The sequence below is a fragment of the Myotis daubentonii genome, chromosome 2 (assembly GCF_963259705.1).
Source record: "Myotis daubentonii chromosome 2, mMyoDau2.1, whole genome shotgun sequence".
Classification (NCBI taxonomy): Eukaryota; Metazoa; Chordata; class Mammalia; order Chiroptera; family Vespertilionidae; genus Myotis; species Myotis daubentonii.
In genome coordinates, this window is record NC_081841.1 from 166857641 (window position 1) to 167001819 (window position 144179).

Genomic DNA, 144179 nt, shown 5'->3' on the forward strand with positions numbered 1-144179 from the left:
AATAGTGGGAAGATAAAGAGGAAGAACAGATTGAATAAAAGGGAGAGTATGGACAAAAGTCCTAACGCAAGAAGCATATGGCATGTTGTGAAAACTGAAGAATATAAATTCAACTGGAGAGTAGGTTAAAGAAATAAGTAGGGAGAATATCATGTAGAAGTCTTGTCAGCCAAAATAAGATGTATTTTTATCTTTAGAACAGCAGAAAATTATGAAAAGGTTGTAAATATGGGAATAATATGGTTTATTTCGTGTTTTTAAAAGATAACTCCTACATAATATGTACAAAATGGATTAGAAAAGTTCAAGAGAAGAAACCAGGAGAAACATACAAGTAAAGGGTGTTTGTGGACAAAAAGTTAGTAAGTACAGTGTGGAAAGAAAAAAATAAACTGGCAGATTTGAGATGGACCTTAAAAGTACAATTAGCAGGGTTTTTTTTTTTCTCTATATGCATTGACACATAAATTTCTAAATATGTTATAACATGTTTAAGAAAAAAAACTTCATTATGTTAGTCATTTGTTTTAACTAAAAAAAAAGGATAGAATGAGAAAAAATATTATTTGTAGAATTTTCTTTGAAAATGAAACATAATCTTTTTGCCTGGAGTTCATTTTCTAATTAGAACACTATCCATGATTTTGTACAACTGTTGGCTATTGTAATTCTGAAGTTAGCAAGCATGTTGTCAGATATTTGTCTCCTTATATTTTTTATATTTATTGCATCTTTTATATTATGATGTTGACTGTCTTCCTTGGATACTATTTTTTTCTTATTTTATTCACTTGCATTTAATCAGCCTTTATGGGAGTTTTATTTGCTAAAATACTAACATAAACCTTCTGCTTTCAACACAGTTGATTGTACCTGAAATTTCTATTTCATTATTGTGCTTTAGGGAAATCATCCGCTCATGAAATATTTGTTTTCCTGGCTGGTCCCATTATTTCTTTTGTTAAAACCATGAAAGTTTTGTTAAAACTTTTGTTACAAGTTTGAAGGAAAATTTTCCAATAGATCTAGATCTTTTCTATCACAAGATTATTTTCCAGTTAGGAAACTTTCTACTCACTGTTTCCTATATATGTACAGGAGAATCCTATATAATAAAAGCCTAATATGCAAATTGTCCCCTTCGGCTGTTGTTCAACCAGGAGTTCAACCGGGAGTTAGACCACTCGCTATGATGTGCGCTGACCAGCAGGGGGTGGCATGGAACATGGTGGGAGTCAGCAAGGTGGCACTGGCAGTGGGCTGCGGTGGAGGTGCTGCTGGCCCAAATGGGCCCTGACGAGAGCGGGACCGTGGTGGGATGGTGGAGCAGGTGAGCAGGTGGCGTCAGGTCAAGGTGGCTGCAAGCGGGGACCTGATTGCCCCACTGACCTCCCCCCAGACAGCGACCAGCGGCGGTGGTGGAGTGTAGGCGCTGCCCAGCACCCGGGCCCCAATTGATCACCCCACAGATGGTGACCAGCAGCGGCAGCAAGGCGCATGGTCGCTGTCCGGCTCCCAGGTGCTGAGGGAGACAGGTGGGGGGCCTGGCCCCAATTGATCATCTTGCAGGTGGGATGGTGGAGCAGGTGAGGGGGTGGTGCCAGGCCAAGGTTGGGTGCCAGGTGGGGCTGCAGGGCTGTGAGGCTGGGAATGAGCTGGGGCCCGATCTCTGCAGGCCACCCCAAGGGACCCCACCCAGGCACGAATTCATGCACCCTCTAGTCATGGAAAATGAGCTGTACCTCATACTTTACATTTACTTTGGTTAACTCTTTATAATAGTTTTGAAATGAACTGATAGTAAAATTTCTGTCAGATATACTTCTGAACAATTGTGATCCAATCACCAATTCGATATATTCACAATCATACAAAATTATGAAATAAAATTTATATGTATATATTGAATATCTATATCTATATATCTATGTCTGTATATATCTATATCAGTGGGTCTCAACCTTCCTAATGCCGCAACCCTTTAATACAGTTCCTCATGTTGTGGGGACCCCCAATTTCTTTGTACAAAATGAACATAATTAAAGCATAGTGATTAATCACAAAAATAATATGTGATTATATATGTGTTTTCCGATGGTCTTAGGCGACACCTGTGAAAGGGTCGTTCGACCCACAAAGGGGTTGCAACCCACAGGTTGAGAACCGCTGATCTATATCTATATCATCTATATCTATATCTATATATTTATATCTAATCTATCTTCCAAGGAAGTCATGAGTCAAAGCAATAAAATAGTCTAGAAAATTAACCATAGACTATAAAGAGAAATACAACATAAATGAAAGTATTACATCACCTCCTTGACACCTACTTAGAAAACATAACTGATAAAGGAATCTCTCATTTAATACATTTGAAAGTACATTTTTTTGGATACAACAAAAAAATGATGACTTTTAACATTTAAATAACTAATTTTCTGCTAAAATAAATTATATTCTTAGTGTGCTTTCAATAAAACAAATTTAAATTTCAAAATAATCATAACCCACAGTGAGTTTTTTTGTGGTTTAAAATGAGGACATTTTGGCATAACAACTTGGTATCCTATCTAATAAAAGACAAAAGGGTAATTAACCGTACCTCAGCTCTGCTTCCCGTCGGCTAATCAGCGAGATATGCAAATTAACTGCCAACAAAGATGGTGGCCAGCAGCCACGTAGCTGAAGCGAACAGGAGGCTTGCTTGCTCCAGTGATGGAGGAAGCCAAGGTTCCCCACCTGCCACAGCCCAGCTCTGAAATCAACAGCTCCAAAGCATCAAAGTTTCAATTATAGAAGCTAAACAAATCCCAGATACCTGCTTTCAGCCATCCGTGGCTTCAGAGCTGGAGCGAGCAGGACGGCAACAAAGTTTCAATTATAGAAGGTAAATAAATCCCAGAATAAAAAAAAAAAAAAAAGAAAAGAAGGAGAGGCTGGGAGCTTCAGTCACAGGCCAGCCTGAAAACGGCCCTCAGCCCCTCACCCAGACTGTCCAGGCACCCCAGTGGGGACCCCCACCCTGAAGGGTGTGTGACCAGCCGCAAACAGCCATCAGCCCCTCACCCAGGCTGGCCAGGCACTCCCACCATGATCCGAGACATTCTTCAGGGCAAACCAGCCGGTCCCCACCCATGCACCAGGCCTCTATCCTATATAGTAAAAGGGTAATATGCAAACTGACCCTAACAGCAGAAAGACTGGGAATGACTGGTCACGTCACTATGACACACACTAACCACCAGGGGGCAGATGCTCAATGCAGGAGCTGCCCTCTGGTTGTCAGTGCGCTCCCACAAGGGGGAGCTCTGCTCAGCCACAAGCCAGGTTGATGGCTGCCAGTACAGCGGTGGGGGTGGGAGCCTCTCCTGCCTCCTCAGCAGCACTAAGGATGTCCGACTGCAGCTTAAGTCTGCTCCCCGCTGGCAAGTGGACATCCCCTGAGGGCTGCCGGGCTGCCAGAAGGATGTCTGATTACCAGCTTAGGCCTAATCCCCCAGGGAACAGGCCTAAGCCAGCAGGTGATCATCCCCTGAGGGGTCCCAGACTGAGAGAGGGCACAGGCCTGGCTGAGGGACACCCTCCCCCCCGAGTGCACAATTTTTTGTGCACTGGGTCTCTAGTAATACACAAAACAAATACAGTTTTTGGTAGAACTCTGTCTTTATTTAGTAGAACACCATATCTTCCTTAAATCATAGGATTATTGCATGCATCAAATATGCAATCAAAAATCAAGACTAGCATCAGCTTTTAGATCAGAAAAAAATATTTGTAATATATAGCCCAGACATTTTGGGTTATATTAGGTAAAAGTATAGCTCAAAGTAGGGATGACCTTAAGGAGTTCACTTTGTTAAAACATGCTGAGGGGTCACTTTGTGTAACCAACTCCTATTAATGCCTGTTGATAAAACTGGGAAACTGAAGTGATCGCAGAGATACGTCCCTGTACTTCTGGAAATACCAGTGGGTTGCTGGAAAATTGTGATGTATCTGAAGATTTTCTAGAGGAAAATGCAGAGACTAAGTAAATACTACACCTACGCCAACCTGCAGAATATGCTGATAAAGCAGTTCAGTAGCAGAACAGACTTAGAGAAAGATGTCATAACCCATTGCAGGAATCCTTCCATATGGAAAATGTTATGCTTATTTCAAGCCAGGGCACACAGAGATCTATGTGTAGCAACTAAGTAGTACACATAAAAATCAGAGAGAAAAATGAGTATTGAGATAACAAAGCTCAAGATCATGTGACCAATATTACTGTCCATTTTTAGAATCCAAATTGAGACCATTATTTTTAATATTTTAGTGGTTTTATTAATCTGAGAATGTGAGGAACATCAGAGGATTATGAATAATATAACTCTTTGTTTTTTCATTTATGTCCTCACTTGCTAATAAGTACTACAATGACTTAATTACACCTTATTTACCTCTATTTTGTCCAGGGTAGAGAATAGTATGTGTCATAAGTGCTAATTATTTTTTTTCACAATGCATGAATGACCCTCTTTGGAATTAGAGATCAGAGAAGCACATGGAATCTTAAGACTATATAGAACAGCGATTCTCAACATGTGGGTTGCAACCCCTTTGGGGGATCGAAGGACACTTTCACAGGGGTCGCTTAAGACCATCAGAAAACAAATATATAATTACACCAGAGGCCCGGTGCACAAAAAATTGTGCACTCAGGGGGGTCCCTCAGCCCGGCCTGTGCCCTCTCGCAGTCTGGGACTCCTCGGGGGATGTCCACCTGCTGGCTTAGGCCCACTCCCCAGGGGATCAGGCCTAAACTGACAGTCAGACAACCCTCTGGCAGCCCAGGATCCCTCGGAGGATGACCACTTGCCAGTGGGGACCAGGTCTAAGCTGCAGTCAGACATCCTTAGTGCTGCTGAGGAGGCAGGAGAGGCTCCTGCCATCACTGCTGTGCTGGCAGCCATCAGCCTGGTTTGTGGCTGAGGAGAGCTCTCCCTGTGGGAGCGCACTGCCCACCAAGGGGCAGCTCCTGCATTGAGCGTCTGCCTCCTGGTGGTTAGTGTGTGTCATAGTACCAGTGATTCCCAGTCTTTCTGCTGTTAGGGTCAATTTGCATATTACCCTTTTATTATATTCCTGGTGCATGGGTAGTTTGCCCTGAAGGGTGTCCTGGATCAGGGTGGTTGGTGGTCCTGCTGGGGTGCCTGGCTAGAGTTGGTGAGGGGCTGAGTGCCATTTTCAAACTGGCCACACCCCCTTCAGGGAGGGGGGTCCTGCTGGGGTGCCTGGCCAGCGTGGGTGAGTGGCTTATGGCTATTTGCAGGCTGGCCACAGCCCCTTCAAGGTGGGGGTCCCCCTTTGGGTGCCTGGCCAGCCTGGGTGAGGGGCTGATGGCTGCAGGCTGGCCAAGAACCCCAGCAGGGGACCTCACCCCATTAGGGTGTGACCTGCCTGGGTAAGGGGCTGATGGCTCTTTGCAGGCTGGCCACAGCCTCTTCAGGGTGGGGGTCCCCTGGGGTGCCTGGCCAGCCTGGGTGAGGGGCTGATGGCTGTTTTCAGGCTGCCCACAGCCCCTGAAGGGTGGGGTCCCCCCTGTGGTGCCTGGCCAGCGTGGGTGAGGGGCTGATGGCTATTTGCAGGCTGGCCATGGCCCCCAGCCACCCAAGCTCCCAGTGGAAGCAGCCACCCATGGCCCCCAGCCACCCAAGCTCCCAAGCTGGTTGGAAGCAGGAATCTGGGATTATTTATCTTCTATAATTGAAATGTTGTTGCCTTTAGCAGAGACCACAGCCGGCCAGGGCAGGTGGGAAGCTTGGCTTCCTCCATCGCTGGGGCAACCAAGCCTCCTGCTTGCTCCAGCTCCATGGCAGCTGGCCGCCATCTTGGTTGGGTTAATTTGCATATAGTCGCTCTGATTGGCTGGTGGGCGTGGTTTGGGGCATGGCAAAGGTTCAGTCAATTTTCATGTTTCTCTTTTATTAGATTAGATATTGTTTTGTGATTAACACTATGCTTTAATTATGTTCAATTTGTAACAATGAAAATACATCCTGCATATCAGATATTTACATTATGATTCATAACAGTAGCAAAATTACAGTTATGAAGTAGCAACAAAAATAATTTTATGGTTGGGGGTCACCACAACATGAGGAACTCTATTAAAGGGTCGCGGCATTAGGAAGGTTGAGAAACACTGATATAGAAAAAGAGTCCACTGTAAGAAAATGTAATAAAGGCATTTATATGGGGCAAGAGAAGAAATTCAGTGAATCTTAAACTTTTACAGTCATGAAACTTTAGAGAGAATTTTAATAAATGGACATATATGTACATACACACAAACGTCACTCTGTATCTTGGACTGCTTCCTCTATAGTCATATCATGTGTCTATAGAGCACCCTACTCATTCTGAACTATGGGTCTTTGCTAAGGTTGTTTGATGTGCTTGCAACACATGGACTAGTCATTCCCAGTCGTTCTGCTGTAAGGGTCAATCCATCCCCTTTTACCTGGCTAATTGCTAGGCACTATTTTATTCCAGCATAAAAAAAATGTGGAAGGGATAATATGCTCACTATTAAAATCTGTGTGTGTGTGTGTGTGTGTGTGTGTAAATGCGGGTGCGCACTCGCATGCACGCAACCCTAGGTAATACATATTTGTACAAACACACTGAATGGGAACAGTTAAATCAGTAAAGTTTTAATCACAGTTACAAACCACTAAGAGGTATAAGTTAAGAGATCTCTTGCAGGGAATTGGCTCACAATATTGTAGGGGCTGGCTAAGCCAGTCAGAAGCCCATGAAACAGGCTGTCAGGAAAGGGCGACTAGACCCTGCTGCCATGGCTGAAGCCAGTGAGGTTTTGAATGAAACATTGGATAAAACATTATATTAAAGATTAACCAATTTTTAATAATAAAATAATAATTTATTCTTTTAAAGAATTTCACTCTTCTAAATTTGTTTTTACTGTGAGTTCATTAAGTTAAAAAAAACTTTCTTGTTGAAAGTATTACATATGTCCCCTTATTTTCCCCATCGACCTCTTCCAGCCTGCCACCGCCCCTCAGCACAGGCCTTCACCACCCTATTGTCTGTGTCTTGGGTTATGCATATATGCATACAAGTTCTTTTATTGGTCTCTTCCCACCCACTCATCCTCCCTCAACTGCCCTCTGAGAGTCAGCAGTCTGTTCCATGCTTCTATATCTCTGGATCTATTTTGTTCAACAGTTTATTTTGTTCATTAGATTCCATGTATGAGTGAGATCAGGTGATAATTGTGTTCTGACTGGCTTATTTCACTTAGCATAATACTCTCCAGGTCCCTCCATACTGTCTCAAAGGGTTAGAGAACCTCCTTTTTATTGCTGCATAGTATTCCATGGTATAAATATACCACCACATTTTTTTTAAATATACATTGTTATTGATTTCAGATAGGAAGGGAAAGGGAGAGAGAGATAGAAAGGTCAAGGCAAAGAAGAGAGAAAATCATTGATTGTCTGCCTCCTTTATGCCCACTCCTGGAGATCAAGCCCACATTCCCAGTTATGTTTAGACAGTCAGAATTTGTAAATTAAAAAAAAAAAAATCATGTTCTCCACTGCTTATATAAATAATTTATCCTTTGTAAACTCTTTGCATTATAAGAAAATGTTAATAATCCTTGAAAATTCTAAAATGTGTCCATTTACCACACATAAGAAAATGCTTAATTCCACATATATAGATATTGGCTCTAAGCCCTTGAATTAGTTGTAGAATGGGACTGAGAAAAATAATAATTTTCATACCATTGGCTAAATTCATAAACTTCTTAAAATCCTTGCTTTTTCATTGCTTATCAGAAACCAATTTAAAATGCATTTTCTATCATATTAAGAGCCATTTAATGTATTATTTATTAAACACTAATTTTATCAGGGTGATAACTTAATGTTATATAAAAGTCTAATCATTGGGTTGTACTCCTGAAACTAATATTATATTGTACATCAACCTTAATTGAAAAATAAAAGATTATTTTTAAATGTTTTTTATCATATTAAGAGCTACTTAATGTATTATTAAGTACTATTTAATTCAGTGTATTATTTAATCATTAGTATTATATTAATACATTAAATTTTAAAAATATAAAGCTTTATGGAAGAATAATGGTAACAACCAAAATACATAATCCTTTTCTTTCATAGATAGCTATTGGTAAGAAAATAAAAGTAAACATTCTTTGTATTTGTTAGTATTAAATAAGACATATTTCTGGTCTTCCTTTGCTACCTCACATTTATCTGAGTGGTATTTTTCTTAGCTAAAGTCATTGCTTCTTTAAACCTAGGGTGGACTTATACATGACTGCTATTGGTGAAATATTGAGGCATTTCACTGCTAAGGCAATACAATTTATAAAACCCTCAATGAACTCAGCTTTTGGTCTTCAAAGTGTCTAGCAAGGTCTTGACCTTGCCATCCTTTCATTCACTCAATTTCAACCATGGCAGTACTTTCCTTTGACTTGGAAATTCACTGATTTTTCAAATACTTGACAGTCTGCTAAGGTACAGAAGTCACCTCACCTCCACTCTTTTTTAATTTACTTTTTCAGCTCTTTCTATTTTGCCTTGAAAATTCTGGATAAGTCTAGATCCATTTTAAATAAACATTGATCTTTATGGTTAAATAAGCCGATTTCAGAATATGCAGTTTCCATTTTCTCATTCAATTCATATCTATGTGTGATAGCTACTCAATATTTTCCTTACCATTTGGTTGAGCAGCTAATAGGGATCTTTCCTATTCAAATCAACTGCTTTTTATAGTAGACAAGTCTCTGTTCCAAACATCACTACACAACCACTGCTTCCCGCCAACCAAATCAGGGGATTAGAAATAGCCCAGAGAGTAACTAGCTGCATAATCAGATAATTATCTCCAGTGTGCCCTGATGATTTATATTAGTTACTTTAATTATCTACTCTCCCAAATTCCAAAGTTGACTGACTAGTATATCTATTATTATCTCAGATTCCCTGTGCAACACAGGAAGCATTAAAAATGATGTATATCTAAGTTCTCATAAATATTTTAAAAAGACCTAAATAAAAAAAAATTATTGAACATTTCACCACATATTTAAAAAATGAACATTTACCTGGCCAGCGTGGCTCAGTGGTTGACTGTTGACCTATGAACTCAACCATTCCTGGTAAGGGCACATGCCCGAGTTGCAGGCTCGATCCCCAGTGGGGAATGTGCAGAAAGCAGCTGATTAATGATTCTTTCTCATCATTGATGTTTGTATCTCTCTCTCCCACCCTCTATGAAATCAATAAAAAATATATATTTTTTTCAAAATGACCATTCTTTTCAAGTGTACAAAGAACATTCATCTAGATATACCAGTTCAGTGCACTGGAGCCACTTACCTGATGTTTAGCTCCCTGTGGTATCTGACTCAAGTTATCTCAGAGATACTTTTTCTGTGTAACCAGAATCACATGCTCTCAATTGCTGTAAAGAGTTCTGTATATATCTGATTTTGGAAATATAATAAACTAGAGGCCTGGTGCATGAAAATTGGTGCACTCAGGAGGGTCCCTCAGCCCAGCCTGTGCCCTCTCGCAGTCTGGGGCCCCTTGGGGGATGTCCACCTGCCAGTTTAGGGCCGCTCCCTGGGGATTAGGCTTAAGCTGGCAGTCAGACATCCCTCTGGCAGCCCGGGAGCCCCCGCCACTGCGGCTTTGCTCTCAGCCATCAGCCCAGCTTGTGGCTGAGCAGAGCTCCCCCAGTGGGAGCACACTGACCACCAGGGGGAAGCTCCTGCATTGAGCATCTGCCCCCTGGTGGTCAGTGCACATAATAGTGACTGATGGTTCCGCTGTTAGGGTCAATTTGCCTATTATTCTTTTATTATATATGATTATATAGGCTACTACTAGAAATATAAACAACATGCTATTGGTGCATGGGAGAATGATTAATTCTGCAGTTGATCTTAGTCAAAAGGCTGAGGAGTGGTGAGAGAATGATTGTTTCTGAATGAGGAAACAATAGCAAGCAGAATATTAGTAGTTTTCAGAATTTTAATTTTAGAAGGCACAAAAAGGTGGAAAGAACATTTTGAGGAATGAAAATACATAGCTAACAGATATGAAATTACACATAATTTTTGAAAAACTAAAAATTCTGGAGTTCTTAGAAAATGAGGTATGTTCAGAGAGTTATGAAGATAAGACAAGATAATGATGGGTTAGCTTATGAAAATCACTGGAACCCAGGCCATTCTATATATTGTTAATATGGTCTTTTAAAGCGAGTCTGTCATATGATTAGACAAACATTCAAATGAACATTCAGGTTATGTGCATATTGGGAACTAAAATAGATTATCTAAAGAGAGTTTAGATTTTGGCAAGCAAATTCCTATGTGAATCTTAACTAAAGACACAGGGATATGTGGTACAGAAATGAATAAATTAGAGAGTGTGAATTTCTTGACTGAAAAATATACATGTGGAACTTCTTTGTTAATATGTCATGTGACTCTAGTCCAGTGGTTCTCAACCTTCCTAATGCCGTGACCCTTTAATACAGTTCCTCATGTTGTGGTGACCCCCAAATTCATTGTTACAAATTGAACATAATTAAAGCATAGTGATTAATCATAAAAACAATATGTAATTATATATGTGTTTTCTGATGGGGTCGCGACCCACAGGTTGAGAACCACTGCTCTAGTCTAATAAGATTGGTTTCCACATGTCACATCAATAATAACAGCAAAATACTGAATTTTTCTTAAGCTAGATAAGGCACTATTCAAGGTACTTAACATATTTACTAATTTACTCCTCAAAACAATGCATTGTGATATATTATTTTTATTCTTATAGATGAATAATAGGCTTAGGAAGCTAAGTAAATTGTTCACAAGAAAATAGTAAATAAATTGTGGAATAAGTGGTGTGACAAAATGCTGATTGCTACCACGTATTAATAGGTAAGAGTAAACAATAAGTAAGTAAACAGTAAAATGCAGACAATTAAAAATCCCAAGTTAAACTACCTCACTATTCAAGGTAACACACATTAGTGTCATAGAAAGGTATCAATTCATATATACACATTTTCTAAGTGGTCAAACTTTGGTGACCTGAAGGGAATTTAAAGCCATCTGAAATAGAACAAACATAATTTATCCAAGAGCCACATCTTATTCTCAGACTGCCAGTTCCCAAATATTGTTATTGATTTTGCAGCCCAGTCACCTAAATGAATAGATCAGAAATTTATGAGAAAGAAGTTTATGTAAAAGGCAGGTTTCCTACTTTAATAGGGGACAGGCAACTAGGAAACCCTGGTGTGATGAGCATGATGTTTAATCAGAATAAGTGGAGTGCTCAAGATCCCCACTTAAGCTAAATGAGCCTGGAGTTGAAGCATTTGACATAATATTTCTTTTCTAATTTCCTTGTAGGGCTTCATATTTCCATGTCTATCATTGCATACCTATTAAGCATTATAGTGATCATCTGAAACCCCTTTTGATATAAATTATTTTGTCTTTGCTTCTCTCTGGTTTAGTGTTTTTCTAAATTGGCTATGCAACAAAGTCACCTAAAGAGCTTTTTAAACGATTTGCGTCTTGCTTTGCTTGAGCCATATTATCAATTGACATAATTGGAATTTATTGGACACTTTACCAAATATTAGCAAAATAAACACTCTTTTCAAGTGTTAGAATTTTCACTTAGACTATATTCTTATTGTAAAGCAAGTTTTAATAATTTTAATTAAAAAGTATGTTCTTTGATACCACAGAACCTAAAATTACATGAGTTATATCCGTAATCACTATATATTTGGAAATTAAACAATATACCTCTAAACAATAAAAAGAAAAAAATAAGTTATTTTAAATTATGTGGTAATGAAAAATCAATATTACAAACATTTGATATATAAAGTAGTGGTGAAAGGAGGTAAAATTATAGCTTTGAATACTTATATTAAAATGAAAAGCAAAAACATTATTACATATCCTGCAATTATGGATGCTTAACTTCCAACACTTCATGGTAATAAATTGGGCATGAACAAATTGATTGAAAGTCATAGACTAGCAAAATAAATCAATAAAATATGTAATATTATATCCATGAAATGAATTGAATTTATAGCTGAGTCATTTGCAATATATTTGCAAAGACATTGCCGGATCTTCTGTGGCTTGCTGAACACTTTGATACCAGCATTGCAAATAGTAGATACAAATTTGGTCGATAAAAACTGGGGTAAAGCCAACAATAAATTTCTAGATTCTTCTCTTGCGATGCAAATCATTGGAAGAACCATCACTATATGTACATATGATCATGTGTAGCGTGGCTATCAAACTCAGGACAAAATAAATCATTGGTATCAATGAGGGAATGTTTAAAAATATTGTGTATTTAATATCCCAGTTAAGCCTATGACTTACAATAATGCAGAAAGCTCTGTTGTCTATAAATCCTTGTTGTCATATGATAAAATGGCAAATAATCTCTACTTTCACCAGCATATGCAGTGGAAAAGACTGCTTAGTTAGAGGAATTATGAAGTTAGTAAGATGAAAAAACACGCAAACAAGATTTAGAAATTCTAACAGAATGGATGGATAAAACTATGGGATCAATTAAATAAGCAACTTCAAAATGAAATATATTAAATTTTTAAATGATTTCCACTATATAAGTAGATCACAATGATTATGAAGGATAAATATTTCTTAATATCATTTAAAATGTACTTTTCACTGATTCAGATTTCTAGAAATAAGTTTCCATTGATAAGTAGAAACTCTCAATTGTTGTATACAGAAGTTTCTCAGTTGAGTGGAAATAAGGAAAGGATATGAGTCTAGAGGAGTCCTGTGAACATGCTTTGTACCTGTGCCTTTACCTTGTGCTGAATGGTGTAACACGATGGAGCTGCTTTAAAGTTGTGATTTTTGTGGAAACCAGAGAGTGTGCCTATAAAAGCTGGAAGCATTTGGATATTTTTTATGATAAGCGAAATCTAGTTATTGGAAGACTGAATTGTATACGTTTTAACATGTATTAAGTTAGTGATGCTGGGAAACTTGTATAGGTCTTAAAGAGTCTATAGGAAAGATATAGATAACATAGATTAGAATAAAATCTGCTTAGCAGACAGCTGAAGCAGAAAAGGTTTCAATAGAAATTTGAATGTGTCAGTTTCCTTTGCCTTGGTTACACTTCAAAATATTAGTATTAAAATGAAAATATTAAAATTCATTCAAATACAGTAAATGGTCATCTGAGACAGAGTGCAAACATGAATTAGCTGCTTTTATTTAGGAAGACAGCAGGGTAGAATTTTAGAAAAGTTTGTCCAGTGGTCAGAAGGTGAAGTGTTTAGGGAGCATTTTTTGTTGTAAATAATATTGTTCAAGGATTTATTGGGAACAGCTGCACTGCTATCTCAGGGTCATGTGAACACAGTCTATGGGAGTAAACTGGAAGATGGTGTGTCTAGATTGCCACACCTATTCTACCTTCTGGATTTTGTTCCACGGAGGGAAACTCAAGTGTCGGGCTACGGCAGACATCACTCCAGTTATGCCGGAATGGTTGGTTTGGCTTGAATGCTAGAGGTTGTGTCACTGTGCTGCCTTGTTGGGGATTGATGATCTTTTACTCACAGGGTATAGAGCCTGTCAAACAGCATTAGGAGATTCATAGGAGAATCTGATTTCCAGATTTTTAATTGATTCATGTCGTGACTGTAGAGAAGCAAAATGCCTTTGGTGAGGTTGAGCATAACTTTACTATGCGCTCCACACTTCTCTATCAGATATAAACTGCCTCCAATTGTTCTTTGAAATCTTGTCAAGGGAAATGGCTTTTTAAAAATGAGCTTTAAAAAAAGAGAGTTCTATAATCTCGTTATACTATTTTAAAAGTTATTTTATTAATATATACTGAGGCATGTTTCACTATTAATAAACAACTTATTTATTGATATTTTAAAACTGTTCTATACGTTCATATTTTAAAACTGGCATTTTTCTATCCATTAATTTTATTTGATAAGTAAAAAATACATTTTAAAAATAAGATTTAGTGACATTTTCAGAATATGACCTTAGTATGTTAAGAAAAATAAAGTTCTAAAATCACTTTGGGAAATTGAGTCTACAAATAAGTAATTATTTCATAAAGCCTTAGTAAGGATTAAAGGAATTAAAATACATAGAGGGAAAATGGTGTCTAGTGTATAGGAAGTGGTTAGTCTGCAGAATGTTATAAGAAATACTCCTCCCCATTCGACAGTTTCCTATATTTTGACCCTTGAAAGATAATGGTGTAGTTCAAAGTGATATTATAAATGAAAAACTAATGAGGCTCCTTATCTGTCTCATGAAGCAAATTAAATCTGAAGTGAATATTCCATTTCAACTAAATCTTAATGATGTATTTCAGAGAAGAAAAGGTTCTTCTCTCTTAATATCACCAAGGAATTTGACCATTGACTAAATAGCTATTTTCTGACTTAGTCTATGCAGAAATGTTCATTTTAATTTTTAGAACTGTAGAAAATGATGAGACTGTTAAAGCTTTATAAAATATTCATTATAAGACTTCCACTTTGGCTGTCAAGGATTTCTTAAGTTTTTATAGAAGTATTTCCAACTAAGCCATATAAATGCCTACGTAAGCCTTAGATACATAGGCATGCGAGTGATAAAAATGCAGCATGAATGTCAATTAGTAATATTATGGCAGTTTTAAGATATTTACTTCTACTGACTAAACATGTTTAATCATCTTTTGTTATTTTATGCTGGATAACTGTGACTACTTGATCTTCTCATAAAAGTTTCCAGCAGCAATGTGACAAGTATGGTTTGCCAGTCACTCAGAGAATATGTTCATTAGTGATCACCAGTACTCAGCCTGCAGTGACCCTAGAGCTCATCAGTACTCAGCCTGCAGTGACCCTAGAGCTCATCAGTACTCAGCCTGCAGTGACCCTAGAGATTCTTTATGAGCAAATATTAAATCCAAGTATCATTTAAAAAGGAATCTTTAAGGGGCCATGGTTTGCCCTGGCCAGTGTGCTCAATGGTTAGAGAGTTGTCCCACTCACTGAAAGGTCTTGAGTTTGATTCCAGGTCAAGGGGAGATATCTGGGTTGCAGGTTTGATCCCCAGCTCAGGTGTGAGCGCATGTGGGAGGCCCAGTCGATGTGTCTCTCTCACATCAATTTTCTCTCTCCCTCTCCCTCCTTACCTTCCACTCTCTCTAAAAAAATCAATGGAAAAAAATATCCTCGAGTGAGGATTAACAGCAACAACAAAAAAAGGTCATGGTTTAAAATTACATGAGTATACGTCTTCTGAATAAGAAAAATATGAGCAAAGTTAAATGAAGAAACAGATTCTATTTCTGTTTAAGTCAACAGTATTGGTAGTTTAGAAGTTTTGGTGTCCAGACCTAACATTTTTGCAAATCTTCAACTGTATACAATCTAGACTCTGTTAAGAAATAGAGCTTGAGGTTTGATCTCCAGTTTAGTGGTTGAGGATTTATTCCTTGACTGTGAGCTTGCCTTTGATATTGGTTATTCTTTTAACAGTATAGGAAATAAGCCTAAAATCTCTGGAATAGGTTATAAGTTATTGTCACATATTTCCACTCTAAAACTGGGGAAATAGCCACAGGATAAGTTTGGGGACCCACTGGACCAACTGTGAGAAGAGCCTGAGCTAGAAGTCCCTGGATCACCTGATCTTCATAAGGCCTTACTGTCACCGGTAGACCATGGTGACACTTTGGGTCTCCTAGAATTAGTGTAAGTTCAAAACCTGTGCACAAAAAAATACCCTAAAATTCTGATTATTTCTCTTTTCCCAAACCACAGTTACCCTGGTAAATGCTTGTAAAATTTTATAGGATCCCTTAATATAGAATTCTAGATTAGCGTTCTCCCCAACCCAACCTTATAACTACTTCATCCCTGTCTGTTTATTTGCATGTTTCTGATGAAAAATATGCCATAGTTCTTTTCCTTGTTCCCCTAAAGATAAGGCATTTTTCCTTGTTACCCTACATATCTTCCTTCAAGATTGTGGCTTTGGTTTTCTATAGTCCAACTATGATATGCCTAAGTGTAGATGTATCTATCCTTCTTTTTGTTCTCTGAATTCCCTGTATATGTACTTTGGTGCCTGGTATTAATTTTACAACTATCTCTGATATTATTTATCTACATATTTCTTATTCATTCTCTTTCTCTTACCCTTTTGATATTCCAATTATGCATATGTTACACCATTTGATATTGCCCAACAGTCTTTATCATTTCCACACCACAGCCTGATAATAATTATAGAATACTAGAGGCCAGATGCATGAAATTTGTGTAAGGGTAGGTGTTCAAAGCCCCGGCTGCCAGGACCTCTCTAGCCCTGGCTTCCAGGGCCCTGGCTCCCTTGTGGCCCTACCTCCCTCATGGCCCCAGCTGTCTCGTGTCCCCGCGCCCCCCTCCCGCACCCGCTTTGGTGCTGCCTATGTTCACTGCCACACAGCCCTGGTTCCCTGGTCCCATGAAGCCCCCCAGTTCAATCACCCCACAGAGGGTGGCCTGGGCCTCCCTCTTTGGGGCAATCACAGAGCCCCCTGATTGATGACTGCACTGACCAGTGGCCTGGGCCTCTTTCTGCAGGGTGATTGTGGGGCAATGGCAGGCCCCCTGACCCACCATTGGCTGGCCTGGCACGAGTGCGTGTCATAGGGTGGTCGTCTGGAAGGTTGTCTGGAAGGTCATTCTGCTGTTCGGTTGTTCAGTTGATTTGCATAGTACGCTAGTACGCTTTTATTATTATAGATAAGTTTATGTCACTCTTGTGTGTTCATCCTTACACCTGGAAAAAAAAATCTCAAATATAAGGTGTTCTTACTCTTGTAAAATTCTTCTTTCTTTATCAATATACTCTTACTCACTACTTAAGATCTTTTCCACACTGTTCAAACAGGGGGGGTTCTTTCTTACTTCAGCACATTTGCCCTTAAACTTTAGATTCTTGAAAGAGTTTTATCTTCCTATTAACATTGCTACCTGCCTTGCCTCCTTCAATTTTCACTTGAGGTATTACCTTCCCTGAAAGGCCATCCAAAATTATATCTAATGTAATTCAATCTCTCCAATTCCCTCCTCACTAGTGTATACATTTATTCTCCTCATAAAACTTACCACAATTACATTCATGCTTTTTTCTGTATTTATTTGTCTGTTTAATGCTTTGTTTTGCTCTGTTATAATTTAAGATCTAAGTATAACTTACTGAATTAATGAATACATGAAAGAATAAATTTATTTAAGATCAGGATGAGAAGTATCACTGCTTGAACCATTTACTTCATAGGCTAAGAAACTGAGGCTTAAAGTATTTAATGGATTTTTTCAGAATCTAAGAACAAATTTGTTTTAGAGCCGCAACTACAAATATGGTCTACTATCATTAAATTCTTTTTACCTCTGGATTTCTCCAATACGTCCTTACTTTCATATCATTGTATCTTTGACAAATTGTACTCAAGTGTCACTTTATTAGCTGCAGACTAAATATACCCTTTCTTATCACTATATGTCACCCTTCCAACCTTTTCTATAATTTTAGTCTTTTTAAACATATACTTTAGCAATACCTTAGGTTTTCCCATATAGCAACATAGCACTTCACTCATATCTTTAAAGATATTTTAGTACACTATTTTATTAAACTAAAATCTATGTACTTTCTATATAATATGTTGTTAACTGCCTTATACCATTGACATAAGACCTATATTTTGTGTTTTTCTTGCCCTTTGTTTTTCCCAAAATTGACTTTTCCATATGTATAAGAGCAATTTGTATGGGGGGTGTTCTTCTAATATCTAAGATGAAATCTAGTTAGCCTTCTGCATTACAGAGAAGATTAGTTGTATACACAGTCCAGGAGGTGAATTCACTGTACACTGCCATATTAGATAATTTTTTACTCCTTACACACGAAGGGGAATTGTGACTATAAAACCACCAAGTATCAATTGAAAGAGTCATGGCTATATTCAACTGAAGTTTATTGCATTATCTAGGAGCAATGTTCCAGGTGAAGGATGAGAGTAGTTTTTATTGGCTGTCGGCATCTTGCAGAAAGAATTAGTCAAGCATTTTTTGAGTTTGCTAATTACTTTGGTGCCCCCTTAATAACAAACTTACTGGTTCTTTGTTCCTTAATTTTTCTTGCTTCTTCAGCTAGTCATGATTCATTGGATGTCTAATAAGCAAGGGATTGTGCTAAATTATTTTCTCTTCAATGTCTTTAAGCATAAATAATAGCAGAGTTGGTTTTATTATTGTAACCTATAAATCACAAAACTGAGCCTCAGAGTTGAATAACTTGTCCAAAGTCATAGATGTAGTAAATGGCGTAACCAGGTTTGGAGTACAGAACAACTTTCTCCAAGTTTCATTTGCGTACATATTATGATAATCTGAAGTTGTGACAAAAAAATAGAAAAATTCTTTCATATAAACAGGTTTATACCAATTAAAACACATGGTAAAAGAAGTCAATATCTTTCTACAATTTTTTGAATGGCTGTAAAAGGCTGAATTTGCCATGGGGTATTGTCTTTTCATTGACTTCATAAACTCAAGTAATATCTCCAGAAAAATAAAGAATATGCTAATTGTCTAGTATGCTAGTTCATGTATATTACATAGAATAAAATATTATAGGTTACTTTTTATAAAATATGTTTTTATTGATTTTTTAGAGAGAGAGAAAGGGAGAGGGAGAGAGATGGAAATGTCAATGAGAGAGAAACATTGATTGGCTGCCTCCTGCAGACCACCTAATGGGGATTGAGCCCCAAACCCCGGCATGTACCCTGACCAAGAATCAAGTCAGTGACCTCTTGGTCAATGGGTTGACATTCAACCACTGGGCCACACCAGTTGGGATATAAGTTACTTCCATAAGGGTGCAGGTTGACTTTTTCATTATCAGTAGATGTTTTTCATTTGAATATCCTTTATATATTCACAATGTTTCCTATCTTATAAATCTTACATAAAAAAGAAGCTATATGTTTGTTTTACTAGAATACCATGTACTTACGGCATAAGCATGAAACCTGTGTTCAGTCAATCAGACCTACACTGGAGATTCCAGTGTGAAAAGGAGTGGCATAAAGAAGGACGTATTATCTATGGCATCATTTGAGCGAGGAAGATCAGAGAGACATCAACTAGCTGAGACAGTGGAGGGAGACACCACATGCCCAGCAATGGTAAAACTGGCTCTATATGATCTTAACAGAAGGCTATGTAATATGATTTGCACATAGTATCTGGTTATGCATTCTTCAAACCTGATTCCCTGTACTTCCAAAGGTTTTCCATGTTAATATCCTTTAATACATAGGTTTTCTTCCTAGACAGGATAGAATAGTTTCTGTTACTGTTAAACATAATTTTTAAAAAATATATTTTATTGATTTTTTTACAGAGAGAAAGGGAAACGGTTAGAGAGTTAGAAACATCACTGAGAGAGAAACATTGATCAGCTGCCTCCTGCACACTCCCTACTGGGGCTGTGCCCGCAACCAAGGTACATGCCCTTGACCAGAATCGAACCTGGGACCCTTGAGTCCGCAGGCTGGCGCTCTATCCACTGAGCCAAACCGGTTAGGGCTAAACATAAATTTTGACTAGTATAATTGCTAAAGATATTTATAGTAATTTTTACACATTAAGTAAAAATATGGCTACACTTGAAGGAAGTTATTAGAGAACAAAGAACACTTTCTTTAGTAGATATTCATTAGATGTATAGATTTCCTATAATATTTTTCTGTTAATAAAATCTTTCAAGCACATCAATTTAATTAGCCAAATGCTAATCTATCCTTAATACAGTAACTTGAAATTTAGAAATTAATAGTACGCAATGGTAAAGAGTAACATAATTTTCTACACCTTAAAATGTAAAAATAGTAACCAACTGACAAGATAATATAGTCAAGTGAAAATTTTATTAGAAATACATGAAATTTATATATTTCTTATAGGGTTGACAAACCCCCCCCCCTATTTTTTTATATAAGTTTCTAAATTTTTTATTCAAAGGAAAGGACAGGTTGACTTTAGTTGTGTGTCCAGGATCTGTGTTCCCACTTAGTATTCAAATTATTAATATATTTTTTAAAAAAGACTAGTCAACTGACCCAATTAGCATGAGTACTTCATTCTTCCATTGTTTCTTATAAAAACAAAAGGTAGTGTTTTAATTATTCTGTACCTGTATTCAGTGTGCACAAGTTTAGTGTAATTCCTAAAATCTGAACTCTAATTTGAACTCGTTGGAATCATTTAATACAGTTCTTGAAATCTTTTAAAATTAAAACTAATTCGCAGAACTTACTTCTTCACTTTCAATTTCAGCAACAGTTCGTCAAAATACTTTGTTCTTTTTTTACCTTAAAAGATACAGACTAGACAACTAATTAGAGGGTGATTTTCACCAGTAAGTTTTCTACAAACATCAGCTAAAATTCCAAGTTATTATTAAATATTTTTAGAAGACAGGTTAAACAAATTCCATTGGAAAAGTAATGTCATCAACTTAATTCTATATGGAATATCTGAATGGTAAATATATGCATATTTGTCTCTGACATTAATAAGACCAAATCACATTTAAAATATACCACCTATTTAAAATAACAGTTACATAGTTATATTTAGAAAAACAATATATGTAGATTATTTCTTCTAGTGCCAGTGTGCAACTTAATATGGTTTTCCTGCTCAAACTTATAATGATGTGTATCAGACAAATGTATAATCATATTTGAAATTATAATTAAATAACATTTCTAAACAAATATAGAAAGTATCTACTTTTAATGCATTCATATAACTAATACTCTTTAAATCTTAATTATTTGTTTAATATTTAAAGAAAATTAAGTTCAAAATTGTGTCTAAAGGCAAATATATTCCAAATCATCTTAAATTTAGGGTCATTAGTGATATTCATTTTAAAGTTGAAAAAAGAAGTAACTTTACTCTGAAATACTCTGTTCATGTAAGAGATGGAGGTAAGAGAAATTTATTTGGCATAATGCTGCAACAGATTGTAGTAGATAATTCTCTCAGGAAATCACCATCTAACGCTAACTTTTTTTGTAATCTCAAACTACAGTTGAGTTCTCATTATTTACTAAACCCACACTGCATTCTTATTTCTCTGCCTATTTTTATATGCATAATTTAATGTCATTTAAAAATATTATTTTATTGATTTTTTAGAGAGATAAAGAAAGGGAGGAGAGAGAGAGAGAGAGAGAGAGAGAGAGAGAATAGATCATCTGTCTCCTGCCTGTCCCCCACTGGCAATCAAGCCTGCAACCCGGCTGGTGACCTCTCAGTGCATGGGATGAACTCGACCAACTGAGTCACACTAGCCAGGGTGAATGTCATTTTAAATAAAATCTGACATAAAATTTACCCATAACTCCTCAGTCAGAAATGCACCCAGTTCTCTACACAGATTTTCCCTCGCAACTTGTCACATACCCGCTTTGTACTAATTTATGTTGGTATATGTTTCATCTAAGAGAGGTGTGTGTTACTCTGCAGCCACTAGCAATGTTTACATTTTCTGATTACAAGCAGTATCATGGCATCTATTACTGTACATTAACACCTGAGACATGTGGGTATCTATGAAGTTGCTTGAGAATCAATATTTTACAAATCTTGTCTTTAGATTAGATTTCAATAACATTTTGGTTTTAATTTCATATGTATACTTTCTAAAAGACATTACAAGCCAAAAACAACTATAAAAATAAACATTAGAAAGCTTAAAGGGACTGCTTACCCAGTCCTAGTGCAGTGAAGATCTTAGCCATGAAAATCCAGAGCTAGAAGAGAAAAAAATTGACTATATAGTGTATATTTTTTCTAACGCAGAAGATGAAAAAAGTCAAAAAGCAAATTTAGTTTAAAAATTGTAATGGCAGTGGCAGATGAATAACTACATCTAAACTATAACAAAACAATTCAATATTCATCAAAAAGAAAAGAAGCCAAAGGAAAAACAAGAAAACATAGAAAATTCATTAAACAGCAAAGTCAAATTGCTAACTATCATGAAAATATATTCAAAGTCACAATTAGTTACAGAAATAAAATGAGGATAAGATAGCAATCACATTCATTAGACTGCGAAAAAATAAAATAGAAGAAAAATATTAGTGAGGGTTGGAATGAAGGCACAGGGACACTCTTACCTATTGCTGGTGGACACTTTAAATCGGTATACCTTTGCAAATACAATGTGGCAACATCTATTAAAATTCAACAAGCAAAATAACCCCAGCCACTCACATATACATTATACCAGGCATCCATTATTGGGCATCTACTAATAGAAATCAAAAGATAAGGATTCAGGTGTATATATAAAATTATACTTAAGATTATACTTAAGATGCATTTTGAATAATGGTTGTAAAAAGTGAATGAAAACAAATGCCCATTAATAGAGCAATGGGTGACTCTATTAGGGTACAACCACATTGTCCACTGTATCTCTTATATTAAAGCTCAAATGGTTAACTTGTAGGATTTTTATGAGGAATGACTGAGGAAAATATGATGAAGAGAAATATTTATAGTTTAGCCCATGTTGGCAATATTTCTGTAAAAAGTAACAACAATAAAAAATCCTACATGTATGTTTGTGTATAGTTTCAAAACATAAGACACTCTGTAGATTCCATGTATGTGCCTAACTCCCTAAGTGGGGTGCACAAAAGGTTAGCAGGAAGCAGCCGTGCCTTTTATTATGGTTTTCTATAAGTCCTTCTACACCTACAGCCAAAGAATAATGGCCTCTGCTTTCATTCAATCTCCCAAATATTATGCAAAAGAACTTGCTGGCAGTCTCTCATCCAGAACCTATATGATAAATGTAGAGCTCAGCTTCTTCCCTTGAATCAGCAGTTATATGTGCATAGAAATAGCACAGAAGGATAATTACCATCCCTGTGGGGGTAGGGGAGGTTGGTGCGAATAGTAAGGGGGGGAGTTAAGGAAAGAAGAGGAAATGAGACAAGTTAACATAAGGAAACAACATTTGCTCTAAAAAATCCAGTATATAGTTACATAGTACAATTCAATTTATTGAAATCATTTATAGACATGTTTATATGAACAGAAACATGCAATATATACAGAATGTATGCGTATTTAGACATACGTGTATTTAATAAATTTCATAATATATTTATTTTTAAATTTTTTATTGTTGACACTATTGCAGATGTCCCTCATTTTCTTCCATTTGCCCACCTCTACCTCCCTCCTCCACCCTCCCTGGGCCCTCCCAACACTATTGTCAGTGTCCATGGGCTATACTAGTACATACATGTTTTTAATCCCTTGTCCTTCCTCTATCCATTACCCCAACCCCCTCCCCTCTGAAATCTGTCAATATGTTCCATGCCTCTGATTCTATTTTGTTTATCAGTTTATTTTGTTCCTTAGATTCCAAATATTATTGAGATCATATAGTATTTGTCTTTCTCTGACCAGCCTATTTCGCTTAGCATAATACGCTTCAGGTCCATCCATGCTGTTACAAAGGGGAAAAGTTCCTTCTTTTGCCCTGGCTGGAATTGCTCAGTTAATTGGACACCTGCCAGGGTTGCAGGATCAATACCCTGTGGGGGGTATGCAGGAGGCGGCCAATCTCTGGTGAGCTTTTACATCAATGTTTTTCTCTTCTCCATCTCCCTTCCTCTCTCTCTAAAAATCAACAAAAATTTTTTTTAAAAAAGAAGTTTCTTCTTTTTTATTCCATGCAGTATTCCACTGTGTACATGTACCACAGCTTTTTTATCTACTCATCTACTGACCTTGGCTATTGTCAATAACACTGCTATGAACATAGGGTGCAGGTATTATTTCTGATTGGTGCTTCGGGATGCCTAGGGTATGTACCTAGAAGTGGGATCACTGGGTCAAATCCTAGTTCCATATTTATTTTTTTGATGAAACTCCATACTATTTTTCATAATAGCTGCACCAGTCTGCATTCCCACCAAGAATGCATTAAGGTTCCCTTTTCTTCACATCCTTGCCAGCACTTATTTGTTGATTTATTGATGATAGCTATTCTTACAGATGAGAAGTGATACCACATTGTGTGTGTGTGTGTGTGTTTTAATATTTTATTGATTTTTCACAGAGAAGAAGGGAGAGGGATAGAGAGCCAGAAACATCGATGAGAGAGAAACATCAATCAGCTGCCTCCTGCACGCGCCCCACTGGGGATGTGCCCGCAACCAAGATACATGCCCTTGACTGGAATCGAACCCGGGACCCTTCAGTCCACAGGCCGACGCTCCATCCACTGAGCCAAACCAGTCAGGGCACCACATTGTGGCTTTAATTTGCATTTCCCTGATGATTAGTGACCTTGAGCATTTTTTCATATGTCTATAGGCCACCTGTGTGTCCCCTTTGGAGTAGTGTCTATTCAGGTCCTTTGCACTTTTTGGGGGGGATTGTTTGCCTTATTGGTGTTGAGTTGTATAAGTTTTCTATATATTTTGGAGATTAACTCCTTATCAGGTGAATTATTGGTGAATATGTTCTCACATATGGTGGGTTCCTATTTTGTTTGTAATCAATAGAGTTAGACTGAGTTTCAAGAATATCAAGTATATAATATCTGGTGAAGCAAATAGATTTCAGACTAAGGTGTAGAGTATGATTATGTTTTACAAAAAAAGAGATCAATGTAATTTGAAAAATAAAATGTTTGTGTGTTATGTGGTGTGGCTATATATATGAGTAATAGAGAGAGAAATGAAGATACATTGAGTTATCATCTTATAAATATATTAGTAATAAAATTATATTTTCAAGGTGCTATTTTAATTTCAGCATCCCCTGCCCACAAAAATAAGAAACATTGTACATTTATGCATAGATTTTAGATATATGCTCTGATCATCTATAGCATACAGTTGTCAGTATTAGTATTAAACAAGAGGCCCGGTGCACAAAATTTGTGCATGGATAGGGTCCCTAGGCCTGGCCGGCGATCAGGGCCGATCTGTGGGGCGACCAGTGGGGCGATTCGGGGGCCCCACTGGCACCCGCCTCAGTTAGCCTGGGGCTGGCGGGCTGGGAGCAGCTCTTGCATTGACCATCTGCCCCCTGGTGGTCACTGCATGTCATAGCGACCGGTCTTTCCATTGGTTGTCCTGCTGTTCCATAGATTTGCATATTAGGTTTTTATCATATAGTATGTCACAAGAAAGTCTATTAATCTTATGACTTTCAAACATATGTAACATAATAAATGCTCTGACTACACCAATTGCTTTTCTTAATTAAATATTTATTAAGTTCTAGTCACCATGTCTTTTGAAATCATAAGCTCATTTGAATTGAGTTAAGCACACAAGTTTTCTGTACATAGATTCATTTAAAAATTTCATACAAAATGAGTAACTGACAGCTGAGAGTGAAAAGACATGGGTTTTTGCCAACAGCTGTGTTTGATTATTTTTATTTGAAAACTGATGATGGAGTGCCCATTAAAACACATGAAGATTAACATCCGAGCCCGATTTTCTTTAAGTGATAATACTGCAGCCACAAAAGACTGTGGATGAACCCCAGGAATGAAGCACCAAACAGACATATACTTTTCACCTCAGTATAAAAAAATAATAATACAAGTTCCTGCAATTAACAGAGTCCTGGTACCACTTTGTAGACATGTTTATCCACCTGAAAGTCTCAAAAGAATTGTCATTGAGTAAAGTCATTGAATGTAATTGTGTTTCAAATTATGACCTATTTTTATATATTACATATGTCATACATATTCATGTACATATTTTAAAATTACATTAATGCATATACACACATGCACATGTATACAGATGCTGACAAATACATTACTTTAAAAGATAATTTTTTTATACTCATAACACTTATCATGGTTACTTCAGGTCAGCTATTATATTTATATGTGGCTGGGTGTATGTTCACATATGTATACATTTGTGTGTGTGTGTGTGTGTGTGTGTATGTATGTGTGTGGTGTGAATCCATTTACCTTATTATATAGTAACTAGAGGCCTGGTGCGTGAAATTCATGCACAAGGCCGGGGGGGGGGGGTGTCCCTCAAGCCCAGCCTGCACCCTCTCCAATCTGGGACTCCTCAAGGATCACCGGGATCTGGCCTAAACGGGCAGTCTGATATCCCTCTCACAATTCAGGACTGCTGGCTCCCAACTGCTCTCCTGCCTGCCTGCCTGATTGCCCCTAACTGCTTCTGCTTGTCAACCTGATCACCCCCTAACCACTTCCCTGCCAGCCGGATGGATGCCTAACTGCTCCCCTGCTGGCCCAATTGCCCTTGACTGCCCTCTCCTGCCGGCCTGGTCTCCCGCAACTGTGCTCCCCTGTAGGCCTGGTTTCCCCAACTACCCTCCCCTTCAGGCCTGGGTCCCTCCCCCCCAACTGTCCCCTACTGCAGGCCTGATGGCCCCCAACTGCCCTCCCTTTCAGGCCTGGTCCCTCCCAACTGCCCTCCCCTGCAGGCCATCTTTGACCACATGGAGGAGGCCATCTTGTGTGTTGGAGTGATGGTCATTTTGCATATTACTCTTTTATTAGATAGGATATAACTTTTAAAAAGCAGAAATAAAATGTGTAAAATGTTAGTATTTTCTACAACATATTGATGCTATATAAAATTTATAAAAAAGATATTTTCCTAATGTCAGTTTCTATCTGAATGAACCTGTAATGTATCAGAAACCTAAATTTTGCAATTTTCATGTGCATGTTATAACATATTATAAAACATTGGATTAAATTAAATAGCAATGATTAAGTAAATATTCATTGAATTTACAAGATATAAATCACACAGAGAAATTTGAGAAATATAATATGGAGAGCAAAAATCTCAAAAATTTAAGAAAATACAACCTTTTTACATATTTATAGGGAAAAGAAAAAAAAATCACAACATATAAACTGACCAAAGCCCCAAAACCAAGTGAGAAAGGCAGTCATGTTTTTGTTGTTGATTAAAATCACCTTAAATGCTAAGAAGCAAGTATCCTATATAATAAAGAGCTAATATGCTAACTAGACTGAACAGCAGAACAACAGTCCAGGCGACCTTCTGGACGAAGCCGGGGCTGCCAGGGGCTGCTGAGGCTGTGAGGGGCGGCCGAGGCAGCTGGGGCCGCGAGGGCTGAGCTCCTTGCACAAAGTTTGTGCATCAGGCTTCTAGTTCTATATATGAAACGAAGATTAAAATATCTAGATAAGGTGTTTCACACCTGGGAGTTATAAAATAGTGCTTATCTCAATATTTTGATGGTAATTTGAGTTCAGATAGAGTTTAAAAGAAAGTGATTTATGATCATGAAAAGATATTGCTTCGGAAAGATTTTAAATGGGTTTTCCAGCCCAGGGAACTGCTGTTTATTCGATTAGTGGTGACACTGAGTAAGTAAGCAGGTGGACGTTTACTTTTCTTGTTGACATTTTAAAAAATGATAGATCCTGGCAAAGGTACTTAAAAGAGATTATTGAAACCAATATATAAAATCATCCATATTCTTTTGTCTAGTTTCTCTTATCATCTCTTGTTCTTTTTATCTGTTTTGCTGTACTCAAATTACTATCAGTATTCATGATTTATTAATAATTTCTTATTGATTTCTAAGTTAACATAAAGGTTTAAAATAAATTTGTCCATCTGTGTGCATATTAACTAATTATACATTGATATTGCAAACTTGGCTTGTCTTTCTGACTTGATTTAAATGTTGATGTGTAGAGACTGGAGCCACACAGAATAGCTTCTGAGGAATACAAAAATACATAGGCATTGTTGATCCACCTCAAGTAAATGGAGGCCTGGCCTGTGTTGCTCAGTGGCTGAGCATCAACCTATGAATTAGGACAGGAGTCCTCAAACTATGGCCCGTGGGCCACATGCAAATACAAATATTGTATTTGTTCCCGTTTTGTTTTTTTACTTCAAAATAAGATATGTGCAGTGTGCATAGGAATTTGTTCATAGTTTTTTTTTAAACTATAGTCCGGTCCTCCAACGGTCTGAGGGACAGTGAACTGGCCCCCTATTTAAAAAGTTTGAGGACCCCTGAATTAGGAGGTCATGGTTTGATTCCTAGTCAGGGCACATCCCTGGGTTGCAGGATCGATCCGCAGTTTGGGGCATGCAAGGGGAAGCCAACCAATGATTCTCTTTCATCACTGATGTTTTGATCCCTCTCTCCCTTTCCCTTCTTCTCTGAAATAAATAAAAATATATTTAAAAATTAAAGGGGAATAATAAAATCAAAAGAAATAAATTAAATAATTCTCTTTACTAACATATGTGCATCAGCAATTAAAACATCTGCAAAGAAATAGATGTGGAAAAATGGCTAAGAATTAACAACTGATTCATTATTATTATTTTCAAAAAGTAAATTAGTAACTATATGTTCTAGGCAACGTTCCGAAGACAACTAAATGCACTGCATCCACACTGACATAATGCATAAGCAAATGCATCTTCATAAAAACCAATTATACATTGAATTTGATGAAATATATATATATTGTAGAGGCCCAGCATGCAAAATAGCACTGCCCTGCCCACTCGTGCATGCCTCGCTGTGCTGGCCTTGCCACCCGCCTGCCGGCCACCAGCCTTGCTGTGATCAGAGCCTGTGGGCTGCAGACCAAGAGGTGCTCCATGCACTTAATGGTGACCGGTTGTTTGATTGTTACAGCATTACGGTGTTACAGCGTTACGGCACTGACTTTTTATAACAGAGATTTTTAGACTTTATGAACTTTAGGAAATTTGTATTCCTATCAGAAAGCTAAATACATTTCAATATGAAATGTATAAAAATAGTAAGTTTTAAAAAAATAAATCTTCTATCATCTTCTAAATCATGTCAGAATATCATAGTCTTTCTCCATGTAAGCAGCAGCTCCTTTCATTGGACATTTCTCATTTGGTTCTTCCCCAAAATCTCCCGAGATTCTGCTTTCCTTTTCTCTCAAACATATTCTAATACAGATGGTCCCTAACATAAGATGATTAGACTTGATAGTGCAAAAGCAAATCACATAATAAATTACATGAAATATTAAACACTTTATTATAAAATAGTCTTTGTGTAAGATGATTAGGCCCAACTGTTGGCTAAAATAAGTGTTTGAAGCCCATTTAAGGTAGGCCAAACAAAACTATGTTCAGTAGGTTAGATGTATTAAATGAATTTTTGAGTTATGGTATTTTCAATTTATGAAGGGTTTATCAGAATGTAATCCTTCTGTGAATTGAGGAGTACTGTATAAAACAAGGCAAATCACTGGGTTTGGCCTAAAATTTGGCCACTTTAGAAGTTGTTTTCACTGAACATATTTGCAATCCAGGTTGCAGAGCTGAGTGGATAACCTAACATCCTCCAATAGTATTTCTCATACTTTTATAAATCACATCAAGTTAAAATCTAATAGAAGTATTTAGTGAATAATTATGGAGGGAGGAGAGGAAGAAAAAAATTTAAGAAATAAAGAAATCAATTACTCAAACATTTTGGTTGTAGATTTAGAATTTATATAGAACCATAAAAATTTTTGTGTAGTAATATGCAAATATTTTCAAACCATACTTGTACAATTCAAAAAGATGACACAAAGCAACAAACTCTGCTGGTAATGACGGACCTCAAGTTGAAATATACCCTAGCCTAAAGTCATCACAGGGCATAAATTCTGCTGGTAAATGTATTAAAATATGTCTTCTCCCATTCTAGCTATAAATATTAAATGACAGATTAATGTTATAGGATTAATGAATATACATACAACATTTAACAGGTTTTCTTTTATTTACATCCTAAAATGAATTCTGATAACCGACTTGAATTCCACCTTTTTAAAATCAAATTTTATTTAATGTTACCATTATTAGTTCCAGTTACATAGACAGATATTATTACAAATGGGCCCAGGGTCCAGGATTAAGAAACAAAATATAAGTAAGTAAAAAGAATTAGGGGAAACTGTATGGGAAAGTGGTTAGATAATTGAAAAAATAAGGAACCCTATTTCATTCTTTACATTAAAAATAAAACAAAATGTATCAAGGCTTTAACATAAGTAAATATTAAAGCATGGAGGTTAAAAAATAATCTTTGGGTTGAGGAAACCTTTTAAAACTAGTCATAAATCCATAAGAAACTAAAGAAAACATTGACACTACCAATCTACATTCTTACCAGCAGTGAATCAGGTTCCCTTTTATTTAAAGTCACTATGGAAAATAGTCGGGCGATTCCTCAAAATATTAAGAATAGAGTTACCATATGATCCATCAATCCCTCTCCTGGGTATGTACCCAAAAAACTAGAAAACATGTATTCACAAGATTTATGCATCCCTATGTTCACTGTGGCATTATTCATGGCCAAGACATGAAGACAACCAGTGTCCTTTTATAGAGGACTGGATAAAGAAGAGGTCGTACATATACACAATACAAAACTATTCAGCCTCCCGAAAATACAAAATACTGCCATTTGCAACAATATGGATGATCCTTGAGAATATTATCTCAAGCAAAATAAGTCAGTCAGAAATAGTGAAGAACCATATGATTTCACTTATATGTGGGATATAAAACTGAAATTCATGGATACATACAACAGTGTGGTGGTTAGCAGAAGGAAGGGGTATGTGGTGCAGGATGGAAGGAGCTTAATGTATGGTGACAGAAATTGGGTGGTGGGTACACAGTACAATATACAGATCTTGTATCATAGAATTGTTTACTTGAAACCTATATGACCTTATTCACCTATGTTACCCTAATAAATTTAATAAAAAATATTGATATATTCAAATATAAATGCAAATAGAAGAAAGCTCATATACAGAGGGAAAAGGAGAAGGACAAAGAGGAGAAGGACAAGGACAAGGAGCAGGCGGAGAAGAAACAGTGCTTATTGAGATAATCAATAATAAGAGAGGAAGGGGCTTTTAAGGTTAATAAAGAGTTTGACTTTGACTTTGTTCCCATTAGACTGTTGATGTAAGAGCAGTGATTGGATAATTATAAGATTTAGGAGAGCTAGGGACTCAAGATGTAAATGTTATAGTCACTAGCACTTTGAGAGCATTTAGAACGTGGAACTTCAAGAGATTTTATAGAGAAAAGAGATATCCTGAAAACAGAGGCCTGTGTCACTCAAGTATTCAAAAGCATGAATTAAAAAAAAAAATCAGCAAGATGAACTGATGAGAGCCCCATGAAAGAGGAGGTGGAGCAGAAGTGCAGGGTATCCCAGTGGTGATGAGGAAGGAAAAATCACCTTTCTCAGTGCTGGTGTGTTTTATGGTATATTTTAAACTACTTCGTGGATTATGTTGTATCAATCATATTAATTAGAATAAAAGTTTACATGCTTTGTACATCTTTCTGACAACTAATTATGCAGATATTTCAATTTAGTCCTTTGAGAAAGTATGTGATTTTCCAGAGTTTGCAACTAGTAAGGCTGAAAATGTTCCTGCCAGTCATGATTTTAGTATTTTTGTGTATTTGAATGAATTTTTAAAATATGCACCCCGTTTATATGTTTAAAAAATAAGCAAGCTTAGAACTGACAAGCAGGCCTTAATTTTCTCCTCAGCTTGACTAAACTTATGCCAGATTCTTCCTAATTTTAGGCTCCTAACCTATCTTTTCTTAGAGCATTTAATTTGAAAAAAAAACAAAAAACACAAAACAAAACAAAATAAAAAACAACAACAACCCTGAGAATAGTAATTTCTTTCATTGTCCCTTTGAAATGTAAGTTTTCTTACAGCTTCTTGCCAGCTTTTCAATGCAGAATTGTCTTTCTCAAGGATTTGGGAGCCATCTCTTTAAAATGAAGTCACTAAGAAATATAGCGCCCCTCTCAGTTTCTATGGAAAGATAGGATCCTAATTTCAATAAGCTATTCTGTTAGAAAATATAGATGGAATAATTACATCTGCCAACATCCTCACAGTGTCATCAAATACTTTTCCAATAGCCCAGCCCAGTGCTTTACAACTCCCTGCCCTTTGTTTCAATAACATTGAGTTCAACCTATCTCCTCCTACTGCAACAGCCTGGAATGAAATCTTCCTTGCCTATTTAACTCAGTCTAGCACAATTTCTCTTTGATAGGACACAGATCATTCCAACCCCCTTGACATTCTCCTTTGCTCCTCCTGGTATCAATTTAGATTTTCTCATTGATTTTTCAGGATGCAAAATGTCTTAAAGCTTCTTTCAGAAACATAGAGATATCACACACACCCACACACACACACACACACACACACACACACACACACACACCCCCACACACCTTTATAAGCAGGGCTTCCATGATTATTACCAGAGAGTTAGGGACTCTAGAGTTCCTATACCAGTGCAAGAGCATTCTGCACTGACTTAATGTGATGTGTGTGTCCCGGAACAACCAATTGTAGAATGTGGTCATTCCAGAAAGTAAACAGAAGTAACAGCAGGAAGATATAATTAATATACTCAAAAAATTAAATAGTATGCATTTTTTTTTACTTAAAATATTGGTAGCATGTGGTCACTTCTTTAATAAAACTGCAGAAGTTATTTTTTTTACTTGTTAATTATATAGCCATATGATTAGTTGCTCACAATATAATTTCTAAAAAGCTACTTTGGGCAAAATTCATGAGACTTTTAAAGATTATTGATGAAAATGGATTTCCAGGAAAAAATATTAAATTATCCCACTAGCTAAAAATTAAAGGGTGCCTATCATCCCATAACTCAGGAGCATTAGGCATTGCCACATACAAAAATGACTGTACCTCTAGTTCTGGGACTATAAATAGTAGCGCAGATTTTAAAAAGGCATCCTACAAAAAACAGCTAGAAAAATTTTTGCTGAACTTATGAAAATATGTTCAGAAAATCACACTGAAGAGAATCTGCAAACAAGAATCATAAAAGGATAATGACCACTCTAGCTGTCCTGAGTGAATCTCACCTGCCTTCAGAACTAGGGCACTTTTATTGGGGTAACAAGACGGGAAACAAGACGTTGGGCAGGTCTCCTTGTGGAGAATTAAGGACCAGACACTCCTTCCACCCCATTACACACATGAAACCAACACATAAAATGCTATAGCTCTGGGACTGAGTGGACCAGAAACAAATCTCCCCATTGACAGAAAAGGAAATAGGATGTTTCTCTGACTTGGTTGAGGTGTAAGATCCTACATGGGCAACTTATAAGTATAGGCCCATCTTCAAACGAACTTGAGTTTAAAATTCTTGAATGGCTCAGGAAAACAGGCTATGAAAATTAACATTAATTTCTGAGTAATGATAACCCTGGAGTGGCCCAAACAATAAAGAAAAGTTACTTGGAGGTAGCCATCCTAAATCCAAGAAAAATTACATTTCCCCAGATAACACAATACTGATCATGACCTCACCACATTGATAAATCATATAAATAAATAAGACAACTTGAGTGAAAATCAATAGTAAAAATAATCTGTGGTTTCGGGTCCCTGAAACCCAGATAAGTTACTCTAAGATATAACTATAAGTAGTCAAACAATTCTTTCATATGGTAAATACTAGTGGCCTGGTGCATGAAATTCATTCACATTAAAAGGGAATTAATTAGAGGAAATATTTTAATCTTGCTATTTGCCCTTTCTCTATAATAGAAGTGTCAGAGATTAAATAAAATTAGTAAAATGTATATGAAAATCTCCCTCCTGTCAAAGTCTGGGGTGCGCCGCGGGACCCAGAGTCAAGTCCCCATACACCTGTGCATGCCGAGAAATCACTTGAGACCCAGACCCGGCTGGCTGCCCACCCGTCAAGCCCCCTCTCCCCCCGACTCAGCGTCACATCAGCGCTGGGCGGGGATACTCGCAGGCAGTTTTATGTCCCTGGCCAGGGATGCAGGCAGGCAACTTCACCTCAGCATTGGGCAGGGACACATGCAGGCAGTGTCATGTTAGTGCTGGGCAGGCCTCTGCGTGCGTCTGCCAGAGACGGCTTCCAAGCCGGGCTGCACGGGGCCGGGCCGTGTGGAGGCTTTCCTGGTGATAGCAGTTGCCGCCCACCTGCTCCTGCTGTGCATGCCGCCTGCTGAGTGGTCATGATGTGACGGCATCCCGGATAATTTGCATATTCCTCTATTATTAGTATAGATTGGAAAGAAATGCTTCTATTAAAAACGCTAGAAATATTTATTTAAAAACATAATTTCTAGAAATAATAACTATATATAAAGATTGAAATAAAAAATCAATTGTGTGGATTAAATGAGGATTTAAATTATGCTAAAGGAAATAATAGTTAACTGGAAGATATTTGAATTAATCAAAAAATATACATGGAGAAAAATAATGAGAATATCAAAGGAAGTCTAAGATGTTTAGGGATAAAATTAGTAAATTCAACATGTATCTAAGAGAGTTACCAGAAGAGAGTAAATGCCAGAGTAGGATGTCATGTTTAAGAATGTTTTTAAAGATAACTGATTTAGGGAGTAAAACTAATAACAAGTAGAATTAGAAAGAAGTGGAAGGAAGGAAGGTAGGAAGAAAGGAAGGAAGGATATGTAGAACTGGAAAACAAAAAAATGTAATCAACTGAAAAAAAGGCTACAGTGTCCCCCTTCTCCCTTATTCACAGAAGATATGTTCCAAGTTCCCAGTGGATGCCTGAAACAACAGATAATACTAAATCCTATGTATACTATGATTTTCCATGCATACATACCTATGATAAGGTTTAACTTATAAATTAGGCACAGAAAGAGATTAACAATAGCTTCAATAAAATAGAACAATTATAACACAGTGTAATAAAAATCATATGAATGTGGCATTATTAAGTAAAATAAGGCTGCTTTAACATAAGTACTTTGATGCCATGGCAGTTGATCTGCTAACAGAGATGACTACTAAGGGATGAATGGTTGGGTGGTGTGTATACCAGCATGGATATACTGGAAAAAGAGATGAATCATGTCCAGGGGCAGACAGAGCAGGATGACACAAGATTTCATCTATGTCAGAATGTTGCTCTATTTAAAACTTGTGTGATTTTTTTCTGGAATTTTCAATTTAGTATTCGTGGATTGTGGTTGAGTGCAAGTAACTGAAATCAGAGAAAGCAAAACCACCATGGTTTAGCAGGAACTACTATAATTTAACTTAGGACATATTGATAGTTCACACCACAAAAATATTAAAACCAGAAGACAGTGAAAAAAAATACTCTCAATTGTTTGAAGGAAGTAACTTTCCACCTAGTAGACACTATGGTATTCTATCCAGATCCCACTTTAATAATGGCCTTGTCCTAAGTTCCCCTTACCAGAGCCATAAATTTTTTTTTTAATATATTTTATTGATTCTTCACAGAGAGGAAGGGAGAGAGACAGAGAGCCAGAAACATAGATGAGAGAGAAACATCGATCAGCTGCCTCCTGCACATCTCCTACTGGGGATGTGCCCGCAACCCAGGTACATGCCCTTGACCGGAATCGAACCTGGGACCCTTCAGTCCGCAGGCCGATGCTCTATCCACTGAGCCAAACCGGTTTTGGCGAGAGCCATAAATTTTAATGATTTTCTTTTTTATTGTAAATTATGTTTGAAAGTATGTGAAAGGGTTTTGGAGTGACCCAGACAGAGTTACCTTTTAAAATCAGGATCAAACAATTCATTCAGAACCTCAAAAGGGCATATAGGTACAACAAAATAGGGTTCAAAATATCTATACATATGAATTCATCCTAAATAAGATCAATTTGATTCACATATTATTATTATGTAGTTTTTGTTTTTCAAAATAAAAAATATAGGTTTTTAGGTTAATATCACAATATTTATTGTTATAATTGCATACCATATTACATTAGAAATGACTACGTAAATCCTTTAAGTAGAAAGTACCACACAATGTTCTCAAAGGGGAAACCTACAGGAGATACACTACCTCCATTCCTTTGACTAAGGCGTAGCTACAGTTGTGAGACATTAGAAACCTGGCTGACTTGATAGGGAGTCAGAATACAAGAGCATAGTGGGCATGTGCGTCTTCCAATTTGGGACTCGCCATACATTCCCCTGTGTGACTGCACATGGCAAGTAAGGAATAGAGAAGCAATGTTAAATGCAGTACGTGGATTAATTGGCCAGAGCATAGCCTGCCAGGCCCATGAGTCTTCAACTTCAGATTAAAAAAAAAAGCTACCTAAAAACTTTGGAGCCTCAACTTTGTTGAGCTCCTAATTCTAGGAGCACTGGAATTTCCAATTAAGAAAGTCTTAGAGGGGGTATAAAAAAATCAAAGGCAACCAGTGGCACTGGATATCAGAACATGAGCATATTGTTTAAAAGGAAAATTCCAACCACTTTCATGATTAGAGGTTGGAGATTGATCTCAATGGCAAGGAATATAGTGAGTGACACAACTTCACTAAAAGATGATAGCAGACCAAGAAGGAAATGAGTGTTTCAAGACAGGTCAGTATAAGAGTTGGAATCTTTCAGACAGACACACAAACAGTTAAGAATGAAGTTAACATGACTAGTTACCTTATATACGCCACCACGGCTTCGTCCGGAAGGTCATCTGGAAGGATGAAGGATGTCTGGAAGGACATCAGGTCTAATTAGCATATTATGCTTTTATTGTTATAGATAGAAACCACACCATGCCTCTATTTAATAACTTAGTCATTCTTAGTTGTATATATTTTAATTTTACATCCATACCTTTTAATTTATACCACTGTAATTTTTTTTTATTTATATGGAAAACTCTTTAAGATTGTCAGTCTAAAAAGTAGGGTTAGCCAGTAACAAAAAGTATTATTATGCCTTTTATAGATATATTCCCTGAGTAGTGTTATATATGAGAATCTTATGGACACTGAGTAGCAGTGTCCTAATTGAAATTAAGACCCCTAAGTAGGGAAATTACTAATTTCACAATTTTACCATGAATAGTTAACTGGAGTTTTCTAAATATTAAATGTACATTCTATCTCTGTGTGTGTGTGTGTGTGTGTGTGTGTTAAATTCCCTCATGAAAATGACTAACATTTGTTCTTTTCCTATACAAGGAGAAAGAATAAAAGAAAACAATGAGATAAGTAATAAGATACAGAAATAAGAACCCAAGCCAGTAGGGAGAAAAGGTGAGAGAGAGAGAGAAAGAGGTGAGTATTATTTATAGGTACATTTTTAGAGTGTTTTTGAGAGCAGAAGGCTAAATTTTCCAAGTATTTGTGGAAAATCAAGAAAATCAGATTATGAAGTGGAGGAGCTGGTAAACTATAGGTCCTAAGAATCTATCCTCAGAGGATAAGCCTTTACAAAACCAAAAACACTTTTCTAAGAAGGAATTCAGACACATAAAGAAGGCAGTAAAGAAAAAAGTAAAGACAGCTGCTTCTTTACATCCTGGTGGTCTTTCACACTTTGCGGCCACTGACACAGAGGTACTGAGGAAGATCAAAAGAACACTGAACAAAAATAAGATCAAAACAAATGTCACCACACACTCTCTTGACAGCAGGGTCCAGAGCAGAGTCCCTCTAACTTTTTCAAGCTCCTTAGGCTGCTAAGAAATGTAGCTGTGAACACACTCTTCTTATAACTCAGACATCAACAAACTCAATGGGAATGTGCCAAAGCTGTATCTCTATGGATGCACACTTAGAAATTAGACATGTTCACATCACATCCTGTCATTATTTGAAACAATGATTTTAAAGTATAGAAATGGTATATCCTCAGGTTTTCAATTAAGTGATGAAAGTAAATTTTGTCATGCAAATTTTCAAATGTTATTTATTCTTTATAAGAAAGAAAAATAAGAACAGTTCACTGACAACAGCCACAAAGCATCTTGGTCAACCATATTTCAAATAAACCTCAGAATCACAGGGAAAACAAATAAAATTCAGTAGCATTAAACACCAGTGTGCCTAGACATCCTCAGGCCTAAGGACTACATTTAAAAGACTGAGTTAAACTCATGTGCTGGATACTTTATCTATAAACCTTCTTACATGTTACATCATAATATTACATTTAGTAAGCCTTATAAAATATTATTTGAAAAATAGTATACGCATATTTTAACCTAAGGTGAGCCAAGACATTTCATTCATAGCAATTACAGAAAGATAAGATATATTTTAGTTATAAGATAATATAAATGATAGCTGTTTAAAGTGTAACTAAAGAAATATTTGAATATGTTTAGACTAGTATTTTGGTACTTCTTCCCACTCTTGGATAATTTCATATTTGCTCAGACAATCTTGTGACAAAAATCATTTCATGTATAGGTGCATCATGGGTCCTGGTCACTGAACCTGTAGTAGCTACAGATGATGGAAAATCTCACCATATGCCATGCTAGTGAATCACTAAAAATCTCAGCTATGATCCAGTTATAAAACGGGGAAAAATAATATAATCATTGAATTTAAAAAGAAAAATAAAGTGATACAAATAATGGTCATATTTTTATAAGGACATCTACTTATCTTCACTTATAGTAAGAAAATATATACACTGAAATAAAAATTTTTACTCATCATTTTGAAAAATAAAATATAACTGATGACTTGTTTGGGTTTGTGTTCTAAAATATATACAGTGGGTGACAGGATACATGAGGATTTAGCAGTGCACTCAAAATACAAAGGCACATACCCTGATATAGCAAGACTCCTACTATTAATAGCTAATGAATATTGGATATTAACTACCTGCTAGACACTGATTTCACTGCAAAGAACTAGCACATTTGCATGTAGCTTTTATGGTGATAGTATTTTTGTCCCCATTATGCAGAGGAGTTAACTGATACTTACAGGCAAAAAAAGAAGTCCCAAAATAGTAACAGTTCACATAATGAATAAAAACAGGTGTGAAAATAAATTATAAATTATTTTATATTCTGATATAAGTAATTCCTAGAATATATAAAGTAAAATGATAAAGCAACTTAAGAAAGACTGTATATCCTTGAACATATCCTATATAATAAAAGGCTAATATGCAAATTGACCAAATGGCAGAACAACTAGTTGCTATGATGCACATAGACCACCATGTGGCAGATGATTAATGCAGGAGCTTCCCCCTGGTGGTCAGTGCACTCCCACAAGGGGAGCACCACTCAGCCAAAAGCCAGGTTCATGGCTGGCGAGTGCAGCAGCAATGGCAGGAGCCTCTCCCACCCCTGTAGCAATGCTAAGCCTAAGCCATCAGTCAGACATCCCCTGAGGTCTCATGGACTGCAAGATGGTACAGGCCGAGCTGAGTGATCTCTTCCTCCCCGCCTCACTGAGTGTACAAATTTCGTGCACCAGGCATCTAGTTTGCATATAAAAGCAGAAATTATCTCTAAAAGATGACTAGGGTAAATGAGAGAAATTTAGGAGGTAGATATTTTAAGTATACATTTTATATTTTTACTAGGGGCCCGGTGCATGAAATTCGTGCACTGTGTGGCGGGGGGAGTGTCCCTCAGCCCAGCCTGCCCCCTCTCACATACAGGGAGCCCTCAGGCGTTGACCCCCATCACCCTCCAATCGCAGGATCGGCCCCTTGCCCAGGCCTGACACCTCTGGGCAGGGGACACTCATTTTCCCCCATCACTGGTTCTGCCCCCAGCCCAGGCCTGATGCCTCTGGCCCAGGTGTCAGGCCTGGGCAGGGGACCCCCAGACCCCTCCGATTGCTGGCTCTGCCCCTGTCCCAGGCCTGATGCCTCTGGCCCAGGATTCAGGCCTGGGTAGGGGGCCCCCCTGTCTCCCCCATCACCGGCTCCGCCCTTGCCCAGGCCTGATGCCTCGGCCAGAGGCGTCGACCCCCATCACCCTCCGATCGCCTGATCGTCCCCTTGCCCAGGCCTGACACCTCCGCCAGAGGTGTCAGGCTTGGACAGGGGACCCCCATCTCCCCCCGATCACTGGCTCTGACCGCCACCCAGGCCTGATGCCTCTGGCCCAGGAATCATGCCTGGGCAGGGGACCCCCAACTCCCTCTGATCGCTTGCTCCATCCCCCTGCCCAAGCCTGATGCCTCTGACCCAGGCTTCAGGCCTGGGCAAGGGGACCATCATATTCCCCCAATCCCCAGCTCCGCCCCCCGCCCAGGCCTGATGCCTCGGCCAGAGGAGTTGATCCTCATCACCCTCCGATCGCCGATCTCCGGATTGGCCCCTTGCCCAGGCCTGAGGCCTCTGGCAGAGGTGTCAGGCCTGGGCAGGGGACCCCCAGCTCCCCGCGATCTCCCGCTCTGCCCCAGCCCAGGCCTAAAGCCTCTGTCCGAGGCCTTAGGCCTGGGCAGGGCACCCCCAGCTCCTCGCAGTTGCAGGCTCCGCCCCTGCCCAGGCCTGACGCCTCTGGCAAAGGCATTAGGCCTGGGCAAGGGATTCCAACTCCCCGCAATCTCCCGCTCTGCCCCTGCCCAGGCCTAATGCCTCTGGCCGAGGCGTTAGGCCTGGGCAAGGGACCCCCAGCTCCCCGCGGTTGCAGGCTCTGCCCCTTCCCAGGCCTAACGTGTCTGGCCTAGGCGTCCGGCCCGGGCAGCGCGGACCCTCAGTGGCAGCGGCCCTGCGATCATGGGCTCCGCTTTAGGCCCAGGCAAGGGACCCCTAGCTCCCGGGACTGCCAGCTTCAACCGTGCCCAGCTCCCATCGGTGGTTCCACTCTTACTACCTGCTATCACTGGCCAGGGCGGCAAAGGCTCCCAATTCTCTGATCATGGCTGGGGAGCAGGGCAAAGGCGGCCCTGGGGGCCACCTTTGCCCTGCCCCCCAGCTCTTAGCTCCCCCCTGGGTTTCTGATCACTGTCAGTGGCAGGGGGCTTCTTCCTGCTTTCCCTTTCGCCTCCCTAAATTGTGCCTACATATGCAAATTAACCGCCATCTTATTTGGAAGTTAATTTGCATATAGCCCTGATTAGCCAATGAAAAGGGTAGCGGTCGTATGCCAATTACCATGTTTCTCTTTTATTAGTGTAGATATTTAAGGGCATATAGATATCAGCTCTAAGCCATATAAGTTAATGAAAATGCCAATACTTCTCAATTTTAAAAAAAGTGTTTTCTTGCAACTTATGGTTTTATTACATACCTGTATATCCTAAAATTAAATATTCTGTTTTTAATTTTACATGTTTTTTAAATGATGTGACAGAAACTGCTTACTTCCCCCTTCTTTCTGTTAGAATAGCCACATCCAACACCACACACATGCAGCCCCCTGAGTACAAATAGAACATAGAGACCACATTAATGATTCTCCCTTACAGACCATAAAACTAGTTTCTCACTAGTGAAGTGTGACCAAATTGTTGTGTGTGACTTACAACACTAGGAGAAGAGTGTTTGCTCTCTACTATCTTTTGCTTTTTCTGATGAAGATTAAAGAGTATATGCTATGGTTACAAAACTATCCAGAATTAGAACTTCAAGGTACAGCTCCTCTTTCTGCATTATTGGTGGGAGAGAAATACATTCCAAGAGTTTAATACATTGTAATTTTGTGTTTCTTGGTTATGGGAGCAGATGCTTTGCCTTAAATAATATCAGTGGTATTCTAATATATTCTTCTATTACTTTCATTTTGATCCTAAATTATATAGTGAGATTCATCATGCATGTATCTATTGTTTATTAATTTATCTTGCTTCTCAGAAGTGCTGTGTTTTCATATATATGAAAAAGAATATAATGACTTTCAAGTATTTCATGAGTTCTGAAAGGATACATAGAAAAATTTATGATGGATTTGTAACTGACAGTAACAACATAAACTGCAAGACATCTGAGATGCAAACCAAGTGTTACTTAGAGAGTTATATATAACCTTAAAATTGGAAATAAGAAGTACTGAAAATAAATTAAATATCCATTTCATGAAGGAAAAGAAAAATATAACTAAATTGAAACAAAGACTATATTAAAAGTAATGAAGAACAAAAATCAGCAGGTACCCACAAACCTTTAAAAAGCATATATCAGTGAACATATTGTGGGATATTTGATTAGAGAAAGAGAGAGAGCAAGAGAGAAAGAAAGAAGAATGAGGAGGAGGAGAAAGAGAAGGAGGAGGAGGAGGAGGAGGAGGAGGAGGAGAAGAAGAAGAAGAAGAAGAAGAAGAAGAAGAAGAAGAAGAAGAAGAAGAAGAAGAAGAAGAAGAAGACCAGCAGCAGCAACAACAACAGGTAGTGAGGGAGGGAGGAATGAGAACTTGGTGATGCAAATAAAAACCTTCGAGAACATTAAAATTAAAAAGAATAATAGTTTTACAAATTAATACATGTAATTGGGCTAAAATAAAGTTATAAAAAGCCCATATTTCAAATGTATGCATTGCTGACAATATGTAAGTAGCAATATTAGAAATGAAAATATCTACCTGTTTTATTTAGTGTGATTTATGTAGAATCACTGCCTAACATAAAGCAAGTGCTCAGTAAATTCACATGTAATAAATAATTGAGTGCAAGATTCAACAATAATGCCTAAAGTTTGTGTTAAATATTATCCCAAAGTAACAAATTTTTTGTTGTTGTGGTTAGTGGTATATTTTAATCCAAATAATTTTATGTGAATGCTTCCAGGCATTTTTGCTATTTGTTTATCTTCTTATTTTTGTGACATTTCTCATTCAGTGCCCCATTGTTCTATTTCAGCTGCTTCAATGATGAATAAATCACAGTGGAAGTTAGCCCATGGGGATTTGGAAACCTTAAAAAAATTAAGTGAGCAATAAAAATTAGGAAGCTGTCATTTTTAGTGTTGTACAGCAGCAGTTTGATTACAGATGTGAGAGACAAACCCACAGGCAGCTGAACTATTGCTTCATTACTTCCAACCATATGTATGTGAGAAAACACTTTATTTTGATATCTGTCAATCATGTTGACACACTCAACTCATGCATTTTTTTTTAATCCAAAAGGAGTGTTTTTCTCACTTTTTTTATAATGAATATATATGACTGCTTCATGTTTGTATCTTCTTAAAACAAGCTAGGAAATGTTATAAAAGGAGATGTATTGGGTGGATGAAGCTAGCTAATGCAAAAGTGAAGACAAAACAATAATTAATTAATGAGAAATAATGTGGCACACAAAAGTTATTCTATCATAAGGCAACTGCCTTGAGGCTTGATTGGGAGCACATTGCTCAACTGTTTCCAAGTCACCACAAAGTAAAATTCGATGTTAAATGTTGTTTCTTTTTGCTTTGCTCTTTAATGTGTCTAAGTAAAACTATTTCCACTGGTTGTTTTAGAGGTAAAACTGAATTGCATGTGAATGGGATACCTGATGTTTGTAGGTAAATTAGCTATAATTTCGCGCTGAAGTTGCTAGAGGGCCAGACCATTATAAATAGGGAAGCAGGTTGTTTACCACGACAGTAAAAGTGATTTTTTTCTGAAGGTATGGGTAAACAATGCAATTTAACAGCCTTTGAATATATATATATCGTGGCCAGATATTTATGACCACCCTCTCGGTACTTTGTTGGGCCACCTTTTGCCTTTAATACTACGGCATTTCTTCTTGGCATTGACTCCACGAGATGTTGAAAGGTGATGCGAAGAATCTTACACCATGTCTGATGAATAGCACTGTCCAGTTCTGTGAGATTTGATGGTTGTGGAACCAGCTGCCTGAAGGCTCTTTTAACTTCGTCCCACAAATGCTCAATTGGATTGAGATCTGGTGATTGTGGGGCCACCTAAGCAAGGTAGTCTCCCTCATGTTCTTGAAACCACTCCTGCACAATACAAGCACTATGGTATGGTGTATTGTCTTGTTGGAAGAACCCATCTCCATTGGGATACGCCATCAACATGATAGGATGAACCTGATCAACAATGATATTTAGGTATGTTGTGCTATTCAGACGTTGTTCCACACGAATTAAAGGGCCCAAATCATGCCAGGAAAACATGCCTCAGACCATAACACTGCCCCCACCAGCTTGAAGTGTTGTACTCATGCATGTGGGATGCATGCTTTCATGCTGTTTCTGCCAAATTCTCACTCTGCCATGTGCATGATGCAAGTGAAAACATGATTCATCAGACCACATGACTTTTCTCCAATGCTCAACTGTCCAATCCTTATGTTCCTGTGCAAATTGGAGACGTTTTATCTTGGTAACTGCAAACAGCAAAGGTGTACAATGCAGTGTACAGCTAATTTGCCTACAAACATCAGGTGGTCATAATAATCTGACCACTCATAATAATATATACCCCACGTTCAAAGGCTGTTAAATCACATTGTTTACCTATATCTTCAGAAAAAAAAACCACTTCTACTGTCGTGGTAAACAACCTGCTTCCCTATTTAAAATGATCTGGCCCTCTAGCAACTTCAGCGTGAAATATAGCTAATTTTCCTACAAACGTCAGGTGGTCATAATAATCTGGCCACTCATTATATATATATATATATATATATATATATATATAGATAGATAGATAGATAGATAGATAGAGATAGAGATAGAGATAGAGATATATACTATAACAGCTGATAGCTTTAAATTCTATTATATTTTGAAAATGAAATGTATTTTAATAAACATTGCCTTTATAGTTTGTGTACATTTTTGGGGACACATAATATATAAAATTGATCATTAACTTATGTAATTTTCTTGACTTAAAAGACTAAACATTAGTGTGGTCAGTGTGGCTCAGTTGGTTGAAGTGTTGTCCCATGCACCAGAAGGTCACAGGTTCAATTTCCAGTCAGGGCACATACCTGGGTTGTGGGTTTGATACCTGGTCAGGATGCATAGGGGGAAACCAATTAATTTCTCTCCCTTCTTCCCTTCTAAAATCAATTTTTATTTTTTTTATTTTTTTAAATTAAATCTTTATTGTTCAGATTATTACATTTGTTCCTCTTTTTTTTCCCCCCCATAACTCCACTCCTCCCAGCTCCCGCCCCACCCTCCGCCCTCACTCCCCACCCACTGTCCTCATCCATAGGTGCACGATTTTTGTCCAGTCTCTTTCCGCATCTCCCACACCCCTTTCCCCCCCAAGAATAGTCAGTCCGTTCCCTTTCTATGTCCCTGATTCTATTATGATCACCAGATTATTTATTCACTTGATTCTTAGATTCACTTGTTGATAGATGCATATTTGTTGTTCATAATTTGTATCTTTATCTTTTTTTTCTTCTTCCTCTTCTTAAAGGATACCTTTCAGCATTTCATATAACCCTGGTTTGGTGGTGATGAACTCCTTTAGCTTTTCCTTATCTGTGAAGCTCTTTATCTGACCTTCCGTTCTGAATGATAGCTTTGCTGGATAAAGTAATCTTGGTTGTAGGTTCTTGCTATTCATCACTTTGAATATTTCTTGCCATTCCCTTCTGGCCTGCAAAGTTTCTGTTGAGAAATCAGCTGACAGTCGTATGGGTATTCCCTTATAGGTAACTGGGTTTCTTTCTCTTGCTGCTTTTAAGATTCTCTCTTTGTCTTTTGCTCTTGGCATTTTAATTATGATGTGTCTTGGTGTGGTCCTCTTTGGATTCCTTTTGTTTGGGGTTCTCTGCGCTTCCTGGACCTGTAGGTCTATTTCTTTCACCAGGTGGGGGAAGTTTTCTGTCATTATTTCTTCAAATAGGTTTTCAATATCTTGCTCTCTCTCATCTTCTGGCACCCCTATAATTCTGATGTTGGTGCGCTTGAAGCTGTCCCAGAGGCTCCTTACACTATCTTCGTATTTTCGGATTCTTTTTTCATTTTGCTTTTCCAGTTGGGTGTTTTTTGCTTCTTCGCATTTCGAATCTTTGACTTGATTCTTGCGCTCCTCTGGTCTGCTGTTGGGTGTCTGTATAATATTCTTTATTTCAGTCAGTGTATGCTTAATTTCTAGTTGGTTCTTTATCACAACATCGAGGGTCTCATTAGATTTCTTGAGGATCTCACTACATTTATCGGCGGTCTCACCAGTCTTTTCGAGGGCCTTACTAAGTTTATCGGCAGCTTCTAGACAGTTCTTAAGAGACCTTAAAAGTGTGGTTCTGAACTCAATATCCTCCATTGACAGTTTTGTCCTGTTTCTTTGTCTCCGCATTTTTTATGCTTTCTTGGTACACCCCCTAGTGGTCTTTGTGTGCAGTCTTGTTGCCTTTAAGCCTTGATTGATGTCGGCAATAGGGGGGGGGGGGGTGATTTGACCTCCAGGCTAACTGGCTATGAGAGTCCGCTGGGTCTGCAGTGGGAGGGCTTCTGTGCTGGATCTCTAGGGCGGTGCTAATCTAGCGTTTGCCTGAGGCTATCCGGCAAATGGTTCTGCGCAGGGCTTGGGCGGGGCGGGTCCCAGGGGATCTACAGGGTGGGCGGAGCGAGCAGTTATGGCTGCTCTCAGTTCCTTCCCCAGGGGCTCTGCCTCTCAGAGTCCCAGCAATGGCTGCAAACCTCGGAGAGAAAGCTGCCTTCGAGTTCCGACCGAAGCCAGACAGTCCCGCTTCTCCCGTTTGAGTCTGGGTCCCCAGAGACTCGCCCGGATCTGGAGCTCAGAGTCTGAAACTCCCTCCCAATTGAAAACAACAACCGCGCCCTCCGCCGCCAGCCAGCTCTGCGCGAGCACTCCACACCTGAGTATTTCACTTCAGCACTGCGCCTCCTCTGAGTCTGGGTATGATATTCTCTTTCCTCCTAGTTGTAGAATTTCCACTCAGCCAGCCTTCCTGTGGTTCTGGATGATGACCCTTTTGTCCTTTAGTTATATCTCTGAAGTGGTTGTTTGAGGGCAGCAATCTCCGGCGTTAACCTATGCTGCCATCTTGGTTTCTCCTCTAAAATCAATTTTTAAAAGAGTAAGCATTATGCAGGATAGAAAAGAATAGGCAGATATTTCAGAACTATATTTGATGGTAGTTTTAAAAATAGTATTTATGGCTGAAAGCCCAGGTTCTGTAGGTGATTTTCAGAGTGTCTATAAAAACTCTTTCAAATTACATGTGCCTTTTATCAGTGTTCTAGAGGCCCGGTGCATGAAATTCATGCACTGGGGGGGGGGGGAGTGTGATGTCCCTCAGCCCAGCCTGCACTCTCTCCAATCTGGGACCCATCTCACAATCCGGGACTGCTGGCTCCCAACTGCTCACCTGCCTGCCTGCCTGCCTAATTGCCCCTAACCGCTTCTCCCTGCTAGCCTGATCACCCCCTAACCAGTTCCCTGCCAGCCTGATCAATGCCTAACTGCTCCCCTGCCGGCCCAGTCATCCCTAACTCCCACCCCCTTCCAGGCTGGTCACCCACAGCTGCCCTCCCCCATCAGCCATCTTGTGGCAGTGGGAGCCACCATCTTTGAGGGCATGACAGTCAATTAGCATATTTTTCCCTTATTGGCTGTGGGCGCCACCATCTTTGCAACAGTGTGAGAGTCAATTAGCATATTCCCTCTTTATTAGATAGGATATGCCCATGTGTATTATGCGAGCAGAAGATCTGCAATTATCTTCACATTTTCTGTAATCTAAAGTAGGTGTACGATCACAGAATCACCACATTTCCTAGAAATGCAAGTACATAAAGAAAATTTAGATTAAGGAAACTGAAGAATTGTAAAGAATTTTCTTTAATCTAGCATCTATACAAATATCTACTGGCAAAGAAAATTGTTGCTGGGATATTTTATGCATCCAAAATAGCTTTTAATGTTAATTTATGACATTTCATTGTATTATCAAAAACATAAAATTATCAGGCCAATTATTGGGAAGCTATCTATAATAATAAAAGGGTAATATGCTAATTAGACCAGAAGTCCTTTTGGACAACCTTCTGGACTCCGGATGAAGCCAGGGCTGCGAGGGAAGTCCGGGTTCCAGGTGCCAGAGAGAAGCCAATGCCAGCAGCCGGGGGAAGGAAGGCCTACTCTTGCATGAATTTCATGCAATGGGCCTCTAGTTTATCAAATAAAAGGAGTTCATTTCAAAGTATCCAATATCATATAGTCTTTTGAATTATCCTGTTAGAGAGGAGTCAACAAAATACGTCTCCAGTCACCACAGAAACATGAATCTTAATGTGTGTGTTTTTTTTCTATTTTGAATCAGCAAAAAAGCCAGCAATTGGAGATTCCATATGACCTTTAAAATATCAACCCATTTCACAGCAGCAGGCAGGAGAAAGATAATGGAGCAGATTAAGAGCACACAAGTATACAAACACAGACTTGTGTATGAATATTGGGCATACACATGACTTTTCTTCTAAATTAAAAACATTGTTTTTCTACAAAAGTACAACACTATCATTTTTCTTTCTCCTCCCTAGGATTGATTACAAGAACAAACAATTATTTACCAGTGGCACAGTTAAAAAAGAAAATAAATGTGTACTCGTTCCTTCTTCTTTTGCTCTTATGCAAGGTTGCCTTTCCTCTTACTTGCTTCATATCCATAGCTTTTTCTCCATTCCTTCAAGCTACAGAGACAGGCTATTTATCTTAAAACTGACCAATGATAAAGTTTGGTAATGGCTGTCAAACCAGCTTGGCAAAGAAACATTTTTAGTGGCTAGGTATTTTCATCATTCTGTCACTCTACCTGCATCTGGTTAAGAAAAAGGAAACCAGAGAGATGTTACCTATGTAAATAAATGGGATTTATTAAAGAATCATTGATAGAGAGGAATAATCAGAATAATTTATTCTCAACCTTCAAAGGAATTTTACTGCCTTGATCTGAATTTTAAGAAGGAAAAGAACTCTCCATAGTAAATAATTTTGTATTAATCAAATTTTATTCTAATATTACAAAGTTAATTTTTAAAGTAATTTGTACTTTCTGCTTCCATAACACTCTTTAGTCTTACTGGATTGAGTTAAACTTCATTTTTGAAGTTTGAAAGAGATATGCATTTTTTTAAACCTAAAGATAATTTGTCCTGGAAACTGAAAATTGACTGTGTGAAAGTGGGTTCTGTGAAAGTGTCATATGGTTTATTGAACTTTAATGAATTAAAATCCCAGCTTTCCCCAATACATTGCTGGTATAAAAAAATGTATTAATCAATTTACCATCAGTTATAGTGATTCAAAATGACTGCGTGCAATATTAGGTGCTTTTTTCCCCTTTGTAATAATTATGTGACATTAAAGTAAGCCAACTGGTACAATGATGTTATGAGGCAGAAAATATATTCATAACATTTGAAGCAGAGACACAAATACAATGATAACATCCAGAGGCACGGAATAGTAGTGCAAATACACGTTTTAGTTTTAGACAAATGTTTAACACAAAGCTGATTAATATTGCCAAATCAAGCAAGATTACCTTATTTTTCATTTGGAAAAGCACTAAACCATTTGTTCTAAAATTTTGTAGTTAGCTTTTAAATAACTCCTTTCTCCATTTAAATCTTCTAAATAATAGTAAATATGGCTCCTATAAATTTTAGAAAAGCATAAACCAAATGTTTGGGGTGTTCTGTTTGTTTGTTTTTTACTTTAAAAGGATTGGCAACCATTTTCAAACTATGAAATCCTTAAACTCAACGATGAATGAAACATCAAATTCAAAAGGCTCTTTTACTTAGGAATAGATGTACCAAAACTGAAAAATCAATCTGTTCCATCTGTTAGAATAGAACCCTAAGCACTTATGGTAGATTATCCTTTGCTAGATGAAATTTAAGAACTCCATCTGTTGAGCTTTATGTGCAAATTTTATAACTCAAATTTTGGATATAATAATGTAAAATAAAATACATATAGCAGTAAATCACATTTTTGTAAGTGAAGGAAGATTACACAATGTGTTTAAAATGAAAGATGTTTTTCTTTCATAATAACAATGGTTTTATTTCATAATAACTAAGATGTTAAAGTTATTTTCCTGAAAAGTACCATGTCTCATCCATCTTTGTAGACCATTACAGAGTGCTGGGTACAGTGAAAGACACAAATAGTTTTGATGATGTATAAACAAAGGGAAACATTTTTAACCTAATAAAATATTATTTCATTTGCTCAACACCAATCACTTTTTCCAGAAAATTTGGTGAACTAAAACAGATAACATTATCATGGTGGTTTGGCAACTATGTCTATATCTATCTGAGAGAAAGAGAGAGGAGAGATTGATTTTGTTTTTAATGTGAATCATCTAGTTCCAAGTGCCCATCATTCTTAGATGAGAGATTAATTTAAGTAGTAATCCAGAATGTGTCAAAATACATTTTAAGCCGAAACCGGTTTGGCTCAGTGGATAGAGCGTCGGCCTGCAGACTGAAGGGTCCCAGGTTCGATTCCGGTCAAGGGCATGTACCTGGGTTGAGGGCACATCCCCAGTGGGAGGTGTGCAGGAGGCAGCTGATCGATGTTTCTCTCTCATCGATGTTTCTAACTCTCTATCTCTCTCCCTTCTTCTCTGTAAAAGATCAATAAAATATATTTAAAAAATACATTTTAACATCGATTCAAATAAACATAGCCACATAATACAATGGCAAAATGGAGCACATGACAATATTATGCCCCTTCTTAAAGGAGACCTTTTAAATCTGATTGCTCTGTCAGGTCCTCTCAGCGAACCTTACAGTTCCTTTTTCATAGCTTTCCTAATCCTTGAGATGCTAGTAAGTCCTCCCTTTATGTCATTGGTAGGTTCTTGGAAACTGAGACTTTAAGTGAAGCAACTGTAACAAAACCAATTTTACCATAGGCTAATTCATAGAAACAAGAGTTAACTTCCTATGGCATACTTCTGGTCACAGAAACATCACAAAACGTCTAAATAATGACCCCAAACACTTCTAATATTAAATAGTAAAATAAATGTGAGCTATACATACATTCAAGAAAGACTAATAAAAACAAGAAGGTAATTATTTTTCCAACTCACTCATTCAAGTTCAGGATTGAGGGTGGCTGGAGCCTCTCCTGACTGCTCAGGCTCAAGGTGAAACCCAGCCCTGGACAGGGTGTCCTACTGCAGGTGCACTCACACACCCACAGTGGCTCACACTGGGACACCTTAGACACACAGTGTGCCTCACATGCACATCTTTGTGATGTGGGAAGAAGCCAGAGAACCTGGGGAAAAGTCACTAAGCAGGGGAACAACCGGTCACTATGATGCACACTGACCATTGGGAGCAGACACTCAACACAGGAGCTGCCTTCTGGTGGTCAGTGCACTCACATAGGGGGAGTGTGGCTCAGCCAGATGCCCTGAGCCTGGTTCACGGTTGGCAAGGGCAGCATTGGTGGCGGGAGCCTCTCCTGCCTCTGTGGCAGTCAGACATTCCCTGAGGGCTCCAGGACTGCGAGAGGGTGCAGGCCGGGCTGAGGAGACCTGTCCCCGGAATGCATGTATTTTGTACACCACGCCTCTAGTCAACATTATAACAAAACAACCTTGAATGAAATTAGATTCAAGGACCTGCCATATTTCATCAACATGCCCATAGTCTTTAAGTCCCATAACAATGGGGATGATATCTTTACTGCTTATTGGCTTATACTCTGATAATTATGATTGTTTCCAGATAATTATACTGCAGTGTCGTATAAATAGACATCAAAAGTTAGTGATATCACAGAATAACAAACTCAGAAAATTCAGGTTGGAATTGAGGGATGAGAGTCTGCTGCATACAGACAATTACAGAACAGTCTAAATAAATTTTTAAGAGTAAAGACTGTTACTGTGTTTTTTCTTGCCTTGTGACAAGGCTTTAATTTGTTGCTGACTGATAGACATGTTGTATTATGCATTAAAGAAATTGAGATATACATGCTTTTCATGGGAGGCTTTAGGGGTTGGGCTGTTTCAATGTTTCCTTAGATATAAGTGCAGGGGCTTCCAATTCTCCTAGTGCAATTATTGTTGTCTTTCCTCTTTGGGGTAACCCTATACACCGCTCCGTAGAGCGATTCTGTCTTGTCTTTCACCTGTAATGCATTAATACGCTGCAGCTTTGTTGGTGTGGTAATAAATATAGAGGAAGAATGTTCTATAATGAATTGTAGTCCCCAATCTATTTCTTTGCAACTCCGGCCCTGCTGATGAGACAACAAGCCTAGAGGGAGCGCAAGTGGGAGGGAATCTCTTTCCTTTGCCAGGATACATTTTCTGAGGAAGTTCTTTAGACTTAAAAGTGGGCATTTGTTCTAGACCACTAGCTGTGTTTTACAGTGGTTCTGCTTCCTTCCACCTACCAAGGCCATGAGATCACCTTTCTGGAGTTCTAACTCTGTGGCAATCCTAGAAGGAAAGCCCATGGAAGTGCTCTGTAAGAGTGGAGATGCTATATTTGTGACACCCCAGGGTTTTCTTCCTATTACACTGTCCGTACTCAGCTCCCAGCAACTTACGTGTTCCTACAAGTTTATAACTCCAGAAATGTATCCTCTAGGCAAGCACATCTCAGCTGTGACACACTGCATTTGCCAGGCATTTAGGATTTGCCCTGCAACCTCAGTTCTCAGTGGGTGCAAAGAAGCCACTGCTTTTCAGTTTTTCAGTCATTTCTTATTTTAAGGACAGAAGTAGCAATTTAAATGAACGGCACATGCAAGAACTGAAACCAGAGGACTCCGCCAGTATATTTTAAATTACGTTTTCATTTTTTCCTTAGCAAAAAACATCATTTTTGTAATGTGATTGCATGTGCACGGAGGTACATTCTCAGTTGAGAGGGAGGAATGGAGCCCTACATTCTACCTGTATTATCTTTGGTTCAGCTGGTGCTTACTAACGTTGGAGCACAGGAACACCTTGTGGACAGCTATTCTGATTGCTATAATGGGATATTGTCACTTCTCCCACATTTCGGGCACAAATATAATCACAAGACTGTAAACAGCAGAGAAAATGATAAATATGCATCTCTACGCATATCCCAATTACCTGTAATCCTGCTGAGCATAATTGCATTTTGCATATCATCTGGCTATTCATTGACCCAGGGGAACTAATTTTGTGCTGTGAATATTGTCGTGGCTGTGAAGTATTCAGTAAAAGAGGGTAAGGGAGGAATTTTAAGAGATTCCTTCACACTGATACTGCAGGGTCATGGTCATGGAGGAGAGAGTTCAAGGCTTCTGAAAAGTGATTTAAATTCAGGTTTAATAATACATTATGTAATGCTTTCAATTACTTAAATGTTGTCATCACTCTTAGGAATAAAACCTACATATTTCTATACAAAAGAAAAAACTGATGAACCTGAAAAGATTTCTTAAACATATTTAAGATCTTGAATTAAACTATAGAAATAAATAAATGTCACACAAGATCAATCTGTGTTCTATACCCAATTTAAATTGTGAATGTGTTTGTGCACTAAAGAAGCCTTTGAACTAAAACCTTAAAAGAGCCTGCAGAAAAAATATTTGAAGGAAATTTGAATCAAGGAATTCTGTGATAGCACAAGATCATCACGAGTAGAGGGACATTTGTGATCATTTAAACCTGCGTATTTAAAGTGTGGCAGCATTGAATTCACCAGCATACTTTTACTTGGGATAAAGATGCCAGTTAGCAGCACAGAGGCCAAGCTTATCTTACAAATGATGTTTTTCAATACAATGTTTAAAAACCTATTAGTTACTTGGCCAAATGTAAATATCACATGTTTTATGTAAAGACTAGAGGCCCGGAGCATGAAATTCATGCGTGGGTATGGTCCCTAGGCCTGGCCTGTGATCAGGGCCATCTTACCCAACTGCCCGCAGCTGGCCCCGCCCCCCACTGCCACCCACCCCCAGGGCAAGGGGCTGCCAAGGGTTTGCAGGCAGGCCATGCCCCTGATTGGGGTGAGGGTCACCGCTGGGGGCAGGGCCAGCCTAGGGGATGGGCCGCAGGCAGTTTGCAGGACAGCCACGTTCCCATCGGTGTCTGGTCTATCCGGTCTAATTAGCATATTACCCTTTTATTAGTATAGATTTCAGTGCCCATATTTTCCTGTGAAGTAGATGATCCATTAACTTTGCACGAAAAAAACTGGCTGGATTTGCTTTGTAGTCAACTTCTTTAAATGGGGAATATGTTCTTCAGGGCATCACCATAAAATCCAAATCTATTTTACACATTAATTTCATTTCAGTTGTCTGTGAAGAACCAAGTTTGTGGGCTCTGATATGAAGTGTACCCATGCAACAAAACTTCAGTAAATTTAAATAAATTAAAACAATTGCTAGCCCGGTGTGGCTGAGTTGGTTGAGTGTCGTCCAATGCACTGAAAGGTTGCCAGTTCGATTCCCAGTCAGGGCACATGCCCCGGTTGTGGTAAGAGGCAGCCCATGAATGTTTAGCTGTCATGTCAATGTTTTTCTCTCTCTCTCTTCCTCTCTCTGAAAATAAATTAAAAAATCTTTAAAAAGAATTGTCATATTTTTCAACTACAAGCACTTAATTTATATCACTGGGTTTCATAGTTGAGTATAGAATGGTATGTAAGAGACGTTGAAAGTGCTCTCTTTACTGCCTGACGCATTTATTGTTATAATGCCATTATATTATAGTATATTATGTAATAGTATATTAATACTGTTATGGGCCACATTATTTTTCTCCATTTCATTGCAATATGACATTTGTGACTTACGTACCACAGCATATAAAATTTGCCCTCTAGTTCTGACAAAACGGATGACTCGCTTCACCTTTTCCAAATATACTTCATTTGTACTGCTTGATCATGCATCCTTTCTATAGCTATGAAAATACTACCTACCACTCAAGAGTCAGCCTAAATGCGACATTTCCATGCAACTTTCACAGAAACATCTATCCCAGGAATTTATATGCTCTTAACTGAACCAACCCAGAAATCTCTTTTTATTTTTTGACACATCAAATTTTACTTGCATCTAATAATGTGAACTTTTAAAATTCCCAAACAGGCCTTCAAGCTTTTAGAGAGAGATGGTTTTCTTTAAGACTACATTTTTAGAGCAGTTTAGGATCATAGCCAGTTTGACAGGAACAGAGATTTCTCATGCTCACTCTGCTCCCACACATGCATAGCCTTCCCCATTATCAGCAATCCCCACAGAATGGTGCACTTGTTACAACTGTTAGACCTACACTGATACCTCATAATCATCCAAGGTCCATAGTTTACTGTGATTTATTCTTGATATTGTATATTCTGTGCACTTGGACAAATGTGTAATAACATGTATCCTTCATTATACTCATGCAGAATAGTTTCATTGCCTGAAAAATCCTGTGTTCTGCGTATTCATCCCCCATCCAATCCAAAACCCAGGAACCAGTGAACTTACAGTTTTGGCTTTTCTAAATGTTATATATTTAGAATAATGTAGTAGTCATTTTCAGATTGCCTTCTTTCACTTAGTAATTTTCATCTAACATTACTCCATTTATTTTCATAGCTTAATCCTTCATTATTTCTTGATAGTTCATTTCTCTATAGTCTGACTTGAAGTTGGATAATGTTATTCCTCAATTTTGTCCTTCTCCTTCAATACCGTGTTGCCTAATCTGAATTTTTTTGTCTCTCAAATTAGCCATAGAATCACTTTACCAATATGTACACAATAATTTGCTGGGATTTTAATTAGGATTGCATTGAATCTATAGTATGAGTTGGGAATAACTGATGTCTTAGCAATATTGAGTCTTCCTATGTATGAACATGGAAAATCTCTCCATTTAGTCAGTTCTTCTTTGATTTCATTTATCAAAGTTCTATAGTTATCTTTATATAAGTATTATATATATTTTGTTAGATTTATATCTAAGTATTATTAAATGAGTAGATCTCATGTTTTATATATTTTACCACAATAAAAATAAATAATAACAAAGCCAGAAACTGACTTCTGAGAAATGGGAAAAGGCTTGTAGTTGTTTTTATTTCTTTGTATTCAATGGAGAACACAACGTAGAGGAAAATAATATGAACCTTTCATTTGTCTCTATAAGAAAATATAGAAATTTAATTATACATATAAGACCAAAAAGATAACTGAGTTTTCTTATAGACAGAAATTATATTAATACTTATTGAATATTTACTATTTTCAAGACCCTCTTTTAAGTGTTTTACCTGTACTTTCAAGTCATAATTTGGAAGTATTATTGTCTCCAACTCAACTATGTAGAAATTCATGACTTCTCTAGGTTTAAAAAGCTTGTGCAAGGTCACACAAGTAACAAATGGCTGATGTCTGGTTCCGGAATTGATGTTGTTAATGACTTCACTATCCTGCCTTTTGCAGTTTTCAAATTTTCAGTTTGAAACCATTTATACCGAATAAAAGTAACACATCATAGGTTCAGTTGATCAAAATATATCCTAGGAGATTACTGTCACACATCACAAGAGCTGATGGAAATTAAGTGATATATTGGTTTCTAAAGATGGCTCACTAAAAAAATACTATACTCCTAGAAACCAATCTACAGTACATTACAAAAGATCAAAAGCCTAAAAGTATGCTATGTAGTGTTAATGAACAAACACTGACTACTGTAATATTTCCCAGGGATATTTTGCAATGTCTTAGATTTTTTCTTCCTTTCAGAAAGTGTTCCTCCTTCAAATGCCTTCTATATTTTATGTTACTATTGTTATTTATCCTCACCAAAGGACGTACTTAGAGAGATAAATGGAGGGAGGGAGGGCAGGAAGAAGGAAGAGAGAAAATGCCCTCAGCACTTGCCCTGACCAGGGATTGAACCAGAGCCCAAAACCCAGGTAAGCGTCCAGACTGGAAATCAAACCTGCAACCATTTGGTCCACAGGATGACACTCAACTAACAGCCACTCAGTCCTGGTGTCCTCTATATTTTAATCTGTTGCCTCAATCATATTTTGTTATAATTTCTTTTTTTCCTTGCCTAACTCTAATTTTGCAAACACTAAGTGATAAAAAGCACACGCTCTATTATTCCTGAAATACTTACTGAATCCTTATTTTATCATTAAATTATGGTCTTCTGTCTAATTTAATAGCATATTCACCTTTATTCACCTTGTTTAAGAATAATAGGAAGGCAGATGTGTATGATGGCCCTTTAAAATTGAATTATTTCCTTCATATTTTGTACCAGAATCAAGAATTTCTATTTTGATACAGAATTTCTCCCCCTCAGAGACAAACTTTTCATTAAAGATATAAAACCAAAGAAGATATTCAAGCAACATACCATGAGCCACTTTATATATAAATAGGCTTTTGATGAATATTTATTAAGGCCTAAAAGGAAAGACTGTCATTCATTAGTTTCAAGGAAATTCTGTCCACATTATAGAGAGTAAAAGGACTTCCCTACCACTGCAAAGGAAGCCTAACCAATTGTATGAGCAAGATTTACTGAGAAGTTAGTAGCAGTTAATATAAGTAATTAACATGCAGTAACTGAGGTAGTAATTGCACTAATTTTTAAGATGAAGAAATTGAGGCGCAAAGTATTCAAAGAAATTGTTCACTGTCACACATCTGAGAAGTGGAGGGACCAAGATTTTAGTGCTGGCTAACTGGCCTAGCTTCATTAGTTAAACAGGGTGGAGCAAAAGTAGGTTAACAGTTGTGAGTACAGCAAATACAGTTTATTCTTGTATTATTATTTCATTGTATTATTTCCCATATGAACAACTATAAACCTACTTTTGCCCCACCCTGTGTTATTTCACTATTACAATTATTTTAAGAGGAAAGGACTGAGCATATTTCTTATTTTATAATTCTATCTATGTGAATATATCTGCAATCCAAGAGGCAAATGAAGAGAAATTATGAAATTTTATTTAAGGATAGTCATGAGGCAGCTATTATAATAGGTTATTTATATGCATTATTTATTTTTAAGTTTTTAAATAGTTATATATTAAAATAACTTATATTCATGGGGCTCTGACTGTGATAAACACTCTAATGATAACTGTATATATACAAAAAAGGATTGAATACCTACATTAATCCATACAAATAATAACATATATGCAAGGCCACTGCATTGCCCAATGCCTCAAGTCTTCACATTTTATATGTAATATAATCTCTAAATAATTAAAGTTGACAATGGGTTTCATTACTAATAAATATAAGGAAAAATAGTATGACTAACTGTAGGAAACCATAATGTTGGAATTATAGTTTGTTTGCATGCCTTTCCTTTATGCAATTCCACTCATAATTTGTTACATTAATATTTCAAAATTATCAGCAAGAAAACAGCAAACAACTATAGGAACACATTTAAATTCCAATCAATTTAATTTTTTATTGCAGACTTTTTATTTCAAGTTATAGATCTTAGTTTCTGTGTAAGTTTCAAGGTTTTAGAAGCTCACATAAACTAATTTAATAATGGTTATATAACTGATAATTTCTTTTTCTCTAGCTGTTTTCCACACTATACAAAATAAATTAAGTAACAAATGTTTACAATGCCTCAGAGTTATAATGCCAATTTGTTGTACTGACATTTTTTGTTTTGTTTGTTTAATTGAAAAAACTTCTCAACACATAATGAAAATCAAGAAAATTTACATTTGGAATACAAAATATTTTAACATGTCATAAAAATGTATCTAAATATTATCATGAATTCATAGAGCTATGTATACTGTTATAAAGTTATATCTTAAAGCATGTTTATTATACTTCATATAGTTTATACAGACATGTAACCACTATAAACACTCATGTTTTCCACACACACAAAAATATATAACTACCCAAAATTCTTACATTTCAGAAATGTTCATTATCTTATACAGGTAGATAAAACATAAAGTTACTGGTTTGAAGAGTTCTTAAACAAAACCAGAAAATTTGCTAGTAAAGTAGTAATATTTCTAAAATTGATCATCATATTAATATTATAATAGTAAAATTTAAAAGTAATACTCATAATTATTGTTAACAATTTATGGGCTTTTATTTGTTTTATTGAGTGTTTGCTAGGCAGAAAAATTATTCCTAAAGTTATTTTGTTGAGAAGATACATAACTATCATTCATGACAAATACTATAAGTTTTTGATAAATGCCAGAATGTCATTATGACTTCTTTTCAACTTTTCTTGTTGAAGTATGCTCATATTCATTACATTTTTATAATAGTATCTGGTTATCAAAATACTAGGGGCCCAGTGCACGAATTTGTGCACCTTGAGAGGAACTATGGGCCATGAGGCTGAAGTATGCATAGGGGCAGGTCTTGGCCCATCCTCTGTGCCTCCTCACAGCTCCTCCCACCACAGACCCCATCCCTTGTCTGCCAGCAGCCCGCTCCTGCCACTGCTGCTCCCACCCACTGACGTGTGGAGCAATTGGGCCAGTGCCAGCAGCAGGTGTGAGCAGAGCTGTCACTGTCAGCTGGTGCGAGCAGTGACTGCTGTCTCAATTGCCCCTCAGGAGCAGGGGGAGGTGGAGAAGCCCATAGGGGCAATCGGGCTGGCAGCTGCTGCTCACACCCTCTGCTAAGGCTGAGCGATTGGGGCCGGTGCCAGGTGCTGGCTGTGGGTGCAAGAGGGGTCGGTGCCAGCAGCAGGTGCGAGTGCCCAGCGGGACCACTGGGCGCGCAGGAACAAAGAATTTTCAGTAACCACCAGAGGCTTGCCCCAATGACAGTGACTGGCACCCTGCCTTGGTCTGGCAGCCCCGCTCACCTGCTGCACCATCCTGCTGTGGCCAATGCCCGCCATGTTCCACACTCTGCCACCTGCTGCTGACAGCCTCCATGTTTAGCTCATGCCCCCTGGCGGTCAGTGCATGTCTTAGTGACCAGATGTTTCATTGTTTAGTTGTTTTGCCATTTGATCTATTTGCACATTAGGGTTTTATATATATAGATACATAATGAAATCAAAAATCTGTTCTCAAAAATGTATTTTTACTAATCTGTACAAAACTGTAAATATAAGTTATTTTATTTAAAATTTTTGTAAAGTGTGTTTGAGCACAAATTTACAAATTATAGTAATTCCTCTGTACCCAAACTCAGGCTAAAAACTAGAATTCTGATAGTAAAACAACTTGAATTACACAACTGAGTTAGAAATGGTTACTTAGGCTTTTTAGTCTGTCTCCCTGAAAGCAGTAGAACCAATTTAATCAAACAGTGCAAAGAGAGTGACAGTTGAAAAGCACATCAATTCCAGTAGGTCAGGCATGACCTGAAAGACAAAATCTATTATAATGAATTAAAAGCACAATGCGAAAGACAAAGGAAAACAGAAAGACTTGATTTGCATGTCCGCTTTCTCAGAATAAAAATAAAGACAGCAAAAGTCATCTACTGGAAGCAAGCTCTAGTTGTAGGGGAAGAGTGTCAGGTCAGTAGACAAAACAGTAGAAACCCTTCATCTAACTTTCAGCCATTAGCTGAATCATTTAGACTTTAAAAGAGCTTGAGAAATATTTAAAATAAAGTAAAATTTAGATACAGCACTTTAAAGTTGTTGAGATTTTTAGATTTTCTGGATAACTTTTAAAATTCCATTAGAAAATTATTGAAAATATATCACTGAAATGAATAAATTTAATACCTTTTCCCAATTTATAACTTCTTACTATACTTTGAGTCTCTGTAATATTGAGTCATTGTTAGACAAAACAGCTTATTGTCAGATAATCATCATATATAAAAAGACTTTATTTTTAAACTTTCAGGTATACTTAGTATACAAAAATTTGGAAATATTTAATGTACACATTTGATAATTTTGGACATTGCATACATTCATCTATATTTCAATCACCAAAAACAAGCTAATAATGGTATCAATCACTTTCAAAATGTTGTGTTCCCTGAGTGTGTGTGTTAAGAATGATTTGCATGAGATATACTTTTAAACAAGTTAAGAGCATCACATCATATTGTTAAATATGGATTCTATGTTGTCCAGTAGATTTCCAAATCTTTATAAACACAACTTTATATCCATTGAGGAACTCCAATCCCATCCTCCATCCCTTGGTAACTACCATTCCATTCTCTGCTTCTATGAGTTCGACTATTTTTGATAGAGAATCATACATTTATCCTTCTGTGACAGACTTATTTCACTTAGCACAATGTCATCCATGTCCATCCATGATGTCCCAAAGGGAAAATTTCTTTATTTTTAAAAGCTGAGTAATATTCCACTGTATGTACATACCCCATTTTCATATGTCTATGGACATACGGATTGTTTTTTTTTTTAACTTGGCTATTGCAAAAAAAAAATGATGCAATGAACATGTGAATTCAAAATATCTCTTCAAAATTCTGATTTAAATTATTTTGGATATATACCAGAGTGGCAGCACTACCCAGGTGCCTGATGTAAATGCACAGCACTGTGAGATAAGAGTTTAAGGAACTGCATAAATTCTTCTAACCCCCTGCCTCTAGGATTCCTTAGTTAATCATTCTTACACCTTTACCATGTCATTAGCATTGTCATCCCTGCCTTCTGACTCAGATAAATACAAATTATATATTTTTATTTTATTCAACCTGCTGAATGCCAACATTATAAGAAACAAAATAAGTTCTAACTTAAGACTTTAAGTGATAGAAAATAATAAAGACATCTAAAGAAAAATGAATGATCAACAAAAAGGCTAGAAATTCAAAATTTTATTAGTTTATTTGAAATTGAAATATTATGAAATAATCTATTAAACCTTAATTTCATCTTTTAGTCATAAATGCATAATATTTAATAAAAAGTGGAGACCATATTGTATTCTAAATATCTTGAAGTTGCCACTTGTTTATAAGATAGAAATGTCTAAATACAACAACTGCAAATAATTTCTCAATAGATAATTAATTTTGGGACTTGATTAATATACAGGAAAGTTGCTATATAAATACTATTTTCACATGTTGTTTTTTTTTCCAGGTGGTTGCAATAAAGGAAAATGTCAGTCAACACTTTTAGTTTTCTAAAATGTTGAGGTGTTACTTAAGAATCTCAAAAATGTCAAACTCTATGAGAAAAATAATTGACAAAAAGTCAACAACATGAAGCAATGGAAAAAATAGCTTGATAATTGTATTTCCAAGACTTTATAAACAGTGATATTATAATTATGTATTTTAGAGTAAAACATATTTATATTTTAATAAAACTTATACCATTTATACTAACTGTATAATTTTGGGCATGTTATTTAACATCTGAGTTTCCAATAAGTATATAATAAGGGTATTACAAATATTTAATATTCATTGAATATGTATTACATCCCAGAAAAGACCCTTAAAATTAGGTAAAACCATTATCCCCATTTTATAAGGAGGAAACTGAGATATCAAAAATTAAAAATTTATCTTCCCAGACAATGTGGCTCAGTGGTTGAGCATGAAACTATGAATCAGGAGGTCGCAGTTCGATTCCTGCTCAGAGCACATGCCAGGGTTGTGGGCTCCATCCCCAGTGTGGAGGAGCGCCAGGAGTAGTCAATTAATGATTCTCTCTCATCATCGATGTCTCTATCTCTCTCTCCCTCACCCTGAAATCAATAAAAAATATATTTTAAAAAATTGTCTAAGATCACACAGGTTTTAAAAAGTAGCAAAGCTGTGATTCTCAGCCAGTTTGACTCCAAAGTTCATGCTCTAAACCACAGCAATACTTTCTTATTCAAAAGAAGTATAGCTGGAATAATTAAATAAGATAATGCATCTAAGTTAGATATAGTAACTGCTCAATGAATAATTAGCTTGCATATTCTATTTGTTGCTAGCAATTGGAATTATGAATTATTATTGCTAATATTCATATAATTTTTTATTTGAACGTTGTATTATTGAAGTATTATTGGTTTCAAGCTCCTGTATCTCTTAAAGCACCTGACATTAACATTGTAAAAGTTGCTTGACATAACTGTGCCCATTGTTAGGAATTGATTCTGCCCCTTTCCGCTGTGCCAATTGTGGATTCTCTTGGAGAAAGGTGTCAAATGGGTTTTTGCCAAAGTTGAACTCAGTTAAGAATAGGAAGTAGGGACTAGAGAGGAGGGCAAAGTTGTGTGCTATTCAGAAGACCAACGGACAGAACTGGTGATAAATTGGATATGAAAATAAGCAAAACCGAGTGAGGTGTTTGAGATGCACAGGTCTTCTAGGGTGAGAATTAGGTTTCTGGCTTGGGCAACTGGATTATTGGCACAAATAGCTGAAAATGGTTATTTTAATTTCAAACATCTTGAATATTTTGTTGCTATTGTATATAAATAGAAAGAGTTTGGAAGCGACCTGATTGAACTTTTGGAAATGCTGAAATGAAAATGAAGCTTTAAGGATAACTAACATGTAAGTTACAGAATATTTTTACTGGACCAAAACTGCTACCACTCTGCTTCTCCAGACCAAAGGCTCCTTATCACAGCTTATTTAAGGACAATTTCTCCCCATCTATGTGCTCAGGAACTAGAGAATAACATGAGTGCGATTGTAACCATCTCCAAATGTGGAGTTCAGACAGAGCTGCCGTGGGATCCTGGCAGAGTGACACACTTCCGGTTATAGAAAAACAATCAAAAATCAGCATAAGGAAAAAACAATAGTAAATGGCATAGGCCAAAGTTTATGGCTAGAAGGTAGGCAGAATAAGATACACTCTTTAAAAGAGCACATAGCATAAACTATAGATTAGGGACAGAGACTTATAAGGCATTTTTAAGATGCTGGAAATTTTATTATTTTTTCACATGCATTTTCCCCCATGGGTTGTCAATCTCCTTTTATAGCAGTGAAACTCTTAAAAAGTAACTGCAGGCAGAGTTACTGCCTCATTAGAAAGGCAAGGAAGAGCTATTTAAAGAGTTTATTTTTCTCCTAAGACAATTTTGAGATGAGGAAGATCTTAAAGGATAAAGCAAATATTTTTAAATTATATTCTAGATTCTAGGATGAAATAAGGATCAGAATGTATATGTTCTTTCCACTATCTGCTTCACACCCACTTTTCTTTGGTGTGAGATTATTATGTTTATTTCTCTAATACAGAACTGATTGGGTGTGAATTCCAGCCTCATAGCTTGTATTCACCTTTCATATGAGTCTCTCGGTGGCAATAGAACATTTTTGTTTGGGCCTAGGGGTTTTCTTAGTGTTATGAAGTTTTAAGAAAACAAGTTTACCTGCAAATCAAGGTGTTTTTCTGTTTTTGTTTTTGGTTCCTTCATCCAATTGGTACCTAACCAACTTTAAAATGCCACCAGAGTTATTTTGTAAGGTTTCCCTGTCCCCATGATGACAAAGAAGAAGAAAGGGAAGAGAAAAATAAAAGGAAAACTACAGGCCATTCTCAATTTTTCTTTCCTATTTCCAAATACATACAGTTAAGTTAGACTTAAAAATATTTGTATATGCTTCTATGCAGTGAGGAGCTGATGTATTATTTTTATATTTCTGAATAATAAATTACCACTTACGCACAACTTAAAATAAGATCCATTTTTTATTTCACATTGTTTATGGGTCAGGTCTGAGCACAGCTTACCTGGTTCCTCTTATTGGCGTCAGCTGGGATGCATTCATAGAGGCTGGAAGAATCCTCCTTCAAGCTTATTTTAGGTGGTTGGCAGACTTCATTTTTTGTAGTTACGTGACTAAGGACCTGTTGTTTTTTTTAACTTAAATCTTTATTGTTGAAAGTTACATATGCCCCCCTTTTTCCCCCATATTGACTCCTTTTAGCCTGCTTCTGTCCCCTACCCCAGGCCTTCACCACCCTATTGATTATGTCCATGTGTTATCTATATATGTTGGTTGATCTCCTCCCACCCACCCATGCACCCACCCACCTCCATCTTCCCTCTGAGATCCCCCACCTGTTCAATGCTTCTATGTCTCTGGATCTATTTTATCCATCAGTTTATTTTGTTTATTAGATTTCATATATGAGTGAGATCATGTGATACTTGTCTTTCTCTGACTGACTTATTTCGATTATCAAGAAAATGACAAATTGTATGAGAATACAATAAAAAGGGACTGGTGGTAAATCATCATAAAGACTGCCAGAAAAATATATTTCATTATTCCTGCCAGAAAAGTAACATGCCCCAAAAATAGCTTGTGCACAGATATTTTACTAATGTTGTATTATGGCTTTGTATTATGTCTTGAAGAATCTAAATAAATTTGCTATAAGCATCAATAATAATTGATTTATTGTGTTAGAATTAAATAAGTAATAATAATAATAACAACAACAAAAAGTATCATTGATCATCAATTACCAAAAGTAAAATGTTAGAAAATCTCCCCTTCAGGGAAAATAAATATCTGGTATCTATTGCTAATATGACTGGCTCTTATAAATGTTGTTTATGCCTTTGGCATGAAGCATATGCAATAGTTAAAGAACATGTATTCTTTAAAATGTATAAATACATTTAAAAAATGTTTCTTAACTCTACAAGTGACTTTGGCTATTTTTTTTCCCTAGAGTAGTGAATGTGCCTGTCATTTTAAATAAGGAAGAAACGCTTCCTCATTTGACTATTACAGGCGCAGAAAGGAGCTCAGAAAAATAAAAATCTAGTGAAGTAGCCACGCCTTAATGAGTATTTGTAACTATGTCAGTTTTCTGCTATTGTAACTAAGTGATGTGGCAGATTAGGGATATTAAGCTGGTTTTGCTCTGCTGCAGTTGAGGCAGAAACATATTTTACTGAAATGTAAGGGCTGGGATATGTAATATCACAAAACTGCCTCATAGAACTGCATATTTTATATTTTTATCAACGTACTTTTTGCCTTTGGCATGTTTTCCTGTGGTATTCTATTTTTCTTTTTTATAAAATCATTCACACATCTGTTTCTTTTTAAAAAACACAGGCCACTGGAAACATTTTCCTCATTGTCTGTTAACTAGTTTTATGTAATTAATTCAACCTAGTATTCACACTACCATATTCTATTTACTTCTTTATCCAGTGTGTCATAACAATATTGACTCAAGAGAATATATAAATTTAGTTTGAATACAAAATACAGAAATCTAGGAGAAATAAGGGGTCACGTAATAAAATTGTTAGAAGAAAGCAGATTAATTTCAGAGTAAAGTGTTATAATATATTAATAATACATTATAATGTTGAATATCACTCTAACCTTTAGTTTCACAATTGTTATAAACAGATTAACCACATCCTAAAAAAGAGACTAAATTCTTAAAATTTGCTGAAAAATATATTTTTTCAAATATTTTTAAGAAAGACACATTTTATCATCACATAGAACTACATAAAGGGAAACAATCCTATACTAAGACAAAATTAAATGAATAAAAATATGCAACTACAATATATCTATACTAATAAAAGGGTAATATGCCAATTAGGCCAGACATCTTCCAGACGTCCTTCCAGACAAAGCCACAGCAGCTGCAGGGGTTAAGGGCCGGCAGCCACAGCAGCTATGAGGGCCGGTTCAGTGCCAAAGTCCCTTTTGCAGAGACCACGGGAGAAGGAAAAAGGTGGCAGGCAGTTAGGGGGATCAGGCCAGGAGGGGAGAGCAGTTAGGCAGTTAGGGGGATCAGGCTGGCAGGGGAGCAGTTGGAGGCATCAGGCTGGCAGGAGAGCAGTTGGAGGCATCAGGCAGGCAGGCCGGTGAGCGGTTAGGAGCCAGTCATTCCGGATTGTGAGAGGGATCCTGGATTGGAGAGGGTGCAGGCCGGGCTGAGGGATTCCCTGTCCCCTCTGCACGAATTTCGTGCACCAGGCCTCTAGTATTGATATAATATTGAAAAGAGTTTTAGGGATAAAATAGGCAGGTTTAGGGAGTTTTAGGAATAAAGAGGCTCCATGGGGACGGAGGGCATAGGTGAGGGCCTGAAGCTGCCACAAGGCATACATCACATAAAAAAAAAAGAAAAGAAAAAAAAAGAGGTGCCACAGGATAAGGGGAGAGGAAGACATCCATTCACAGAAGATAGGGACAAGCCACAGGGAATGGGGAGAAAGAGGAAACAAACTTTCACAGGGGATAGAGAAATGCCAACAAATAGGAGAAAGAGGAAAACAGATTTTCACAGGAGATAGGGAATTCTCCCAATGAAGGGGGAAAGGGACAGGGGGGCACCACGTGGGGTTTGGGCTTTGAAGCTAATACAGTGACCAATCAGAAGGGAGCATCAAGAGACAAGTAACTGCAGCTTTTATAAACCTTAGAAAAAGGGGCTTAGTGGGTCACCCCCTGGGGATCCCCTCCTTACCTGGGAGTCTGTACTTGTTTCCAATAAATTTCCACCCTTTTCATCTACCACCTTTTGCCCCTGGCTTCATTCTTTGAATCCATTGGACAAGAACCCGGGAAAGAAATCACCCTTGCATCCTACTCAGGGAAACAACCCGAATCAATATTATTTAAAACATGATGGCTGTCATTTCCCTTACCTGTTGCTCTGTAACAGATTTCTCTAAAACACAGTCATGTTATTATTTTCACAGGTTTGTGGGGGAGGAAATTGGCCAGGGCTGGCATGGGAAATTCCTCCCCAGGTAGCATTGGCAGGGGTGCTATCTTAGTTATAGTCAGTGGTCACTGAGCTGGTCTGGATGTTTATGAAGGCTTCTACTGACTTCCTGCTTTTTTGGAAGGGGCACCTGCCAGGCGGAGCTTAGCTGAGTCCTTCTCCTTCTTCAAGTCATCTCAGGGCTTTTCCAAGTGCTCTCTCTAAGAAGGTAGACAACCTCCTCACATAAAGGCTTAGAGCTCCAAAAGGAAGGAAGCAGAAGATGCCAATTTTTAAAGGTTTGGCTAATAACTGGCAGTGTGTCGTTTTTACTACAATAATGAGACTCACAAGGAAGCAGACTTCAAGGGGAAGAGACATTGATTTCTCCTCTCAGTAGGAGGAGAATTAATGGATCTGCAGCCAGTTTTAATCTGCCATGACATGCTAGCCCACGTTACATCTTGGGTTCTTTTCCTCTCAGTCCTCCCCATGCATTTTTAATATTTTTATTTAAAATAAAAAGACGGTTTAAATTAAATATGTTTACATTTGTATAGTAGGTGGTCTTTAACTATTTCACATTTTTATTAGATTTTCTTGAGGTTCTCAATGATTTTCATGAAAACCAGCTTCCTGAAACACGCATTTCAAAAGAAAATTAATTATAAGCTGGGTCTCTTATTACTTTTTTGTTTCTATGTTCATTTCTGGCAACCAGAAGTACAAGAAAGAAACAAAACACATAGAAACAGACACAATGGAGCAAAATCAAAAGCCCAGAAAAACCCATGCATATACAGTCAACTAATACTTGACAAGGAAGCTAAAAATAGTCAATGGAGAAAAGACAATCTCTTCAATATATGGTGATGGGGAAACTGGATATTCATATGTAAAAGAATGCAACTAGACCCCTATCTTTCACATGCACAACAATGAACTCCAAATGAAGCAAATACTTAAATGTAAGACTGGCAACCATAAAATTCCCAAGAGAAAATAGGATAATAGAAAAAACAAAAAACTCTGACATGAGTTTTAGGAATGATTTTACTGTATATGACACCGAAAGCACAAACCACAAAATTTAAAACAAACAAGTGGGACTCCATCATACTGAAAAGCTGCTCCACAGCAAAAGAAATGATCAACAAAATGAAAAGACAATATTTGCAAAACATATGTGTGACAAGGGGTTAATATTAAAAATATATAAAGTACTCATACAACTCCATAGCGAAAACAAACCAACCACCAAATAATCCAATTTAAAAATTGGCAAAGGACCTGAGAAAACGTTTTTCCAAGGATGATATACAAATGCTCAACAGGTACACTGAAAGGTGTTCAGCATCACTACTCATGGAAAATACGAATCAAACTCGCAATGAAATATCATCTCAGGCCTGTTAGAATGACTATTGTCTAAAGACAAAAGATAAATGATGGGGAGGGTGTGGAGAAAAAGGAATCTCTATATGCTGTTGGTGCGAATATAAATTGGTACAGCCACTAGGAAAAACAATATGGAGGTTTGTCAAAAAAATTAAAAATAGAACTACCTTATGATCCAGCAACTCCACTCTTGGGAATATATTCAAAGGAAATTAAAACACTATGTCAAAGAGTTATCTGCACCCAGTTACTGAAAGGCCGCCGCCCACCTCTCCGGGTGGTGCGGGGGGAGGAGTCTGGCTGCTGGGATCCCTTAGCACCCGCCTCCCGGAGCGGGTCCGAGTGTCCGGACCAGCTGGTGGTGGCCGGAGGCGGGCCGAGGGGTGGGGCCTGGCGGCGACCGACAGCGGGGGAGGTCATGGGAGCGGAAGGCCTCACAGCCTCGCTCTTCCCTCCCTTCCCCCGTGGTCGGCTCCCCGCTTGCCCGCGCTGGGGCTGAGGGTCCGTGCGGCCCTCGGGGCCCGGTCGGGGGACCGGGGCCTGCGTGGGCCGACCGCCAGGCCCCATGTGGGGGGCATTGGCTCCCCGGCCCACAGCGGGAGCCCAGCGCGGGCTGCCCCCCCGGACCAGGCCCAGTGCAGCAGCGGCAGCAGTGGAGTGGGGCGGGTGCCCTGGCTCGGGGAGGCCGCCATGCTGCAGTGCGCCGGCCCCATGGGCCGGGCCTGCTCCTAGCGGATGCCGCTCCCCCAGAGCTGGGCCACTCCCCCGGCCGCACCCAGTATGCTGGGCCTGTGCCGCCCAGATGCGCTGGAGTCCCGGTCTGCCCGCAGGCCAGCTGCGGGTGCTGTGCGGGAGGGCCATCCTGCCTTGTGGCGAGTTCGAGTGGCAGCAGCAGGAGCCGGACAAACTGCGCCCTCCATCTTGCCTTGGGTCCTCCATTTTGGGATGGTGCCATGTGCTTCCTCACGGGAAGAAGCCGCTGCTAGCCACACCCAGGATTTCTCTGGATTAACCAATGATGATCAAGGGAAGTGCACGCCATCACTATGACCACATCCTGTACCGACTCGTGCCTGGCCAATCGGCGGGGCCCACAGTGCCCTCTCCTGCCCTCACTCCACCCCCCTTTAAAACCCCCTGTCCCATCAGGCCTCTCTCTCTCGGCCACTGGACTTTCCGCTGTGTCGGTGGGTCTGGTGAACGGGGAGCGCAGGCCGGCTTGCATAATAAAGGACTCTTTGCTTTTGCATCGGACTGACTGGCTCCCTCGGGGTCTTGGGAACTTTGAAATCTGGGCACAACATTACAGCAATATTTTTTTAAGTATATTTTATTGATTTTTTACAGAGAGGAAGGGATAGGGATAGAGAGTTAGAAACATCAATGAGAGAGAAACATTGATCAGCTACCTCCTGCACACTCCCTACTGGGGATGTGCCCAACCAAGGTACATGCCCTTGACCGGAACCAAACCTGGAACCCTTGAGTCCACAGGCTGATGCTCTATCCACTGAGCCAAACCTGTTAGGGCTAGTTACAACAATATTATTTACAATAGACAACACATGAAAACAATCTAAGTGTCCACTGATGGATAAATAGATAAATTGTGTCAGTATCTGTACATAAACAATAATTCAGCTATAAAGAAGAATGAAATCCTGTCATTCTTGACATTAACAATGGTATTTGAGGGCCTTTTGCTAAGTGAAATACAAAGGCAGACAAATACTGCATGGTATCATTTATATGTACAATCTAAAACAAAAAAAATCAAACAGATCAAAATAAAACCTCTTACAAAAGGAGAACAGATTTGTCATTACCACAAGCCAGGAGTGAGATGTGGAGAAATTGGATGAAGGTTGTCAGAAGGTACAAACTTCCAATTATAAGACAAATAAATAGTGGGAATTTAATGTACAGCATGATAACTATAGTTAACACTGATGAAAAAAGAAAAATGAAATAACCAACAACTAAAAAAAAACAAAAACAAAAACAAGCAAACAAAACCTTACCAACAACCCTGAAAATTAGAAGGTACATAACTTCTTAAGAAAGCAATTGTGATAAAAATGCAAAATCGTAAAGTGTGAGAACATGTATGTGTGTGTATTTGCATGCTACCTTATATTTGAATGACACATAAGCATGCAGTTCTGAAGAGGAAGAGACGGCCAAAAATAAAAGATAAAGAGAGGAAAAGATACAAAGCAAATAGAAAAATGAATAGGAGCTAGAATTTAGATACTGATATTTAGGATTTTCTCTTTTTTTTTCCATGTAGTTTGTTGGATAATTTTTAGTAAAAAAGAATACCAGAACTTTACCGAAGACATAGTCAGTGTTCAGCAGATAGCTCCTCAATGCGACAAAGCTCCACTGAAGTTGAAAGAGTAATTCAAAGAGTTACCGTCACTCTGGGCTGGATATTACAGACAGTTCACTGGAAGCTGAACTCTGCTAAAACCACATAGATCCAATGAAACAGAAGAAACAAAAACATAGGACAATTGTTGATATAGACGATAAACAAATTCTTCTGTGAGAAAACAGGTTCACATAACGAAAAAAGGAAAACAGTTACAAATTGCTATTAATTTGGCAGAAAGATGGTAAATTAAAGGACTAAATGAGCAGATATTAACAGCTGACAGGTGTCTGCTTCTGGATTGCTAAGAAAGAAAAAGCCAGCCTTCTTATAGCAATACTTTTAAGTATCAGAAAGCAGCATAGTTTAATGGCTGTCATGAGTGGAGTCTGCAAACCTTTTCAGTTCAGAAAAAAAGTGAAGCAAATGATGACTAGGACACCATGCACAGGCTTCCTGAAATATGAATATTCTGAAGTAGACATTAAAGAGCAGCACTTAGCACAGCCAGCCTGGCTCAGTGGTCGAGTGTTGACCTATGAAGCAGGAGGTCACGGTTCGATTCTCAGTCAGGGCACATGCCCTGGTTGAAGGCTAGCTTCCCAGTGTGGGGAGAGCAGGAGGCAGCCAATCAATGATTCTCTCTCATCATTGATTTTTCTTTCTCTCCTTCTCTCTTCCTCTCTGAAATCAATAAAAATATATTTAAAACAACAACAACAACAACAACAAAACAGCAGTGTTTAGAGCAATCTGGAAGGACACCCAGGTAGGGAAGATAGAATTATAGAACTTTGTTACCTCCACCATAGTTTTCCATTATATGTTTGGAAATTAAAACAATATTAAATAGAAGCTAGTTTGCACAACATTAAATCAATTGGGAATTGATAACTGCTATTCAACTGATTCCTAAGTATTAGCAACTATACCAGCTGTGTGGTAGGATTGGTTAAAAAAAAAAGAATAAGAAAAATTCCTGCCATCAAGGAACTCACCGTATAATGGGGACTATGAAAAATTAAACCAAGGATTGCATCGCAAGTAGAAATGGCTATGAACATATAATTGAGGGGTGAAATAAATACTATTGCAGGATAGATATTTGCTCTGCTACAGATTTGGAGAAAGGCTAAGCACAGGCAATATTTGTGGTTTACAGCTAAATCACAGAATCCTACAAAGTTCCAGGCACTTAATAGGGACTCATAATTAGCATATGAGTAAATGAATATATGGATAACTGCCAAATTAGAGTTAGACTGGAAAAAAAATGTTAAAGAATTTGTACTTGTAGAAAGGAGGTGTGTAATGGAGGTATGCGGAGGAAGTTTTCAGTCAAAGGAACAAAACCTTATAAAAGCATAACAAAGAGAAAAAGTTAACATATGCAGGGTTTAATATTCAAGCACTGTGTAGTCATTAGCATACAGTAGTCCCCCAGTATCTACAATGAAGATCTTTGTGGTTTTAGTTACCCAATGGCAATGATGGTCCAACAATATTAAATAGAAATTTCTAGAAATAAGCAATTCATAAGTTTTAAATTGCATGCCATTCTGAGTAGCAGAATAAAATCTCTCTATGATCAGCTACATCCTGCACAGGATGTGAATGATCCCTTTTTCCTGTATCCATGCTGTATACTCTACCTGCCAATTAGTCACTTAGTTGCAATCTCAGTGGTTGTATTCGTAACACTTATTTTACTAATAATGGCCCCAAAGCACAAGAGTAGTGATGCTGGTAATTCAGATAGGCCAAAGAAAAGCTCTGGGGTGCTCCCTTTAAGTGAAAAGATGGGAACAGTAAAATAAGATATTTTGAGGCCAGCACTATAACTTTTACTAGTATGGTAGCATATTTCACCACTAGTTATTTTTGTTAATCTCTTACTGTGCCTAATTTATAAATTAAACTTTAGCAAAGCTACTTATGGATAGGAAACAATACAATATATACAGGCATACCTTGTTCTATTGTACTTTGATTGCACTTCCATGATATTGCATGTTAACAAACTGAAGGTTTGGGGTATCCCTGAGTTTAGCAGGTCTATTAATGCCATTTTCCCAACAGTCTTTGTTCACTTTGTGCCACTGTCATGTGCTGGTAATTCTTAAAATAGTTCAGGTTTTTAATTAGCATTATATTTGTATGATGATCAGTGATTTTTGATGTTACTATCATAATTGTTTTGGAGTGCCATGCCCATAGAAGAAGGCAAACTTAATCGGTAAATATGAGTATCTTCTCACTGCCACTCCCCCTTTTTTCTCTGTCGCCTTGAACCTTCCTATTCCCTGAGACACAAAAATTTTGAAATTAGGCCAACTAAAACCCTACAGTGGCCTCTAAGTGTTCAAGTGAAAGGAAGAGTCATAGGTCTCTTCCTTTAAATCAAAAGCTAGAAATAATTAAGCTCAGGATAGCCCATCAAAAGCCCAGATAAGCTGAAAGCTAGGTCTCTTGCTCCAGTTTGGCAAGTTGCGAATGGAAATGAAAATTCTTAAAGGAAATTAAAAGTGAAGACACACATGATAAGAAAGTGAAATGGCCTTATTGCTGCTATGGAGAAGTTTCAGTGGTCTGAATAGAAGACCAAAGCAGCCACAACACTCCCTTCAATCAAAGCCTAATCCAGAGCAAGGCTCTAACTCTCTTTAATCCTGTGAAAGTTGAGAGAGGTTCGAAAGTCACAGAAGAAAAGGCTGAAGCTAGCAGAAGTAGGTTCATGCAGGTTAAGGAATGAAGCCATCTCCATGAAACAAAAAAAAACCAAGGTGAAGCAGCAAGTTCTGATGTAGAAGCTGTGCCAAGTTATCCAGATTTAGCTAAGAAAATAAAGGCGGCCACACTGAACAACAGATTTTTTTTATCAAAGTGAAACAGCCTTTTTTGGAAAGAAGATGACACCTAAGGACTTTCATAGCTAGAAAGGAGAATACAGTGGGGCCTTGACTTATGAGTTTAATTCATTCCGTGACGGAGCTCATAACTCAAATTACTCGTATGTCAAATCATTAAAGTGAACGAGTGAGACACGTGATTCTGGGCTGATGTGTTGTGGCGTTCACTGTGACGTTCACTGCTCCAACTAGCGGTGGGGTATCTGAAGCTGGCTTGTAACCCGAATTTTAGCTCCCAACTCAAAGCAAAAAATCGGCGGAGAGACAGTTCATATCTTGAAAAAACTCATTAGTCGGGACACTCGTAAGTCAAGGCCCCACTGTACCTGGTTGCAAAGCCCCAAAAGACAGGCTGACTCTCTTGTTAGAAGGAAATGCACCCGATGACTGTAAGTGGAAGACAATGCTCATTTCCCATTCTGAAACTCCTAGGGCCCGACAGCATGTTGCTCAATGTACTCTGCCTGTGCTCTACAAAGGGAACAAAAGAGGACAGCACATCTCGTTTACAACAAGGTGTACTAAGTGTTTTAAGTCCATTGCTGAGACCTACTGTTCAGAAAAAATTTCCTTTCAAAATATTACTGCACATTGACAATGCATCCGGTCACCCAAGAGCTCTGATGGAGACTTACAATGAGATTAATATTTTTATGCCTGCAAACACCACATCCGTTCTGCAGCCCATGAAACCAGCATTGACTTAGATCTTCAAATCTTATTATTTGAAAGATACATTTCATAGGTTGTAGCTGCCATAATAGCAGTTCCTCTGATGGATCTGGGCAACATAAATTAAAAACCTTCTGGAAAGGATTCACCATTCTAGATGTGATTAAGAACATCCGTGATTCATGGGAAGAGGTCAAAATATCAATATTGACAGGAGTTTGGAAGAAGTTGATTTCAACCTTCATTGATGATTTCAAGGGGTTGAAGAAGTAACTGCAGATGTGGTGGAAATAGAAAGAAAATTAGAAACAGAGTTTGGATATTTGAGTGCGATCTCATTGTGAAACTAAGGGATGAGAAGCTGCTTCTTATGGATGAGCACAGAAAGTGGTTTCTTCAGATGGCATCTACTCCTAATGAAGACACTGTGAAGATTGTTGAAATAGCAACAGAGGATTTACATGAACTTAGTTGATAAAGCAGTGGCAGGGTTTGAGAGAACTGACTCCAATTTTGAAAGTTCTATTTTGGGTAAAATGCCATTAAACAGTGTCACATACTACAGAGAAATCATCAGTGAGAAAAAGAGTGAATCAATGTGGCAAACAATTAAGTTTTTATTCAGCCACCTCAGCCTTCAGCAAGCACCACACTGATTAGTCAACAACCATCAACAGTGACGTAACACCTTACAGCAGCAAAAGAAGAAAAAAAAAATGATTTGTTGAAGGTGCAGATGATGGGTAGCATTTTTTAGCAATAAAGTATTTTTAGCGTACATTGGATTTTTTAGACATAACACTATTGAATACTTAATAGATTATAGTATAGTGTAATATGCACTGGGACCCCCCATCCCCAAATCTTCTAACTCCCTTTAATGAAACATTTACTTCATTGCAGTGGTCTGGGACCTCTGAGGTAATGCCTGTGAGGTATATTTCCATATGGTTGGGTATTATCCATGATCTGAGGCATTGAGTAGCAGTAGGGGATCTTATAATATAACCCCCATTGACATAACCCCCACATTTTTTAGTTGAAGAGTAGAGAAATGTGGCTGAGAATGTATTAAATACAGAGGCAAGATCACAAAGAGTTTTCTTAACCATGACTCAGATTTTTTTCTCTTTAAAGCAAAGCAGAGCCAGTAAAAGTTTCAGTGATAAAGTGCCATGATTAGATTTTCAATTTAGAAAGACCCCTGTGACAGTAAAAGGGATAGTGGATTGGAAGGCTTCAAACCTGGAAGCATGGATAAGAGCTCTGGACAGTTATAATAGTTTAGGTTAATAATGAAAGCTGATTTGTCAGTGACAAAGAGTAAGGAAAAGAGGGGAGATGAGTTAGAGTTCATTTGGTCATGGGAACTGAGAAAAGGACATGCTTTTGTATTCCTGACTCTGGAGCCTGCATGAAAAGGCTTGACTCAATTCAAAATACACAGAGGATAGACATCAGGACAAAATATTGGAGTTTGGGGTAGTTTCATTTTGAACATCATCATTTTCAAGTACCTGTGGGTATTCCAAGAGAAGATTCATTGTAATGCCAAAAAAAAAAAAAAAAGGATTTGGAATTTGGAAGACAGACATTTATGGAGTTCTATAAATCTGTGACTCATAGTGTATAGTAGATACCCTGAGCAGGGTTAAAATCTGAGGGTGTATAAAATGATGAGTTACAAACACAAAATGCAGCAGAAGATAGTATAAAAATACCAATATTTCACAGTGGTTAGAGGACAGACCCATAAAAACTGAGGATTTCAGCATGATTATGGCATGCAAGAGGACAGATGACATAAAACTCACAGAAAAGAAAATAACATTGTTGAATGACATAGAAGTGCCAAGAAAGAAAAGTTATGAAAGCTATTAATTGTACTTGTATGAAATTAAAATTACATGTATATAAGAATTTTAAAAATGTAAACAACAAATTAGATAAATAGGCTGAGAAGTTTGGCATTAAAAAATGAGAAAAATAATTAGATAAACAGGATTTTCTTTTATCACTGGAGAAACACATAACAATGGTGATGTTGCCCTGGCTGTGTGACTCAGTTGGTTGAGCATCATCCCAGCCACTGAGAGGTCACCAGTTTGATTCCAGGTCAGGGCATATGTTGAGGTTCAATCCCCAGTGGGGGATGTGCAGGAAGTAGCACATCCCTCTCCCTCCCTCTCTCTATAAAAATCAATAAAAACATATTAAAAATAATGGTGATATCAGTATATTTTTAAGTTACTATAATATAATCACACACAAAGAAATTAAAAGTGATAAATTATATCTAATATGTTGCAATGTGAATTTATGTTTAATGTTATTATTTAAAATGTACTTAATATATAGTAAGCTTTTAAAAACCGAATTTTCACCCAAACAAAAACCACATTTTCAATGTTTTAATAATTGATCTCACTATATTTAATTTAAGGCATTAATTGAATACACATACACACACACACACACACACACACATCACAGTAGAAGATTCATTATAATTGTTTCATAAAGAAAGTACATATTGATCTTAAAATTAAAGACTGCCAGGAGCAAAACACTGCTTCCAAGAGTGGCAGAGAAAAATTGTAATAAATTCATCTCTGTAGACTTTCCATGATTAGAAGTAAATGCAAATGGTTAAAATAATTTTCAATAAATGGTAATATCATTAATTCTGTATGACATTTTTATTTGATAAATACCTAAGGGACAATTCATTTACATCTCAAAGATACATACATTGGATATATATTTAAAGTACTGTACCAAGTGTTTTCCCAAAATTAGCAAACATAATATTCTTACCATCTTTCTCATACTTTATTAAAGCCTTAGGTCAAACTATTAGAACTCAAGAAAGGTAAACTTCAGGTGAAATATTGTCAGTAAACATAGTAAATTTAAAGTGTCATATTTTTCTGGAGGAAAAATAATTATTAAAATATATTTATTTTTTTTTAGCCGAAACCGGTTTGGCTCAGTGGATAGAGTGTCAGCCTGCGGACTGAAAGGTCCCGGGTTCGATTCCGGTCAAGGGCATGTATCTGGGTTGCGGGCACATCCCCAGTAGGAAATGTGCAGGAGGCAGCTGATCGATGTTTCTCTCTCATCGATGTTTCCAACTCTCTATCTCTCTCCCTTCCTCTGTAAAAAATCAATAAAAAATATATTAAAAAAATATTTATTTTTAAGGGGAAAAAGAAAGATTAAAAGAAAATTCCTCCTTTGCATTTCTAGAATTTTTGTAGATATTAAAAATTGCAACCTCAAGTTATGCGAAATACATGGGTAGAAGAGAAAAGAAAAAACAAAAAAACAAACCTAGAGCTCCAGAAAACAATCATTCTACCTTAAAAGGTATTCTAAAGAAAAAGGAAAAAAGGTGCAATAAACTGGGAGAAAAACTTATATTTAGGAATAAGTTTCTTTTTAGGCTGCACGTTCTAATCAAGGAAACACTGCAAAGATTGGTAGATGTGTTCAACCCCTGGAACTGTTTCATTCTTACATGAACTAAATTATATCAATTAAAAAGTCAGCCTTACCTAGCCTAATTAATGTGATAGCAGAAGCAAACTATATACCATTGCTTTTGATTTTCGTTTTTAAGAAGTCTTTTTATGTTAAATTACTTACAGTTTGGGTGGAAAGATGCATTTAAAACAAAACAAAAAACTGATTTTACAGTTAAACATAGAATATGTTTTCTAGCCTTTGGGATTCTGGTGTAGTAAATCATTTGCCCTTTTCCCTAACATTTACAACATCACCACTCTATTCTTAGTAGTCCATCAATAAATATTTTGTAATATACACAGTGAAAATTTCCTTTAGAAGAAAATAATCCATTATGAAACATTTCTATCTAGTTATCTATGTGTGAAGATATAAGTAGACAGAAACTTGTGAGTTAGAGATTTATAATCATATCCTACTACTTAGAATGCATTACTTACTCCTGATATGTTATGCTCATAAGATTTACAAAGGCCTGGCTTATCTTAAAGTTTTTTCAAAAATGCATCATCTGTCATGTATTTATCCTTCAGTTTTTTTAATTTTTTTAAAACTGATTTCAGAGAGGAAGGGAGACAGAGAGATAGAAACATCAATGATTAGAGAGAATCATTGATCAGCTGCCTCCTGCACGCCCCCCCACTGGGGACCGAGCCCACAACCAGGGCATGTGCCCTTGACTGGAATCGAACCCAGGACTCTTCAGTCTGCATGCCAATGCTCTATCCAATGAGCCAAACCAGCTAGGGTTATCTTTCAGTTCTTTATATCAAGACTAGTGGCCCGGTGCACAAAATTTGTGCACATTAAAAGGGAATTAATTATTCCTAGAAGTGGGATCACAGAAAGGATATATGCACCCCTATGTTCATAGCAGCACAATTCACCATAGCTAAGATCTGGAAACAGCCTAAGTGCCCATCAGTAGATGAATGGATTAGAAAACTGTGGTACATCTACACGATGGAATACTATGCTGCTGTAAAAAGGAAGGAACTCTTACCATTTGCAACGGCATGGATGGAACTGGAGAGCATTATGCTAAGTGAAATAAGCCAGTCAATAAAGGAAAAATACCACATGATCTCACTCATTCATGGTCAATAGAGACCATTATAAACTTTTGAACAATAATAGATACAGAGGCAGAGCTGCCTCAAACAGATTGTCAAACTGCAGCGGGAAGGCCGGGGAGGGTTGGGGGGCAGGAGGTAGGGGGGTAAGAGATCAACTAAAGGACTTGTATGCATGCATATAAGCATAACCAATGGACATAAGACACTGGGGGATAGGGGAGGCTAGGGGACTGTCTAGGGCGGGGGGATAAAATGGATACATATGTAATACCCTTTGTAATACTTTAAGCAATAAAAAATAAATAAATAAATAAATAAATAAATAAATAAATAAATAAATAAATAAAAATAAAAAATAAAAGGGAATTAATTAGAGGAAATATTTTCATATTGCTATTTGCCCTTTCTCTATAATAGAAGTGTCAGAGATGAAAGAAAATTAGTAAAATGTACATGAAAATCTCCCTCCTGTCACAGTCTGGGACGCGCCATGGGACATAGAGTCAAGTCCCTGTCCACCACCCATACACACTTCGAAAATGCAGGAGACCCAGACCTGGCCGGCCCCACCCCCGTCTAGCCCCTCCAGGCTAGGACCTGGGGCGCAGCCTCAGGTCCCCCGGCCCAGAGCCTGGATGGAGGGTGCAGCCTGAGGTCTCCCTGGCCAACCACGTGGCCTGAGGTCTCCCCAGCCCAGCACACGCACAGCCTGAGATCACCCGCCCTGCACCTGGCCAGGGGGGGCATGGCCTGAGGTCTCCTGGCCCAGGTCCCTGCTGTTCAGTCGTGACATTAAGGCATCCCAGCTAATTGGCATATTCTTCTATCATTAGTTTAGATTATTTAGCCCTGAAATTAGGAAAGTTAGAATACTAAAATACCTACTAATTCTTCCTGCAGCAACACACCTCTATCCCCTACCACAATCCATGGTTTTGTTGTGTACAAGATCACAGTCTTTATATATTGTTCACCAGTGGACTGGTCTGTTTTACTTAGTGGGTGAGCGCCAGCATTCACCAGAGTGCTCCCTCTATAATCCTCAATGAGTTTATCCTAACAACACAAAATGAGAAGGTCTTCGGATAAAACTGTTTTATTAGGTACCTGGGTTCATGTCTGGAAAAGAAAATAGAGAAGAAAAAGGCGAAGGTTTCCCTTGTTAAACTTGCTCTACTGGGAAAAGAAAGGTAAATAAACAGAGGGATGATTACACCAATCAGACATCTAGGCTGAGATCAGCAAGCTTTTTGGAAGGTGAAAACAGCTGAGCTAAGATGTGCAGGATCATTTGGAGTGCACCAAGGGAGGGATGGAGCGAAAGGCACTGTGCGTTGGGTGGAAACATGCACAGAATCACAGACACTGAATGAGGATGGTGTGATGAATTCCAAACACAAATCAAAGATCTCTTATTGCAATAATCCTTACTTATAAACAAACCTTTATTGTTCCACTCAAGCTTGTTCTTCCCACACACTTTCCCATATTACATCCATCATCTACCGTAAAGCAAAAACTCTAGAATCATTTTTAATTCTTGTCTTTCTCTCATCTCTCATACTCAATGCATCACCAAGTCTATTTGTTTCTGCCTCCAACATATATCTAGTACCCATCCACATCTCCGCATCTTCCCAAGCATCCATCTAAGTAAGGCCACATTCATTCCTTAATTCAGTAACTGCAATAACCTTCTCTCTGTCCCCCATGTATCTATTTTTACTAATCTAGGAATTATTTTCCATGCACCAGCAAGGAGAATATCTTAAAAACCCAGATAAGATCATTCTTAGGTTAAAACTCTTAAATGACTATTTATCACAACAAAGATAAAATCTAAACTCTTGACCTTAAAATGCAACCTTTGTCTTCATATCATCTCACTCTCACTCATTTATTGCTACACTGAACTGCCCTGTATCACTTCCATTACGGGCCTAGAACTTTGCCTTTGCAACTCCACCCTGTCTCAAAGTCCTAACACTGGTGATGATGTCATCCCCATTTTAGATCTTTAGTTAAGAGTTTTACCTCTACAGTTGCACAGAAACTCAATCTCAAATAACCTAACCCCCTCATTCCTGCTTCTATCCCTTACTTTTCCTGGCTGTTACATTACTTTTGTTCCCTTATACTATATATATATATATATATATATATATATATATATATATATATATATATATATATAATGCTATTTGCCCTTTTACTAGGGACAGCTACATAAAATATTTAGGACTAAAGCTCTACTTAGTAAGAGAGATGTACATGCAACTACAATGTCCAATATCTATATATTTTACTCCCAATACCCATGTAAGTTTTCATGGCCATAGTGAAAATTATTAGTTTTTTACATTATTTTCTCTTAAGCCCTTGTGTGAAGATATTTTATTCTACTACAGTGGCAATGGGAATAAAATGTTAAGAAATTCCTTGATGGCCAATAAAACCCAATTTAGAAAACTTTTGTGTAAATAAAACCTTTGCTTCCAATATAACTTGAAATAGTTTGAAAATATTCTGCCATGAAGAAATTGCTCTTTAAGTACTGACTAGCACACTCACACTACATGAGAACATGTCTTTCACACAAATGTCCCTAATATATTACAGCCGAATGAATGCTGAAGTGTTACTGAATATTTTATCATGAAAAGGTGTTAATTTGAAAAGATTTCCTCAAGAGGTTTCTTTTTTGTTTTTGTTTGTTTGTTTGTTTTGGATGAGGGTGAAGGCAGACAGAGGAAAATGGCAAGATACTGGAGGGTAGAGTAAATGAGTAAAATTACAAAAAGTCTTAGAAAGAGAAGCAAGGAGATCATGAACTGTGAGAAGAAGATACTTTAGCTGTGAGGACCACTATACCCATCATTCAGAATGAATATGTTGTAGTTGGGCACTCACGTCAAACGCTGTACTAGATGATCTCTCAAATTCATGCTTTCAGTTGCAGGGAATTATGTAGACTTAGCCTCAGGAGGATAGATTGATTTGTAGTTATTATAATCTGTATTCAAAGCAGGTTTTCAACTGCAGCTCCCTTAACAGGAATAAAGGTTGCTAGGTCAGAATGTTTCATCTTAATGAATAATTTATATTACACTAAATCACATGTTGAGCTGAGGGAAGTACTATTGTAGATGAATATTTTGAAATAGGAATCCAGCTTTAAATTTTTACTTACCTCAATTGAAGGAAAAAAAATGTTTAGTTTCCTTTCAAAGGAATCAGGAAGCCCTTGAAAAAGATAAATTGACTCCCATGTCAAGTGCAGATAATTTTATTTTACTAATAAAAGGAACACAAATCCTAATGAAAACAAAAAATGTTACCATTCATGAAATCGAAAAATCACATGAAATTTCTGCTGAAAACAGAAGTCTATTTTAAACTAGACAAGTCTAAAAAAATATAATTTTAGGATATATTAGATTTTCTGGATTATCTCTGGTCTCAAACCAGAATGTGGCAATATACTTCAACAAAATTGTTAAACCATCAAATGTCTTGCTACTACCAGGTTATTCAGCAAGAAGAAAACTCTCTATCAATATCCACTTTGCTGTTAGAGCAAAGGGCTATATTTCCTCCTCCTATCCTTTGCTCAAATGTTTCAGTCATCTCACAGTTTCAGAGAAATAAAATACAACCACTTAGGTCTGCTATACAGTTTCCTCCCACTACTGGCATAGTGGCACAGTCAGTTAGTAAGTATACAAAAAATACTGACATGAATTTACATATACATAAATATATACATTAAATATATATATATGTATATATATATAAATTCATATATATGTGTATATGTAGCATTTCCCATCATGCAGAAGTGATTAGAAAAATAACAAATTGCTAACATTTTCAGTGCTTACTATGAGTAATGTACTATATTAAATTATTTTTTTCCATAGCCTAATATGACCTTCACAACAACATAACATGAGGGAGGATTATATGAGCATATGAGAAATTGCAGCACTATGGTTTATTTAAAAGGCCAACTTATACCAGGCCATGCTATTTATAAACATCAGAGAGTAATTGCTATACATGTCTGATCAAAAGCCCACAATCTTAATTTACTTCTATTTTGTCAATCCTAAAAACAAAAATAGAAAAAAGAAGCAACATAAATTACTTCAAAATGGCCTCTATTGCACTCAACTATATGACAGAATGAAAAGACCCAGGCTGGCTCTCAGATTCTCACTGAATTGGTTTTATTGGTTTGAATAGATCCCTGGACTTAAGGACCTACTGAGAGTTTTTGTCATGAACAGGATTGTCATGTCAGAATTGTCATGAATAGAACAATTTTTTCACAATTACAGATGCAATTAACAACTACTATAAGTTATGTTTTACAATTGTTGTAATTTTAATAACAAGAATTCAAAACAGTAAGTATAATTATTAATTGTGACATATGCATGATTTTCAGGGTCCTTACGTGAGTGCTGTCGAAGATATAGATTCTGGTACCAAATATATCTGTATTTGAAAACTGGTTTAACTCTTCATTATCTATGTAACTTTATATAACTTATCTAATGTTTCTAAGCCACAGGTGATTAAACTATAAAATGATGATAATATTGGTACTAAATTTGGATTGTTGGTTATGGGCTTAGGTTGGGGGTTGGGGTGGCAGGGGCAAGCTGAGAGAGGTCAATGGGGGGGAAAGGGGGACATATGTAATACTTTCAACAATAAATATTTTTAAAAATGTCATATGCAAAAGTTCCTGCATTGTGCCTTATCCTAAATAAATACAAAATCATGTTTAGCCTCGATGAAAAAGAAATTGGATGTACTTGAAGTTTAATGAGATTAAAATAATTATTTTTAAAACAACCTATTCAATAATTGAATAATGGTATCTATTTCTTACTCTGTTTCATATTTTATCATGGGTTCTGTTTTTCTCTTTTCTTGATAGACTGTTTAGGTCTCTTGTTGCAAGAGGATGCTTTTATAAACTAAGAAGCCATTTTTCATATCTAAATTTACTTTATATGGTTATTATACCCTCAAACTCTTTTTTTAAACTTCAGATAAATAATATCCACAAATTAATGCTTGAAGACAATTTTGAAATGATAAAGAGCAGACTTTTAAACCTTATGATTTCTATATTGTGCAGTCCAAAACTATATAAAAAGAGGTGTGGAGCAGAAGAAATATTTTACTCATTATACATAACTTGACGAGAATTATTGGTCTTCAAGATAGTCCCACTAATATCATTCTCTTTGGCTTTCAGTGATTCTTAGGCCATTTTGCTATTGGCTTCTACAATTCTAGAGCAGAAAATATGTGTGGACATCATGTATAATCACCAAGTCTAGGTTTCCCATAATCATTTTGAAATAGTAGCTGAGTTACTCTCTCAGGTTGCTGCAACATTGTGGTCAAATATATGACAAGCCAAAATTCTTAACTGCATACATTTTCAAGTAGGGCAGGAAAAGGAGGGGAATCTTGCTTATCAATAATAGAATATCAAATTATGAACATGGGAAACTCTTTTTTTTTTCAGAATCACATATATGATCCTGGTGTTCAATATGTTGGACAAAACAATGTTGTTTGAAGTAGAGACCAGTTTCAGGGGAGTGACACTCAAATAAATGATAGAGTTCTATATAACTCGGGATGTGCAGAAGTGGAATTGCTGGGGACAGCTGAAGACGGTTGTTTTCCTGTTTAATTTGTCAGTTTCAAAGCCGCAGGCTACATAAATAGGAATGGTCCCCACTTGTTTTCATGGGATCACAGGCTCTTCCTCTGGGAAATATTGGAGAAACAAAACACAGGTTACCATGATTTCTTTGATATTGTCCTTTTTGACTGATTCTACATGGAAGGAAAGAAAACACATGTTGAGGAATGATTTTTTCAGATTCCAAATCTCCCTTTTTACCAAGAAAAAGATGGATTTAAAAAAAAAAAACAAAAAACAACTCATTCTTGTTTTAGGTGGCTTAGCAGGATTCTAAGTGTTCATTTGCATAAGCCTGAAAACCTGCTGATGATAGCCATTAATTTCTTCTTAGTTTTAGCCTTACCTAATAATGCAAACATTATCAAAAGAAACTTTGTTGGAAGAAACATAAAGTCTCTACTGATGAAAATTTTTATATTTCAGTTTGACAACAAAAATAATGAATTTTAAATCAATTGAAAATCCTGATGAAAATAATCTCATAACACACACACACACACACACACACACACACACACACACACACCTACACACACTGTTGAACTAATTAATATGTTTCAGTAAAACGGAAATTCATTTATAGACAGAATGCTCTCTCATATAAAAATCGGATCTGAATGCATTATTTTATGATAAATGTTTAGGGGAATTGAGGACAGAATTCTGAAATGTTATATTGGTTAAATGAGACTTTAGCATAATGTTCCTAGTCCCTAGATCCCAATAAACTTGAAATGGTATTATTTTGTATGAAAGCAAAAGAGAAAATACACAAGCAAATGTTTTGCTTTGTGGTTAGCATATTTAAAGTGATAAAATTGCTAAGATGGAATGCACAAAAATAGTGCTTAGGGAATCACAGAATTGTATATTTTACCTGGAATGTAGCTTGCGGGACAAGCCTGTGAAATACGTAAGGTCGCACCATTTGGTATAGTGCTCTGTAAATACCTAATCTTTCCAGAAGCCATATGTTTCTTGGCAAAGGATATTCCTATCCTTGCTTTATATTCTGTTCAGTGTGAAAGCAGGCCCTCCAAATAATTTTAAGTGTATGTTTGATGGTGAACAACCACAGGTATGGTGAACAAGTGTCTAACATGGAATTTACATTCAACCTGTAGAATATTTCCTTATAGATTGTGTTGTGTTTTGGTTTGGCATGATTTGAAATCAACTTGTTTATGACTGAAGTGAAGTTGTTTTGCTCTAAGGGTGAATTTGTTTACATTGAGGAAGCCGCCTCAGGATTTTGTCGTCTACATCTGTTGTTGATAAGCACTCCGGAGCTCAGCTGTTGACAGGTACCACTGGGACTTACGAATAACATATGGAAGAGTGGCTATTATGTAAGGAAGCAAGGATGCTTGGTCTGGGCAAGCCACTCTCTGGTGATCTAAATAGTTCTCTGAAGATCTTGAGATACTTGTTCCTGCCATGCTCAGGCAATTCTTGGTCAGCAGTTGTATTAAACCATGTAGACTTAGGAAAAGTAGGGACATGAGCTCCTGCCTTAGCAAGGCCGCTCCAGGCTGTGGTGTAAACCATGTTATGTGTATTGGTTTTGCCATGGAATAATAACCTTTGGAGCAACCCTCTCTGCCTGCCACCACAGGTACTGTCTGTCGTCTACTAGGTAGTATGTCAGCAGCAAGGATCCTGAGTCAGCAGCTGATACCCAGCTTTTAGCTGGACAGACTGACTCTACTTAGAACTAACTCATGGAAAGTTAACCTCAACTAAATTTGGACTTATTGCTGTCATTTCCCCCTTTTCTGGAACAATAGTATAATTAATCTATCATTGGTTTGGAGTGTTATTTCTTTATTGGCTTGTTAAGAAACATTATTCTGTATGCTTTTGGCTTGTGAAGTATTAGTATTATAAATTACAAGTCCTACTGGAAAACCGAGTTAAATACATTATTGGCAAGGACAACCTCAGTCTCTAAGCATAATTGCCCCAGACTAAATTAATTAAAAATTTATTTAAAAAATATATATTTTTATTGGTTTCAGAGGGGAAGGGAGAGAGGGAGAGAGAGATAGAAACATCAATGATGAAAGAGAATCATTGATTTGCTGCCTCCTACATGACTCCTACTGGGGATTGAGCCTACAACCTAAGCATGTGTCCTTGATTGGAATCAAACCTGGGACCCTTCAGTCCACAGGCCGATGCTCTATCCACTGAGCCAAACCAGCTAGGGATGAAAATTTCTTATTTGTAGAGTTTTTTATCTACATTATGAGGTAAAAGTAATATTTCTAAGTAAATAGATTTCCCATGATTGGAATGTAGAATGAAATAATCAACAACATGTTTCTCTTTGCATTTGGATAGATTTTTAGACTACGTTTTTGGCATTTTTTTTCTAAAATGGCACACATCACATCTGAGGTAATTGAATGAAATTGTTAAGTATTCCTCTAAAAGACTACTTCAAAGTGCAGCAACAAATTGCAAAATTTGATCCAGTGGGGATTCTTTAAAATACGTTTCATGTGTGTAAAATTTTTTCTATCATCTTGTAAATGATTTTTATGGCTTCAAGCTGATTCTGTAAATTCTAGGGAGTTGGGGGGGAGGATGGGGGAGGGAAGCTCCTAAGATAACACTGGAAATCTCAACAGGGCCACTTAAGTAAAATGAGTCAATGGCTTAGTTACTTACAAGTTACAAAAATATCTTGCTTCAGAATTCACAAAAATCTATTTTTTTTCTAATTAAGAGAATTAGTTTAAAAACTGTGTGTTGCACATTGTTTTATATGCTTATAGGGATTAACATATTTATATTGAAAAAGTTTGCATTAACAATCTCACCCCTACTCTTTTTTTTCGCTTGAATTGTTCATTGCCTGACTATTGATCATTTTATTACTAAATGTTCAATTTAGGGTACTAATAAAAACTTACTTCAAGCTATCTTAAAGAAGCATAAAAGAGAAGGAGGCACATTTCATTTGCACCACTTTTTGAAGCTTTCCAACATCCCTACTAGTTTTAGCTCCTCTTCGTTTCCAATCTGACATCAGATATATGTAGCACCTCCACTATTTGCTTCATTTAATTTTCCAATTGTTTGGCCTTCTTCTGCTTCTTGTCTGCCATTAATTACTCCTGTTTCCCTGACATTTCCCATTTCAATAACACCCTAGGTATTTATTATTATGCAACATCAACAACTGGTTTTCAGAAGTTAATGAAAATATCAACTTTGTCTTGTGATTATGCTACAGGAAATATGTCCCATAGTAATTTTAAGGTAGCAGAGCAGTTATTCTTAAATTATTAAAGTGTGAAAGATGACTTTTTAATGTCACTTTAATGAAGTGACTCTGATTTTGGACCCTTCACCACATCAAAGAAATAGGAAATTCTTGTAGAAATTTCCTCAACCCATCATAAGTCATACAAATGAAGAAAGCACCCTTCAGCGACTCATAGATAAAACTCTCCTAGAAAATGGAATACAAACACAGTGGCTACTCATTCTTAGGGACTGCTATTTCTTTCTTTTCATTGTCTTCTGTACTAACTCAAAAGAAGAACAATTCCTCCAGCAAAGTGTACTTTTTTATTTACCTATTTACTTCGTTCACTCAATCACTAACTCATTCATTCATTTGATACCTATTGAGCACTTCTGCTGTGTCAGATAGAATTTGAATGCTTTGGGAATAGAGCAATAAATGAAACAAAGTTGGCTATCATGTCAAGGGAGTGGGTCCATATAAGTGTCTAGTAGGAGGAGGTAAGAAGGATGAAGCAAAATAAAACAAAGGAAAGGTAATAGCAAAAATTATTTGGATAGTGTGGGGTGGCTTCCTCAGTAGACTGATACTGGAGTTGGAGACTGAATTAAGTTAAGGAGCAATCCAAGTCCCTATATGTGTGATGAGCATCCAGACAGAGGGAATAGTACCTGCTAAGACTTAGGCAAGAGCATGCTTGGTGCACTTCAGAAAGAACAAGAATTACTGAGGCTATATTCTAAGGAGGCAATCAGAATAATCTCTACAAAAAACAACTATAAAGATGGATAACATCAACAGAAACAAACATTTCAGTGTGCTGGAAATGGCTTGAATTCACATAATAATGAAAATATTTATTCTTGAACAAAATGCTGAACTTGCAGTAAAAACATGAAATTTGCAGCTTTTTTCCTAGTCATGCTCCCATCAACCCCTATATTCCTAACTCCCATTAGAAGGCATAAAGTTTCTACAGGAGAGGGAGGGTCAATGCTGAGTCCTGGCTTCTCACTGTCATGGAGCAACGAGCCTCACTCATTTTTGAGCTTGGCCAATGCAACAGTATTTTCTGTGCACTTAGAGATGCATCAGTGGGGAAGGCCACCAGCTCTACCTGAGGTTCCTTTCTTGGTTGAGGCAAACACACTTCACTTGAGGTAGTGTGCCTGCACAGAGGAGACCAGAGAGGGCTTAAGCTTACCTAACACCCATGGCCAACCCTGAAGCTGTGCTTATACTCACTGAGGAGCCGCAGCAAGGGCCTGTGAAATGTACAAGCCAGGGCAGCTATGAAAACCCTGAGTGCACTTTCCTACCCACCAAGGGACCCATCAGATACATAGGGTGACTTTCTGATTTAAGATGCTGGAGAACAACTCTGTCCAATCACTAGGGGACCACTAATTATACAAAGACAAGTACAAACCCTGAGAGCACAGGCTTAAAAAACAAAAAACTAAGGAGAAACATAAGCTGCTAAACATTGCAGGAAAAACTGATTTCACAGACCTAGACTGGGAAAGCTACTAAATAAGAAAACAGCAAGCAACACACACACACACACACACACACACACACACACACACACACACACACACCAAATAAACAACAACAAAAAAAACAAAAAACAGCAACAGTGGCCTTCAGAGGGGGAAAGATCAACATTAAAAACTCTGTATTTCAGAAGGTACCATGAAGTATCATATTTATCCTTAGTTACTCCTGCTGGACCAAGAAGTTGCTCCATAAAGCTTAAAGGAGTCTGTCATTCCTTTTAATGCTGCCACTTCTGTATGGAGTGACCTGTTTGGAGCTATCCAGTCAGTGTATGTGTTATCCATGGAATAAAATCTCATTTGAGTTTTGCCCAAGAACTGTTGAAGTCTGTTCTCTCATTTGGCTAAGATATGCTTGGGATTGCGAACAAAGCTTCTGTCTTTTTCATTTGTGCATTTTATATTTTATTCAAATAATATCTGAAAGTTAGGCAATACAGCACCAAAGTAGGCAGGAGCTGGGAGTCTTCCAATATGGGAGCAGGAATTAAATAAAACTGTCTATGAGAATTTAAAAGCAATATTATAAACTAACCAAAAGTTAGTATGTTTTTTATTATCATCATCCTCTACAACTGCGAAGCAATGTCAGTGATAAAATGCGTATTAAAAACTAGTGGCCCAGGACATGGATTCGTGCATACTGAAAGGAAATTAATTAGAAGAAAGATTAATGTGGTAATTACATTACTGCAAAAAATTACATGTCAAAATAGCATATATAATATAGCATTATAAAATTAAAACGTGTGTGCAATTGGCGCCAGTGAGAAATTGATATATATCACACATGCGCGAGTCAACGTTTATTTTTAAATTGCCAGTGCACATCATATGTACCGGCCGATTGGTCAGTTGGATGATGTCAAATTAGTATACATAATATAGCATTATAAAATTAAAACACATATGCGATTGGTGCCAGTGAGAGCTTTATATGTATAGCACATGAGCGAGTCAACATGTTTTTGTTTTGTTTTTTAAATTGCCAGTGTGTGTTATATGTACCAGCTGATCAGTTGGTCAGACAGTTGATGAGTAAATTGTGATGTGGTTCATGTTAAATGTCAAAAAAAAATCATGATCGACAATGACAGATTGAAACACATGAGTGCGATTGGCTCCAGCGAGAGCTTTATATGTATGGCGCATGCACAAGTCAACGCCAGTGCGCATCATATGTACTGGCCAGTTGGTTGTTCAGACGGTCGGACAAACTTATGATCACTCACTTAGCCTTTTATATATATAGATAATATATTGGGTTTAAATTCTGAACAAGTGCTGGTGTTAAAATTTTATAAATGATATGTAAATTTCAACAAAACACATTTTATTACATATCTTTAAATACCATTGTATTCTGCACATTAATTTTGAAAACTTCTGCTTATGTAGTCAACCTCAAAAGAAGAAGATTCAGCTACAGGCAATTCTTCTGAGATTGCTTATACCGTGTCAGAATCATTGGAGTTTATTTCAAGTGTACAGTTTTTTAGCCTATTTTCTATTTATAAATATTATTGCATTTATTTTCTTATCATTTTATATTTAATAATAAATTTATATATGTGAGATACACAACATAAAATTTAAATATACATACATAGTGAAATGATTGCTACTATCAAGCTAGTTAACATATCCAGGTTCTCACATATAATTGCATTTAAACAGTAGCTTTGAAATAAATAATGATTGCACACTGATTTTAAAGATCAAGAAATAGAGATTTTTTTAGTTCAATTCTGTCATTCAATGTACTTTATTATTATTATTATTATTATTATTATTATTATTATTATTAAAATTGTCATTGTAGGCAGAATAATAGCCCCTAAAGCTATTCACACCCTAATTTCTGGAACCTGTGAAAATATTACTTTACAAGGCAAAAGGACTTTGTGGATAATGATTAAGAACTTTGAGATGGAAAAGTTATCCTAGATTACTTGAAAGGGTTACATTTAATCATGTGTCCCTAAAAGGAGGGGAACCTTTCCTTGCTGAGATCAAAGGAAGTAAATGGTGAGAGGGATGATGCATTACTGATTTTGATAATAAAGAAAAAGGACCACAAGTATAGGAAAAAAGGGGCCCTTTGAGAGTCAAGGAAACCATATATGCACTAGAGGCCTGGTGCACGAATTCGTGCACAGGTGGGGCCTGGCAGGCCCCTGATTGGGGCTGATTGGGCCAGGCCGACTGTGGGGAGGGGCACAGGAGGTTGGCTGGCCCCGCCACCAATCGGGGTGGGGGACCGATTAGGGTGGGGCTGGCTGGGGGGAGGGACCTTGGGCAATTGGTCGGCCAGCCCCAACCCCTAGCCAAACTCCTGGTCAAGGGGCAATTTGCACATTAGCCTTTTATTATATAGGACTAGAGGCCCAGTGCATGAAATTTGTGCATGAGGGGGGTGTCCCTCAGCCCGGCCTGCACCTTCTCCAATCTGGGACCCCCTCAGGGGATGTCTGACTGCCTCTTTAGGCCTGATAGAGCACTTCAGGCCTAAACCGGCAGTCGGACATCCCTGTCACAATCCGGGACCACTGGTTCCTAACTGCTCACCTGCCTGATTATCCCTAACCACTTCTGCCTGCCAGCCTGATCACACCCTAACTGCTCTCCTGCTGGCCTGATTGCCCCCAACTGTCCTCCCCTGCCAGTCTGATCGCCCCCAACTGCCTTCCCCTGCTATTTAACAAAAGCAAAATAATAATTAATATGGTCAAAACTGAAAAGAAAATATACTCATCAAGCTCAATAGTATCTAGAGAATTTCTCTCAATTTTAAACCAACATAACTTTAGGAAATAAAATACAAGAAAGCATTTCAGTTATGTAAAGTAATAGAGTAATAGAAAACTTCAAATTACCTAAAAAAGTTTTGCTATTTCATTGTCAATTTACAAATATTGTTATTATTCCTAACAGAGTCTAGTCCTTTCCTGCCTTACAATGTAATTATTGAGATAAAATCACTGACATCAATGAACTTACAATAAGGATGCATAGCCACAATAATTACAAAGAAGTAAACAGCCCTGGTAAGTGTTGCAGAGTTGTTAGAGTGTTGGTCTGTGCAGTGAAGGCTCATGGATTAGATTATTCCATGTCAAGGGCATGTAGTTGGGTTCCAGGAGACAACCAATCAATGTGTCTCACTTCAATGCTTCTCTCTTTCTCTCTCTCTCTCTCTCTCTCTCTCTCTCTCTCTCTCTCTCCTCTTCCACTCCCTCTTTTCCACTCTCTCTCAAAAGAAAAATCAATGGAAAAATATGCCGGTGTGAGTATTAACAAAAACAATTTTAAAAAATAAGTAAACAAAGGAAACTCTAAATAAAACATAACAAAACTGAACTAATGCAAAATAAATGCTGAGAAGGGAATGCACAGAGAGAATGCAAAGTAGAAAAACCTTACCAAAACTGGAGGAGGGGAGATGGTCAGGAACTATTCCTGACAGGTTATGCTTAATCAGTCTTCTCAAGGTAAATATGAGAAGAGGGGAATAGTTTAGGTGACATGTGTTTCTGATGAAGAAAGCAGCAATGAAGTACTTCAATGGCTTTGCCAGTGCTCAAAATATATCTCATCTAAGCTACCATATTTTTTTAATATGCAGGGTGTCCCAAAAACATGTATATGTGCACACTTTAATAGCTGATAGTTTAGTTCTTTCTTTTCATCCAGACTGAGCTTTGAGCAAAGGAAATTCATCCTAAAATGCTACTGGAAGTTTGAAAACGCAGTTGAAGTACAAACACTGCCTTTATAATTATTCAAAATTACCCTGTGCCCCCAAAAATGTATATACACTTTAATAGCTAATAACTCACTTAATTTTCAGGTTTAACTGATTTGAAATAATGGGTGAAGCCATACTAAGGTTTTTTTTTTTAGACTTTTTATGAAGATACATAAAAGATAAAGTTTACAGTACAAAACCGGCAACAGTTGAGATATTGAGGGCACACAAATACCAAATGAAATGATTCTTGAGGTTTGCAATTCCATTGCTTTGAATTATCAGCAGTGCCTGGACAAGAATGGTCAACTGTTTGAAAACAGGCATTGACAAAAAAAAAAAATCTGTTAATTTCTGTATATTCATTTAAATTTTGAAAATTAAATGTATGTTAAAAAACACTGACTTTATAATCATTCAAAGTATGTAAACATTTTTGGGACACCTTATATTTTTATCTATAGTGTATTTGCTGTGTATACATATGTGTACAGATATATGTGTGTACATATACATAAATATGTATCATCTTGAATCGTTAGAATACTAATCCTCTGAGTTCAGGGGCAGATTTTTTTTGCATTCATTCTCCTGCCTAACAGAGTTCTTTGCACTTGTCAATTGAGGTAAATTCAAAGATTTAATGATCCTACTGTTTCCTGTCTTTGTAGGTGACTAGAGTTAAAATGTGGATTCAGATAAGCATGGGCCTCAATACTATAGATCCAGTTGATACTTCTGCAAGTCAGTTATCAAAGTTTTCTTTTAATGTGAAAGTAGATGCATACATTTCACTGTTGCATTAGTTTTGATTTCATCATTTCTATATCTCGAGTGTAGGCTATATTAAGAGAAAAGTGAAGGTGAAACATATTATCATATATAATAAAAGCAGAATATGTAAATTGTCCCCTTGGGTGGTCGTTCAACCAGGAGTTCAACAGCTCACTATTATGTGCACTGACCATCAGGGGGCACCACGGAACATGGCAGGCATCGGTGGACATGGCGATGGCAGCAGTGGGACCCCATCTGTGCATGAATTCATGCACTGGGCCTCTAGTATTTATATATAAAGCATAGTTTAAAAGTAACTTAATGAACACAAAGAATGCCAAAGCCCTGCACCTTCTTCAAAGAGCTCAGACTTCAGCATTGCCAAACAATTGCTGTAACTTGGAAAACAGTCTGGATATTGATATTCAATATTTTTAACCTTTTGTCAGTAGGTGATGAATTAACTCAGCTCCAAGGCTGTTCCAGTTGACAGTGAGAGCTGCTTTAACTCATTTCTCACTGCAGGAAGAAGAACCAGATCCAGGGAGAACAGCCAATAGAAGAAAGAAAATGAATTAAAAATAAAATTAGTGCACTAGTACTTTAGCACTGTTAGGCGTTCCAGAATCTCAGGGATAATTAACATTCTTGATATAAAATATTGATGTTATGCCATATTAAAGCAGTATCACAGTAAGACTTGACAGTGTTTAATGTTTCATAGCAGACTCCTAGCTGGGCATATAACTTTTCACAAGCAAAGGAATGTAATTTTAGATTAAAAAATATTAAAACCCTCCGGGATGGAATGCAATGAACTATTTCTTCCTTTCTATCTTTACTATGTGACTTTACTGCTATGCAATGAGACTACCTCATTTTAAATCACTGCTTGCCAATAGTTTGTAAACTTGAATTAGTTTCTTGACCTTCGTGCTTCATTCTTTGAAGCAATAAGTAATATAAACCACCACATTGCCTAAATCAGTTAACTTATTAGGAACTGCAAAATTATGACTTTCCAGTACTTTAAAAAGTTCTGCATGTATTTTTAGACTCCCCTACTCTATCTAGTAGTAGGGTTTTAATACTACATAATTTACTAGTCCATACAGAAAGTACAAAAAAATTCTTAATTTTTATCATTAAGTATTAATTTTGATCATAATGAAGCAGTGTCCTGGCAAACTCCAGTGTTCTCTAGTAAGTGTTTTTTTATTTCTCTATGATTACATATATTTATACATCTATTTATCCATCACCTATCTGTCTATCTATCTATCTATCTATCTATCTCTACCTAAGAACTCTGGGATTTTTATATACTTGATGTTTTAATATATTTTAGTAATCATCTTTTCAAATTATACATAATTCTGAATCAATGCAGTAAGGATATCTCCAAACTGGCTCCTGTGCCTTTTGAATGGACTCCATAATTATTTTGTAGCTTCCATTATTTATATTGGACAATATTTCCCAAAGTTATCTCCTGCACAGCACCTATAACTTTTTTATTCCTCTGAGGATCCCCATTAGATCTGCTAATGAAAAACATCTATCAACACTAATAAAAGAGAAAAATGGTAATTGGCGTACGACGATACTCTTTCATTGGCTAATCAGGGTTATATGCAAATTAACTGCCAACTATGATTGGCAGTTAACTGCCAACTAAGATTGGCAGTTAACTGCCAACAAGATGGTGGTTAATTTGCATATGTAGGCACAATGCAGGGAGGCGAAAGGGAAAGCAGGAAGAAGCCCCCTGCCACTGACAGTGATCGGAAACCCAGGGGGGAGCTAAGAGCTGGGGGGCAGGGCAAAGGCGGCCCTGGGGCCGCCTTTGCCCTGCCCCCCAGCCATGATAGGAGAATCAGGCGCCTTTGCTGCCCTGGCCAGTGATAGCAGGAAGTAGGGGTGGAGCCAGCGATGGGAGCTGGACACGGTCGATTCTGGCAGTCCCGGGAGCTAGGGGTCCCTTGCCTGGGCCTAAAGCGGAGCCCACTATCGCGGGGTGCTGCAGCTGCGGGTCCCCGCTGCCGGGGCCGGACACCTAGGCTAGAGGCGTTAGGCCTGGGCAGGGGCAGAGCCTGCAACCGCGGGGAGCTGGGGGTCCCCTGCCCAGGCCTGACACCTCTGCCGGAGGCCTCAGGCCTGGTCAAGGGGCCGATCCAGTGATTGGTGATCGGAGGGTGATGAGGGTCAACTCCTCTGGCTGAGGCATCAGGCCTGGGCAGGGGGCGGAGCCGGGGATTGGGGGGATATGATGGTCCCCTTGCCCAGGCCTGAAGCCTGGGTCAGAGGCATCAGGCTTGGGTGGGAGGTGGAGCAAGCAATCAGAGGGAGATGGGGGTCCCCTGCCCAGGCATGATTCCTGGGCCAGCGGCCTCAGGCCTGGGTGGGGGCCAGAGCCAGTGATCGGGGGGAGATGGGGGTCCCCTGTCCAAGCCTGACACCTCTGGCGGAGGCGTCAGGCCTGGGCAAGGGGCCGATCAGGTGATTGGAGGGTGATGGGGGTCTACGCCTCTGGCTGAGGCATCAGGCCTGGGCAAGGGGCCGATCCTGCGATTGGAGGGTGATGGGGGTCAACGCCTGAGGGCTCCCAGTATGTGAGAGGGGGCAGGCTGGGCTGAAGGACACTCCCCCCCCCCCCGACACCCAGTGCACGAATTTCGTGCACCGGGCCTCTAGTATATATATAAAGAAGTAATATGCAAATTAGGCAGGGACACTATAACAGTCACGACCAGCTCCGGAGGAGGGGCCGAGCGTGGCCCAGAGCCTGAGAGAACAACACACAGGGGGGTGTGCCCAGCTAGCTGCCACCCACCGGCCCCAGCAGGGCCTGGAGTGGGAGTGGAGAAGCAGGGGGGCGTGCCCAGGCCACTACCACTGGTAGACAGCACCCCAGCAGGCCTGCCTCTGCACATGAGCTGCAGAGGAAACACCTTTTCTGACTGCTCATTGGCTAAGCTCCCCGTATGCCACTCACAGTGTTCTTGGTAACTTGAGTAATAAGAATCCAAGAAAGTAATCTAGGGTTTTTCCACCTCACTCTTGGAGGAAAAAACAAAGGTCCGCTGCTGGAGGGCTAAGAAATGTCATAACCTGCCCTAGCTGGTTTTACTCAGTGGATAGAACCTCGGCCTGTGGACCACAGGGTCTCAGTTCAATTCTGATCAAGGGCATGCACTTAGGTTACAGGCTCCTCCTTGGCCGGAGCCCAGGTCAGGGCTCATGCAGGAGGCAACCAATCAAAGTGTCCCTCTCACGTTGATGTTTCTCTCTGTCTTTCCCTCTCTCTTCCACGCTCTCTAAAAACCAATGGAAACATATCCTCAGGTGAGGTTTAAAAAAAAAAAAAAGAAAGAAAGAAATGTCATATCCTATGAAAGAGACATCTTGAAAATGCCTAAAGAAAGTTGTCATTTTTTCATGGAAAAGGGACTGGAGTCTGTGTTGATGAAAACACCGTGGCAGCTGGCAGTGGCAGCAGTAGTGGGGTGATGGGGGTAGTGTCTTCCCCTGATCAGCCCACAGAGTGAGGCCAGGCTGTGGTTTAGGTCCGCTCCCCACAGTCAATAGGACATCTCCTGAGGGCTCCCAGACTGTGAGAGGGGGCAGGCTGGGCTGAGGACCCCCCCACCCTCACCTCCAGTGCACGAATTTCATGCACCGGGCCTCTAGTTTAATAAATAAAATCTGTTAGAGATGTTTATCGCTACTGGGTTGTTAGTGCCCTTATATCTTTTCAATGGACAGTGTTAGAAAATATGCATTGCATTGCCTTATTCAATTCAAATATAAGATTTAAATTATTTTATCTTTTCTTCCAAAAAGCTTTTTCCTATACTATCTACACTAATAAAAGAGAAAAATGGTAATTGGTGTACGGCGATAACCTTTTCATTGGCTATTCAGGGCTATATGCAAATTAACTGCCAACACGTGAACTCATTTTTGTGGTTGATTTTTCTTTGTTGAATGGCATTTAAATATATAAAATAAATATCAAAAATATAAATCTTTGTTTTACTATGGTTGCAAATATCAAAAAATTTCTATATGTGACACGACACCAGAGTTAAGTTAGAGTTTTTCAAAATGCTGACACGCTGAGCTCAAAAGGTTCGCCATCACTGGTCTAGTGATCAGTAAAATATTTGGCACACAAAAAAGCAATAAAAACTTATAACAAAAAAAGTAAATAAAAATGGGCCGAGAAATAACAGATTATGAATCAGCATGCAAGAAAGGTAGACAAAAACATAAGCATATTTTAAGATATAAAAAGATTCAAACTAAACACTGAAAATGAAAATACACTAAAAAGATATTACATAAACTATCATAAAATGAAAATCCAATAACACAAAAAAGACATCATATATGAGTTATGACATGTTATTTGAAATTTGTTTATGATGTATTTATTTTAATAGAATTCAAGATTTTATTTTCTTAGGTTTATTTTTTAAATTGAATTTCCCCCTTATCGATAATAGAATCCCTTCTCTACTTTAAGTAGCATATTTTCTACAAAGTAGAAATTTTTCAGTATAGCCAGCAGCCATTCATATAATCTTTTGCTCTATTGAGACAAATATCCTATTTAACTTTTTAAAAATATATTTTTATTAATTTCAGAGAGGAAGGGAGAGGAAGAGAGAGATAGAAACATCAATTATGAGAGGGAATCATTGATTGGCTGCCTCTTGCATGACCCCTACTGGGATCCAGCCCGCAACCTGGGCATATGCCCTTGACCAGAATCGAACCTGGGAACCTTGAGTCCACAGACCGACGCTCCATCCACTGAGACAAACCAGCTAGGACCTATTTAACTTTTATGTAAAGTAGTTTTGTTTTTGTATTTGATTACTTAATTATTATTTTAAGTAGGACTGATGTACAGGATGCTATGGGGATTTCAGATATTACTAAACTAGTTTCTGATCTAAATAGATACTATGCATAAAAATCTCTCAGAGTTGCCTCCAGATGGCAGGTAACTGCTGAAACACCTCTAATTCACTGCATCATATTCTCCTATTTGCTTCTCTTCTTGTAAATATCTGCTATCTTAAAATTTGGTACCTTCCCTGACAAAAGATACCGATTTCTGACCTTAAACTATGAGAGGGAGGATTGCTAAATTCATAAAAATACTTATTTTACCTCATCTTCCCTCTCATCCACTGCTGTTATCACTGGCATCATTTTCAATTGTTACATACATTTTTAAATCATCCTCAAATGTGTTTCTGTCTTAACCTCTGCTATACCTTGACTGAATTTCCCATGAAATATTAAAAATTATTCAGATTGTATTCATCCAAAAAGTAATAATAAATATGTGTAAGCAACATTTGCTCTTCCTATATGAAAAAAAAAGAAAAAGGAAGTTTTTCTAAAAGGAAGTTATCTAAAAGGAAGTTTCTTTTCTTCTTTTCTACAATTAGTTTCCTTTCCCTTAAAAGCAATTGTATTGGCATTTCAAAAAGATGTGTTAACTCAAAGGAAAATAGGTTCAAGCTAATGAGACCGATTTTATTATTTAGATTTATTCTGGTTTGAAGGCCTAAAATGGAAAGTAGGAAAGTGGGCGAAAGCATCAATGAGGAGATGAAAGAAAAAAATAATCTGTGCAGTTATATTGGTAAAAGACCCTGGCATTTATATTCCCTAATTCTCACATTTTAGGAGACCTCATCTAAACCACCCCTTTGTTTGATGCACCCCTGTCTTTAATCTATAATTGCTGTCCTTGATCTTCATCTTTTTTTAATACATTAATGGCATAATTCTAAGGATTGTCAAAAGGAGAATTAAGATCAGGTTTCTGGAACAAAAATTAAATCTGTCAGTAAGATCAGGAGCATGAATTTCTAGGCAAATTATCTCAGTCACTATTTATGCTTATGAATAATCTCTTAGGCAAAACTGTCTAGACTACAAAGTCTTGACCATAAGTCTTCAAATCAATAGCCATGGACAACTTGTAGCTATGTAAATCTAAGTTTATGTTAATGAAAATTAAATACAGTTTTATAGTTAGTTTCTAAGATGCAGTAGTTACATTATCACTGGTCAATAATAGCCACAGGTGGCTAGTAATGACCATATTGAAAAAAATAAATCATAGAATACTTGCATCATTGCAGGAAGTTCTTAAGACAGAGAAGATCTATAACACACAATTGTTAAAGTGGAAATAACAGAAATGGGTTTTAGGAATGGGAAGTAATATTGTCTTTTAGGTTTTCCAAATGTTACCTCTAAATAAAGTTTTCCTAAATCACTCTTAATATGAGGTAGCACAGTATGATTATGTAAAGTATTTGCACAAAGATAGACTGCTTAAGAACAAACTGGACTTTCACTATTTACTGAATGAACACTAATAAAAACTATGGCATAAGGTTGATTTAATTTAAGGCATGGAAAATACTTCCCAGAACATAGAAACTTCTAAAAAGGTATTAGCTATACTTATTGTTCATCTTCTTCTATAGTTAATGTATATGATAAATTAGAATAATGACTAATTCTCACTTTTAAACCAATGATATGAACTATTCAATTTTACAAATTAGATTTATGGAACACTGTGCATATTAGACAAGTGCTGTATATAGAAATTTGAAACATTATAATCTGTTTGAAAATTATAAATCCTGAGTGCTATAAACTATTTCCCTTATTCGTTTATATACAAATTGTGCCAAAGAGAAAAGTGATGGAAGTCTTCCAGCCTCCATTTCACCAATAGTACATTCATCTAGCCAGGCCCTGAGAGAAGGGAGTAAATGGTACTCGCCTTCATGTATCACAATGAATTTGTTTTTAAAATAACTATTTCAATTAAAATTCAACTGCAAAGAAAAAAAATAGGGCATTTATTTCAAGGACTTATAAAAAAAAAAAATCAATCCTCCTAGTCTTTGAAGTATTTCAGACAGCCATTGAAAGTCTAGATCCGAAGCAGCGAGTTATTCTCACGTCTCTTAGCTGCTCATTAGTTTGATGTATTTCGTACAGACACCATTACTGCCAGGCTGCTGATCAATTATGGTGCATCGCTTGACCTCATTATTAGATGGCTCTAATTATTTTGGGTAGATATTGAGAATTTCATTCTCAGAAGGCTAATGCTAGGAAGGATTTCATCTCTAAATTGTATTTAAACCTCTCTAAGATTATTTTTATACAAATGTAGTTAGCAACTATGTAAAGTAATAGCTAAAATTCATATTTGACATAAAAACATGTCTAATAAATTTCCTGGAGTGTATCCCTAAGGACTAAAAATAATATTCTGTAAAATTTGTAATTCTATTTTATTAAGAAAAAGAATGGTGGAACTGATTTGACTGTGTTCAAAATAATAAATCCATAAATCTGGTTCATGGACAAATAAGAATCCAAAAAAAAAGAGAGTATAGTTAAAAACAAACAACAAATAATTCTGTCATTTTTTTTATTTAAAAGGCTTGTTTTCCACACACTCATGGAGTTCTCACATATCAACGTTGCTCTGAACAAAGATAAGGTAATCTTTTCATTTCATCTTAGTCCCAGAGAGATATACTCTTTAAGAAAATTAAAACTTAAATATTACTATTTTCATATGAAATAGTGAATGAATACATGCTCTAAAACGACACACTATGGTCATGTCAAAGTTCTTGTTTTCTTATTTTATTTTATTTTATTTTATTTTTAAAAATCAAATTTATTGAGGAGACATTGGTTAATAAAATTATACAGGTTTCAGATATACAATTCTACAATACATTGTCTGTGTATTGTATTATGTGCTTACCACCCTAAATCAAGTCTTCTTCCATCACCATTTATCCCCCCTTTACCTTCTTCTACCTTCCCTACCCCTCCTTTCCTCTTGTAAACACCATATAGATGTCTGTGTCCATGAGTCCCCTCCTCCACTTAATCTTTTCATCCTTCTTATCCAGCTCCCAACTTCCTCCCCTTAAATAAGAGTCAGAGAAAGATAAGCACTATATGATTTCACTTATATGTGGACTCTCCATGAACAAAGCAAACTGACAAAGTGGAGACAGACACATGGATACAGAGAACAGATTGTTTTCCCATTTTAAAAGAAAAATATGTACCATGGAGTTGCATCTTTTTGCAGAGTATATTATGCTAGAAAATATAATATTGTGTATATATATATATATAATATATATATATATATATATAATATATATACATATATATAATTTAGCATATTTTCTTAGACTAATGCTTCCTCAGATACAATGTATGTAACAAAGTGCAGAAATTGTAAAAAAAAGGATTGTGAATGTGACCTACATATGGATATTCCTTTTATAAATGAACAAAGCAATTTTTGAAAATTACAATTTTAAAACATCATTAACTCTAAAGATATTCCTGCACAATATGTTTTTTAAACATGCCATTACATTTTCCATGACATGAGGAAAAGCAGATTCATTTTCTACTTTGTTCATAGGATTAGAACTTTTGGTGGAATAGTTGCTTCATCGCAAAAATAAGGTTATATATTTGGTTCAATTCCCTATGCTAGTGTAAATAATATATCTATATCCTTGGGGTAAGATAAAGAGGGTATTAGAAAGATCCTGAGATTGTCTCTTTGCCAGTATTCTAGAGGTCATGGGGGGAGCAGAGTGATGACACATAAATTGCACTATAACACTTTTGCATTTATTAGGCTTATTTTACAAATGTGGAAGTGAAACAAAAAACAATTAATTAAATGGTCCACAGCTTACAAGTACATAGACTGTATTCCTAACCACTCCAAAAAAATGACTTTGTTGGGAACATGGATAGTTAAGGGAAAGCAAGGATCACATAAGGCTCAAATTTATGTAGGTGATGCCAAAGAGAAAAGAAACGGAGAAACCAAATATAACAGAGTGGCTAGAAAAAATATGTAGTATGCCAGAAAGCTATTTAAAAATATACTAGAAGGGACTTTTGGATTTTGCAATTATCGACCTTGTAATAAACCTCCACATAGACAAACAGAGCAGAAAATCTGCTTTCAGGGAAGTTAGATTCTGAGAAGGAGAGAGGAAAAGGCTGCGATGATCACAACCAGCTGCTTTTTATTAATTCCCTAGGGAGAGAAATTAGGGAGAGTGAAAACATGAGAGCAGAGCTAATGTGCATCCCTCCCACACTGAAGGAACCATCAGGAGTGGGGAATGAGTCTTTTCTTCTAATACATGCCACCTTAAACTGCAACTTCCTTGGCTAGTAATCCCCATGACTAACTGGATATTCACTTCTTGTTTGGTTTTACATTTCTGTGTCATAGAGATCTTCCTCTACAGTCTACTAAACAGAGTTAGTACACATGTTTCTCCTCATGGAGGATTCGTGTCCATTGTGAAACTTAGATTGGCTTCTTCAAGCCATTTATACATGCCACCACATATTGTTAGTATATAGTGTGTTAAAGGACTGAATGTAAATTTGCTTCAGCATTTGCTGACCTCCATCACACATTTTCTTTCTGTGTCCCGCAAACATCCTATCTAATAAAAGAGAAACATGGTAATTAGCGTACGACCGCTACCCTTCCCATTGGCTAATCAGCGATATGCAAATTAACTGCCAGCCAAGATGGCGGCCGGCAGCCAGGCAGCTTGAAACTAACATGAGGCTTGCTTGCTTCAGTGACAGAGGAAACCAACGTCCCCCGCCTGCCTTGCCAGCCTCTGAGCCTGCAGTTTGAAACATTGTAACAAATATAGAAGCTAAACAAAACCCCAGAAACCTGCTTTCAGCGAGCCGGGATCTCAGAGCTGGAGTTATACATTGTTTCGATTATAGAACCCAAACAAACCAGATACCTGCTTTCAGCAGCAGAGGCCTCAGAGCTAGAGCCAGAGCTAAAGCTGGCCTAGAATAAAAAAAAAAATAGAAAAAAAAAAAGGAGCAGTTGGGAGCTTCAGCCCTCAGCCCCTCACCCAGACTGGCCAGGCACCCCAGTGGGGACCCCCACCCTTAAGGGTGTGTGACCAGCTGCAAACAGCCATCATCCCCTCACCCAGGCTAGCCAGGCACCCCAGTGGGGACCCCCACCCTGATCCAGGACAGCCTTCAGGGCAAACCAGCCAGCCCAACCCATGCACCAGGCCTCTATCCTATATAGTAAAAGGGTAATATGCCTCCCAGCACCGGGATCAGCGGAGCCACGAGGCCTCCCAGCACCGGGATCAGCATGACAGGGGGCAGCGCCCAAACCCCCTGATTTCCCCGCAGCTCTGTGTGTGACAGGGGCGGGGCCACAACCTCCCTATTGGCCCTACTCTGTTCCTGACAGGGGAAGGCGCCCCAACCCCCGATCAGCCCTGCTCTGTGTGTGACAGGGGGGAGCTCCACAATCCCCTGATGGGCCCTGCTCTGTGCGTGACAGGGGGTGGCGCCGCAACCTCCCCATCGACCCTGCCTTGAGTGTGACAGGGGACGGTGCCCCAACCCCCCAATTGGCCCTACCCTGAGCGTGACTGAAGGTGGCATCACAACCACCCAATCTGCCCTGCTCTGTGCATGACAGGGGGCGGTGCCCCAACTCCCCAATCGGCCCTGCTCTGAGCCCAACCAGGGGCTGCACCTAGGGATTGGGCCTGCCTTCTGCCACCCGGGAGCAGACCTAAGCTAGCAGGTCGTTATCTCCTGAGGGGTCCCAGACTGGGAGAGGGCACAGGCTGGGCTGAGGGAGCCCCCCTCCCCCTCGAGTGCACAAATTTTTGTGCACCGGGTCTCTAGTATTCTTTATATTTGTCTTAATCAGGGTTTAAGCAGTTGTAGGACACAGAGGAACAAGGAAGGAAGATCAGAATACAGATGCAGTCAGGGTTTATATAGACTTAGGAATGCAAGTTAAGCTTTTGACTAGAGATCAGCAAGCAGAGGTATGATTACAAAAATAAAATAATCACAGTTGTAGATCAATATTAGTTGAAATTAAAAGTGGGCAGCATATAGGGACACATTTAGACCCTTTTGAAGCAAATGCTAAGATTCTGAGTATTCATTGGGGAGAGACATGTTAGATTATCAGTAGGATACTAATTTAGTGAAAATTGGTATAATAAGGCATCTAAGACCAGTAAGAAATGTTAGGAACCTTACCTCAAAGATTGGTGTTCAAAGACTTAAAAATATATCTATTGTAGCTTTAAACCAATCCAAAAGCAGAGCAATAAAAATGACTTATTGCTGAGCTCAATGTTCATTGAAGTAGGATAATGACATAGGACTTAATTAAAGTAATAATCAGACTGGGGTTGGGAAAAGCTAAATGCGGTACAAATTATTAAGCATCGTTTTTAGAATATCATCCCTAAATATAGCATATATTGAATAATATTCATATGCGTAAATGTTTAAATTTTAGAACCGAGAATTACTTTTAAGAAGTACTATCAATTCCCTTAATTTTACAGACTCATTCATGGATTCATAGTTTCATTTATTTAACCAATGTTCAAAGAGATTTTACTAAATTCCAGGAACTATGCTAGATACAAAGTCTTTAGCAGCAAAAGCAGTGGAGCACATTACTGTTTGTAGGGTATTATAAACTATTTTCCCCTGAAAGTCCCAAGTGTTAATTTAAGATTTATGCTGTCATATTATATTATGATATCAACTCTTTCAGCAATCAACTAAATAATTTTACTTAAATTTCCCCAATTCTTTTAAAATTTTACTATAAAAGAAATACTCTTTCATAGTTCTTGGTGTTTTAATAACCAAGCACATAATTTTTCAATAGCTAATGTTCTTAGTGCCTTGAAGTTCCTTCCTACTATGAATTTGTCTTCCAACTTACCTCATCCCCTGGTATAATGATAATGATAATATCCTAGACTTTCACATTACCAGTATCTTTTCATAATCTAAATTTCAAATGTCCTAATTTCTAACTATCACCATCTTTTTTTTTTATGTCAACACCACACTTGATTTCCAATAATTTCTCAGTTCCTCTAGATATGCCATCCTTTCTCAGCACTGTTTCTTTGGGTTTTCATTTCCTTTTTACTCACGCCACATTCCATTGCCCAACATTATAATTACCTTCTTGCATACAACCTCATTTATTCTCTTCCTTCTTGGAAACAAAAAGTACTAGATTCAAATATTTCAGCATCTGATTAAGATTACTGTGGCTGGAGGAAAATATAAAGCCATACTAATTCAGCTCACTTTAGATTAATGATATTTTATCTCACATGGTCTACCAAAACTACCTGGAATCATGCCATATTTTTCTAATGTTCCTGTTCTGCTTGAAGATTATTCCATGCCCTCGTGTCTGTCTTCAAAATTTCAATTCACTCTCTTTTCTTTTCATTCTGACGTAATGATTGTTTTCATTTTGTAGAGAATATAAAAGCAACGAGAAAAGTGTTCCGAGAGCTCTTACTGCTGCATATAACATTTCTTCCTCTGTTGGCTGTATTGTTGTCATATAACCTGAAGCTAAGGATGTTATGATTGTGCTTATAGTTAATGCTAACGCTCCACATTCACCAGAAGCCATACTTGCTTACTTACTCCAATATACTAATCCGGATATTGGTTCCTCTTCTGGTCCAATCAGCTTACCATTTCTACTGCATCAATGCCATTATCAGATATAGAGTAATATCTCACTATTTACAAATATAAAAATGTAAACAAATCCCTCCATTTTGATGTGTTTTTTCTTTTCCCCTTTCTAGCAAAAAACAACTCAAAAGCATTGTTGAAAATGTTTCCCCTCAACTTATTTTCTTCAACACTTGACACAGACTACTACTTCTTTTTAGAAAAAATTTTTTTACCTAATACATAGGACAGCATTCGGTTCTCTTGCTATCTCCCTGGCCAATCCTTCTCCATTCCACTTACTGTTTCATTAGCATTTCTCTAACTTCTATAATTTATGGTGCCCCAGGGATCATTCTTCAAAGTTTTATATTCTTTATCTGAACTCATATTTTAGATAATCAGATCTAGTCCTATAAATTTAAATCACTATTACTAAAACCTTTTTTTTTATTACTATCTCCCTAAGGAGAAAAATTAAATTGAATTTACATTGTCCCTAATGAGAGGAATTAAATATTAAGGAATAAAAATTTATCATATAGGTTTGAGCTATGGAAGGCCACAGACCACTGTACTATCAAAGATTTTTCCATTCTCCAAGAACCAGTTTTTAACTTCTCTCTCTAATTTTTCTCTTTCTTTCCATTCACCCTACTCTATTTCCCAAGTAGTAAATTAAAAAAAAAAAACTAAGTCAGATAATAACTCTAAATTTTCTAATAGAATGCCATAAAACTTATAGTAAAAACCCATAAAACTAGCCTGTGAGAACTTGCATAATTTATGCTTGAGTTACCTTTCCGAGCTCAACTTTAACACCTGATCCTATCACTCTGGTTTAGCTATACCATGATGGTCTTTCAATACAAGAATCATGTCTTCATTTAAGGGCACTCAAAAGTACTCTTTCTTCTACCTGAACTTCCTCATATATTTCCATAATTTCCTCAATTCTCTTTGTTCCCTCTCCCCAAAATCATTTTGTAAATTCTTCACTCACTACCCTATTTAAATTAGCATCCCACCCACCCCAGTATTCCCTCTTACCTTGTTTTAATCTTTTCTCTATAATTTTTACCTCCATTTGACATGTCCTATTTGCCTGATTAGTTTATATTTATGTCAACTAATGAATTTAATACTCAGCCATCAAATATATTATTTTGTTCACTGTTGTATGTATCCCTAGCAGGATGCAGATGGCCTTACAAATAGGATCCTAATCCTGTATAATAAAAGGCTAATATGCAAATCAATCGAACAGCAGAACAACCGGTCGCTATGATGCGCACTGACCACCAGGGCGCAGATGCTCAACTCAGGAGCTGCCCCCTGGTGGTCAGTGCACTCCCACAGGGGGAGCACCGCTCAACAAGAAGCCGGGCCCATGTCTGGCTAGTGCAGCGCAGTGGCGGGAGCCTCTTCCTCCTCTGCGGCAGTGTTAAGGATGTCCAACTAACAGCTTAGGCGTGCTTCCCAAGGAGTGGGCCTAAGCCATTAGTTGGACATCACCCGAGGGGTCCCAGACTGCAAGAGGGTGCAAACTGGGGTGAGGGACAACCCCCCCGCCGAGTGCACAAAATTTGTGTCAACTGCAAAAGTGGATAAAGCAGATGATATAGATAATAAGAGAATGCATAAGAAATAGATGGAAAGAAAAAAGTTGAAGGCGAGAAAGAGAGATATAAAGAGAAAGAAAAAGAGAGAGGGGCAGATTGAGAAAAGAAAGAGAAAATAAATATAGAGAGAAGTTTCTTCCTAGAAGGAATAACTCTGTTATACAGATAGAAAATAAGTACTATATACATTATGATAGCCTTTTCTGAGATTTTAAAAGTTTCTTTTTTCAAAATAATAATAATAACTATAGTCTAATCATGAGAAAAACTTCAAACAAATCTAAACTGAGGGACAAAATACATGATTTCCAGAAGCCAATTCTAGCATGTCATAATTTCAAGAGTTTCATCAAAAGGTTGATGGAACTTGGGGACTCAAAAAGGGCTGAGTCACATATGTTGTCACCTGTTGGGAATGGCTGAAGGCATTTCCCCAAACCTGAAAAGGGGTGATTGTTTGCTGCCAGACAGCTCAGGGCATCTTAATCCACATGTTATTGCCTCCTACTGGCCAAACACCTGAACAGCCGTAGGCTAATTCTCCCCACTCTGACAATGGACTCTGTATAGGAAACCCTACCCTTTGAAGTATATATCTCCACCTCACCTCAGGACAATTTGTGTTAATAAAAAGCACGGGGTCCTGAGACAAGGACATCTTGGTTTCCGTTAAACTAGGCTCCTCTGACCCCCAAATACCTTTCAAAATTATATTTCGTCTCTGGACTCTTTAAGTTACACACAGCCTTCTCCAGATTCCTGAACCCTTCTTAATGCTGGAACAAGAACCCCAGCACATGATCAATAATCCTCAAAACAGTCAAGATCATGAAAAATAAAAAGACTAAGATCCTTTAAGACCGGAGGAGACAACGAAGACATGACAACTAAATGCAATGTGGTAACCTGGTCTGGTTCCTGGGCACTGAAGGATACTTATAGAAAAACTGTGAATAGTTTAGGCTTTTTATAAACTAACACACCAACATTTGTTTCTTTGTTTTGACAGATTTACTACTTTAAATACAAAGTAATAAAATTAGAAGAAACAAACTGGTTTAAGGGACATAGAGGAACTCATTGTATTACCTTTGCAACCTTTTTGTAGGTCTAAAATTAATTCCAAATAAGAATTTCATTCAAAAAAGTTAAGCAGGATGATGCAATAGATTGCAATATGGTGGAGAATATTATTTACAAATAGTATCAAGGAATGTGCCTGGCTCATTTGACTAGAGCCTGGATGAGTGATACCTGCAGGAAGACCAACAAGTGCAAAGATTATGAGTTGGCTCACAAGTCACTCACAATTCTCCATGAAAAATATATAAACTGCTACTAGAAACACAACAGGAACTGAAGAAAGCTTCCTCTGCCTGTTTAGCAATACATATCACTCAATTTTTAATTTTTAGCTTATGAAAATGAACTATAAAGAATACAGTGTTATTTACAAAACTGTTCTATGCCCAGCTAATTATTAGGTTCTGCTATACTTCGATGTCTCCTTTTGTTTCAGTTTTGTGTAACATATAATGATAAGAAAATGGCTCTCATTTACTTTAGATAATATAAATACTAAAGTGAAATATCATCCTTTCCAAAACTTATGCATGACTTTAGATTATATGCTATAATTTTACCAGAATTGAAAACATTTATGCTTATATTCTATTAAGGCCAAGCCCTTTAAAATATATGTACAGAGTTTTAGTACATCAACAAAACTATAAGTATCCTTTGTAAATGATAAATAAAATTTTCTGAGCAGCCTGAGTAGTCACAGGTGTCATGTAAGCCCTTTTGGAATCTATGAGCATGGATTACTGTTTGTAATTCCTCAAAACATAAATACAATCTGTAGGCGGCTTTATTTACAATCTGAGGCATTTTAACCACTTAGAAAGATCTGCCATTTAGTGTGAACTTTCAAGATTCATATATAATACTGTTGTTTATCAGTTATGCTCCAATCTATTTATATGGAACAAAAGTGTTATTCACATTGTCCAGTAAAATCCCATGAATTTTGGATGAGTAAGTATTAAAACCTTACACAAAAGAAATGTGTTTGCTTCAATGGTATAACAAACTGTAAAATCTTGCTAAAATATAACAAAATATAATTTTAAGATCAAATTCGTTCAATGTAATATTAATAAGTAGTTAATTTATTTACATATTTTCTGAGGCAAGAATAAGGTGGGTTAATGAGTTGTATCATCTTTGTTACATTTAAAATTCTTCAAAAATTAAGTTTAAAAGTTAGAAAAAATAATATAAATTATGAATCTATAATACTCATGTTTGACTTATTTATAAACATGATTTAAATTTTCTCATATTTATTTCTCAGCATTTAACTATCATAGATCAAAATAATTACAGATACAGCTTTTTAATAACTAGCTCTTGCTTTTATTTCTCATGAAATAAGGCTATACAAATAGAACATTTAAAATGAGACCAAACAAAAGCTACCAAAACAATCAGAGCACAAAAATATTAGGATAATTAATAGGCAAGTGGATGCTTCTAATTCCCTGGGGGACCTATTTATCTTTTGTGAAGTAAAGTTCCACAAAATCCTAATAGTAAAAGAAAAGGAAAAAAGCCTTTGCCTCTTTTCATAACTGTATAAATACAATTATTACACTATTTCTCTCAGTAAAAATCACTGCACATAAAGGAATGCCAAGAAAATTTGTACAAGTATTAACATTGGGCATCACAGGTCACTCTTCCGTAATATTCCATTAATACATTAACATTGGAGGTTTTTTCAGGGTATAAAATAACATTAACTGACTTCATCTATAAAGTGATCACTCCACAATATGGTCCCTAAAAACGAAATAATTTTTTAAAAGTGCTTGCTTATTTTGTTTTAGGATAAAACAAATCCATAAATGTTCTTGCCATAAGCATGGGCCTCTCATGATGGGCAGATTTTTTAAGACTCTCACGGACTTTAAAATGATCTATGTTAAACTGTTTATTTCAAAGAGAAAGGAATTAAGGTTCTGAGAGTTAAATAACGCTCAAGGTTACATAGTACTTTCCAGAGGAGTGAACAGGCAAACTTCTAACACAATATTGCACCATCCTACACTATATTCTAGGACTTCATGCATGTGGTAGCTTTATTCATATCCTTATCTTGTTATGTGTTGAAGGAATTATGAATTTTTGTCAAACTCTTCACTTTGTGTTCACATTACAGACACGTACTTCTATATTATTTGGTTTATTTAAATTCGTCATCATCAAACAGCAATAGTACAGTTAGTCACAAACAGTTAGGCTTACTGAGTTTATTTAAAAAATGACATTTTTCATGCCTGAATTAAAATGCTTGAACATGATTCAAAAGTTTCCTCATGAATAAATTTGTTATCTTCAGCAATATTTATATGTGCATATAAATATTTTGTTCTTAGAAAATATATAACATATGTAAAATTTTTAGACAGTTTTCATTAGAGATAATGTTATGTTAGAATTGCTATAATGAAAATGAAGGCCCATGGACTGTTAACAAATTACTTTTAGTGATAATTGCCTATTAACTTTTTCCTAATGTGGGTACTTTTAACACAACTTGTGGACATTTTAATGTCTGGAGTGGAAGGGTGTGTGTATCAAACCTGATATATGATCTGACATTAACATATTATTAATAATAAAAATTTATATATAGCAGAAAAATCAGTCATAGGTCTTTTCAGCCAACTACTTCTTTGACACATCATATTTTCTAATGTAATCATGTATGTTCTAATGAGACCATCAAATCTGTTGTGAGATTTTAAAATAATTTTATTATCATACATGCAATGTGGAAAGTAGAAAGTTTAATTGTGTGAAAATGAGCAAAGATAGTCTGATTATGATATAGCCATTAGACCAAAGCCTTTAACTCTGATTTTCCATTGCTGACATATGTCCATGGAGGCTTTTTTATTTGCTTTTTTTCTTAGACTTATCTCCCTTAAATTCTCTTTTTTTTCCATATATAATCATCTATAACCATCCATGTATTTAAAAATATAACCAGTGACTGGCTTGGTAGGTGTGGATCAGTGGTTAGAGTGTCAGCCCACATGCCAAAGATTCATGGGTTCAATTCCCAGTCAAGGGAGTGTACCTGAGTTGCAGGTTTGATCCCTGGTCCTGGTCAGGAAATGCCTCTTTCACTGTCTCTCTCGTGCTCTCTTTCTCTCTTTCCCTCCCTTCCTTCCATTCTCTTTAAAAAAAAGTTGAGGTTTAACAAAAAAAAAAAAAAAAAATATATATATATATATATATATATATATATATATATATATATATATATATATATATATATATATATATATATATATCCAGTGACTATAATTGTAGGTCACCAAGTGATCCATTTACATTCCACATTTTCTCTATGTGCAGTCTGCCATTTTGTGCAAGAAGATAGATAGTTCATGACCTATGAACTACTATCATCACATTCCTACTAAATAGTTGAGATTACTTTGAAACAGCAAAAAATTGTTTTCTCCATTTTTTCAGTGTCGTTTTCTTTCCTAACTCTACTTTGTTTGATCTGGAGAAATATGTGTATGGGTAATTTGTCTACCCTACTACACCATACCACACTAACACAGATACACATCATTCTCTATTAAGAGTAAATTTAAAATTACATCCTATGTAATAAAAGCCTAATATGCTAAGTGTCTGACCATTTGACTGTTCGACCAGTTGCTATGACACGCACTGACCACCAGGGGGCAGACACTCCAATCGGTAGGTTAGCTTGCTGCCAGGGTCTGGCTGTTCGGGACTGGGTGAGACAGGTCGGACATGCCCTCGAGCCCTCCTTCAGTCCCTCCTGGGCCCCGATTGGGACTGGGCAAAATGGTCCTGACATGCTCTGGAGCCCTCCTTCAGTCCCTCCCCGATCATGCACCAGTGGGGTCCCTTGGCTTGGCCTGCACCCTCTCACAATCCAAGACCCCTCAGGGGATGTCAGAGAGCCAGTTTCAGCTCAATCCCCACAAGCCAGGCTGTGCACGGAGCCTCTAATATAAATACTAGTATATGTAGTTATAGATTGCTATTATATTTTCTTCTCATAAAATAAGGTAATACAAATAAGACTTCAAAAATGCGATCAAATAAAAGCTACTAAAAAAAAAGAGCGCAAAGTTATTGGGAAAATTGATAGGCAAGTGAACTGTGGCCCCAAAATAAGTCACCCATTATAAAGATACAAAACTAATGCTTCAGCCACTGAATCTATGTACCATATATTTCAAGAGATAAACTTTTTCTTTTGTAATTTTTCCTTTTAGTAAAAAAGACACAAACAATATTTATGCTTTAAATTTTTTACTAATTCAAATGCATATCAAGACTTAATATAAAGACCACTACCTTGTTTACCTTTGGCTATAAAATAAAGGCTCAACTTGCCTCTGGATCTCTCTCTGTGGCCTCAGCCAGGCACAGGAAGGTCCACCTAGCGTCCTAGCCCCAGCTTATTCTCTTTGTCATTTCTTCATTCTTTCGCCTCCCTCTCTCAGGCTTCCGAACCCTTGGCTGAGCTGGCTCGGCACAAAAACCAATACGGTATTGATGAAAGAACAGATGGGTAGGTCAATGGAACAGAAAAGATAACTCAAAAATAGACCCACACAAATGTAGTAAACTAACCTTTGAAAAAGAGAGAAAGGTCATTTAAAGGTTAAAAAATAAGCTTCAACAAATGTCAACAGTACAGTTGGACATCCACATGCAAAAAGATGAATCTAAACTCATATGTGACACATTTCACAAAATTTATTTAACTCAAAATGGATATAAGCCTAATTGTAAAATATGAAACTTTTATAAATAACATAAAAGGCAACCTAGCTGACCTTAGGGATTTAGCGATAACTTTGTAGATACAATACCAAAAGCATGATCCATGAAAGAAAAAATTATAAATTGGGCTTAATTAAAAAATTAAAAGACACTTAAGAAAGTGAAAATATAAGAGAATTACTGGGAGAAAATGTTTGCAAAACATTTATCTGATTAAAGACTAGTATCTAAAATATATAAAGAACATTTAAATTCAAAAATAAGAAACAAACAGTCCAATTAAAAAGTAGGCAAAATATAAATAGATAGCACATAAAATAACATATTATTCAAATGAAAAATTAATATATGAAAAGGTACCCAACATAATATACCATTAGAGTATTGCAAATTAAAATAACAATGAGAGTCCAGCCTGTGTGGCTCATTGGTTGAGTATTGACCTATGAATCAGGAGGTCACGGTTTGATTCCTGGGTTGCCAGCTAGATCCCCAGTGTGGAGCATGTAGAAGGCAGCCAATTAATGATACTCTCTCATCATTGATGGCTCTCTCTCTCTCTCTCTCTCTCTCTCTCTCTCTCTCCCTCCTTCTTTGAAATCAATAAAAAGATATTTTAAAAAATAAAAAATAAATAAAATAACAATGAGATACCACTACACACCTATCAGAATGCCCAAAACCAGAACATCATCAACACCAAATGTTGGTGGGATGTGAAGCACAGGAACTCTTATGCAATGTTGGTGAAAATGTGAAATTTGAAACAGCCACTTTAGGAGATAATTTGACAGTCTCTTAAAGAAATGAACTTAGGCATTCCATATGTCCTAGCAATCTTGCTTCTAGCAACTTACCCAAATATATTAAAACCTTATGTACACACACAAAAAAACCCTGCTCAAGAATGTTTATCAGCTTTATTCATAACTTAAAAGCAATCAAGATATCCTTTAATAAATGAATGTATAAACAAACAGGGATATAGCTATACAATGGCAAATTATTCAGCAATAAAAGGAAATTAGCTATCAACTCACAAAACAAGATGGTGGAAACTGAAATGCATATTACTAACTGAAAAAAGCCCAAATGAAAAGGCAGTTTACTCTATGATTCCATATATGACACTGTGAAAAAAGTTAAATTATAGAGGTAGTGAAAACATCAGTGATTGACAGAGGTTACAGGAAGAATATCATAGGAAAGAAAAGAGGGATGAATGGGTGGAGAATAGAAGGTATATAGAGCATGAAACTATTCTGTATCACCCCATAATGGCAGATGTATGACATTAATGACATACCATTATATATTAGAGGCCCAGTGCATGAAATTCTTGCACTGGTTGGGTCCCTAGCGGCTGCCAGCTGCTGGCTATGTACTCCCTCTCTTCCCCCAGTGGGCCCCACCCCCTGTTCGAACTCCCTGAAAACTCCTGGTTGAGGGGACAATTTGCATACTATGCTTTTTATTATATAGGATTTGTCAGAACCAATAGAACTGTACAAGTCAAAGAGTAAATCCTAATGTAAACTATAGACTTTATTAATAACTAGTAGCCCTGCACACGAATCCATGCTTGAGTAGCACACTGCCACTTGCCTCAGCTGGCCACGGCACCCACCATTGCTGGTAGCTCTTTGCTGCTCGTAGCTCACTGCTCCACCCTTCTGTAGTTCTTTCTGCTTGTAGATTGGTGGTGATGTTACGGTGTCCTGGCTAATTTGCATATTCCTATATTATTATATTAGACTAGAGGCCTGGTGCATGAAATTCATGCACTGGGGAGGTGTCCATCAGCCCAGCCTACACCCTTTCCAATCTGGGACCCCTCTCACAATCTGGGACTTCTGGCTCCCAACCGCTCACCTGTCTACCTGCCTGATTCCCCCTAACTGCTTCTGCCTGCCAGCCTGATCACCCCTAACCACTCCCCTGCCAGTCTGATCAACACCTAACTGCTTCCCTGCTGGCCCAATCGCCCCCAACTTCCCTCTCCTGACACCCCAGTCACCCCTAACTGCCCTCCCATGCCAGCCTGGTCACCCCTAACTGCCCTCCCCTGCTGGCCTAATTGCCCACAACTGCCCTCCCCTGCTGGCCATCTTGCGGCTGTGGGCGCTGCCATCTTTGAGGGTGGGGAAGTAAATTAGCATATTCCCTGCTTATTGGCTGTGGGTACCGACATGTTTGAGGCTGAGACAGTCAATTAGCATATTCCCTCCTTATTGGCTGTGGGTGCCACCATCTTTGCAAAGGTGTGAGGGTCAATTATCATATTCCCTCTTTATTAGATAGGATAATGCATTCGTATTTGTTTATCAGTTTTAACAAATACACCACACTAAATCAAGACTGTAAAATAGGAATTACTGTTCATTAGGGTTAGGAGGATATGGGAATTCCCTGTGCTCTCTGAACAATTTTCCTGTAAACCTAACACTTCTACAAAAGTAAAGTCTATTAATAAAGAAAATGCTTTTAATGCCCTATAATGTGATCTTCACTATTAAGCTCTGACATGAGATAATTCTTTAATGTCAGTGACCATCTCTTTGCAGTAAAGAACTCAAAATGTTACGCTGCAGATATATGATTTAGTGGTAAACCCTAAACACCCTCTTCTCTTTTTTACCCTTTGAGAATAGCTTCTTAATATTATATCATCCCATTGAAGGATATAGATTTACTGAAAGAGGTAGAATGAATGAAAGATTATTTGCTTTAGAGCCTTAGTAACTATTAATAAAACAACAAAAAGGATTTCCATTCTAGATATATTTAAATTATAACATGTAAAAACACCCTAGACAAAAGAGTGCTTTCTATAACCTTTTTAAAATGAAAATAATGCAGATGCACAGTAAAAGCCTCATATGAGCTATAACAGCTCAATACAAACTACTCAAACACTTAAAACATTAAAATAATGAATATTACTTATATAGCACAACTTTTTTAAAAGTCCTGATTTTTATGAATCAAATACAGTTATGTTGTTGATGCCTTAATCTGTGATTGCTCATTTTTTTAAAATATATTTTATTGATTTTTTACAGAGAGGAAGGGAGAGGCATAGAGAGTTAGAAACATCAATGAGAGAGAAACATCGATCAGCTGCCTCCTGCACATCTCCTACTGGGGATGTACCTGTAACCAAGGTACATGCCCTTGACCGGAATCGAACCTGGGACCTTTCAGTCTATAGGCCGATGCTCTATCCACTGAGCCAAACTGGTCAGGACAATGTGATTGCTCATTTTTAGAATTTATTTTCTTACTCCCATAACAAATATCTGATTGTTATTTTATACAATGTTGGAAATGGCAATATATCTTAAAACATACCTATCCTCACATTGCATAATTATATGTACTAGTAATATTCTTCCTTTGCTATTATAAGTGTGTGTGTATCCACTTAATTTTCAAAGTGAGAAGAAAATACTTTAAGCTACTTCTTTCCAAGTAGCCAATAATTATTAGAATTTTCAAAAAGTGACTGTTATTAATTATTAAAAACATAGTTTTATACTTGCTATTTCAATATTAAGTCCACATTATAAAAGTACAGGATGACTTATCTTTGGTCACTAATTGAGTTCAACAATGAACATAAAGAAAAAAACTTACAATTTTAATCAAATTCTTTCTTACAAGTTGATCATCCCAACCATGATATGGAGTGACTAACATTCATTCTATCACCTAGATTTGCTTCTGCCTCACAGTTTAGCAAGTCTTCTAAAAGGTCTGGCATATAATCCACTGAGTTCTTATTTGATAACTAGAGGCCCGGTGCACAAATTTGTTCATGGGTGGTGTCCCTCGGTGTGGCCTGTGAGGATTGGGCCAAAACCAGCAGTCCAATGCCACCTGTAGCTCCTGCCTGCTGCTTCAGCTCATCCCGGCCCCACTGTGCCTGCTGCGGGCTCACGCTGAGCAGTCCTGATCAGGAGAACTCGCACCACCGCAGCAGCACTCACCAGCTGTGAGCCCTGCATCTGGCACCCATCCTGAGGAGCCTTAGTGGGGCGGGGGGTGGGGGGTGGGGGGGGTGGAGAGCGGAATGCAATCGACCCTCTAGAGCAGTGGGACTCCCTTGCTGGCCCGGGATCCTGATCCGCAGGTTGTCGGGAGCCACCTGGTGGCCTCTTTTATATCATTTCTTCCTTGTTGAGCATCTAGAGAGGGGAAGTGGCCGTGGTGTCCGAGGCCAACTTCCAGGAGGCCATCAGCACTGTTGGGATCGTGTCAGCAGTGCCAGTCCGTTGGTGCCTGGCCCATTCTCCTGAGATTGGACCTGCAGGATTACTGAGGGAGTGAGTGGCTACCGCTGGGTTGGTTGGGCCGCCAGGACATGTCAGTCAACCGAGCAGCACTCCTGCTGTGGGAGAGCACTGACCATGAGGGGGCAGCTCCTGCATTGAGTTTCCGCCCCCTGGTGGTCAGTGTACATCATAGCAGCTGGTTGACCGGTCTTTCAGTTGTTCAGTCATTTAGGCTTTTATACATATAGAAGGCTTTTAAATTTATAGATTAGGTTTCTGAAATAACAGAATCTATATTTCCTGTGTCTTTTAAAGAGATATGGAAAATTTGCCACCACAGAAATAAAATATTTGTTTGAATTGTCCCCCTGGCCATCTGAAACATTTCTATTGTTCCTGTCCTGATTTATGAATCATTTTCAACCTGTCTTTCACTACTTTTCATATAACTATCTAAACAACATGATTTTCTTTCTTCTCCCCATTTTCCTATCTTTCTTTTCATCGTAGTAATATTAATAAAGTACCATGCTAAATGCCACAGAAAAAGAACTAGAAACCTAGCATTAATCTTCTACTCAGAGTTTAGGTTTTAAAGTTAAGACACTAAATAATAGTATACAAGATAAAATGTGACACATGTAACAGAAGAACTGCATATATTGTAATGGGAGTTCTAAATAAAGTGTTTTCTTGGCTTTCAACCAATTTAAAATGTTTGTGCTTCATTCAAGATTCATTTCAAAATTCATTTTCCAGTCATTTAAAATACTTTGTGAAGAAAATTAGAAAGCTTTCTCCCTTTTTCATTTAGTTTCTGAAATCCCAATTATTTGTGAAATTTTTAAAAAGTAAAATAAAGTAAATTAATTATTTAGAAATACATTTTCAGACCCAAAATCATAATAAAAATTATGGAAATGTAGAACCTAGTCTAACATATTCCATAGTTTAAAATAATTTTAAAATAAAAGTAAGCATTCTCACTTATGTGTCTACATGTACACATTTTAAAGCTAGATGTTAACACTGCATTACAGTTTATAGTTGTGAAATACAATGCTTACCTAATTTCAACTCCACTTTAGATATTCTTTCAGTTCTTCCACTTTCATTCCTTTTCTTTATGCAGTAAGATCATCAACTCTGTTATATCCCCGAACTGCCTGAGACATTTTCTTGTGTGCTGCTCCAACATTTAACAAGCTCTTCTTAGCTTTTCAGGTTCAATGAATTTGTGAAAGTTGCAGTATGTGCATTTCCAATCTTTTCCTTCGAAAACCAAGGGGAATTGGGGTGGTTAAGGGCTGCAGGGCAGCAGTCAACTATTACAGTTAAAAAAAATAATAATATAGTGCTTGCTCTGCTAAGTAAAGTAACAAGGGAATACAAAACTAGGTTTGCAGTTGAGTAGAGAAATATCGACTCCACACAAGTAAAGAGAAGTCATAAACCACAGAACATTTCACAGAGCAATATTTAGAGATTAGGTCAGCCTTCAAGTCATTCACTACAAGCCAACTAAATTAACCAGAGAAGACTAATGCTACAGGGAAGGACTCCAAGGTTTTGTCCTATAGATGGATGGCATTGTGATAAACTGTTCTCTTCTTTATCTTTAAGAGAATACCTTCACAGGAACATCAGTTCATTTTATTGGAAATATATAGATTTATTGAGAAATATAACACTAATGAAAGTTTATTGGTTGTAAGCCCTTAATGATCTTAAAAGAATAAGTGGAACTCTCCGGTCTGTATTTAACATTAAACAAAGTGAGAAAAAACTCTGGTGAAAAGAATGGTATTCTATAAATTAAAACAATATAAACTTATGGAGATTTACAGCAAAAGGCTTAGATGAATTATAATTCAATGTGATATACTCCTCATATGTGTAAGCTACTGAAATTATGAATAGTACTTATTGAGCATTCATACCAAATGCAGCTTCACAAAATAATAAGGCATAATATGCTAGAATGAATCTTTTTTTTAAGAAACAAGAACATACTTTTTAAAATGATTTTTATGAGACAAAGTTACTATGGTACTGTCTCATAAATCTAAGTTTATCTATATTTAATTGGGAAGGCATTAAAAATATTAGAGAGGAAGGGCAATGATAAAGCAGTTTCAACTTGAAAAATGAGACTGGGAATAGTAGGCAATATAAAGTGAATACTGAACCAAAGTTTGTTTTAGTACTTACAGCAGCCTGGCTGTTTCAGTGGAGAAAAGAGGTTCTGTAGGCTGGCTTGTGAGCATTTGACTATACTACCTATTACTTGGATATAATAAGTATTCAATAAAAATGTTGAGAAGACTGGCTTATAATGCAAATTCTGCTACCTGCTATATCATAGAATTAAGCAATTTGATTTTCTCTTTTCTTTCCTCGCTACTGAAAGAAAAAAAAAATTGACTAATGTTCTTTCCAAGCACTCAAATGTTATGTTTATATAAAGAGTGAAGTTTTATACTTAAGTGTATTTTTTAATTGTACTTGAAATTGCTAAATTTAATTTCTTTTACTACTTAAAATTGAAATAGTCTGTGTTTTCTTAAATAATATATATCAGATGTGCATTAGACATTTCTTGAAGACTTAGCTCTGAATATAATTACTAATTGGTTGACTTTATTTGCCTTTCACCCTGATATTAGCTGTTAATTTTACTCTCAGCTTTAAGGGATGGCCATTTGAAAATAAGTGAAGCTTGAGCAAGCTTTTAGGCAAAGGGGAATAATGAAAGCAAAGCAGTCTCTTTTCAGTACAAAAATAGGTAGATTAATGTCCTGAGCACAAGTAGAAGGAATTGGTTTGGAAAAGAGAGGTTTGCTTTGTTTTGAAGGGCTGGGAAATGGATATGACCTCAGAATTCATGGAGTTAATTTATAAGTGGGAAGTAGCCATGCTTAAGACAATATGAGATGATGGAGACTGTGGGAAGTAGGCACTGCTTTCTGATTCAAACTGTTTTGAATAATAATGTGCTGATCAAAGGTTCTCATCTGTGTAACATTCTAGGAATTTTCTCTTATTATCCTATACTAGAGGCCTGTTGCATGAAGAGATTCGTGCCATAGGCCTTCCTTCCCATGGTTGCCGGCACCGGTTTTCCTCTGGCACCAGGGATCCAGGCCCGCTCTCGCCGCAGCGGAGAAGCCAAGCCTCTTCAGTCTTCAGTCATCTTCAGTCTTCACTCCATGCCTGCATATGCAAATTAACCGCCGTCTTTTTTTTTGGGTTAAACTTGCATACTCATCCTGATTGGCTGGTGGGCATAGCGGAGTGGCACCAATTTGCATGCTTCTTTTTTATTAGTGTAGATAATAAAAGCAAATTGACTCTTTGGGCAGTCATTAGACCGAGAGTTCAACCACCTTGGGGCAGCACTGACCACCTGGGGGCAGCACGGAAAATGGCGGTGTTGGCAATGCAGTGCTGGCAGCAGGCGGCAGTGGAGGCACTGCCGGCCCTGATGGGCCCTGATGAGAGCAGGATCATGGTGGGATGGTGGAGCAGGTGAGCAGGCAGCCCCAGGCCAAGGTGGGTCCGAGCAGGATCCCAATCACCCCACCGATCACCCTACAGACAGCAACCAGAGGTGGTGGTGTGGGGATGGGGGATGGAGGGCCTGCCGCCCAGCACCCAGGTGCTGAGGGAGCAGGGTGGGGGCCCTGTCTAATTGCCCCACAGGTGAGATGGTGGATCAGATGAGGGGGCAGCACCAGGCCAAGGCAGGGTGCCAGGTGGGGATGTGGGGCTGTGAGGCTGGAGGCATGAGTTGGGGCCCAATCTCCTCAGGCCATCCTGAGGGACCCCACCCATGCATGAATTCATGCAGGGGGCCTCTAATATAAAACATTACTAAAAGGATTTTATGATCTAATACCACTGTCATAAATAAATATGAAACTGCTGTATTAATGGGGCCATGGCTAGTTAGAAAATGTAAGCTAATCTGTGTAATTAATGAGGTATGAGATGGAGGTAATACCTGAAATGGTTTTCTCGGCATGACTAATGTTTGCCGCTCCTTGACCAAGCATCCTTCATGTTAACCCAGAACCAAAACTTGTCTTAAAGTGAGAGGCAGCCCTAACTGGTTTGGCTCAGTGGATACAGCATCAGCCTGCAGACTGAAGGGTCCCAGGTTCAATTCCAGTCAAGAACATGCACCTTGGTTGTGGGCACATCCCCAGTGGGGGGTGTGCAGGAGGCAGCTGATCGATGTTTCTCTCTCATCGATATTTCTAACTCTCTATCCCTCTCCCTTACTCTCTGTAAAAAATGAATAAAATATATTTTTTAAAAAGTGAGAAGCAAAAATAGATACATTTTTTTTCTTTTTTTATATATTTTTATTGATTTCAGAGAGGAAGGGAGAGGGAAAGAGAGAAATATCGATGAGAGAGAGAATCATTGATTGGTTTCCTTCTGCATGCCCTCCCCCGCCCCCAATGGGAATCTAGCCCACAACCCAGGCATGTGCCTGGGACCAGGTATTAAATCATGACCTCCTGGTGCATAGGTTAACAGTCAACCACTGGGCCATGCCAGTTGGGCAATACTTTTTTTTTTCTTAATGAGAAGCTGTATCTGTCATTCTCAGATTTCTCCAGTAAAAGAATGTCCATAGTGGTTGCCTAAATGTAAAATTATTAGTAAGTTTTGTTTTGGGGTAAGTAATGTGATTCCCATGAATCTAATTCAAAATTTAACATGTTTGTTATGATAGGTAACTAATCTGTTCTGACAAATAGAAGGTAGTTTCTCTCTGGGACAGGTTTTGTGTGTGTGTGTTTGTGTGTGTGTGTGTGTGTGTGTATTTGATGGACTAGAGAGAACAAAGACAGTTATCAATATATTTAATGAAAATTCCCTTCAGTATCTTCATTTTCTATTAAATACTTAAATTATACTTAATTTTTAGACTGCATCTACAAAATGTTCCTGACATTAATAAGAGATTGAATGACATATGGGCAGTCACTTTTTTATTCATTTATTAGGAATTCAGAATAACTATTGGACAAATTTTACTTTGTAATATGATAAATTCAGATCTAATACAAAGCTGTATTGGAAAAATAGAGCAGAAGGAAACATTAGGAGGCCATAATGGCATTTCAGTGAGGGGTTTAGGAAAAGCACAAAGTTGAGAAGGGCAGAACTATAGTAGATTAACTTGACCCATTTTAAAACCCACAAAACATGTTAGTAGAAAGACTTGCAAGAGGTAAGTTGCAAGTTATGAAGACAAATGCATAGGTTCAAAAGTGCTGAAATACTAGATGAATTACAGATTGTTTAATCTCAAACATGACCCATTCGAAACCCAACATACTCCCCTGGGTATTGAAGTTGCAAGTATTGTATTGTTTTCCTTTTATTATGTTTTGTTTTACTGAGGAGGGAGTGAAAATAATGCAAGTGAAATTTAGAAAGCATACTTGATCCTAAACACTGTGTCACACAAAAGCATTTAACCCTTTGAGTGCCAACCAATATCCTAGGAACTGTGCTAAAATTGCCAAGGCATTTTTGCTGATTTTACAGCAGTTTAGGGAAAAAAATAATGAATCACAAGTAAATGAAGTTAAATATTTAAAAACTTAAGGAAACCTTTACTACATTGACATATTTAGCAATATCATCATCACTAATAAAAGCAGACTTAGAACTGGATGCTATTTCGAAGCTTTGATAGCGCTCCCGGCACTTTTGGCAAAAGACAGGAGGAGCACGATCCTGCTTCCTGGCACTCTAGGGGTTAAAAAGTATGCCTTAAAAATCTCATTTTAGGGGTTTGGGGAGAGTAACATAGACTTCCAAACTTGTATCACCTCTCAGCCCTACCATACAGGGCATGTATAAAGTCTACACCTTATGTGCTCAGTCATATTTACTGATTGATAAAATATTTTAAATGATATAATTTAATACATTCAAGAACTTTAGTGGATAGCTACTGTTGTTAAAACTTGTTTTTTAACTAGGATTTTCTACAGAGTTTTGAAATGAGTGGCTTCTTATTGATCCTGAGGAAAGAAATATGTTTACTTTCAGATTTTATCAGAAACACATACCACTTAAACTGTTATATATTTTCCTTCATCTTCCATCACTAGAAAATCCAACAGGTATAGGATATGGATGGTACATTTGCTGTCATATCCCAGCTGTTTCAATAGCACCTGGAAAATAGTAGACTGGGTTTTGTTGAAAGATGCATGAATGAATCACAAGGAACACTGGGGAATACGGAAAGGCTTTAACTCTAAGACTTGTGAGAGGGAGAGTGAAGAGAGAAGTTTCCCAAGGTTTCAAGTATGGTCAGCTGAGATGACACTGATGTCATTAACAGAAAAGGAAAAAGAGAGAATGAAAAAAGAAAAGGATAGAATTTTAAAAATTAAAGTAAATTAATTCAGAGTTAGTTATTTCGTGTCCAGAAAGACAATGAAGTATAAAAGTGAAATTTTCCACTAGTCACTTGGAAAATCTAGAGAAAGTTCATAGCTAGTGATGCAGATTTTGGAGTTATTTTCCTAGACTAAGTATTGCATTCCTGAAAGTGGATGAGCTAGAAGGGCAGAGAATATAAAAAAAGTAGGTCATTGCTTTGAAAATCTAGAGAAAGGTAGGGAGTTGGGGATGGGAAGGGAGGGAAGGAAAATTTAGAGATGGAGGAAGGAGCAAAAGAAATCAAAAACAGAAAGAAAAAAAGAAAGAGAAAAAAATAAGAAAGAAAGAAGGAAGGGAGGGAGTGAGTGAGGGAGAAAAGAAGAAAGATCAGTGTCATGTAAGCCATGAAAAGAGGGAATTTTCACACAGATAAAGTAGTCACCTCAATCAAATGAATTGTGATCATCTAGTGTCTGAAAGTGCCATCCATAACCTCCTTTCACCCCCATTCTGAACCAGAAGCAAACTGATCTAATTGAATTGACCTCTTGGGTCCAGAATTAATTTGGTAGCTCTGAAAAAACTATTTTACTTTGGGAAATTGAAATGATTTAGTGTGCATTCTTTACTGTGCCTAATCATTTTTACATGCTTACAAATTTTAAGTTTCCTGCTGCATTACCTTGAAACCCATGGCTTCCTAAGTAGAGCTTAGTAAAATAGACACATCAAGAGGAGGAACCAAGATGGCGGCATAGGTAAACACCTGAACTTGCTGCCTTGCACAACTACATCAAAACTACAACTAAAAGGCAAAACAAATATCATCCAGAACCACGGGAAGGCTGGCTGAGTGGAAGTCTGACAACTAGAGGGAAAGAGAAAAGCGCATCTAGACTGGTAGAAGGTGCAGAGGTGTGGAAGAGTGGAGGTACAGAGGGGCTCAAAATGGGCTGGCAACTGGGTATGCTGTGGTCTTTTTCAATCGGGAGGGAGATACAAACTCCTGACTACTCTGAACTCCAGTTCCCAGCGAGACTCTGGGGACCCAGACTCATACGGGGAGAAACTGGACTGTCTGGCATCGGGCAGAACACGAGGGCTGCTTTCTCGCAGAGGTGCTCACAACGTTCGTTGTTCCTGCATGGGGCTGCAGGACGCAGAGACTCAGGGACCTATCCAGGGCAGGGTCGATGGGCAACCATTCCTGTTTGCACTGCCCCGTGATTCCCTGAGACCCCCCCCCCAATTTATAATCCCATCCAAGTTGTGTGCAGAGGCTTTTGCATATGAATGGCCTGTCCTTTTGCAACCTAAAATCTAACAAACTGCAGCTGGGTCAAAGAACCCCAGAGCTTCCAAAAGAAGGCCAAAGGCTCATCAGCAGCCTTCATTGCTTCACAGCTGAGACTCATCTGGGCACCTCCAAACCCCAAACAAAGAGGAGGAATCTGCAGATCTCTCTGTAGTTCCTGCTGGGTGGCCTCAGGCAGTGGCTGACTTTGCACCTCCTTGGATATCCAAGAGCCAGTGTACCAGTGGTCAGAGTGAGACCATACCAGATTAAAACTCCTCACATCCATAAGAGACACACTCAGGGGGCAGAATCAATGAGCACCAAAGCCCCACTGAAGCAAGTCCTGCCCCATAAGGGTGTTTCCAGCACAGCAGTTCTCCCATTGTAGACACAACTGGTTCTCACAGCCAATTGGTCTGGAGGTCAATTCCTCCCAGTGATACCAACAACAATCAAGGCTTAACTACAACAAGACTGTGTACACAGCCTACAAAGGCGTCCACCAAGAGCGTCCACCTCAGGTGACTGGGGAGGCTGAGCCACAGGGCCCTATAGGACACCTAGCACACAAAGACACTCTATAAACACAGGGAAGCAGCCAAAATGTGGAGAAAATGAAATATGTCACAAATGAAAGAGTTGAAGAAAAGCAAACTACTGGATATAGAGTTCAAAACCACGGTTATTAGGTAACTCAAGAATCTTCTAGAAACCTCTGAGAAATTTTGTGAGACCCTCAAGGATATAAAAAAGGACCAATTAGAAATTAAGCATACACTGACTGAAATAAAGAATAATATACAGAGATCCAATAGCAGGCTAGAGGATCCCAAGAATCAAGTCAAAGATTTGAAATGCGAAGAAGCAAAATACACCCAACTGTAAAAGCAAAAAGAAAAAATATTCTAAAAATATGAAGAGAGTGTAAGGAGCCTCTGGGACAACTTCAAGCATACCAACATCCAAATTATGGGGGTGCCAGAAGAAGAGAGAGAGCAAGATATTGAAAACCTATTTGAAGAAATAATGACAGAAAACTTCCCCTACCTGGTAAAAGAAATAGACTTACATGTCCAGGAAGCACAGAGAACCCCAAACAAAAGGAATCCAAAGAGGACCACACCAAGACACATCATAATTAAAATGCCAAGAGCAAAAGACAGAGAGAGAATCTTAAAAGCAGCAAGAGAAAAACAGTTAGTTACTTACAAGGGAGTACCCATACGACTGTCAGCTGATTTCTCAACAGAAACTATGCAGGCCAGTGGGAGTGGCAAGAAATATTCAAAGTGATGAGTAGCAAGAACCTACAACCAAGATTACTCTAGCCAGCAAAGCTATCATTTATAATTGAAGGTCAGATAAAGAGCTTCACATATAAGAATAAGCTAAAGGAGTTCATCACCACCAAACCAGTATTATAAGAACTGCTGAAGGGTATTCTTTAAGAAGAGGAAGAAAAAGAAAGAGGTAAAGATAAAAATTATGAACAACAAAGTGACAACAAATACATATCTATCAACAAGTGAATGTAAAAATCAAGTGAATAAAAAATCTGATGAACAGAATAAACTGGTGAATAGAATAGAATCAGGGGCATAGAAAGGGAGTGGACTAACAATTCTAGGGTGGGGGGAACGGGATGTGGGGGGTTCAGGAAGAGACTGGACAAAAATCAAACACCTATGGACCAGGACAATGGGGGAGGTAAGGGCATGGGGTGGGGTGGGAACTGGGTGGAGGGGGAGCTATTGGGAGAAAAAAGAGGAACAACTGTAATAATCTAAACAATAAGGGCGTATTAAAAAAATAAACATGTCAAAATCATCCATATGCATACACAAAAAATGCCAGATATGCTCATAAATATATTTCTTAAATGTGCATTTTATCAAAATTTGGTTCCAAATTTATTGTATAAATACAGCACACCCTCAAGAAATAAGTGATATTGTGTTTGTTTGTTTTTTTTCCCTCTACTGCTATAGATTAATTTGTTTAAACAGATCTCCCACCCTATACCAATCTGTGTCTCCTATTGGTACTTTTCCCCTGGTCTTTTGGTTGATCACTGTCACCCTTTCCTGTCATCATACAGCTGCTACTCTTAGATTACTTTGCAATGAGCTTTCTCCCTCTGTCCTATTAGCTTGTTTGGCTTCCCTCTTCACTGCATCTCAATTTTTTCCCCTTTCATTATCCTTTAGCTGTTAGTCTTGTTCACCTTCTTCATTCTCAATTCCTATAACTGTAATCCTTCTCTATTTTAGTCTGCTGATTTTGGACCCTTTTTCTCCCCAAAACAGGTTTAGAGCCATTTTTTTTTTATATACAACAGTGCATTTTTTATTACCATGTTACTTTTAAAATATATCATCAAGTTGGAGTTTTACACCACAGAATATATTAGTGCTTTCCCTCTTTCCATTTTACTACTGAACTTCCCTTTACATCATATCATCCTACTCTTCCTGGCATTTTACTGCTGTGAGTCCTCCTTGGTGAAGCACCAATGAATCAACATACTTTATTGTACTAAAGCCATTTACAATGGTCAGGCTCATATTTTTTAACACTTCCTATTCTCTCTGTGTGATGGTTCCATCTCAATTCTGCCATGTCTCCATTAGCTTTTCATCTATGCAGTAACACATTATTTATGTATTATTATTTTTTAAATATACTTTATTGATTTTTTACAGAGAGGAAGGGAGAGGGATAGAGAGTTAGAAACATCAATGAGCAAGAAACATTGATCAGCTGCCTCCTGCACACCCCCCACTGGGGACATGCCCGCAGCCAAGGTACATGCCCTTGATGGGAATTGAACCTGGGATCCTTCAGTCCGCAGGCCGACGCTCAATCCACTGAGCCAAACTGGTTAGGGCAACAGTACCTATGTATTAACGATTCTTAGCATTGTACCTTCACCCTATATTTCTCACCTTGCTTTCAAGACATTTATATGTATCTAATGGCATGCCATATGTATATTTTTCGCAAGATACTAAAAGTTTAATCTGACCTTACCATATATAACTATTCCCTTTGACCTAAAATCTGGTTCACCTAACTCTACCTTCAGCACTGTGATACCGTTATAACATCCAGGTTATCATTTAACAGGAAAGGAGCAAAGGGAAATCTAGATAATATAAGCATGCCATTTATACAGCTTTGCCAGGAAGCTGCAATTAACATTCTCCAAATGTGTTCCCTGAAAATCACTGGGGAAGGGAAGGGGCAATAGACACATGCCCTGTAAGGTCTGGGTGATGAGAAAATGCACTTATCTGTCAGTCACACCTAATAACAAGTCAGTGGCCAGAATAGGTGTGGCCACTGCAAGCACAGGAAGATTTTATATTTAAATTCCTGAACAAAGGAGCCCTCTCTCTCTCTCTCTCTCTCTCTCTCTCTCTCTCTCTCTCTCCCTCTCTCTCTTTTTCCCTTTTGCTGCTAGCACCTGATTTTGGCTTGCAGGGCTCTCACATTCTGCACTTGCCTACACGGCCCACAGCTATGTGGACTCCAAACAATGGACTAATGGACTATGATTACCATAATGCTCTGTGGACTCAGTTCCACCATGGAATAGAAACTCTGGCCACTGGCCCTACTTTGGGCTCTGCTGCAGCCGAGCTGAAGATTTTCCAGGACTAGTTTAAGGACAATGGGGCTTTGAAACCTGAGAAATAAAATTCCACGCCAATGAATACCATTCAATCTACCATGACAGTCTTAGCAAATTCATTTTCTCAAGATATCTCAAGAGTCGCACCACTCCCACTAGATTCAGGGAAATTAGACCCACTGATTTCTCTGGCAACAAATGGTACTATCCACACATTCACTAACCAAGACCTAGGACTTATCACTGGAAAGGATTATTCAGATGACATGTGTGTGTTTTTAAACACACAATAGGACCAAAAATCTGTATTAAATGTGCCTTGACTTTTATATGTCTTTATGTTCTTTTCTTCTGCAAGACATACAAAGTTCTTTACATTTCGACATCAATTTTATGGAGAGATGCCTTTTGTTATATTTGTAAACTCTAGAAAATTATAATGGGAATCTTCACCTTTCCCTGGGTTTTACATAGAAATCATATAGTTTTGATGTTATGTTGTCTATTGGTACTAGCCATTGTTGAATGTATACATCATCATTTTTAGACAAATTTGTTTTTACCTCTTTCATAAAGTAATTACTTAGAAGTGTTAAATTCTTTGTTAAAAGTCAATGGCCAATTTTATTGGAGGAAATCACAGAACCATTATTATATTTATGTACACTTTGAATTTTCAAGAGAGAGGCATATAATATAGCATTTCACAAAAATATCATCAGAGTATTTTTTTAAGTGACAACTGTTACCTTATCCTATCTAATAATAGACAAACATGGTAATTAACTGTACCTCCGACACACTTCCCATTGGCTAATCAGGGTGAGATGCAAATTAACTGCCAAACAAGATGGGGGCCGGCAGCCAGGCAGCTGAAGCAAACAGGAGGCTTGCTTGCTCCAGTGATGGAGGAAGCCAAGATCCACCACCTGCTGCGTCCCAGCTCTGAGCTGCACTCTAAGAAACAATGTTGTAATTATAGAAGCTAAACAAACCCCAGAAACCAGCTTTCAGCCAGCCAGGCCTCAGAGCTGGAGCTGAAACAGTGTTTCATTTATAGAAGCCAAACAAACCCAGATACCTGCTTTCAGCAGCCGAGGTCTCAGAGCTGGAGCAGAGCCTCAGAGCTAAAGACAGCTCTCAGCTCCAGTGACAGCCATAGAAGGTAAATAAATCCCAGAATAAAAAAAAAAGAAAAAAAGGAGAGGATGGGAGCTTCAGTCACCCGCCAGCCTGAAAACGGCCCTCAGCCCCTCACCCAGACTGTCCAGGCACCCCAGTGGGGACCCCCACCCTGAAGGCGGTGTGACGAGCTGCAAACAGCCATCATCCCCTCATCCAGGCTGGCCAGGCACCCAAGAGGGATGCCCACCCTGATCCAGGACACCCTTCAGGGCAAACCAGCCAGCCCCCACCCATGCACCAGGCCTCTATCCTATAGTAAAAGGGTAATATGCAAACTGACCCTAACAGCAGAAAGACTGGGAATGACTGGTCACTATGACACACACTGACCACCAGGGGGCAGACGCTCAATGCAGGAGATGTCCCCTGGTGGTCAGGGCGCTCTCACATGGGAGGAGCTCTTCTCAGCCACAAGCCAAGCTGATGGTGGTGGTGGGAGCCTCTCCTGCCTCCTCAGCAGTGCTAAGGATGTCCAACTGCAGCTTAGGCCTGCTCCCCGCTGGCAAGTGGACATCCCCCAAGGGCTGCTGGGCTGCCAGAGGGATGTATGATTTCCATCTTAGGCCCAATCCCTAGGGGAGCAGGCCCAAGCCAGCAAGTGATCATCCCCTGAGGGGTCCCAGACTGTGAGAGGGCAAAGGCTGGGCTGAGGGAACCCCCTACCCCCTCAAGTGCACAAATTTTTGTGCACCAAGCCTCTAGTATAAAATAAATATCTAGCAACTACTATCATATATCAAATCATTACCAGTTTTGAAAATGCTGATTTAATTTTCATTGTTTCTACATTATCACACGATATTTCCTAGATTGATTCAATTAGTAAGTATTACATATTATAGAAGCTAAACTTCCACAAGAAGGTAAAATCATTTTTGAGCCCTAGCTGGTTTGGTTCAGTGGACAGAGCATCAGCCTGTGGATTGAAGGGTCACAAGTTCGATTCCATCAAGGGCACATGCCTGAGTTGCCAGCAAGATCCTCAGTAGGAGGTGTGCAGGAGGCAGCAAATCAATGATTCTCTCTTATCACTGATATTTCTATCTACCTTCCTTTCTGAAATCAATAAAAATATATTTTAAAAAATAAAATCATTTTTTAGTTTGGTTTGTGGAAACTAGAGTACAAATAAGATAATTTATTCAAAAAGACACTACCTACTAATTCATTCTAAAATATGCACAGTATATTTGGACCTTTGTTTACAATTCCTTCAGAGTGTTTATCTTCTCTGTTGGCTTGGAAATACCATATTTTAAGAGAAGGAGTCAAAGTCAGATGTCTGAGGTTCAATAAGGGGAACTAAAGCATTCAATAGAATAGTGCCACTAGAGCCACTCATTACTACTAAGGACAGGATGACAAGCAATTAGGAACAAGAAGATACTTCCCATCAAGTAGTTAAACTTCCTTGTAAAATACTATAGCGGAAGATGTCCTATTTGAAGAGAAAGTTATCCAGAAGATTTGGTCCTTTCTATAGGTATGGCCAGTGTCTTTTATATCTTCAGGTGATTTTAAGTTTTTTACTTTAAGATATCAAGCTTGAAAATAGAGCTATGAAAGGTTTTAGATGATTAATGTAGTGTTTCTCTCAGAATTCATTGTTCTTTCACATCAATACTTTAAATTACTTATCATTGGGTTTCATACCCATTCCATTTTCTCTTGAATAATCTCTTTTGATTGAAATAAGACTATAAAAAAGAGAATTTATTTTCCAATATACATAATTAAAAAGATTTTGGGTAGGAGGGCTTTTCAGGGTTGTTTTTACTTTTGTATTTTAAATGAAAAGTAATATTATAGTTATTAACTTTAAAAATACATGACTTTCCTTATTAATACAATTTACATATAGTAAACCAAGTTGTTCATGAAACCTGTTAGAGGAACTATATGTTTTAAATGTAATTTAGATAAGTATCAAAAAGAGATTCTTAATCTATATTGGTTAAGGAACAAAGAAAATAAATTTGACAAAAGCAGTGCATATTGTAGTTTCTGACAGTTTATAAGAACTCATGAACTTCAATTTACAATGATTTGAAGTCTTCAAGAACTGGTTTTCAACAAACTGTCACTATGCACACTCATTTACTGTGAAAAAAACAGACTCACCTACAGATAGATAGAGTTAGAAGGGGAGAGAAGAGAGACCCACACAGAAAATGGAAATCTTGAATATTTATATATGTTATTCTATGTATTTAATGTTTGGCAACTGCTTTTAAATTGCAATAACTTATTACCTAAATTCACTATATTTTTATTTTAACACTCTTAGATTTTAATAGAAAGGTATGTGTGAATCTGAATATGGAGATAGATGTCATGAAATATCCAATGTTATTTCATAGGAGGCAATCTTATTAACACATGAACTCTAAAATAAAAGGCTTAACTATAGATACATATGCAATCACCTTCCTTAGTAATAACATGCTATAAAATTATTGAAACAGGAATTTTTGGTGGTGAAAAAGACAGGTTTTAGGAAATTTTAGAAATTTTGGAAATTAAGGGGACCATGGAAGAAACACAGGGCTGCAGAGCAGCAGAAGGTATAATTCCATAGAATAGGGAAGCTGAAAAGCTGCAACAGGTACATTTCCATAGAATGAGGGGCTAGGAACAGCAAAATGTCTATTTTTACAAAATAAAGGGGAGGAAGCCCTTCATCCAGAAGAAGAAGAAAGCCCAAAGGGAATAGGAAAACAATAAGGAAGGAGTGGGGGAGGAGAACCTCACATGTCCCATGTGAGGTTCAACCTTTGAGCTCAGGAGTTACTATAGTAACCAGTCCAGGGGAATAGTGACCAACCAGAGGGGATATCAAGGCACCAGGATCTGCAGCCTTTATAAGCCACAGGGAAAAGGAACTCAGTGGGACCTTTTCCCCCCTCCTCATGTGGGAGTCCATTCTGTGGGACTCTTTCCCTCTCCCCACGTGGGAATCTGTACTTGTTCATCAATAAATCTCCACCTTTGCTAAACTACCCTCTGTCTGTTGATTCATTCTTCAACTCTGGTAGACAAAGAATCCAGGTTCCAGTCCAAAAATTCCATTTCATTATAAAACATTTTAATTTTCAAAACACTTTTTCTTTGTACCTACTAGCAATACAACTATAGCTCAAAATAAAACTTATTCTTATAAACAGGTCAAGGTATGCATTAATTATTCAATACAATTTTATTTAGATGACACACTTTCATACTTAAATAAATAATACCATCTTTGGCCTATAGCTAGGAGCATGACTTGAATTTTAATGAAATTAAGCTAAGCAATATTGTAATAGAAAAAGGATGTAAATATATTATTTTCTTTAATTCCTGCATTTTTCATTCTTTTATGTTCTTGGCCCTGTAGCTATTAATATAATATTCATATTGTACAGGGAATAATGCAAAACAAATTTGAAATGGTGAGTGTGCTTAAGAGCCTCATAGGAACATTTATATCTATCTTCTTAGAACTGAAAGTTTATTTTATTTTTTCACTGCCTCCAGTTTATAGCAATTGAGCACCATGTGAAGACCCTGCATAGCTGGCCAAGTAACTTAGATATCACATACAAAGGGAAGGGAAGAATACTTTTTTTGTAAAGCACATTGTCACAGGCCTCACTATAAACGGCAATGTGGTGGCTTAATATAACTGAAATAATGTGAAACTTCCTTTATAAAACTGGATTTAATTTTTCAGTCTTGTATCTGATGTAACAGTGAAGTATCTTAATATAAAATTTTTATTTGATGCTGCTACAGGTCAGTGCTTATGTGAAAGTCGTACAAAGCAAAAAAGCCTCAGGCTCTCAAGTCCCAGAGGCAATGTAGTAAGTGGAAGATGGTGATAGTTAAACATGCCTCCTCATCTTTACTCAGATATTTGAATACTGCTTGACAACTCCTGGGTTATTTTTATTCTTTCTTAACCTCAAGATTTGACTCTAACAAGAAATGTATTTTCTTGCTTTCAACATCTTTCAATTTTCTATTTGCTTCATCCTACTGTCAGAACCCCTGTATGGTCTTAATTCTTTTTTAACTTTCAGATGATTTTCCAGTCTCTAACATATGAAGGAAGGTGATTGCATTTGTATCTATAGTTAAACCTTAATATATAAATCAATTCTATAAAAAAAATAATACAAATAAAATCCCCTATCTGCTATAAATAAAGATAACACAATAGGACCTTTCTAGGTCTCCAAAAAATACTGAGCAGTTCAAAAAACAGAAATGGATCTGCAACAATATCATGCAATAACATATTACCAATAACAATACATATTTTAGAAAGGAAAAAAAAAAGATAAACCATGGCAATAGCAAATACTATAAAATAGACCTAACAGGAGAAACTTGAGAAAATAGCACAACTTTCTTTTCCTACCACATTGGTGCTTATGGCAGATATTACCACTGTTTGCCAGTGTCTAGTTCTCCTCTATGTCTATGTGCACTAGATCATCACAGTTACCTTGATGGTGGGTTTAAATGACATGCTCTGCCCAATAAAACCTGAGTGGCAGTGATATGTGGTATTGGAGGCAGATACATTTTAGAAGCAGTTCCAATGATAGATATCTACAGAGTGTAGGAAGGAAATAAACCTTGGTATTTCTAAGATACTGATATTTTGGAGTTATTGCTGCCTGTATTGATTGATATAGTACCCTAAGTCTACTTTTCAGCTCCCAGGTAAGAGAAAATATAGTTTTCATTGCTTCACCTATTTATTTTGAACCTGGAATCTGTGCATAAGATATAAAGGTAATGGCATTAAACCCTCCGCATAATAAACCTTACAGAGAGGAAATTGTGTAGAACTTCTTTAGTCTCATATTCTCAAATGATAATATCGGACTTAAAAGCTATATTTTATAAAGTATCTCAATCAAGTGCACATAGAAAAGCCTTAGTTGACCAAAACATTTTGTAACTGACATTATATATAGTCATTTTACTATCATTTTCTCACATATTATGTAATAAAAATTTGGTATTTTGTGAAAAGTCATAAAAGAGCATAACACATTTTAAACATTCTCTATTAACTAGCAAGGTGGAACATACATCTTGTTTCTGATGTACCAGTCTTTGATTGAGTCAAATATTTTGAAAGCCTTTCCATCAATAAGGATTAAATCAGATACTCTGGTAATTCATTCCTCATACACGCAGATGGATGGGGTTTTATTATAGATAAATTTATAAGCATAAAATAAGTGCTAAAACTTTAAGAGAAAGTAAATAAGAAGAGATAAAATACCCTATATGTTGGTTGAGATTTAAATACCAAAATTATGTTTGGCTTATATAAATAAATGAAGAAATCATTTCCAATATATATAGTTATATAGAGCTATTTGTTACCTTATCTGTCAGGGACAAATCACACACACACAAACACACACATACACACACACACACACACACACACACACACGCACGCACACACACTTAAAAGATCTGTATTTTTTTAGCCCAATAATCCTAAGAAAAATAGAATCAGTACAATATGGAAAACCTTGAAGTCAATCTAAACATGAAAAAAATAAAATTGCCATTAATGATCTAGTATTTTTTAGTAAGTTATAAAGTTAAAAGTTCATTTGTACTGTATACTAGAGGCCCGATGCACAAAACTTTGTGCAAGAAGACGCCTTCCTTCCCCTGGCAGCCAGCACCACCTTGGCTCTGGCCGTTGCCACTTTTCCACCTTGGCTCTGGCCCGGAGCTCCCTTTCCGCCTTCACTCTGGCCAGGAGCCCACCTTCTGCCTTCTCACACTGCCCAGAGGCCCAAAGCTGCCGGGGCAGGGTGGAACGTCTGAGTCGTCACCATGGTGACAACGCAAGCATCCTGGCCTGGCCGCCACCATCTTTGTCACGTAAATTTGCATATCCCCTCTTTATTGTCTGTGTGTGCCGCCATCTTTGTCACAAAGTGATGGTCAATTTGCGTATTCCATCTTTATTAGATATGATAGTTTTCTTAAGACATGGGCATATTTGGGCAACATTTTATGGTTTTAGTGCATGAAGACAAGCTCTGGACCTAGGTTGCCTTGTTAAAATGGTACAGCACTATATTAGCTGTGTGACCTTGAGAAGTATGTTACATAGCCCTAATTTACAGTTTCCTTGTATGATAAATTATAGTACCTAGTTCATATGCCTATTTTGAGGATTAAATAAACTGCAACAAAGGAAAAATCCCTAGAACAGAATAATTGCTCAATATACCTGGTATATTAACACATTTCGTACCGCTCAGGAGTTTTCTCGTGTTTTGTGTGTCATCTGTTAAGGACCGCTCACGAGTGTTCTCGTTTTTCATGCCCATGGAAAAAGGAGTGAATCCAGATACTTATGTAAATTTTGTTTGGTCCCTCTTCATAGAGGAAAATGTTTTACGCAATACCATACATTAAAAAAGTACTAGAAACTTTAATTGTTTAATTGTTTTTGTAAATAAAAATGTTATAATTATTGAAAAACAACACCTAAAGTGCATTATGATCATTTAAATAACCTGCAGTTTGCCCAAAAATGTGCAGTCCCTGGCGTATGTCTTAGAGATTTCTATGCGGTACGCAATGTGTTAACTATTGATGTTGGTATTTTCTGAACAGGAAAAGAATTACAGTAACTGATGTGTGCTATGATGTGATAATTATCCTACATAATAAAAGCTTAATATGCAAATAGCCCAAAAGGTGGAACAACCAAATGGCGGGGGGCGGGGCCGGTGAGCAGGTGGTGCCAGGTGCGTATCAGTGGGCAGAGGGAGAGGACAGCAATGGGGGGAGGAGGTGGCAGCCACCAGCAGCAGTGGAGGGGCGATGGGGGATGGTCAGGGCCGTGCTGGCTGGCGCTGTCATCTGATTGGCTGTCCGATAACCTCCCGTAGAGAGAGGCCTGCAGCTGCAGTGTGATGGGGGCAGCACCATCCCCTGATTGGCCCACCTGGTTGCCTAATGCAGATGGATGTCAGACTGTGGCTTAGACCCGCACCCCATGGGTAACGGGTCTAAGCCATCAGTAGGACACCCCCTGAGGGCTGCCAGACTGTGAGAGGGCACAGGCCAGGCTGAGGGACTCCCCCTACCCCAAGTGCACAAATTTTCATGCACCGGGCCTCTAGTTGCTATAATAAAAGAGGAACTACTTTCAACTCTTAATTTTCTAAATAGTTCAAGTCTGACTTTTTGAGGTAATAGGTGAGATTGAACAGCTTCATAAAAGGTAATATAGAATTACTATTCCATTTCCAGGGGCATGTTGAATGAACTTATAATAGGCTGAATCTAGGAGTTACTCATAAAAGGCCAGGTAGCAGATTTTACAGTTGAAGGCGCTCATGTAAATTATGGTGTGATGTGCCCAAGTTATTCTCAGTATAAAATTATGCAGAAAGATGCAGAGACTATCTCAGGCTGGTAAAATTCAATTCAGCACAATGTCGCATACACAGCAACCTAGTAACAAAAGGGGCACATGGCTCCCTCTAATGCAATACCAGAGGAATTTTGTTCTCTATTTCAATCTTGCAATTTTCTCTGAGTTTGAAATGTTTCAAAATTTAAAGTAACAAACTAGTAGTTCTGAAAAAAATGGAAAAAATCTGCCATGTTTAATTTTTTTTGTTTACAATTAAAAGAAACCGAAGAAAAATGTGGAACTTAATTTTAAATTATCTCTGCTTTTGTACATTTTTGAAATGTTAATCATGTACTTTTTAAAATTCAGGAACATATTTTGTTTCTTTCAAAAATTTTGTACATGAATTAAATGATCAGAGTTTCAAATTTATTTTGTACAAAATAAAGCAATTCAGAATTATTATTTTTCAAGCTGATTACACTTCTTTATATTTATAAGTTCATTAGATTGTTTAAAAACATTCATATTTACATTCAACAGGTTTAATAAACAGTGCAATAAAAATGTACGGGTTTTCATACACCTATCATCCAAAGACCTTCTCATTGTCCCAATAATGTTTTGTTTGTTTCCAGAAAACACATCCATGCCAGGATCACAATTTGCACCCACTCAGTGTGTCTAATTTCTCAGCTTTTCTTGGCTTTCATTACCACACATTTTTTAGTACAAAGCAATAATTTTGTAGACCTCCTAGCTGTGTATATTTATGGAGTGTTTCTCATGATGAATTTAATTACTGCATTCAAATGTTGATAGTCTGAGACTTTCATTCCTGAGGTAAAAAAAAAAAAAATCACTGGATGCAGTCATTCTCAATTTGAATTACCTGTAAAGCTTTTAAATCACCTGATACCCAGGTGGCACCCAGAACCAGTAAATCAGAAACTCTACTGTTCACATCAAGGCATTAGTATTTTTCATCAACTTAATTGATTCATAAATTGCATAACAAAATATTCATATACTTATAGTACATTGTTTGATGTATATAATTGGGAACTTAATTAAAATATAGAACATTTCCATTACCCAAGAGAGTTTCATCCTACTCCTGTGTAAGATGGTTCCTGGTGATTTGGAAATCTACTAAAAACTTTATGTAAATATGGCCACTTGAAGGTCATAAGGCTATTATGAAGAGCTAAAGTGTTTAATATAAAGCTGTAAGAATATAATATTATCCCTAGAGTCAGTTTATAGGTGTCAAGAAGGCTTATAACTAGTATAGCAATTTGCAATGGACATTTATATCATTTTTACTATTTTGTTCCCTTTTTTCCGTCCTTTATCCTGCCCTCCCTCCTTCCTTTTCTCTCTCTCACACCCTCCTGACTTCATTATTTTCTTTATTTTTCCTGTTCTCCCTCAATCACATTGCTGGCTATTTCACCTTCATACTGCTTTGCTTATTTTTATTCCTCTTTCATTCCTGTCAATTTATTGATTTTCAATCTATATTTTAACTAGAAAACAAACTCAAAACAAATTGGATACTTTTGAGAGCCAGGGGTCTATCCTAGGAAGAAATGCCATGATGTTTAGTGTTTGACATCAAGATATAGCTTTTGACTGCCTAAATACAGTGTTCAATGAGGGGAGTGTCTTATTTTGTTGAGCTTTGTATAGTTGCAGAATTACTCTCTCATCATGATGACGTAGAGTTCTCTTACTTTGACCAACACTTACATTGCTCTCTGCCATTTTTGAACCCCACATCTGTTAGCAGCAAACTCCACTCTATCATTAGCTTCTCCTCTGAATGTTCTTTCTACTTTCTGGACTTTATTAACAACTGTTCCTGAGGACACTACCTGGCTGTAGCATCATCAATAGGAAGCTGTTATTACTGTTATATAATCTCAGTGTCCAAAGGAGGAAGCTTGGTGATATGGAACAAATATTTTCTCTGTTGCTCAGTAGTGCTGCCAAACCTCCTCTCTACTCGGCTATAATGAATGCATAGACCTCTTAGCTACTTCTTTTTCAGTGACTTTTTCAGCTTCTCACTTAAACGCCTTTAGATACACTAATTTTTTTAGTCAGACCTTTATTATCACTGATATCTGCACTATTTATGAATATCCTGGACCACCATTTCTCCTCTTTCCCACTTACTGAAAATCTCATCTGCAATTATCATTATCACTTAAATATTCATTGTGTCAACTTCTACATTTTCTTTCCTTTCCAGATTTGATTCCATGGTCTGTTTATTATAGTCAAACTACTGAGAACTTTCTCAGACAACAAGCCCGCTCCTTAGCATCATGCTTAACTGGTGAACCTCAATCACAGGTGAAGCCAACTAACTCGAAAAAACATTATGCCATCAGTCTCAATGGTTTAGTTTTAAATGAGTGATAACGTACCTCAAACCACTACTCACAGTGCCTGTTGGTCTTACTTTGGACCCTTGGAAAGCTCACCTTCTTACTACTATACATAAACACTATTTTACCTTTTCTTCTTTATCTGAATCACAAATCTCCCCCAACACTCAGTTGATGGCTCTGCATGTTACTTGACTGAGAAAGTGAAAACTCCTAATATTTAGGCTGGGATCACAGGAACAAATTAGGATTGTCTCAAACAAATCCTGATACACCTAGCTTTTTTTGTGGTTCACTTTAAAAAAATATTTAATATGAAAGTTATTTTTTCCCCTGTACTGGGATCTCATTAAAAATAAAGTTGTTTTATAAAAATGTTTTCTAATAGATACTCTTCTATATTAGTAAGCCTGGATCCTCATCAATGGCTTGAGATAGGTGGGTGGTTTGATAATGTGGTATAGAGAATGGAAGGGGCTTTAGTTAGGGTGTTAAGAGCTGTGTTGTAGAGCAGCTCTACTAGTAACTCACTACATGTAAATTCATGTACCTCTCATCATCTCTGTAAGATTTGTTTTTACAATTGGAAAATTAAAATTGGTCTGAATGATGATTAAAGTTTTGTCGAAGTTTGACATTATATTATTCTCTTTGTCTCTAAGAATCCTATGGATCTCAAAGCAGAAAGGAAGCACAAGTATTAGCTAACACAATCATGAGTTAAAATTTTTGGAATCCATAACAACATAAAAAAGGCCATTATTATGTAAAAAGATAGTTAGAACATTTGACATTCTGTACAGTATCAGAGATAAATGTTCTCCAATAAATTTAATTTCAATAAAATTGCTTCATTGTATTCTTCATTACGGTACTCATAATTAACTTTTATAATGCCCCAAGGGAGTGTTGCTCAATCTTAGAGTGCTAGAACTTTTCTTTAAAAATTCATGGATGTTATATATTAGAAAAAATGTCCCTTTGGTGTATCATATAAATTTTGAAACATAGCCCAGTACCCAAATGCTGTAAATCCATACAATTTTTTTAGAGTTGCTGGGCTTTGTAAATCAAATGTAATCCCCAATGCACAATATATGCCATCAGGTACTTCTTGCTATTAATAACACACGACATTCCTCTTAAAACAATGCTAAGACATTATATCACATTTAAACATAACATTTACAAGTCTCTGAAGCTGAACAGGGATTGTGATAACAAATTCTAAATAGAAATTGTAAAATCCAGAAAATTAAAGGAAATTAGAAATGCAAAGTAGGTTTCTTCCTGAGTTAGTGCTAAACCAAATTCATTAACACAGTAACCATATTCAGGTGAAAAGTGTCTCTGAGTGGCTGAAGCAGTAATTAATAACCTATGTACCTATGGAGGTGAGGTTATGAGAGCCAATTTTTTATTATGTTATCAAAGAAATTATCTAACAAATGTAATTTCCACCATTTCACAATGCTTTCTCAGAGAAACTAAAATCAAATATTTATAATTCATCTTAACGATTTAGTATTAGGCTCTGTGGCTTACACTTGGTAAATAGTGTATAAGCACCTTTTTTCAAAATTGTTACAACTACACAAACTTTGTTTTGACTATAGCATTTTCTGTCCAATCCAACCGTAATCACTTATACCACTCACACATATACACATACTCACATATACAAATATATTTTTACCTAATCATAAACCTCTGCATCTTTATATATACGTCTATATTGCTTCATTTAATGTTTATTAGCTTTTTCTACCTTAGCAAAATGGCAAAATGCCTCTTATTTCTGCCTTAACAAAGTGCCACACGTTTGGTGCCTTAAAACCACAAGATTTATTATCTTGCAGCTGTGGAAGTCAGAATGGATCTCACTGGGCTAAAATCAAAGAATTGGAAGGATAACATTCCTTCTGAAAGTTTTGGGAGAAAAAACATTCTGTGCTTTTTCCGGCTTTGAAAGGCTGCCCATATTTTGGCTTGTAGCCCTATTCCACCTTCAAACCTAGCAATGGTTGAGTCTCACACTGTACCACTCTGACACTGACTTGTCTGAGTCCATCTTCAATACTGGGGTGGAGTACAAGAAGGTTGACAGTTGTTCATATGGAAATAATACAATAAATAATAATATAAGAATAAACTCTGTTTAGTGTACTCACAACTGTACCTACTTTTGCCAACCCCTGTACGTTAAAGACATCTGTGAATACATTTGACCCATCTGGGTAGTCCAGGATAATCTCCCCATAGGAATTTCAGCCAATTAGCCACCTGAATTCCACCTGCAATCTTAACTTCTTTTTACTATGTGATGCATTCATAGGTTCTAGGGATTAAGATGTGAATACCTTTGAGGAGCCATTATTCTACCTACCACATCCTGCCACCTTTAAAATATTAATTTTGGGGGGATTTTAAATGTTAATTAATTTTTAAAATATATTTTTATTGATTTCAGAGAGGAAGGGAGAGGGAGAGAGGGTTAGAAACATCAATGATGAGAGAGAAGCATTGACTGGCTGCCTCCTGCACACCAACCACTGGGGATCAAGCCCACAACCTGGGCATGTGCCCTTGACCGGAATCAAACCTGGGACCCTTCAGTCCGCAGGCCGACACTCTATCCATTTAGCCAAACTAGCTAGGGCTATTAATTCATTTTTAATAAAGCATTTTCATTGTGGCCAGCAAACTCCAAGATGGCCCCCACATCCTGGTATTCGCACCCTTGTAAAATCCCTTCCCTTTAAGTGTGAACTACCCTAGTGAATTTATTCTAACA